At 40.1% G+C, this 144,179-nt stretch overlaps 1 protein-coding gene, 1 long non-coding RNA gene and 1 pseudogene across 4 annotated transcripts; 1 reads left to right on the forward strand and 2 right to left on the reverse strand.

The window, feature by feature from the left end:
* Positions 1-39,168: 39,168 nt before the first annotated feature.
* Positions 39,169-94,104, forward strand: Sdhaf3 (succinate dehydrogenase complex assembly factor 3). 3 transcript variants are annotated; one of them, XM_052720803.1, is made up of 3 exons: positions 39,169-39,428; positions 46,005-46,124; positions 93,538-94,104. In XM_052720803.1, exons 1-3 carry the CDS (start codon positions 39,255-39,257, stop codon positions 93,739-93,741), a joined length of 498 nt encoding a protein of 165 aa, XP_052576763.1. In that variant the 5' UTR covers positions 39,169-39,254; the 3' UTR covers positions 93,742-94,104. The 3 variants fall into 3 exon arrangements, with proteins under 3 accessions (XP_052576763.1, XP_052576765.1, XP_052576764.1); XM_052720804.1 differs by lacking the exon at positions 46,005-46,124 and adding an exon at positions 66,679-66,920 and having other exon boundaries at positions 39,314-39,428; XM_052720805.1 differs by lacking the exon at positions 46,005-46,124 and having other exon boundaries at positions 39,185-39,428.
* LOC128099114 (uncharacterized) lies at positions 87,311-109,940 on the reverse strand. The gene is made up of 4 exons (XR_008214433.1): positions 108,974-109,940; positions 98,463-98,579; positions 92,158-92,340; positions 87,311-87,659 (listed from the first exon to the last, which is right to left on the reverse strand). It is a non-coding gene; the product is annotated as an uncharacterized LOC128099114 (long non-coding RNA).
* A 28,185-nt stretch (positions 109,941-138,125) lies between these two features.
* Positions 138,126-138,641, reverse strand: LOC128098232 (ubiquitin-fold modifier-conjugating enzyme 1-like; annotated as a pseudogene).
* Positions 138,642-144,179: the final 5,538 nt, after the last annotated feature.

Here is a 144,179-nt window from a genome sequence, read left to right on the forward strand (position 1 = left end):
ACCGCCTCAGTGTGTGAGGTGGCGATTGGTTGAGTTTGACTCACTGCTCTGCATCAGGATATATGTGTGTTTCTACTCTTGGTGACATTTAGTTTTCTCTGAGTGTTTACGGAGTTTGAAAGGCTGATCCCTAGGGCTTGCTGACCTGCCAGTTTAGTGTACTCAGTGAGCTCCAGGCACATTAGAGACCCTGTCTTCAAAACTAAGGCCAACCATTGCGATGACTCAGCTGGTAAAGGCACTTGCTGACAAGCTTGGCAACCTGAGTTTCATCCCCACAACCCACATGGTGAAAGGAAAGAACCAGCTCCCACAAGTTATCCTGATTTCCACATGCCCACTGAGGCACGCACGTACATGAAATTAAGAAGACTCTTTTTTAAAGGTATATGTCTCTTGAGAAATGACATCAGAGGATGACCTTTGGACTTCACACATATGTGCACACACATGCATACAAATCTTCACACACATGTGTACCAACACGTACATGCTCAGACAACATTATATAACTTTCATACTTATTAAAAAACATTATCCAAATAAAACCAAATGTCCTCCAGGTCGATATGATGTGAATATTACTTATATGTGGGCTCTGTCTCACTAGATAGTTTGTTAAGCCACAAATATGTCCCGTTATTATATGTCAATTAACAACACCCAACAACAACAACAACAAAACAATACTAAGAGAAAAAAGGAAGAAGAAAAATTAGTCATCAAGGGCAGAGCTCTTGACATTTCTTTTTTATTCCCTCGCCCCTCTTGGTGCCTAACGAGTGACTTGGGTCTTCTGCTTATGGTGACAAGAACATAGCAGAGGGTTTGAATGTCCCCTTCCCAAACTCATGTTGAAATTGCATTGCTTTTGTGACAGAATTGGGGAATGTGACCGTTAGGAGGTGATCTGGTCACGAGGGCTCTATACTCATGAGTAAATTAACGGCATGACTGGGGGAGAGACTTAGTTGATGCAGGGGGTATCTTGTAGAAGCTTGCCGCCTCTGTCTCCTGTCACTTGCTTGGCCTTTTGCCATGTTAGGAAGCAGCACAAAGACCCTGCTGGGAAGATTCTGGGGATGTGCTCCTGGGCTTCCCAGCCTCTAATAATGTGGAAAGCCTTCTCTTCCTCTCCTGCTCCTCCTACTGTTCCTTCGCCGCCTCCTCCTTTTACCCATCTGTGGTATTCTGTTCTAACCATGGAAAAAGGACTAAGATACATGGCGTGTTAAATTTGCTTAAATGACACTGGGCTGAGCTCCTGGTGTCCAGTCAAAGAGAGGGAGGAGGCATTATGTGAGCAAGGTGGGTCAAGATCATGATGGGGAAAATCACAGAGACAGCTGACCTGAGCTAGTGGGAGCTCTAGACTCTGGACTGACAGCTGGAGAACCTGCATGGGACCAAGCTAGGCCCTCCGAATGTGAGTGACAGTTGTGTATCTTGATCTGTCGGTAGGGCCCTTGGCAACAGGACTAGGATTTATCCCTGGTTTATGAACTGACTTTTTGGAGCCCATTCCCTATGGAGGGATACCTTGCTTGGCCTTGATGCATCGGGGAGAGGCTTGGTCCTGCCTCAACTTGATATGTCAGGCTTTGTTGACTCCCCATGGGAGGCCTTACCCTCTCTGAAGAGTGGATAGGGTGTAGGGTGAGAGGGAGATGTGGGGGGAGTGGGAGGAGGGGAGGGAGGGAGAACTGTGGTTGGTATGTAAAATGAAAAAAATTTAAAAGAAAAAAGGACTGACCAAAAAAAGTTTGCTTCATTGAGACAGTCACTTTCTTTAGAGTAACAGACACCTGGATATGTATTTAATAAATATTTTTTACTTTATTGAGAAAGAACAATAAATCTGAGAGTGGTGTGCACACCTATAATCCCAGCATTTGGAGAACTGAGGTAGGGGGTATTGGAGAAATTATTAAGGCCACTCCATGAGGTTAAAAGGGAGGTTTATTTTGTGGGGTAACTTACAAGTGAAGGGATAGGTTACAGGGTCCTCCCTGCCTTGTGACAGTTACTGAAGCCTCATTGGGGGTTGGAACTTCCAGATCAAAGCTGGAATGGCTACCCACTACAAGGGTGTGTGATTCACAGTCCAGACTAGGCTACATAGCTAACCTCTGTCTCACTTACCCAGAGGGCCTGATCCAGCTGGGGACTCCTCAGCTATTGGTTCATAGTTCATGTGTTTCCATTTGTTTGGCTATTTGTCCCTGTGCTTTTTCCAACCTTGGTCTCAACACTTCTCGCTCATACAAACCCCCCTCTTTCTCGCCAATTGGACTCCTGGAGCTCCACCTGGGACCTGGCCATGGATCTCTGCATCCAGATCCCTCAGTCATTGGATGAGGTTTCTAGCACGACAATTAGGGTGTTTGGCCATCCTATCACCAGAGTAGGTCAGTTTGGACTGTCTCTCGACCATTGCCAGTAGTCTGTTGTGGGGGTATCTTTGTGGATTTCTGTGGACCTCTCTAGCACTTTGCTTCTTCCTATTCTCATATGGTCTTCATTTATCATGGTTTCTTCTTCCTTGTTCTCCCTCTCTGTTCTTGATCCAGCTGGGATCTTCCGCTCCCCTAAGCTCTCTTCCCTTGACCCTTGCCCTTCATTACCCCCACTCATGTCCATGTTGTTCATGTAGATCTCATCCATTTCTCTGTCATTGAGCGGTCCCTGTGTCTTTCTTGGGGTCCTGTTTTCAAGGTAGCCTCCCTGGAGTTGTAAGTAGATTTAATTATCAGCCTAGTCAAAACCTTACGGTCTCAGGTCTAGGTGTACCACATATATGGGGACACAGCTAAGATAGAAGAACAAGTTGTAAGAGTCGTACATGTTAGAACGTATTTCATTAAGAACCTGAGAAGGACAATGGGAAGAAACACTGGCTTATCCCATGGTGTGACAACATCACCGCTGCTGCCTTCCTGTTAAGTCCCTTTCGCCTCCATGTGGTTTGTTCTCGGTGGTAGAAAATTAGAGAACCAAACCCTCCTCTTATTCTCCGCCTAGCTGCCTGTCTACCTTCTCTATCCGCGATGGGATTGTTAGCATTTACCTGCTATTTCTCAAAAGATAGATCAGTTAATTTTCCCAACAGTTCAGTGTAATTTTCTCAAAAACATTTCTGCTGAGAAGTCTCATTGTTAGATGTTGCTGAGCATATAAAAATAACGAAAGAGATCAAGCAAAACAGACCCCTATTTTTTTTTATTTTTTTGAAGAGCTGAAGAACCAAGTAAAAAGACAGGAGGTCTATGTACCATTTTGTTTAATCCAGATCACTGGTACCTCTTATTATAACTAATGAAAACCTGAGCTATAGTAAAAACAAATCTAAACACTCTGATGGAGAAGCAGGAGACATGGAATCTAGTTCTTGCTTAGCTTTTAATTAGTTGTATGAACTTGGGCAGGCCATTTAATCACGCTAGTTCCTCAAATTTTTCATCTTTGAAATAAGAGGTTTGGATGGGAAGTAATTTGAAAGCACCCTTCAAAGTCTCAAATCCTAATTTGTGATTACAATAAATTTATGCAAACTAAGCAATTGTCTAATTTATTCCAGATTATGGCAAAATGAACTTATAATTAACCAGTGTTCCTTTCACTTTAATTCAGAACAATGAACAAAATTGAAAGTACAAATTGGAACAAAGTTTTCAATGTTGGTGCAGTTGGCAGGAAAGTCAGGAGTCAAGGTTCAGATGTCTATCATATAATCTTGTTTGCTGTGTGTTAATCCATGGTGGCTGGATGAGATCGGGGTGTCCTCACGCCCTTCCAAAGTATAAGGCACTAAGCTATGCATATACAGATCTTATTTGAGGATGGAAAGGCAGTACAGGAAAGTATTTTGACCCAGAGCTCATAACTCATGTACTCTTTCCACCAAATGAAAATTTCCTTTTTTGGGCTGTGGTTAGTCCTGATTTGGGGACTGGGTGAGCCCATGACAGGCTGGTACACATGCACACACAGCTCTGCCAAAGATCATGCCCAGAACCCAGACCAAACAGCTTAAAACTGCACAGAGGAGGTCTGGATCCTTCGGGATCAGGCTGGACAGGGGGGGATTCATGTAAGTAGCCTCAGGGTTTTAAAAATACATATATTTCTGCATAGCTTTGCTCTCCTTTCATTCTTTTGAGGTTTAAGGGTGGTCACTGGCAGAATTACACAAAAACAGCGTTCACTGCTCAGCAGTCCTTGGATCCGCATTTGGAGGTCTTCGTGGGTGGCACAGGAATGCATGCCAATAAGAAGCCTGGACAGATCTGCTAACAGACATTAAATGGCTCAGGATAGATCCCTGAGTGCTCCCATGAAGAGGCCTGAAAGACTTACAAATTATAATAGTAGAAAAATGTTGTTTTAAAATTTACTAGCAGTCTAAATGGCTAATCTATCAAAACATACATCTCTTGGGTCCTCATTTTTGTATTTTTAATACTTTTACTTTGGGAAATCAAGGTAGCTGTTAGAATTAAGTCTATAGAATTAATTGGTCTATACTGGATTTTAAAAGTTTTATCTTTTTATTTAGTATGTGTTTAGGCATGGTAGGGGGCAAGGTAAGTGGGGGGCATGTGGAAGTCCTGTGGCAGTCAGAGAACAACTTAGTTGATTCTCTCTTTTCACCTTGTTATGGGGGCAGGATCTCTCTTGTGGTTTCTGCCACCACTCCATTGCCTGTGCGAGCTTCTGGCTGATTCTCCTGTCCCTGCCTCCCATCCAGCTTTAGGACTGCTGCTCCTGGGATTATAGATGTGCTAACACATTTGGTTTTTTACATTTGTCTTGGGGGTCAAAAGCAGGTCAAAAGAGTTGTGTGGTAGGCACTCTTACCTGCTTAAGCATTCTGCTACCTCCATAATAGATTTTTAAAGACTGAGGGAGCTTATGCAAGCCAGAAGCAAAATGTGTTTGTGTTTTTATTCTATCAAAAATGGGAGGAGACGATCACCTAAAGCATAGCTTATGAAACACAGCTCACTTATTGGTTAGCATCTTTCTATGTTATTAGTTATCTTGATGCAATAAAAATTTAGTGCACTGAATTCAATAAAGCTATCTAATTACATTTCCAGAATCCTACTTAGTTCAGGGTCAATGATCTGTGTCCATCTTTTTGTTTTGAAAACATTGAGCTATGTTGGCCTTTTTAAGCAATAAAGAGCCCACTCAAGGCTTTGACTCAAATTTCACAGATTAACAATTCATGCTGCATATGACTAAGAGTCTATACACATTTTAGAAAGCATTTTCAACTTTAGTCTTCCCGGGAGAGGATATTTCTGATCCTGTTTTTGGCTAGTGACAGGACACAAATCTGAAGAGACAGCAAGACAATTCCTTTTCAATATTTTCTTCCTAGGCTTGCAGACTGGGAGTGACTCAGGTTCAGAACTGTCCCTACAGTTGTTTCCCACCTGGTTATGAGGCCACCCACGCTGGGCCATGGCAAAACCTGCTTTCTATAGCAAACGTGAAATTCCCCTCAGGAGTCACTACCGCACACTAGAATTGGCTTTGGATGAGAACCTCAGGCAGGCCTTTCCTGGGACAGAGTTTTGTATTCTTCTCTGCGTTATTTCCAGGGTGGTTATTCACAGGGAAAATATATTTCCAAAGGGATTATAAGAGATTTATTAACTGCCAAAGGAAGGATTTCGAAAAGGGCTATGGTGCTGGAAGAACCGACCCTGACCACATACGTTCCTCTGAGGTCTCACAGAGATCTACCACCACAAAGAGGCTTTATGGAGAGATTTGTCTATAGTTTCTCCAACTGAAAAGCAAGGGGCCTGGCCCTGTGAAGAAAAAGGCTAGAGATTTAGGATGGCCACATGCTTCTCTTTGCTGTAGGGAGGCCAGTTCCCTTCGCATGTAACTTAACAAGCCAAGGTGACTGAGAATCGTCAGAGGCTTTATTGGGTGTGTCAGGGTGAGCTAGAGATAGGTCAGTTTGTGGATTATCACCCACTTTATGCTCCATCAGCATCTTCCCAGGCTTTCATGAGGATGGGCAGACATGAGGACACTGAGCCTCAGGTGGCATTTGCTAACCGCCTTCCATGGGACAATCGTTCCCAGTGTCCTGCTGACTTGACAGAGCCTTCCTAAAAGCCACGTGGGAAACAGGGATGGATTATTTTTAGTGTGCAGGTGTGGGATTTGAAAAAGAAAAGAATTACTCCCTTTTGTTATTTTTAAAAGAGTATATTTATTTTATGTGTGAGTGTTTTGCCTGCATGTATGCATGTATGCTCACTGTGTGCACACGGTACCCTTGGAGGCCATAAGAGGGCATAAGATCCCTTTGAACTGCAGTTAAGGACTGGCTAAAAGCTGCCAGGTGAGTGCAGGTAACCAAACCTGGGTCCTCTAAAGAACAGAAAGTGCTCTTAACCAATGAGCTGTCTCACTGTCCCTCAAGTGAATTTCTTAAAGTTGTCCCTTATAATCAAGATAGATGAAAGGATAAAGATTAGGATTCTTGATTCCAAACTCTGGTGTGTAGGTCCAATTTGTCAGGCAACAGGCTCCTGGTAACAGGCAAAACTAGGTAGTGGGCTCTGGACTTCGGGTGTCTGCCCTGGTAATCTGTGCTATTTAGAGAAATTGCCCCAAACTATATGAGTTAAAACAATAATAAATATGTTTTTAGCCTTCTCAGTTTTTGTGAACAACAGTTAAACAAGGACTCAGCCACACAGCTCTGGCTCATCCATTTTCCCCCCTGACTGTTCTTAAATGACACCCCATACCTAGATGGTTCAGGAACACAACATAGCAACATTAGAATTCAAATGTTAAATAAAAGTTGTTAGTCACAGTGATTTTTTTCTGGAACCCAGGCCTTCCACGGAAGTTCTTTTTTGAAGATCAATATTTAACTAGCTAAGCATCTTCGTTAGACTTTGGTTTCTGAGGGTTTGATCAGTTTTTGCTTATTCTGTTTGGTGTGTCTGGCCTCTTAGAGCATTCTTTGGAACTTTCTAGACACAAGGGTCTTCAACGGGGAGGGAGCAACAGCTCACATCCAGCTGCTCAGTCCTACCCATGCCCCAGGACAGTATGGCAGCTTCTTTTCTGTAAATAGTCCCAGCCACAAAGCCCTGAAAAGGTAAGTACAACCAGTATGTACCTGTTTTTCTTGCTAAGGCAGTTACCCCTGTGTCATTCAGTGAGGATTCTTTTTCATTGAAGATCAAAACAAGAAAAACAATCACTTTGCCAGAGTAATTCTTTGTGAGGAGAACAAGGAAGGTCTACTGGAGGAGGCAGGGGTCTCTTGGAGCCTGTGTTTCTAGGTCCTTCCATAAGCCCAGTGGAAAACGTTTAGTGAGATACTTGCTAGATAAAACATAAGTATAAGGACTGGGGGTGTGGTCCCATGGTAGAGCACTTGGCTAGAGTGCCAGGAGCACTGGGCTCCGACCTCAGATCCAAAGGAGCAAGCAAGGAGGTATGCAAAACCCATGTAATGTTTGTATAACACTGAATTCACAATGCCAAGCACGGTACCTGGTACATAGAAGATGGCAATAAATAGCAATGAACGACTGAATTAAATAACCAGTGCAAAGTAATTATGAGGTTTGAATCAATAAGAAAAGCGTATGCATTTGATTATAATTTGTCTTTATGTTCAATTTATTTTATATTTTTATGTGTTAAAATTTTATTTTTAGATTTAATTTTCATGCATGTGGATATTTTGCCTGCATCCATATCTGTGCACCACATGTGTGCCTAGTATCCTCAGAGGTCAGAAGAGGGAGTCAGATTCCCTGGAACTGTGGTTACAGGTGATTGTGAGCCACCATGTTGGTGCTGGGAATAGAACCCAAGATCTCTGGAAGAGTAGCCAGTGCTCTTAATCTCTGATCCATCTCTACAGCCTATCATCTATCTATCTATCTATCTATCTATCTATCTATCTATCTATCTATCTATCTATCAACTGTCTTATCTATCATCATCTATCTTATCTATCATCTATCTATCTATATTTATTTAAGTGTGTATGCGTGTGTGTGTGTGTGTGTGTGTGTGTGTGTGTGTGTGTGTGTGTGTGTGTTTTACAGGTTACCTTTTGGGGTCAGTTCGTACCTTCCACCGGGTTGAGGTCTCTTGTTGTATCTGCTACTGGGCTGTATATATTCCAGGCATGCTGGCCTAGGAGCTTCTAGCCAATTCCCCAGTCTCAGCCTCCTGTCTTATAGTGGGAGTGTTGGGATCACAGATGTGTGCCACCACATCCTGCTCTTTTCAGATTTATTTATTTATTTATTTATTTATTTATTTATTTATTTATTTATTTATGGACTTTTTTTTCCTGATGTCTGTAACATTTGGTCTGTTTCTTTAATCTTTTATTTTTATTTATCTAATTATTTATTTTACATCCCCACCACAGCTTCCCCTCCCTCCTCTCCTCCCATTCCCTCAGCCCACCTCCCCTCCACCTTCACCCCCTCAATCCACTCCTTTGTTTCTATTCAGAAAGGGGCAGGCCTCCCATGGATATCAACAAAGCATGGCATATCAAGTTGAGCTTAGATTAAACACTTCCCCATGTATCAAGACTGGGCAAGGCAAACTAGTATGAGGAATAAGTTCCCAAGAGCCATCCAAAGTGTTACACATCCTTCTTTTTAACTCTAGAGATAGGACTAAACCACAGGTCCTCCAGCTCATGTGACAAGTACCCTGCTCCTCCACACCACCCTGAGTCTTCTCTCAGGCCCTATTTTTGTTTTAAAATGCTCAGAGGTATTTGGAAGAAGGAAGCAGAAAAATCCTAAAGAATTAAAAGTCAACTCTAATTTTATTCTTAAGAAATAGTCGGCCGGGCGGTGGTGGCGCACGCCTTTAATCCCAGCACTCGGGAGGCAGAGCCAGGCGGATCTCTGTGAGTTCGAGGCCAGCCTGGTCTACCAAGTGAGTTCCAGGAGAGGCGCAAAGCTACACAGAGAAACCCTGTCTCGAAAAACCAAAAAAAAAAAAAAAAAAGAAATAGTCAAGGCGGGTAGCGGTGGCACATGCCTTTAATCTCAGCACATGGGAGGCAGAGGCAGGCGGATCTCAGTGAGTTCAAGGCCACCCTGGTCTACAAAGCGAGTTCCAGGACAGCCAGGACTGTTTCACAGAGAAACCCTGTCTTGAAAAACGGAAAAAAAAGGAAAGAATCACTGTAAGCATGTAGGTACATTTCTTCCTGTCTTTTTTTCTATGTATATCTTAGTTCACAGGTGAATTTTTATGCATATAACTCAAGTATATAACCTGGAGAACAGAATCATGAATTAAAGGATGCTGTATGAGTTTGCTAAGTTTTCTTCCTTGTTATAGTCTTAAAACAAAACAAAAATAAATATAGATACAAATACATATCTACAGCTTGTGTGAGTCATTAGCTTAAGTGTACATATCAGGAGCTGGCTATACCAGCAAACATACTTCATATTGTACATATGCTCCTGTTGGCTCTCAATTTTAAATCACACGATTAATTAATTAATATTCAACTAGAGCAAAACAAAAGTGAGATTAAAGACAACCTTGAAATCATTCAGCTTTCTAATTTACACAGCCATTGGCAGCGTATGCCATTTTTAACTTTGGATTTCTTCTCTGAGGACTTTCTAAAGAGGAAGAGAGAAGCCAGTGCTGCCCCTTCTGGGTTATTCTGCTAGCTAAGCACTGCAGCCATTGGAATTGGCCTCTGAAACAGCCTCCAGTCCAGAGATCAATGGTGGAGATAGCTCCTGGGCCAGCTCAATACTTGAATATGTTGGCATCGTAGAATTGGATGCTATCCCTGTTTTCCATAAGCCTTGGAAAGCTCTCTGCACAGTTGGCGAAGTTTTGAATACCCCTCACCCGTTACCATCAATAATGAGTTTTTCTTAAGCATGATATGAGGGGACTTGGATGAAGGCACCTAGTGTGCAGATGGATGGTCCCTCCTGTTTATTCTGCATCCCCATCTAACTGCACAGGAGGTATAGCTAGGAGAGGAGAGGGGAGGCTGGCATGTGTTGTCTCAATCCTTCACCACAAACCCCCGCTGCCAACGCTGAGGCAGCCACACAGCGAGCTAAGGAAACTTTAAAAACTTAATTAAGGGAGAAAAAGCAAACAAAATAATACACCAGTGGATTGACTTAGTGCTGTAGCCTTCCTGGGAAACCACAGAGTCTGCATTTATATGTTTCTTATGTAAGACATATCTAATTAAAACAGGAGACAGGACAACGAGCTTTCTTCTAAGTCCATTTAGATACATGTTTATATTTTGTTTAAATTCCCTGTGGGGTAATATAATGATGATCCAAAGGCATTAAAAGCAGTTCGACTAGGCAATTGTGGACCTTAAGAAATACTTTTAGTTTTAAGTACTTAGTAATCATCTTGTGTTACCCAGTATAAAAGCTCTCTCCCCAGGCCTGGCAAGCCCCCATACTGAAGACCAACCTCCCCAAACAGAACGGATTGTGCCCTGTACTATTGTAGACTCTTTCCTTCCCTACCATTGTTTCAAGGAATAATCTGGAGGTTTACTCCTGTTTTTTTCCTTAATGGTTTTAAATCTCACTTTAACTGGAAGAAACTTTGTTTACAAAGAACATAAGTTACCCATGTCACACATAGAATATTATGAGGACCATTGGATTTGAAAGTCACAAAGTACTACTTTCTGTTAGCCCATGACTGAGTGACGCTTTAGGACTATGGTTCTCTCAGTGTACTGTCCACAGCAGCAGCACCAGAGAGGTAAAAAGGCAGCCAGAGGCCCCTTCCTGGCCTAACTGAATCTCTCTTTGTGTTTATCAAGGAATTCAGATAATTCATGAGCTCATTAAAGTTGAGAGCCATTGGTTTACAGTGAAGTCTTTCTAGAGAGACCATTCTTCCCTCTAGTTTACCTTCTTAAATTCTTCATACATTCTTTAATGAGAGCACCGTGGGAATTGTGTTACGTATTCAGGAGAGATGGTTTTCACTTAGGTATCTTTTTTTTTTTTGGTTTTTCGAGACAGGGTTTCTCTGTGTAGCTTTGCGCCTTTCCTGGAACTCACTTGGTAGTCCAGGCTGGCCTCGAACTCACAGAGATCCGCCTGGCTCTGCCTCCCGAGTGCTGGGATTAAAGGCATGCGCCACCACCGCCCGGCTTCACTTAGGTATCTTAAGCAGCCCTTTGTAATCTGGTGGACTTACTAGGAATTTGCTAAGGGAATAAAAGGAGTCACAGTACAAATTTTTTTTTTTTTGGTTTTTCGAGACAGGGTTTCTCTGTGTAGCTTTGCGCCTTTTCCTGGAACTCACTTGGTAGTCCAGGCTGGCCTCGAACTCACAGAGATCCGCCTGGCTCTGCCTCCCGAGTGCTGGGATTAAAGGCGTGCGCCACCACCGCCCGGCCACAGTACAAATTTTAATCCCTTTCTTTAATTATATCTGTATTTAGTTTACATTGGTTATCACCTATATATAGCTAGACAGAGTGTGTGTGATGTGTGTTTGTATGTGTGTGTATATCTGTGCACATGTGCATGCAAATGTGTGTGTGTGTGTGTGTGTGTGTGTGTGTGTGTGTGTGTGTGTGTGTGTTTAGTCTACAGGTCTATCATATATATATATATCTTTTTCAGGACAGAGTTTCTGTCCTGAAACTCACTCTGTAGGTCAGTCTAGTCTCAAACTCAGATATTCATTTGTCTCTGCCTCTTGAATGGCTGGGACAAAAGGCATGCATCACCGTGCCTAGTTCTACAATATTTTTTGAGGCAGGGTCTTTCATTGAACCTGGAGCTCACTGATTGGCTAAAGCAACTTCCTGAGCACTTCAGTCATCCACCTATCTCTTCCACTTTTTCTTGGAATTAGAGACAGGTGCTGTAGTGGTTGGCTTTTATGTAGGGATTTAAACTCAGGTTCTTGCACTTGTATGGTGTCTGAGTTAGAATTTTTATTGCTGTGAAGAGACGCCATGACCATGACAACTCTTATAAAGGAAAACATTTCTTTGGAGTGGCTTACCATTCAGAGGTTTAGTCCATTATCATCACAGTGGGGAGCATGGTAACATACAGGCAGATGTGGTGCTGGAGAAGTAGCTGAGAGTCCTACATCTTACAGGCAACAGGAAAAAATCTGAGACATGGGACAATATCCTGAGGATAGGAAACCTCAAAGCCCACTCCAACAGTGACATACTTCCTCCAACAAAGCCATACCACTCCAACAAAGCCACACCTCCTAATAGTGCCACTCCCCATGAGATTATGGTGGCCAGTTACATTCAAACTACCATATTCCATTCCCTGGCCCTCATAAGCTTGTAACAGTATCATAATGCAAAATGCATTTAGTCCAACTTCAAAAGTCCCCATAGTCTATCACAGTCTCAACAATGTTTTAAAGTCCAAAGTTCTAAGTCTCTTCTGAGATTCATGGACTCGCTTAACTGTAATCACCTATAAAAATCAAAGTGAAAGAGCAGATCATATACTTCCAGCATATAATGGCACAGACAGATTCCCATTCCAAAATGCAGGGAAGGGAGCATAGTGAGGAAATACTGGATCAAAGCAAGAGCTAAAACCAGCTGGGCAAGCTCCAAACTCTGCATCTCTGTGTCTGATGTCAAAATGCTCTTCAGATCTCCAACTCTGTTCAGCTTTGTTGACTGCAACACACTTCTTTCATTTGGGCTGGTCCCACTCCCTGTTAGGAGCTCTCGTTGATAGGTATCCCACAACTCTGGCATCTCTAATATCTTGTGTTCTACAAGGCAATCCAGGCTTCAACTTCACAGCTTCATGCAATGGCCTCTCTAGGCCTCCAAGGACAGCCCTGACACATGTCTGGCCTCAGTAGTTTTCTTTAGGCTTGGAGGCAAATTCTAGAAATCTGTTTATTTTATCCTTAACTCTAAAGTCAGAACCATGTGGCTGAAGCTGCCAAGTTCTGCTGGGGCTGGAGCATGGCCCCCTAGTTCAACTACATCTTCACAGATTTCTGTCCTTCACCGCCTAAGGTTGGCTGTCCTGAAACTTGCTCTGTAGACAAGGCTGGCCTCAAACTCAGAGATCTGCCTGCATTTGCCTTCCCAGTGCTGGGATTAAAGGAGGCTCTAAGATTTCTTTAGTTCCTTTTCACAAGTTGGAAACTTAACTGGGTGAGATCTTGCCTTGAGGTCACCACTCCCTGTGTATTTCTTAACTTGTTTATCTCCAAAACCTAGGGAAGGGAGCATAGTTTCAAAAGGTGTGGAAAAGTTCAGGGTTCTCTAGAGTCACAGAACTTATAGAATGAATCTCTCTCCCTCTCTCTCTCATATATATATATATATGTATATATATATATACATATATATATATATATATGTATATGTATATTTATCAGGGGGGAATTTATTGGAATGACATACAGGCTGAGTTCAACAATGGCCAGCTGTGAATGGAAAGTCCAAGAATCTAGTAGTTGCTCAGTCTCAGGTGGCTGAGTATCTCAGCTGGTTTTCTGTGTATGCTGGAATCCTGAAGAAGTAGGCTCCAAAGCTAGTGAAGGAATGGATGTGCTGACAAGGTGAGGGAAAGCAGGCAAAAGACAAATACACCCCACTCCTGGTACCAACTTCTGTATTAGTTAGGGGTTTGTTGCTGTGAATGTGAGACACCATGACCATGGCAACTCTTATAAAGGAAAACATTTAATTGAAGTGGTGGGTTTTGGCTGACATTTGACTCAGGTTTTGGGCCCATAGTCACAGCTTCTGTGAGTTCACGTGTGGGATAGCCCTGTCGTGCCCAGCAAATAGTTTCCCTACAAACATCTGCTCCCCTACCTCTTTTTTTTTTTTTTGAGACAGGGTTTCTCTGTGTAGTTTTGGTGCCTATCCTGGATCTCGCTCTGTAGACCAGGCTGGCCTCGAACTCACAGAGATCCGCCTGGCTCTGCCTCCCAAGTGCTGGGATTAAAGGCGTGCGCGACCACTCCCCCTTCCTGTCTCCTCTCCTACAACGCTCCTTAAGCCTTAGGGAAGAGCATGGGATGCCCATGTCCGGTTTACAGCTGAGCACTCCACTGTGTCCTAGTTTATGCACATCGAACGGTAGTGGCTCTCTGTATTAATTATCACCTATTGCAACAGGAAGCTTTGCAGGGTCAGTGAAAATGGCTGAGTGGGCAAAGGCACTTGTTGCTGAGCCTCACGACCTGAGTTCAACACGAGGGATCCACACGGTGAGAGACCTTTTCAGAGTTGTCCTCTGACTTCTACGCATGCCATGGTGTTCATGTGCGTGCATGTGCAGGTGCACACTGGCACGTGTGTACACACATACACACTCCCACTCACATGAATAAATAAACAAAAACTAGCAAATAAATAAGGACTGGAGAGATGGCGGAGCAGTAAAGAACACTGGCTGCCTTCCAGAGGTCCCAGGTACAATTCCCAGCACCCTTAATTTTAGCTGTCTCCCCGTGTTCCTTCTCGTAGCCTGCTCTTCCCTCCCCCTCCCACTTGATCCTCCTGTTCCAGCCCTCCCAGCCATTCTAACCTATTATATTTCCTTTTCCTCATGAGAGCCAGATGTCCACTTGTCCCTTACTCTAGCCCTACCATCTGTAGCTTTATGGATTGTAACTTGGCTCATTGACTTCATAGCTAATATCCACATATAAGTAAATACATACCATATTTGCCTTTCTGGGTCTGGGCTACCTCACTCAGAATGTTTTTTTTCCATTTCCATTCATTTACCTGAAAATTTCATTTTTTATTTTGTTTTATTTTTTATTTTATTTTATTTTCAAAGCAGGGCTTCTCTGTGTACCCCTGGCTGTTCTGAAACTCGATTTGTAGACCAGGCTGGCCTCAAACTCAGAGATCTCCCTGCCTCTGCCTCTCAAGTGCTAGGATTACAGGTGTTCACCACCATGCTCAGATGGTTTTATTTTTTTAATGACTGAGTAATACTCCATTGTGTAAATGTTCCACATTTTCTTTATCCATTCTTCTGTTGAGGGACAACTAATCGTTTCCAGCTTATGGCTATTATGAATAGAGCAGCAATGACGTGACTGAGCAACTTTCCCTGTGGTAGGATGAAGCATCCTTTGGGAACATGAACAAGAGTGGTAAAGCTGGATCTTGAAGTAGATTTATTCCCAACTTGCTGAGGAACTGCCTCACTGATTTCCATAGTGGTGGAGCAAATTTGCACATCCACAAGCAATGGATAAGTGTTCCACTCACTCCACATCCTTGCCAGCATAAGCTGTCACTTGCCCATTCTGACAGGTGTAAGATGAAATTTCAAAGTGGTTTTGATTTGTATTTCAGTGATGGCTAAGGATATTGAACTTTTTTGTTTGTTTGTTTGTTTGTTTGTTTTTGTTTTTTTGAGACAGGGTTTCTCTGTGTCACCCTGGCCACCCTGAAACCCATCCTGTCGACCAGGCTGGCCTAGAACTCATAGAAATCCACCTACCTCTGCCTCCCAAGTGCTAAGATTAAAGGCGTATGCCACCACTGCCCAACTCTATATCCCATTTTTAAATTGGGTTATTTATTTTCTTGATGTCTTGGTTTCTATTGCTGTGATGAAACATCATGACCCAAAAGCAAGTTGGAGAGAAAAGAGTTTCTTTGGCTTACACTTCCATATCACTATTCATCATGGAAGGAAGTCGGGACAGGAACTCAAGCAGGCAGGAACCTGGAGGCAGGAGCTGTTGCAGAGGTCACGGAGGGAGGCTGCTTACTGGCTTGCTCCTTCCTCATAGCTTGGTCAGCCTGCTTTCTTAATAGAACCCAGGACCATGAGCCACCCACCATGGGCTGGGGCCTCCCTACCAATCACTAATTAAGAAAATGTATTACAGCTGGATCTTACGGAGGCATTTTCTAAATTGAGGTTCCCTCCTTTCAGATAACTGTAGCTTTTGTCAAGTTGACATAAAACTAGACAGGACACTTGATATCTATTTTTTCAGTTCTTTATTTTGGGTATTAGTAGTCTACTGGTAAGGAGTTGGTAAAAAAAAAATCAGTTGGTAAAAAAAAATCTTTTCCCATTCTGTAGGCTATCATTTTGTCCAAATGATAATTTCCTTTGCTGTACAGAGGCTTTTCAGTTTCATGAGATTTGTTTATTAATTGTTGATTTTAGTGCCTGTGCTAACAGTGTTCTGTTTGAAAGTCTTTCCCTGTGTCAGTGAGTTCAAGGCTATTCCCCACTTTCTCTTCTGATGAAGAGAAGTGTATCCTTTTCATTGTTGAGGTCTTTGATCCATTTGAGGTTGAGTTTTGTGCAGGGTGATAAGTATGGCTATATCTGGATTCTTCTACATGCAGCCATCCAGTTTGATCAGCACCATTTGTTTAAGATAATGTCCTATTTTCCAGCATATTTCTGGCCTCTTTATAAAAAATCAGGTGTCCATAGGTTTGTGGATTTATGTCTGGGTCTTCAATTCAACTCCGTTGATCACTGTGCTTGTTTTTTTTTTTTTTTCTTGACAATACCATTTTTGTTTTTGTTTTTCAAGACAGGTTTTCTTTGTTTAGCCTTGACTGTCCTGGAACTCATTTTATAGACCAGGCTGGCCAATAACTTGCAGAGATCTTCTTGCCTCTGCCTCCTGAGTGCCAGCATTAAAGGTATATGCCACCACTGCCCAATAACACCATTTTTTATTACTATAGCTTTGCAGTACAGTTTGGGGTCAGGGATAACCACTTCTGTAGTTCTTTTATTATTCAGGATTATTTTAGCTATCCTGTTTTTTTTGTGCTCCCGTATGAAGGTGAAAATTGTTCTTTCAAGATCTATAAGTAATTGTGTTGGAATTTTTATGGGGAGTGCTTTGAATCTATAGATTGCATTGGTAGGGTGGCCATTTTTTACTATATTAATCCTACTGATCCATGATCATGAGAAATCTTTCCATCTTCTGATATCTTCTTCAATTTTTGTCTTCAAAGACTTGAAGTTTTTATCATACAAGTCTTTCACTTTCTTGGTTACAGTTACCCCAAGATTTTATATTATTTGAGGCTATTGTGAGAAGTGTTATTTCCATAATTTCTTTATCAGCTTATTTGTGATTTGTATATAAAAGGGTTACTGATTTTTGTGAGTTAATTTTGTAACCATCTACTTTGCTGAAAGTGTTTATCAGCTGTAGGAGTTTTAGACCCAGTGGAAATTTTAGGGTCACGATCATATTATCTGGAAATAAAGATACTTTGACTTCTTCCTCTCCAATTTGTATCCCTTTAATCTCCTTCAGTTGTCTTATTGCTCTAGCTAAGACTTGAAGTCTCCACTGAAAAGTCAGGTGTTATTCTACTAAATCTGCCTTTGTATGTCACAGGGTCTTTTTCTGTTGCAGCTTTTCATATACTTTCTTCTGCATGTTTAGTGTTTTGGTTTTTATGTGCCAAGGGGAACTTCTTTTCTGGTCTAGTCTGTTTGGTGTTCTGTAAGCTTCTTGTACCTTGATAGGCATCTCTTTCTTAAGAAGAGGGGAATTTTCCCCCTTTGACCTTGGCTTTTTCTTCCCCTATTCCCATTACTCTTAGATTTGGTCTTTTCACAGTGTTCCAGATTTCCTGGATCTATTGTGAAAGAAATGTTTTAATTTAACATTTTCTTTGATGGAGATATTCATTTCTTCTATCATGTCTTCAATGTTTGAGATTCTTTCTTCCATTTCTTTTTTTTTTTTTTATTAATTTATTTTGCAATACAATTCAGTTCTACATATCAGCCACGGATTCCCTTGTTCTCCCCCCTCCCGTCCCCCTCACCTTCCCCCCAACCCCCCCCCCCCCATTCCCATCTCCTCCAGGGCAAAGCCTTCCCCACAGACTGAGGTCAACCTGGTAGACTCAGTCCAGGTAGGTCTAGTCCCCTCCTCCCAGGCTGAGCCAAACAATCCTGCATAGGCCCAGGTTTCAAACAGCCAACTCATGCAATGAGCACAAGATCTGGTCCCACTGCCTGGATGCCTCCCAAACAGATCAAGCCAATCAACTGTCTCATCCATTCAGAGGGCCTGATCCAGTGGGGACCCCTCAGCCATTGGTTCATAGTTCATGTGTTTCCATTCATTTGGCTATTTGTCCCTGTGCTTTATCCAACCTTGGTCTCAACAATTCTCGCTCATATAAACCCTCCTCATTCTCGCTAATTGGACTCCCAGAGATCCACCCGGGGCCTAGTCATGGATCTCTGCATCCAGATCCCTCAGTAGTTGGATGAGGTTTCTAGCACAACAATTAGGGTGTTTGGCCATCCCATCACCAGAGTAGGTCAGTTCGGGCTGTCTCTCGACCACTGCCAGCAGTCTGTTGTGTGGGTATCTTTGTGGATTTCTGTGGGCCTCTCTAGCACTTTGCTTCTTCCTATTCTCATGTGGTCTTTATTTACCATGGTCTCCTATTCCTTGTTCTCCCTCTCTGTTGTTGATCCAGCTGAATCATCCTGAGTGAGGTAACCCAGACTCAGAAAGACAAACATGGCATGTACTCACTCATAGCAGGATACTAGACATGAAACAAGGATGACTTGTCTGCTACTCACATCACCAGGGAGGCTACCTGGAAAACAGGACCCCAAGAAAGACACAGGGATCACCCAATGACAGAGAAATGGAATGAGATCTACATGAACAGCCTGGACATGAGTGGCGGTAATGAAAGGCGAGGGTTGAGGGAAAGAGAGCTTGGGGGAGCGGGAGATCCCAGCTTTCTTCCATTTCTTAAATTCTGTTGGCGAGGCTGGCCTCCGAGGTTCCTGTTTGAGTTCCTAAATTTTTCATTTCCAAATTTCCCTCAGTTTGGGCTATTTTTTTTAAAAATTCTATTTCTTCTTTCAGGTCTTGAACTGTTTTATTCTTTTCTTTCCGCTGTTTGTTTGTGTTTTCATATATTTTTTAAAGGAATTTATTAATTTTCTCTTTAATGGCCCGTATCATACATCATATACACAAAATATTCATTTTAAGGTCATTATCTTGTGCTTTGGCTATGTTACAATACTCAGGTTGGCTATGGTAGGGTTGCTGGTATAGTGGGTACATACTGTCCTGGCTGTCACTGATTTTGTTTTTATGCTGGCATCTAGGCATAAAATAATATAATCTTGGGAAGATTATAATCCTAGGTGCTGATATCTTGTTTTTGCTGGGTGGGTGTTTTGGTCTGTTTCTGTTGCCCTCTCTGGTTCTTAGGAGAGTGTGTGGCTGTGTGTTGCCTGGTAGCAAATTCTTCTAGGCTCCTTATAGGTGTGGCCACTGGGCCTTTCAGGTAAAACGTGTTTCTAGGTATTGGGAGCTGACACTTAGGAATGGGGATGGATTAGGAGGGCTGGGGCTGAGGGTCTATACAGACAAGAGGAAAGCAGAGTGCTCCACCAGGATCTGCTTAGTCCCTGGGAATGGGGGCAGAGAGTGAGGACAGCCCCCACAGCAAGTCGTCTGCTACAGAGCTGGGAATGAGACTGGGGGACTGGACTTGAAGAAATGGAGGGAGAGGTGAAGATCTGCAGTTAGCCTACCTGCTTTGCTGGCCCTAGAGATCTATAGGTCTCCAAGGAATGTTTATTGGAATTGGGGCTTAGATAAAGTAGTGAGTAGGGAGAATGAAGTTTGGAGGGGAAAATCTGCGTGATCCACTGGAGATGGAGGTGGGGGAGGAAGGAGGCTGCAGCAGATGGTCTGTACAGAGCTGGGGATAAGACTGAGAAATGGATTTGGAGGAGAAGAGGGAGAGGTGAAGATCTGCCGTTAGCCTACCTGCTTCCCTGGCTGGAGTGACCTTCACATTTCTAGTGTGTGTGTGTGTGTGTGTGTGTGTGTGTGTGTGTGTGTGTGTGTGTGTGTGTGTGTTTTTGCCTGAATGTTTGTCTGTGCACCAAGTGCATACAGTGCCAGCGGAGGCCAAAGAAGGATGCTGAATCCTCTGGAGTGGCAGATGGTTTGTGGGTACTGGTAATTGAACCCTGGTCCTCTCTTAACCACTGAGCTATCTCTGTAGTCCTGTTTAAATGTTCTTAATATAGCATTAGAAATTCACTGTTTCTAAATTACAGGGAGCCAAGGAAGACTTGAGTGAATGCGCAAAGAGAGGATGAAGTTCTAAGTGAATATGTATTGTTTAAAATGAGCCAGATATGTTAAGGACCAAAGCCTGAGACCCATGGGAAATTGGCAAACGCTTTCTCCCAGGGCAGGATCTGAAAGGCAAAGCCTTCCTCTGGTCCAAGTTCTAATGTTTGTAAATGATTGCCCAGTGTGTGCAAAAACTATCAATGGCAGCTTCCTCCTGGAGGATGTTTATAGATAGAGACAACTCTCCCAGAGAGACCTCCTACAGTGACTAGCTAACCCTGCCCCGTGAGTGCTGTACCTAATAAATACAGTGAGGCTCTTGGTTGACATGGTACTTGGTGCCACGCCATCAGATAACCTACCTGACTCCAGATTTTCTCTGTGTGTCTGTCAGTTCCTCAGGGTCTGTCTTTGTTTCATCCCTTCATTGTCCCTAACCATGGTTCCAAGGGTCAAGCTTTGGAGGAAACTGCACAAAATAATGTGGCTTTCAGGACTATTAGGGTCTTCTTCTCATTTCATAAATAATCTTTACTTGTTATCACATACAAACTAAAAACAATTTCATTTAATTTTTTAGTAATTTTTTCTCAGCCAATATGAGTAATAACAATGAAAATGTTTTCATAAAACCAGTCTGACTCAAAAATTCCATTCCCTTGTTGATGCTGAGAGTCAATCAGATACTGTAGGATTTATCTTGATCCAGTAGGTTCAGCGGTTTGCATGGGGTTGTCATTTCAAAACCAAATCTTCTGGATTCAGGAAGGAAAACCATTGTGCTTGGGGCTTGGGTCTAACTCTTGCTTAAGAATCCAGGTGCAAAGTCCACTAGCAAGATGGTGGAAGAGGAGTTTCCTATAGTCGTTTCTCTGGAGAATCATCAAATTTTAACAAGTCCCACAAATGGGAGTCTAGGAGTCTACCAGAGACATTACATCTTATTAGTGAATGGAAAAAGAAATAGACATAAAGGCAAGCTAAGTAAATCAGTTTTATTTTACCCATGCCATACCTCCACCAAGGTGGCACATCTCAATGTCAAGAGAGACCATTTTTCAAATAGATGAATTTAACTATTATAGACCTCATTATTTAGAGACAGGCAAAAAAATCAAAGAAAGATCCAATCTGAAGAATACTAGTATCTTTTAAAGGATGGATAGAATTCAGACAGGTGGAGTAAAGAAGTTTGAAAGTTTACTGCTTTACAAAGAAAATTTTATTCCTTGGCAACAAATAATAAGAAAAAGATGTCATAGAAGCCGTCCAAGTTTTGGATTGAAGGAAGCTGAGGGACAGGGAAGAGAAAAAGGTCACAGGAGGAACATGAGTGTGTCATGGGCTAGAAGCTCTGAAGGGATGACAGGCCAGTCTGTTTGGACTAACCTTCTGGCTGGAGAGGAAAGCTGAGAGGTGAGGTCAGAAGCCCGGGAGAGCTTTTGAAAACAGCAGGGCTGTTTTCCAGGTAAGGGTCCAGTGAGGCCCTGCAGTGATTTAGTGCAAACTTGGCCAGGTGGGGGCAGCAGAGAATCATCAACTGCTGGAGATACAGAAAGAGCTCTGATAGGGGGTTGGGTTGAATCATTGGGTGTTCACATGGGAGAGGTGGAAGGATTGTAGCCAACTAAGGAGTTATAAGCAGTGAGGCCTTGGAAGTCAGGTCACCTCGACTGTCCAAATGTATGGAAGTCAACGATGCAAAGGTTTCTAGACAGCCAGGGACAAGCAGATGAGTGAATAGAACCGAGGGACTGGGGATTTTGGAGAAAATGATGCAGAGGAGCAGTGTGTGGGGTTAAATGTGGGAACGGGCACAGAGGTCAAAGAAGTGGGGATATATAATTTCAGGCATGACAATGGAAAGAAGCCAACGATAGGAAGGTGGAATAGATTGAGACCTCCCTTCACCCCCGACCCCCTGTCCATGACAGAGTTTCTCTGTGTAGCCCTGGCTGTCCCAGAACTCTCACTCTAGGCCTCGAGCTCAGAGATTCACCTGCCTCTGCCTCCCGAGCTCCCCAGGGCTGGGATTAATGGCGTAGATTGAGATATTATTTTTTAACCTTAAGCGTTCTCATAAATGTGAGTTCAATGGAATAATACCCTGAGGAGAATACAGGAAGGTTACAGAGGTGGAAGGGTGTTTCTCTGAGGGGTCAGGATATGATCAAGGCTACTGCTAGGAGGTATGTAGGACAAGAGGAAAGATACAGATGATAGAGACTTTGTGAGTCTTTTTTAGCAGTACCAAACTTAGGGTGGCAGTGAGATGTCCAGGAAGAGTCCTAGTGGGGGCCCAGCATCGATCGTGTAGTGGACAACGGGGGTCTCAAACCAGGTCCTTTGCCATGAACACTTGCAAATAGAGATGTACGGACAAAGGGGTACACAGCGTGACTTGTTGGGTCGCATTGCAGCTTCCGTGACAAGATTTTTTATTTTTTTCCCCATTTTCATTTTATTTTTTTCCTTTTTTCTCTTGAATTTTGTTTTGTTTGGGGGAGGGATGCAGAGACAGAGGGCAGATGTGAAGGGACAGGGAATGAATGGGATTAAGATACATGGTGTGAAAGACACATATAATAAGCAAACAAACAAACAAACAAATAAATATGAGTACCACGTTTAGCTCATAGGCCCGAACTACCAATTTGTGTTCAGTCTTCTACTCCTTGCACTATACTCAATAGATTTATTCCGGTCTAAAAAAAGAGTGCCAATCCTGGATAGATTAAACTTCATTAAATTCATAGATTAATGTTCATTGTTACTTGGAAAGCTTAAATCATTTTCCAAGGCACATGTGGTATTGCGTATGTGGTATGTACAAAGATAATGAGGTGAGCTCTCAGGAGAACCCCTAAAGTTCTGATCACTTTCATCTTATAAGTGACTAAGCATCGCAGAGTTACAGTCTCAGCTGTTTTCACTTTGGATTCTCTTCCTCACACATGTGTTACTTTTGTATTTTGCTTGTGTATTAAATTTTAAGTGGTGAGGATTGAACCTGAGCCTCGTGTGTGCTATGCAAATGCCCTACCATTGAGTTATCTCCCCAGACAGTTTTTGTTGTTGTTTTTGTTGTTGCTGTTTTTTCGAGACAGGGTTTCTCTGTGTAGCTTTGGAGCCTGTCCTGGAACTCGTTCTGTAGACCAGGCTGGCCTCAAACTCCCAGGAATCTGCCTGCCTCTGCCTCCCAAGTTCCTGGCTCCCCAGGCAGTTTTTAAAAACTTTTGATTCTGAAAAAGGGTCGTGAAAGTTTCCTGGGCTAGCTTTGAAATGTGGTCCTTCTGCCTCAGTCTTCCAAGTAGCTAGAATTACAGGTTTGTGTCATAAAACATGATCCTTTTACCACTTAAAATATTATTAATTATATAAAACACTTATTTCCTTTGTTGTAAGAATTCTTTAGACTCAAAAATGCTGGGCACCTAATAATTAGTTTTAAGCAGCATGTTAGTTTTTTGGATATTGTTTTAGATACTTTTTTCACTGCTGAATGAGGACTCCCCTCCCCAATGCAGGCTCATGTGTTTGAGTACTTGGTCCCCAGTTGGTGGAACTGTTTGGGAAGGATTAGGAGGGGTGGCCTTGCTGGAGGAGGTGTGAGTGTGTGGGGGGAGGGTCTGAGGTTTCTAAAGACTTCTATTCCCAGTGTTCTCTGATTCCTGTTTGTGGATCAAAATGTCAGTTCTCAGCTGCTGCTCAGGGGTCATGCCTGCCCACCTGAGTGTTGTCATACTCCCAGACATGATGGAAATGGACTGCTATCCTGCTAGAACTGTGAACCTCAAATAAGCCTTTCCTTCTATATGTTGCCTTGGTCATGATATTTTGTCACAGCAACAGAAAAGTAATTAAGACAATTATAATGAAAAAAATACTTAAAAAAGGAAAGATTTATTTTGTCTCACAGTTTGAGAGAAAGAGACATAGACAGACAGAGACAGAGACAGAGAGAGATTGGTCCATTGTGGCAGGAACACATGGGAGTGTTTAGTGGAGGAGTCTCCGCACAGGGTAGGAGACCTGGGAACAGGGTGCAGGCCAGTACTCATGAGGTAGGTATAACTTTGAAGACAATCTGCTTCTGTCAGGCAGATCCCATCTCATACAGGTTCCATAGCCTCCCCTAATACTCTACCAGATGAAAAAAAAGCACTCAGACCAGGAAGCTGTGAGGGATGTACCAGATTCAGACCATAGCAGGCATCTTTCCTAGGACCCAAGTATTTCCAAGATGGAGATTTAACAACCGGTTCTTAACTTTGGCTGCACATTAGAATCAGCTTGGGGGAGCTTTTAAGGAATATCAGTGCCCTAGCCTCACCATTGGAGGTTCAGAGAGAAGCCTAATTCAAGTGGCTTAGAGGGAGGCCCATTTTTAAAAATCAATTTTCCAAGTAATTATAATTCTCAGTGAACATTGAGAACCACTTATTAGACTGTTAGGGAATAGCATTGACAGCATCAGTCAACCTTTCACCAGATCACGTGGTGTAGGGTGCCCCCCTCCAACTCTTCATCACCAAAGTGGAACACATTTCCATAAGCGAGTTTTCTTCCTAACTTTTCTGTATGTTGATAATATTTCCACTAATGGAAATGATTTTGATTTGCTTCCCTCCTCCATTCTTCCATATCTGATTCATTCTTAAAAATAGTGTCCTTAGCCTCCTCTCTATTCTCTGAGAGTGCTGCCTACCTCCAAGTGGTCATCAACCCCTGGAAATCTTTCTCCCTTTTATTTCAACCACAGACAGTTGAGTGAACCATGATCTTCAGGGCACAGTGTGCAGTCATCATGGGTTCACGCAAAGCCTTTATGAAAGTATGTATTTGTTCAGCCCTTTAATAGCCTCTTCTGCACACAAATATCAGATTATCTTTTCAGAGGTTGCCATCATGATGTCCCCCAGGCGCAATCTTGCTCCCTATAGTCTAAACTCACTCAATTAGGAGGTCAATTTGCATCTCTTGCTCCAGTTTCACCATCTGTTAAAATTACACTCGATCTGTCTGTGTTTATCACTTATTTAATGTATGCATGCATATGTTCTGTTCTCATGGATTTATAGATTCTTTTTGTGATCTATGTCTAGTTATGCAAGACTATTTTTAGATACAAACAAAAACATGTCTCCGGGTTATTTAGCAAGGTACTATCTCAAAAATCAAGGAAGCTGGGGCTGTGGAGATGGCTAAGCAGTTGAGAGTGCTCCTTGCTCTTTCAGAGGACCTGAGTTTGGTTCCCAGCAGCCACACTGGAACAACCACCTGTAAGTCCAGTTCCAGGGTACTGGAATCCTAACTCCAGATGGGTCCGATAACCTGGGATGGATGTGTGAAGTCGGTGCAGCAGGGAAACTGTGACCACCTGTTTTAAACAAGTGGTCCTGGATAGCCTGGGCCATTTTTATTTATACAGTTTTAATGGATTGTATGAACAGCTTTTACAATCAAATTTGTTTCCTTATGTTTTTAATAATGGTCACAATAATTGCCAGTTTGTTTCTTTACCTCATTTCCCTTTAGTGCCCCAGCTTTCCCACTGGTAACCGTTACCTATTTGATTCATAGCTCTAATGTTAGAAGCATAACAAAGGAAGTTTCCTAACTAGGCACATTTACAGGTAGAACAGTGTGCCCAGTTGGTAGAATTTGTGGTTACAGCATCATGTAACATGAAAGATAGTTTTGTCTCTAGTGGTTAATGTTTACCTCTGGTAAAATCTAAATTCTCTCAGTCAACTCATCAGGCAAGGCTGAATCAATTCATTTTTCATTCTGTACTATTTTACCTCTTATGGGGGATATACCAGGTTTTCCCCTATCATTCTATAAGCAACATAACTTGAAAACTTACTCTCAATAGTTGACATTGTTTATCCCTTTTTCTCACATGTTTTCAACATTTTACTAGAAATGAGGGCATTGTGGGTTTCTGTGATTCTGCTTCATTCCCTGTTCCTAGACTATCCATCCCCCTTACCTCCTGTTATCATCTATTATTCACATTTCTTTCTTTTTTTAATTTTTTAAATTTTACATACCAACCACAGTTCCCTCCTTCCCCTTCTTCCTCTCCCCACCACTTCCTCCCCAGTGCCCCATCCTCAGAGGGGGTAAGGCCTCCTTTGGGGAGTCAACACAGGCTGGCACACCAAGTTGAGACAGGGCCAAGCCCCTCCCCTCTATATGAAGGCTGAGCAAGGTATCCCACCATAGGGAATGGGCTCCAAAAAGCCAGTTCATGCACCTGGAATAAGTCTTGGTCCCACTGCCAGGGGCCCCACAAACAGATCAAGCCACACAGCTGTCACCCACATTCAGAGGGTCTAGTTCTGTCCCATGCAGGCTCGCAGCTGTCAGTCCAGAGTCCGTGAGCTCCCACTAGCTCGGGTCAGCTGTCTCTATGGTTTTCCCCATCTTGATCTTGACCTCCCCTTGCTCCTATAATCCCTCCTCCGGCTCTTCAACTGAGTTACAAGAGCTCAGCCCAGTGCTTGTCTGCATCTGCTTCCATCAGTTACTGGATGAAGGTTCTATGATGACAGTTAGGGTGGTCACCGATCTGATTACCGGGGTAAGCCAGCTCAGGCACCCTCTCCACTATTACTAAGAGCCTTAACTGGGGTCATCCTTGTGGGTTCCTGGGAATTTCCCTAGTATCAGGTTTCTCCCTAACCCCGCAATGGCTCCCTCTATCAAGGTATCTCTTTCATTGCTCTCCTTCTCCATCCTTCCCCCAACTCAGCCATCTTGATCTCTCTCATGTTCCCATCCCTCATCTCCTCCCCACCCCTGACCCCCAGTTTACCCAGGAGATTTCAACTATTTCCCCTTCCTGGGGCCCTCCATGCGTGTTCCTCTTAGGGTCCTCCTTTTTACCTAGCTTCTCTGGGGTTGTGAATTGTAGCCTAGTTATCCTTTGCTTTACATCTACTACTCACTTATACCATGTTTGACTTTCTGGGCCTGGGTTATCATCCTCACTCAGGGTGATTTTTTTCTAGTTTCATCCATTTGCCTGAAAGTTTCAGGATGCCATTGTTTTTTACCCCTGAGTAATACTTCACTGCATAAATGTATCACATTTTCTTTATTCAGTCTTTGATTCATGGGCATCTAGATTGTTTCCAGGTTCTGGCTATTATGAATAATGCCACTGTGAACACAGAGTATGGTTGAGCGTCTTTTGGGTATATGCCCAAGATTGGTATAGTTGGGTCTTGAGGTAGATTCATTCCCAATTTTCTGAGAAACCACCATACTGATTTCCAGAGTGGCTGTACAAATTTGCACTCCCATCAGCAGTAGAGAAGTGTTCTCCTTGCTCCGCATCTCCAACATAAGCTGTCAACAGTGTTTCTGATCTTAGCCATTCTGATAGGTGTAAATTGCTATCTCAGAGATGTTTTAATTTGCATTTTCCTAATGGCTAAGGATGTTGAGCAATTCCTTGAATGTCTTTCAGCCATTTGATATTCTTCTGTTGAGAATTCTCTGTTTAGCTCTGTATCCCATTTTTTAATTGGATTGTTTGGTGTTTTAATGTCTAGTTTCTTGAGTTGTTTATATATTCTGGAGATCAGCCCTTTGTCAGATGTGGAGATGGTAAAGATCTTTTCCCATTCTGTAGGTTGCCATTTTGTCTTATTGGCTATGTCCTTTGCCTTACAGAAGCTTCTCAGTTTCAGGAGGTCCCATTTATTAATTGTTGCTCTCAGTGTCTGTGCTATTGGTGTTATATTTAGGAAGTGGCCTCATATGCCAATGTGTTCAAGGCTACTTTCCACTTTCTCTTCTATCAGGTCCAGTATAACTAGATTTATGTTGAGGTCTTTGATCCATTTGGATTTGAGTTTTGTGCATGGCAATAGATATGGATCTATTTGCATTCTACATGTTGACATCCAGTTATGCCAGCACCATTTGTTGAAGATGCTTTCTTTTTTCCATTATACAGTTTTGGCTACTTTGTCAAAAATCAGGTGTTCATAGGTGTGTGGATTAATGTTAGGACCTTCGATTCAATTCCATTGATCCACCTGATGTTTCTATGCTAATACCAAGCTGTTTTTTTTTTATTACTATAGCTCTAGAATGAAGCTTGAAGTCAGGGATGGTGATGCCTCCGGAGGTTCCTTTATTATACAGGAGTATTGCTCTTTTGAGGTCTGTGAAGAATTGTGTTGGGATTTTGATGGGGATTGCATTGAATCTGTAGATTGCTTCTTGATAAAATTGTCCTTTTTACTATGTTGATCCTACCTATCCATGAGCATGGGAGATCTTTCCATTTTTTGAAATCTTCTTCAGTTTCTTCCTTAAAAGACTTAAAGTTCTTTTCATACAGGTCTTTCACTTGTTTGGTTAGAGTTACCCCAAGATATTTTATGTTATTTTTGGCTATTTGTGATGATGTTTCTCTGATTTCTTTCTCAGTCTGTTTGTCATTTGTATACAGGAGGGCTACTGATTTTTTTTTGAGTTAATCTTGTATCCTGCCACATTATTGAAGGTGTTTATTAGCTGTTGGAGTTCCATGGTAGAATTTCTGGGGTCAGTTATGTATACTATCATATCATCTGCAAATAGTGAAAATTTGACTTCTTCCTTTCCAATTTGTATCCCCTTGATCTCCTTTTGTTGTCTTATTGGTCTGGCTAGAACTTTGAGTACTATAATGAGTAGGTATGAAGAGAGTAGACAGTCTTGTCTTGTTCCTGATTTTAGTGCAATCACTTTGAGTTTCTCTCCATTTAGTTTGATGTTAGTTGTTGACTTGGTGTATATTGCCTTTATTATGTTTAGGTATGTTCCTTGTATCCCTGATCTCTCCAAGACCTTTATCATGAAGGGGTGTTGGATTTTGTCAAAAGCTTTTCCAGAATCTAATGAGATGATCATGTTTTTTTCTTTCAATTTGTTTATATGGTGGATTACATTGACAGATTATCATATGTTGAACCATTCCTGCATCTTGAATGCCTACTTGATCATAGTGGATGATTTTTTTCGACATGTTCTTTGATTTGGTTTGCCAGTATTTTATTGAGTGCTTTGCATCAATGTTCATGAGGGAGACTGGTCTGTGATTCTCTTTCTTAGTTGCCTCTTTGTGTGGTTTGGGTATCAGAATAACTGTAGCTTTGTAAAAAGAGTTAGGCGATGCTCTTTCTGTTTCTACTGTGTGGAACAATTTGAGGAGTATTGGTATTAGCTCTTCTTTGAAATTCTGATAGAATTCTGCGCTGAAATCATCAGCCCCGGGCTTTTTTTGGTTGGGAGACTTTTAATGACTGCTTCTATTTCCTTTGGGGTTATAGGTCTATTTAAATTGTTTATCTGGTCTTGATTTAATTTTGGTATGTGGTACCTATCCAGAAAATTGTCCATTTCTTTTGCATCTTCCAATTTTGTGGAGTGCATGTTTTTGAAGTATGACCCGATGATTCTCTTGATTTCCTCAATGTCTGTTGTTATTTCCCCTTTTTCATTTCTGATTTTGTTGATTTGGATATTCTCTCTCTGTCTTTTGGTTAGTTTGGATAAGGGTTTGTCTATCTTGTTGATTTTCTTGAAGAACCAACTCTTTGTTTTCTTGATTTTTTTGTATTGGTCTCTTTGTTTCTATTTTACTGATTTTAGCACACAGTTTGATTATTTTATTTTGACTTTGAGTGGGCTTGCTTCTTTTTGTTCTAGAGCTTTCAAGTGTGCTGCTAAGTTGCTAGTATAAGATTTATAATCTCTATTTTTTTTATGTGGGCACTTAGTGCTATGAACTTTCCTCTTGGCACTGCTTTCACAGTGTCCCATAACTTTGGGTATGTAGTACATTCATTTTTATTGAATTCTAAGAAGTCTTTAATTTCTTTCTTTATTTCTTCCTTGACCCAGTGATGATTCAGTTGAGCACTGTTCAGTTTCTATGAAATTGTAGGCTTTCTGCAATTTGTGTTGTTGTTGAATTCTAACTTTATGCCATGGCGTTCTGATAACATACAGAGGGTTATTCCAATTTTTTTTTGTATCTGTTGAGATTTGCTTTGTGACTGAGTATGTGGCCAGTTTTAGAGAAGGTTCCATGAGGTGCTGAGAAGAAGGTATATTCTTCTGTGTTTGGGTGAAATGTTCTATAGACATCCATTAAGGCCATTTGTGTCATAATGTCTGTCAGTTCCCTCATTTCTCTGTTAAGTTTCTGTCTGGCAGACCTGTTCAGTGTTGAGAGTGGGGTGTTGAAGTCACCCAATATTATTAGAGTGTGGGGTTTGATGTGGACTTTAAGCTTTAATAATGTTTCTTTTAAAAATGTGGGTGCCCCTGTATTTGGCACGTAGATGTTCAGAATTGAGACTTCATCTTGATGGGTTTTTCCTATGATAAATAGGAAATGTCCCTCTCCATCTCTTTTGATTAATTTTAGTTTGAAATCTATTTTGTTAGATATTAGGATAACTGCACCAGCTTGTTTCTTAGGTCCATTTGATTGGAAAATATTTTCCCAACCCTTTATTCTTAGGTAATATCTGTCTTTGAGGATGAGGTGTGTTTCTTATATGCAGCAGAAGGGTAGACCCTGTATTCATAGCCATTCTATTAACCTGTGTCTTTTATAGGCAAATTGAATCCATTGATATTAAGAGATATGAATGACCGGTGATTGCTAATTCTTTTTATTTTTGGTTTTGTTGCTGTTGTTGGTAGTGTGTGTGTGTGTGTGTGTGTGTGTGTGTGTGTGTGTGTGTGTGTGTTTTCCTCCTTTGGTATTTGCTGGTGTGAGGTTATCTATTGCCTGTGTTTTTGTGGGTGCAGCTAACTTTGTTGGGTTGGAGTTTTCCTTCTAGTGCTGTCTGTAGGGCTGGATTTGTGGATAGGTATTGTTTAAATATGGTTTTGTAATGTAATATCTTGTTTTCTCCATCTATGGTGATTGAAAGTTTTTTGGGGTGTAGTAGTCTGGGCTAGCATCTGTGGTCTCTTAGGGCCTCCAGAATGTCTATCCAAGACCTTCTGGCTTTCAGAATTTCTATTGAGAAGTTGGGTGTAATTCTGATAGGTCTACCTTTATATGATACTTTGCCTTTTTTCTTTGCAGCTCTTAATATTCTTTCTTTATTCTGTATGTTTAGTTTTGATTATTATGTGGTGAAGGAACATGTTTTGGTGCAGTCTATTTGGTGTTCTTTAAGCTTCTTTTACCTTTATAGGCATGTCCTTCTTTAGGTTGGGAAAGTTTTCTTCTATGATTTTGTTGAATGTATTTTCTGTGCCTTTGAGTGGAATTATTCTTCTATCCCTATTATTCCTAGGTTTGGACTTCTCATGGTGTTCCAGATTTCCTAGATGTTTTGTGTTAAAAATATGCTGGATTTAACATTTTCTTTGACTGATGAATCTATTTTTTCTATCATATCCTCAACTCCTGAGATTCTCTCTTTCATCTCCTTATATTCTCTTAATTAGGCTTGCATTTGTAGTTCCAGTTCATTTACCTAGATTTTCTGTTTCCAGAATTCCCTCAGTTTGTGTTTTCTTTGTTGCCTCTATTTCAATTTTTAAGTCTTGAACTATTTTCTTTACCTGTTTTGTTGTTTTTTCTTGGCTTTTTTAAAGTGATTTTTTGATTTCTTCCAATTTTTTGTTTGTCTTTTCCTCTATTTCTTTAAGGGAATATTTTATTTCCTTTTAAGGGCTTCTATCATCTTCATAAAGTTATTTTTCAGGTCATTTTCTTCTGTTTCATCTGGGTTGGGATGTTCAGGTATTGCTGTTTTAAAACCACTAGTTTCTGGTGGTGCCATACTACTTACTCTCTATGCTGTTGGATGTATTCTTACACTGCTGTCCACCCATCTCTTCCTCCAATCTGTGCAGGGGGAGCTTATGCGTAGGGAGTCCCTCTACCTCCAATCAATGAAGGTAGGACCTGTGGCTCCAGGGGTCGTTGATGCCTAGGGGGACTTTTGGCAGGGAGAGGATGCTGCTACCTGGTCACTGGGGCTGTGGCAGATGGGGGAGGGGCAGGGGATGTGACCCTAGGGGCTAGGGGCTAGACATCAGGGCTGTCCATCTGGGAGCTCAGACACTCACCTCTTTCTCTAGTCAGTGGCAGAGAGGCCTGTGGCCTTATTGCATTTCTCTTAGACTCTTGTGGTTAAAATCATTCTCTCCAGAACAGTTAGGCAAATTTGTAATATGATCATGAACTACTGTGACTCTTTCAAGCTAGTCAAAGGGTGCGTTGGAAAGGTAACATCCTGTTCTTGAGAATCCTGAATTCATGGCCACACTTGAAACATCAAAGGCTTTAGGTGCTGAATCAGGTCCACTGTATATTTTTAACAAGCTCCCCTCTGGCTCACCCAAAGGAGAGTCATCAGGGGGAAGTTTTCCTAGTGTAATAGCTATTTTATCCGTAGCTCTGAGAAAGTGAAACTGGAGGCAGCCAGCACTATGGTTTATATAAAGAGCAAGGAGAGCAGGTAGCACACATGCTCCTGCAGTGAACTAATCCGTCAGCCTTGCCAAAATGGTCAGATTCTCCAGGGTCTTGCCACAAGGAGAATTTGTTTGTGCTATTCTCAGGCTTTGTCCACCAAAGAAGTCTGGCTGCCAGCATCAGGGGACACAACTTCCTATAACTCCAGTTGCAAGGGATTCAGTAGTCTCTCCTGGCCCCTTTAGCACCCACACACATGGGGCATACAATCACACAGATGCATAAAGATAAAAATGAATTTTAAAACAACAGCAACAACAAAGCAAGAAAGCAAACAAAACAAGGAGAGGAAGACAAAAAATAAAGAGTAGCATTTCCTAGACTTAGAAGTCTGGTGTCTTCTGTTTGAAATAGATTTGAACCAAATAAAACAAATGAAACCCACCCAAACCCTGACATGAATCCAGGATAAAGAAATGGAATAAAAGAGCATGGGCAGTAAGAAATAATATTAAGTATTCAGAAGTGTTGATTGCTAAGAAAGTGTACTTTAGTGCAGTAATTTCTGCAATTCTAAGTGATATCAACAAAAGCTTATTGTAGAGGTTAGCAAGGGGGAGAGTTTTGCTAATGCTTTCTTATTTTGAAGAGGGCCAAATAACTGATTATCTTTAGATGTTTTGGAGCAATATCATATTAGTACATATAAAAACATAAGGGCGATGCCAGAAAAACAGGAGTAGAATGTGAAACTTTCCAACTGTTATAAAGTCAATAATTTATAAAATATTACAGAAAAGTTAATAAGTAGAAAACAGAATGTGCGATGTCAATGGAAGCTTCAAGAGGCCATTAAACGATAAATATGAATAGGTTAAATTCTTCTTCTGAAAGGCGGATAAAATTCAGATGTAGATAACGAAGAGGAGAAAAAAATAAGATAACCTATGATTATTGGACATAGAAAGGCTCCTGACCAAACAAAAGCAATTGTGAACTGTGATAAAATATGTGATAAAATACAACTAAAGACACTGATATGGGTTAGAATTGTTCCCAATTGCTGAAAGGTACAAGAATGAACTCAAATCATAGTTTCAAAACACACAAAACAAAAACAGATGTGATGGACAAATCCACAACTACACAGAACTCTGCTTTGTAAAATGAAGAAAAGTAGGTCAAAAAGGCAGAGAGACAATTGAAGTAATATGTTAAGCTTGCTCTATAGCATATTTTACTGATATACTTTGCATACCCAAAATAGAGACATCATATTTAAAACTTCTTCAGAAGCCCATGTATTTGTGAAACAGACTTCAACAAGAATCAGAAGGAATTCCTTTTACCTTACAAGTTCAAACATTACATGACACAGTTTCTATTGCTACAAAAAGATACCATGAGCATGGCAACTTTTATAAAGGAAAACATTTAATTGGGGTGGCTTATAATGCCAGAGGTTTAGTCTATTATCATCATGGCAGAACATGGTGGCATACAGGCAGACATGGTGCTGGAGAAGGAGCTGAGAGTTCTACATCTTGATCTGCAAGCAACAGGAAGGAAATTGTGTACTTCGTGTAGCTTGAACACTCATGAGACCTCAAAACCTGCACTCATAGTGACCCACTTCCTCCAATAAGACCACACTTATGTCAATAAGGCCACACCCTAATAGTGCCACTCCTTATGGGCCAAGCGTTCAAACACATGAGTTCATGGCGGCCATACCTATTCAAGCCAACACATTTATAATTCCATAAAATTAGAAAATATGAAAGCAAAAAAAAATCTATTTTCATCTACCTAAATAAATTTTGGGTAAAGAGAAAACAGGTATAAATGGGAAAATTCAGTACAAAGTTTGCATTATATGGCCAAAGTAACAGGCAGAAATAGTTCTAGAGCTCTGCTTCCAATATTAATATAAGCTTTAAAAATAAATTTAAGCCAGCTGTGGTGGTGCAAGCCTTTGATTCCAGCATTTGGGAGGCAGAGGCAGGCAGATCTCTGAGTTCAAGGCCAGCCTGGTCTACAGAGTGAGTTCCAGGACATCCAGGGCTACACAGAGAAATCCTGTCTTGAAAAACCAAAATTAATTAATTAATTAAACAAATAAGTTTATTTTAATAATAAACATTTTTTTACTCTTAAGTAAAAATTAAAGTGCAAACTCAGAAACATCTCATTTCATTACTTTCTTTCCATCTTACCCCTTTTATCTTCATTGAAAACTTAAAAAATCATCTATTCGTTTATCCCTTTTGCACAACTAAGAAATCAAAAACATTATTTTTCACTCTTTTTTGAACAAAATCTTGCACATCAGGTGCTTTCCCATTAACTAAGACATTCTTGCTATAGAATCCACTGGTTTCCATTAAAAATTATTATTGTTATCAGGAATGTGTTTTGAACTTGTCAATTTTTTATCAGCATCTATGCAATGATGATTTCTTCCTTAGAGCTTATCATATGTTATTAAATTATTAAAAATAAAAGTTTATCTAGATTTTTGGCTGATTTCCTCATTCCAATTCATAAACAATTGCAAAATTTTCAAAACATCACTTACAGACTTAGAGTCTTTCCATCCAGATATAATTGCATGTAATTCTCTTTGCTATTATTTATGTAATATGTTTTAGAGATTCAGGAATACACTAAACAGACCATTGTCTAAATTTATTTTTATAGAATAGACTTTTTTTTCTGAGACAGGGTTTCTCTGTGTAGTCTTGGCCATCCTGGAACCCATTATGGCCTCAAACTTGGAGATCCTCCTGCCTCTGCTTCCCTTGTGCTGGATTAAAGGTGTACGCCACTGCCACCTGGCTCATAGAAGAGATTTTTCATGAATTAATTTGTTTCTTTCATTCTTTGAACTTCATGCTTAATTTGAAATTTTATTTACTTCCTCACCATTGTCCTTAAATAACTATAAATATTCAGATGCCAAGTAAAAGTATCTAAGAATTCATTCCTTTACCATGTCTGCCACCTCAGTGTGATGATAAACAACATTCAAAGTAGGGATGAACTATTTCTGGTGTTGACTGAGGTGACTCTAAGTAGTTTCTATAATTAGTCCAGCCTCAATCATCTCTCTGATCTTTAAGTTCATGAAAACTACTTAGAGAAAGATTTAGCTGCCACTAACCACACATCTGTAATCCCAGCTATTTATGAGCAGAGGTAGATGTTCAAGGCCAGACTGGAACATATAGAGGACTAAAGGCATGACAAGGGCAATTTAGCGAAACCTTGTTTCAGAATATAACATTTTTTAAAATGGAGAAGCAATGTAGCTAGTGGAAGAACGCTTGCTTAGTAGGAGGCCCTGAATTTGATCCTTAGTACAGAAAAAAAAATACTGCTACAGACTTTTATTTTACGTGCTTGAGTGTTTGGCTGCATGCAAACCTGTGCACTATGTGTATGACGGGTGCTCACGGAGGACAGGAGAGAGAGTTGGATCTCCTGGAATTGCAGTTACAGATGGTTACAAGTTGCTATGTGGATGCTGGGAACTGAATCCAGGTTCTGTGCAAGAGCAGCAAGCGCTCTTGACTGCCGAGCCATCTCTCCAGCCCTGGAACATGTTTTTAGTATTATTTGATAGTAAGACTTACTTTCTATGATCAATATTATGAAAATAGCCTCCAGCAGTGGGTAACTTCAAGGATACAATAAGCCAAATCAAACCAAATTAACAGTCCAGATTTAAGGAGCCAAGCATCCCCAGGTGATCTCAGGGGAAGAGAAGAAATCACATGGCAAGACTATGGGCTGCAACTTAAATACCATGTAGGGACAGTCTACAGGAGCTCCCGGGGAGAAGCTGTCGATTGGCGGGCTTTCTTTGGGCAGGGTTTGGAATGGGAGGAGCTCGAGATTGCCAACATTATACACTTTAATATAAAGACCAGAGTATGCCATGAAGTATCAATGCAGCGGGCCCCAGGCAGATGTTCCCTTTCTGTTTTTTTCCTTGTTCACCATTTCTATCTTTTCAGTCAACACTCCTCTCTGCTTGTCAAACACCATTTCTACCTGCTTCTTCCATCTCTATTTTGTGGGAGGTGATCTATATAAACTCTTACTGTCTCCATGACCTTCCTATTACAATTTTCCTCTTGTGGTCAAAATGAAGTGTACTAATCTGGATTAATACCCAGGAATTCAACTCAAATTTTATTGTCCATTTATGGATTCTTTGACCACAAGAGGAAAACTCAGTTGAATGGTCAGAGAAACAGAAAGTTTCATCATTAAAATAGTGCACTGCCTCACTCATTGTGGAAAAAAGTTCATCTGTTAGTGCACTCATTCTTTCTTCTTGATTCCTTTTCTCAAGGTCTAGCTATACTACCACGTCTTAGAAAGTCAGATATCCTGCACATTATATAGTTACATTACAATTCACAACAGTAGCAAAATTACAGTTATGAAGTAGCAACAAAAGAATTTTACATTTGGGGGTCACCACAACATGAGGAACTGTGTTAAAGGATCACAGAATTAGGAAAGTTGAGAACTACTACTGTCTTAGAATCTTTCTGGCCATCATGTCCATTTCTGATCATTGGTTTACAAAAGCTTTGTGGATCTTTTCTGTTCCCTTTAGGCTGAATCAATTCTTTTATTAGTTCATTGGCAGAATATTTTTCCACATTTTTATAAAGAGCTTTGGCTCTGAAAGAAATATTTATTATACCTGTAATTTAACCTAAAGGGAAACTAGAAAAAAGTAAACTAGAATGAGAAACTAATTTTAAATTTATAGGGATATTAACAGATGAAATAGGGCTAGAAAAATTTCCTGAAATAAAATGACACTGCTCTTCAATCCTCACCATTAATGTGGTTTGTCACAATGCCAAATTAAATTCATTAAAAATATCCTGTATTCTTTTAGGCAAATATTTTTCTTAAAGTTAAGTAAAAAGAAAAACTTTAATCAAGACAATAAATATAGAGTACTTCCTCTTTGTGATGCACCATAGAGAGCTCTGGAAATGAGCAAATCTCTGAGGATATTGTCTTTTTGTATTTCCTAGTAGTTACATAGACAGAAATCCAGTGCCTGTGAAAGAACCACCCAAGATCTTACATTCTTGTGTTTTACCTACATGCAAACCCTGAGACGCTCAGCACCATTAATAAACTTCATGCATCAATGCAACAAATATTTATTGTGTGCTTATTACAGGTTTAGAGCACAGATGTATCAGTGGGAAGCACCCCTCCTGAAAAATTCCTTCTTTGAGTATTCTAGTGAGAAACAGGAGCAAGTAACTAAGTAAATTCTGTGTACTAAATATTATGGACAAGAAAAAAAAAAGGCAGGAATAGCATGAGAATTTTGGCTTGATTATGTTAGTTTCAAACAAGGCTGTCAGAGGGGTCTGATTTGCAGGGTTCCCAAACCATGAGTTGGGCAAAGTAAATAAGCTAAGAGAATGCATATGAGAGAAGGTTACAAGCAAATGTTTGTCAAATGCCTGGCCTTCTTAGGATAAAGAACCCAAAGGCCAGTGTGGCTCGAACTCACTAACTAGAGAGTGAGTATACAGAAAAGTTAAATTCTAGAGGTCGAGAGACTTTGGGTTTTACATTAATGGAATGCCATTGAGGATTTGTCAAGCAGAGGAATGATATTTTCTAATTTCCACCTAGGTAGATCATAACTGAAGTTCAACATGGCCAGAGGCAGGAACACAAATAAGGAAGCTATCCAATGGAAAGAGATGATTATGGTACAGGAAGCTCTCCAGTGGAAAGAGATATTTATGGTACAGGGTGTGGTGGAAATGATGCTTGATTTCTGCATGAGTTTGGTGTGGAGCCAATAGGATTTGCTGGAGGATTAAAAATGTAATGGGAATGAAAAAAATAAGGATAAAGAGCTACTGGCTCTGGAAAGTTACCCATCTCTACACAAGTTAAGACTTGGGAACATAGATTTTCCCGGTTTTCATCTCACATTATTTATAAGAATCCCCATGATTGTGCCCTTGGAAAAATACACTTGGGAAAAAACACCTCCCGTGATTCTTCCATAGCCTACTTGACCTGGACTAACAAAGTCTACCAGCTGGCGCTCACTTGTGTTAGTTAACCTGGGAGAAGCTATGCTTGGAGGACATAAACTCCAAGTACAGCACTGTGAGATGAGGGTGCGCTATTGGAGGGAGCGATGAATCCACACTGATCCATACCTTCCTCCCAAGAAAACTCCCAGAAGCCTCAAACAGTTTGAATTAACCAAAGGCTTTTTGAAGGAGACTGATTTTGATGAAGTGTTTCTCAAACCTTTAATAAGAAGGACCTGACGAAGATGAATGGAAACGACGATTAATTAGCTCTGAAAGGTAACAACTCGCTCACTCAAGACTTTCGAGTTATATAGCATCTCTCTAGGAAACCCGAGAAATTGCAGTGACTCCTCAAATGCCACACTTCTAGCAGAGAGAGACGGGGCACTTTTCTGTCGGCACCAAAATTCGAGCTTCCGGAAGGACAAGGTTCGATGACGGACCAAACCGGATGAAGGTCGCGCGCCCTTTTCCGCCGCCGGCGACTTCCCAGTGGGGCAGAGGCACGCTGACCTTCTGCGCAGGCGCCGCAGGTCCAGCGCGCGCGCGGCGCCATGCCGGCGAGGCATGTTTCGCGAGTCCGATGTTTATATAAGCGTATCTTGCAGCTCCACCGGGCTCTGCCCCCGGACCTCAAAGCTCTGGGTGACCAGTACGTGAAGGACGAATTTAGGAGGCATAAGACTGTTGGTTCTGGCGAGGCCCAGCGTTTCTTGCAGGAATGGGAGGCAAGTGATGCCCCCTCCCCGCCCCCTTATCCCAGGCTTTTGGGGTTTCTCAGTGGTATTCGTTTCAGAGACCGCCTTCCCAGCTGCTCCCCATTGTCCATGCACGGCCAAACAGGGCATTTGAATTAAATAGCTTAAAGCTGGTCAAGCAACGCTTTACCAAGTGTCGTAAGCCCCCTCAGCTTCTCCCACAGGCTCTCCGCTAAGGCACATAAAGTTTTCCCCGGTGATCAGATCAACTTTGGGAGAGTCTGAAGTTGTCAGGTGTTGGAGAGATGAGGGTGGGGTGTCTCAGAACTTACTACATCACGCACAAGTTCGCCGGCTTTTGTCTTTTTGGTTGCCCTTGTACGTGACAGTCCGTGTAATTAACACAGTATGCCGTTACTTAGCTTCCAAAGATTAGCTTTTTTTTTTCTTTCTCTATCTCAAGATAGGGTCTCTGTGTTAACAACCCTAGTTGTCCTGGAACTCTCTTTGTAGATCAAGCTAGACTCGAACTCATAGAGATCGCCTTTCCTCTGCCTCTGGAGTGCTGGGATTAATGGCATGCATGCACTACCACGCCTCGCTGAAAGTTATTTTCTTTAGTCTCTCAAATCCTGGTAACTAAACATTGCGCTGTTGGATAATTCTTAAGGAGATGCACACATTTGGATTTAGTTGTTTGACTTTTCGCTTCTCTTTCTTATTTTCTTTTTAATTACATATTTATTTGTGTGTATGGGGAGGGACATGAGACCAGATTATAACCCAAGGGAGTCTTTTCTCTCCTTTCACCACGTGGGTCCTGGGGATCAAAACTCAGGTTGTGTGGCTTGGCGGCAGGCGCCTTCCACTGAGCCATCTCTGCGGCCCTAATAATCTTTTATTGGAGACAGGGTTTCTCTGTGTAGCTTTGGAGCCTGTCCTGGAACTTGCTCTGTAGACCAGGCTGGGCTCGAACTCACAGAGATCCATCTGCTTCTGCCTCCTGAGTGAGTGCTAGGATTATGGGCATGCTGCACCACCACCTCCTAGCTCGGAATCTTTTTTAAGAATGAAGGGAGAAAAAGATGAGAGTAGGATTCCTTACCGCCTTGTAATATCAGGAGGTGAAAGGAATTGGGAGCAGAGTGCTTTTAGGTGTTTTAAAGACACTGCTATGATAAAGTAGGAGAAAGAGTTTTCATACTTATAGTGTGGCTGAAGAGATGAGTAATGTTTACCATGAAAACAACATAAAGATTATGCTAGGGTAAACATTTTCATTGAATCCTATAATTCTTGATTGCAGAATCAAGAGAGAAATTTAGAACTTTCTCAAAAGTCTTGGTTTATTAGATGTGATTTGGTTGCCTGGAGCTGGGGAGGTTTAATCTTTTTAAATGTAAAGCTCTTTCTTTAAATATGTAATTGGTCTTGGAGTCAGAAAACCTAGATTTAAATTCAGACCTCAACATTTACTAAATGTCACATCAGTTAATTTTTCTAGTCTTACAGTCTTATCTGTAAAATAGCAGTATTTACAATAAGCATCTCAAAGCTAGTTTATTATTATTTTGGTTTGTTTCATTTGTTTGAGACAGGGTTTCTCTGTGTAGCCCTGGCTTGCTTGGAACTTTCTCTGTTGACCAGGCTGGCCCTGAACTCAGAGATCCCCCTGCCTCTGCCTCCTGAGTGATGGGATTAAAAGCGTTCGCCACCATGCCATGCTAAAGCTATTGTGTTTAAAAAGTACTTTGTATATTGTTAAATATGTTGAAGATATAATATGTTAAGGTGTTTGTAAAGTTCCCTCTGTTGAGTTACTTTGAAGCCTGACAGGAAGACTGTGTTGAGAAAAAAATGAGTCTACTTTGAGAAATCCTAAAGTTTAAGAACTTGGAATGTTTATGGAAAATGTAGGAAAGGGTAGAACTTAAAAAAAGTTGGCAGAAAGCTGAAGGAAAGGGTGCAAGATAACTGGGTAAATGTGTTGGTCCTCACAGGAGGCTTGATGACAGTAATTTCACTGTTTTTAAAAAATATTTTAAAGTAATTTAGAGTTACAGAAGAAATGGAAAGACAGTGCAGAGTTCACAAAAATCTACCACCCTGCTTCCCTTTGTGACAACATATAACCAGGACATTGATCAAAATGTCGAAACTAATATTGCTGGGGAACTCTTAACTACAGGGCCTATTCACACTGTACCACTCCTTTCAAGAATATCCCTATTCTGTCTCAGGACCAGGACTGGATTCCACTCTGCATTTAGGCGTTTTTTCCCTCTTTTATCTCCTGGAGCTTGTTGACAGCTGTTCATTCCTTATTTTGACACGTTTTTTTGAAAAGCGCTTTTCTGTTACTTAGAGGATTCCATTTGGGTTTATTTGATCTTTACTCATGGTTAGATTAATGTTGTGCATTCTTGAAAGATTATTATGAGGTAAACTGTCACACATTATGATAGTTTATTATTATGTATTATTCAACACATTATGTAAAGGGTATGTGTCATGGTAAATGTGATGGGAGTTTGATTAAGGTGATACGTGCCAGGTGTTTTTACTGTTAAGTCAATGCTGTAGTTTAGGGAAAGTTTATCGATGAGAGATGTTCATAATGTGCTGACAGTATGATCCCCAATGTGGCATATTGAGAGTGAGTGGAAACTTTAAGAGGTGAGACTCCAGTGTGAGGCCACAAGCTCACACTGGAGGCCATAAGCTCACACTGGAGCATTGGGCATCACCGATGGGAGAGATTGATGTAGTTTCAGGAATCTTGGAAATTCCTGTTGGAGCTGGTCGTTATATATAAAAATAATAAAAACAAAGAAAAACAGCAGCCTGAGCTCAGTGTGGTAATGAGTGCTTGTAATCCTGTCTACCCCAGGGCCAAGGGCAAGAGAGTTGAAAGCTTAATGCTAGCCCATGTAATTTAGCAAGACCTCATCTCAAAATAAGAACACAAGAGGCTGGGGTGTAGTTCAGTGATAGAGTACTTACCTAGTATGTGCCAAGCCCTGAGTTCAGTTTCCAGTTACACACACACACACACACACACACACACACACACACACACACCCCTATACTTCATCTCTGAATCTTTCTTACTTCCTGCCTAGCCATGTGATGTATGATCCTTCCCTCTTACATACACTCCCACCACGATGCAGTCAAAAGACTTCCACCAGTGCCAAATAGTTGCTAGTGCCATGGTCTTGGAATTCCAATCTGTGAGTTAAGTAAATGTCTTTATATACTACAAAAGGTCAATATTTTTCCTTTTGAAATTAAAATATTTTGGGCCAAGAATCTGAGGCTACACAAGTGTCCTGTTTCTCCTTAAACTTTGCCTAATTCAGCACTCATGACTATATGCTATGGTTGTGTTCCAGTGCTAATTTTCTGTTCCAAATATTCTTCTGAATGCATTAGTTGAAGAGCTTTTGTAGGGAAGAAATGGCTCATCTTCTCCATTGGTCTAATAGTTTTATATATTTTTTGGATTAAAGAAAAAGTGTTCTGTGGTATGTGTGGGGGTGGGGGGAGGAGGGGGAAATCCTGTAGTTGATGAATCAGCAGAAGTTTAAACCTAGTATTTTCACTATCAAGAGTTCATGTAACCTTTTTAGCTCATCTGAGGTATAATTTTTTATTTGTGACTTTTAAATGGATCATAAAGTAAAAATAAATGTCTAAGTTGCATGTTATATATATTTAAATTTAATTTAGTATAGAGTTGATGGACTTTTGCTATTTTTAATAATTTCATGCCTCACCTAATTTGAAGACCTGTTGGCGGAAGTTTCTGTCCTGTAAGCCGCTCCCAAATAACTACGTAGAGGCTTATTATTAATTATAAATGCTCAGCCAATAGTGCAGGCTTGTTACTAGCTAACTCTTACAACTTAAATTAACCCATTTATATTTATCTATCCTTTGGCACGTGGCTTGGTACCCTTTCTCAGTATAGCATGTCCATCTTGCTTCTCTCTGCATCTGCTTGCAACTCCTCCAATTCTGCCCTTCTTCCCAGAATTCTCTGTTTGGCTTTCCCCCAACCTTATCTTGTCCAGCTATTGGCCAGTCAGCTTCTTTATTAAACCAATCACAGCAACATATATTCATATAGTGTTGCTTTTTTTTTTTTTTTACTTTTTGGCTCTTTGAGGGGCCTGCCACCCAGCTTTTAAATAAATCAAACACAGAGGCTTATTCTTAATTATAAATGCCTAACCTTAGCTTGGTTTGTTTCTTGCCAGCTTTTCTTAATTTTATATTAACCCATCTGTCTTTTGCCTCTGGGCTTTTGTCTATTTTTGTATACCTTTCTTTGTGTCTTACTCTGTTGCTGGTTGTGTAGCTGGGTGGCTGGACCCTGATGTCCTTCTCCTTCCTTTCTCACTCCTTGATCTTTTCTCCTCCCAGATTTCTCCTTCAATATATTCTGCCTGCCAGCCCCGCCTATCCTTTTTCCTGCCTTGCTGTTGGCCGTTCAGTTCTTTATTAGACTATCAGGTGTTTTAGACAGGCATAATTAACACACCTTCACAGAGTTAAACAAATGCAACATAAACAAAAGTAACACCTTAAAATAATATTCCCCAACACAGTATAAAGGAATATTCCACAATTCCTCCTTTTTGTCTAATTAAAAGGAAGGTTTTAACTTGAACATAGTAAAATTATATACAACAAAACAGTTACTAAGTAAGAATAACAGTTACAATATCCAGTCCATTTGTACTTGGTAGATTTAGAGAAAATATTCTATTTTTTATCTTATCTTTGTGACTCTAAAGTTTTATATCCAATTTACCTTTTATCATAACTAAGGAAAACTTTAGCTATGACTATCTAGTTTTCAACTCCATCAAAGACCCTAGAAGGGTAAAATGTTACCTAATGACAGGGACAAATTGCTGCAAACTCAAAGTTCCTCTGTAATGTTGGGGCATCCAATTCTGGCCTACAGGCCTACATATCTGACAGATTTCCTTGTGAAGCAGGGAATTTTGAAAGACTGCCCTACCTTGTTTTGACAAAGTTCGGCAGTCTCCTTTCTTTCATCTTGTTGGTCCAGTTTGGACAGTAACTGTCAGCAATTGAGGCAAGAGCAGTTTCTTTGCCCACATGGCTACCTTTTGCCATAAAGAAAACAAATCCCATATGGAGTTTCTTTGATGCCCAACGTCTTCTCTGAAATAGATTGGTGCTGCCAGGAGCCATGTGTCTCACTGTCATGAAACGCCTTAGGTTATTAAACATATTAACATAAAATTTCATAACTTTTGAATTTAAAAATGTTTAAAAGGCAAATGGAAAGTAGTTGAAGTTAATATATGTAGCTGATGGGAATTACAAAAAAATAGGTGATTGATGGCATTAATATTTAAAAAAGCTTATTTAACTTGGTAGAAAAACACTAAGAGTTCAAATTTAAAAGATGGGTGGGATGGTGCGGCATGACTTTAATCCCTGCTCTCAGAATTTCTGTGAGTTTGAGGCCAGCCTGGTCTACTGACAGTTTCAGGACAGCCAGGCCTACACAGAAAAACCTTGTCTCAAACAAACAAAACAAAGATGGGCAAACAGAGTTTAACAGACCTTTTTTGATTTACATATGAGTAATGTAAATTGTTTTATTGCTGAGATATAGTACAAGTAAGACGTTGAAAGCAGTGTAGCTGCCCAGCAGTAGAAAAGAATTCTAACAGAGATATATGATAAGTGGGTGGGTTGGAAGGCATTTATTGGGAATGGTTTTAGAAGAATGAGTAGCAACTGCTCATGATGTAATTAGATGAAAACAATGTTTATTTGGTTGATAAGATGAAGAATGTTTTAATTTTTTTCTTTGAACTTCAGATTTATCAGAGTATCTCCATATATTATATTTCTTTAGTAATTATAAGAAAATGCTACTTTAAAATGCAATCAAATATACTCAATAATTTTGTAACCAATTTTGTTTCTCTAAACCTTCAGTCATGAACATTCAAAGAACTAAATACCAACACTTTATAAAAATTTCTTGCCTTTATCTTCTGATTTTGTATGCTAAATCTTGGAGTTTTCATATTTTGTAGAAACAGTGATGCCAGCTACATAGTTTTTAAAATATTTTTATTTTTTCTTTATTAAGAAATTTTTTATTCATTTTACATACCAACCACAGATTCCCCTCTCATCCCTCCTCCCACTCACCCCCCAAGCCTTCCCCCTCAATGCACGCCCCCCATCCACTCCTCCAAAAAGGTAAGGCCTCCCATGGGGAGTCAGCAAAACCTGGTACTTTCAGCTGAGGAAGGACGAAACCCCTCCCCCTGCATGAAGGCTGTGAAAGGTATCCCACCATAGTCATTGGGCTCCAAAACAACCAGCTCATGCACTAGGGAGAGATCCTGATTCCACTTCCAGGGGTCCCTCAAACAGACCAAGCTACACAACTGTCTTGCTTATGTAGAGGGCCTAGTCCTATGCAAGCTCCACAGCTGTTGGTCTAAAGTTAGTGAGTTCCTACTAGCTTGGTTCGGTTGTCTCTGTAGGTTTCCCCATCATGATCTTGATGCCCCTTGCTCATAGAATCCCTCTTCCCTCTCTCAGCTGAAATCCTGGAGCTCAGCCTGGTGCTTGGCTGTGGGTCTCTGCATCTGCTTCCATCAGTTACTGGATGAAGAAGGCGCTATGATGACAATTATGGTATTCACCAATCTGATTACTAGGGTAGGGCCTGCTCAAGTACCCTCTCCACTATTGCTAGTAGTCTAAACTAGGGTCATCCTTGTGGATTCCTGGGAACTTCCCTAGCACCAGATAGGTTTCTCCCTGTCCCCATGATGTCTCCCTCTATCATGGTTTCTCTTTCATTGCTCTCCCACTCCATCCCTCTTTCAGCTCAACCATCCCGTTCCCTTATGTTCTTATCCCCCATCCCCTACCATCTATTGCCCCCTCTCACTCCCAGTTTACTCAGGATATCTCATCTATTTCCCCTTCCCAGGGCAATCCATGTGTCCCTCTTAGGGTCCTCCTTGTTGCCAGCTACGTAGTTTTATGTTTTCTTGCTGAGTTTTAGAAGTGAAATGGAATTCTAAATATGTGTAACTTCACATTAAAGTATTTTACTCTTTACCTAATCAGAATAAGTATTTGAATGTATAGATATTATTCAGATATTCCACAATGTTCCAATAACTTAATTTGGTAAAAATTAAGATGCTATTTAATAATTTTATGGATTTAGTTTTTTTACTATTTAAAAATTTTATAGGATAACAGTGAGGTTAAATGGGGGTATTCATTAATATTTGTTTTGTCTTGTGAAGATGTGTTAACATGTTCCCTTTGTGGCTTGGAAATTGGTAGTAGGCTTAAGGAAGAGACTTAAGGTGAGCATATACCATGCCTGAGAACTGGTTACAAGGCTCAGTAATGATCTTGCATGATGGACTGGACTTTACCAAGATACTCAAAGATATCAGATTGTTGGTCTCAGACTGCTTATACAATAGTGAAATATAAACCAAATTATCAATTGGCTCTTTCTGCTGGGAACTAATGAAGAGCATGTCCTTTTCTAGAAATCAGAATATTTGCCTTCATTTCCAGGGGACCCTTTCTCAGTTGTATCTCAGAACAAAGAATTATTTTAGATTTTCTAAAAACTAATAAGGAATTTACAGTGAATATTACAAAAATATCCCATTGGGATCTGGGATGGTACCTGTTACCTGTAATGAAATACATTAATTTTTTTGCTGAAAAAAAATTGACCATTCACAATAAGTGTAGTAAATAAAGACTTAATGTTCAGTTATGTCAGAATTGACTGCCAGATCTAAAAGTATTTTTTGTTTTTTCAGGATTTCTTTTAAACTTTAAACTTGAAAACGAGGGGTTGTGGACCTTTCTTAACCTTCCTGGGAGACTGGATTCATGTTTACATGGTTGCCTAGCGAACATTACATTAAAATGAGGAGAAGTGGGGTGGGCAGAAGGGTGTTTTCATCAGGTTCACTGCATCTGCAGTAGCAAATGGTCCTGCAGCTGCATTGCTCGTGTGTTTTTCTAGATAGTTATGGACGCATACTAATAATTTCTCTCAATCCTGTATTTTAATGTTACCCACTTTTGCTTGACATTATTGTTATATCTGTTAATAGATTAAGCTGATTAACTCAACCTTCTGGGCCTGAGAGACATCAGCTTATTCTCCTTTTGTGCAGATTTAATTAGCTCATTTCCCAAGGGGGGAATCATATTTTCCTTGTTTACAAGTTTTTGCTCTTCTTTACTCCTAAATCACTGTAATTGAGACATGCCTAAAGGAAAAGGTATGCTTTGCTTTTTTTAAGTTCTAAAATACTGAAGTGTTTATGCTTTATTTGACTTGGTTTTAAAAATGCTAGTCATTTCAGGACTTTGGTGCAGTGACACTTCATTTTGCTGTCCATGAACAGGTCTATAGTTTACTTAAAAACTATCCCACGTAATAATAAAAAAATGTGTATACTTTGTATACTGCCTTTGTATACCACACTCAGAATGGTGGTAGATGGCATGGCTAACACATATTTCCAGACACAGCTACTTTTGTGGCTTTAGACAGCATTTGAGCTGAGAACTCTCTAAAAAACCTTGTTTAGTGACCTGTGCAAAGAACAGCCTAGAGAATTTGTTGTTGCACTTACTCGTTAGATAAGCTGCAGATACACACTCGCAATTGATAACTTCAGAACTCCAGCAGCAGCAATTAACACTGCTTTAGCTGAAGACACATGCACTGCATTGGGAACTTCAGAACTTGTAGACAGTAACAGTGGTTACTGCTATTTTAAAGTGGTTTTGTGCTGGTCTTCCAGTGCCTTTGGAAGGGTAAGAGAAAGCCACACAAAGCCAGAAGAACTACTTACTATGAAATGTTTGGAAAGATGTGCATCTTTGAGCGTAGTTCTGGGTGCTCATAACATCTGGTACATTTTATGCAAATTGCTGGTTTCTAGAGTACTTCTAGAAACTGCAGTGTGATCATATTTTAATGATGTAGTTAAGGTCAGCAGAAACACTATCAAAAGGTTTACCCTGTAGACAATGTGGAAACAGGAAATTCAGTTTTATTTTTTAGTAATTACTTCCTCAGCTCTTTCTTCTTGTCATTCTCTTTGTTATTGTCATCATGGTTTTCAGGCTACGGTAGCCATGGTTTTTGCTGAATCCTTGTCCTCATCATCTATGCTTGCAGCAGCTATGTCCTTGTCATAATTTTTTGTCAACTTCACCTCTTTGTTATCGTAAGGCTGCTTTTCCCTATCATTCATATTGCTAGCTTTTTGGTGTACATTGGAGATGCAGGGATTATGTAATTGTTCTTAGGATGACACTCTGAAAAGAACAGGAAGAAGCTAGGAGTGGTGATTTGGGGTCTTCAGGATCTTTCTTCTTGTCTCTCTTTAGCTAATTGGTCCAAAATACTTCATTTTTGCATCATCAAATTTGGGTTGTTTTTTTAGGCATAGACTTTGTGGTGGTTTGAGTATATAGGACCCCATAAACTCAATGTGTTTGAACTCTTGGCTCATAGGAAGTGGCCTGTTAGGAGGTATGGCCTTGTTGTACTAGGTGTGGTCATGGTATCTCTAGACAGCAATAGAAACTCAGAGATCTGCATGTCTTTGTCTCCTAAGTGCAGGAGTTAAAGACATGTACCACCACACATGGACCTCAGCTATTAAAATTCCTGGGGTATTGCTGTGATAGGCCTGACCATGTTTTGGGGACTTTGGGTTAGGAAAGCAGTGTAATGCTTTAAGCACTGCTTAATGAGCCATACTAGTAGGAGCATGGAAGACAGTGGTGCCGAGGGTGATTTGAACTCTGGGGGCCTGGCTGAAAAGGTTTCAGAGGAGAATTAAAGTATGTTGCCTAGAGATCATTCTTGTGATGTTTTGGTGAAGAATGTGACTGCTTTTTGCTCTTGCTCTAACTGTCTGCCTGAGGTTAAAGTGAAGAGTTTTAGATTAATTGTATTGGCAGAGGAAATCTCAAAACAGCCTAGTATAGACTATCGTGTGGTTATTAGTGGTCACTCTTAAGAAGATCTATAATGAAAAGGAGCAAGCTGAGAAAGGAAAAATATATAATGTAAAATTTGAGGAAGAAATGGGCACCAGGATGTGCAATGGAGCTAAGTCCTGTGTTCAAGGAGATTAAGAACTCAGGACAAGACCCCCCACCCAGCTAAGTTTCCTTCTTTGAAAAGGAATTTTAACAGCTGAGGTCCATGTGTGATGGTACATGCTTTTAACTCTTGCACTTAGGAGACAAAGACATGCAGATCTCCGAGTTCAAGGCCAGTCTGGTCTACAGAGCAAGTTCCAGGACAGCCAAGCTCAGGCAGTAAAGGAAACCATGGAAAACACAAAGCTGGTGAGGATGTAATTGAACAAGGGAGCCATGTTTCAGCCCCAGCAAGCAGCAGAACTTAGCAGCTTTGACCATGTGGTCCTGGCTTTAGAGTCAAGGATAGAAGAAAGGGGTTATGAAATCTCCCTCTGCGACTAAGAAAAGCCACTGAGGCCAGGTATGTGTCAGGAGTGTCCCTGCATGGAGGTGTAGAGAGACCATTGTGTGAAGCTGTGAAGTTGAAGCCTGACTTGCCTTGGAAACCCCAAGATGTTGGAGATGCCAGAGTCATGGGATACCTGCCAAGGAGAGTTGCTAACAGAGTGGAGAAAGAAGTGTTTTGCATTCAACAAAGCTTAAAGGAGTTGGAGATCTGAAGAACGTTTTGATATCAGACGTGGAGATGCAGAACTTGGAGTTTTCTCATCTGGTTTTAGATCTTGCTTTGGTCCAGTATTTCCTTATTCTCTTCCCTTTCCTCCATTTGGAATGGTAATGTATATCCCGTGCCATTGTATTTTGGAAGTATGTGATCTGTTTTTTGATTTTGATTTTATAGGGGGATTACAGTTAAGACATTGCATGAATCTCAGAAGAGGTTTTGAACTTTGGACTTTTAAACATTGTTGAGTCTGTGAAAGATTGTGGGGACTTTTGGAATTGAACTAAATGCATTTTGCATTATGTTATGGCTAGAAGCCTATGGAGGTCAGAGAGTGGAATGTGGTAGTTTGAGTAGTTATTGCCCCCATAGACTCGTATGCTTGGCCCATAGGAGTGGTACTATTAGGAGGTGTGGCCTTGTTAGAGTAGGTGTGGCCTTGTTGGAGTAGGTGTAACCTTATTGGAGGAAGTGTGTGTCACTGGAGGCAGACTTTGAGGATTCATATATGCTCAAGCCACACCCAGTGTTACAATTCACTCCCTGCTGCCTGAGGATCAAGATGTAGAATCCTCACCTCCTTCTCCAGCACCATGCCTGCCTGCTGTCGCCATTTTCCCTGCCATAATGATAATGTACTAAACCTCTGAAACTGTAAGCCAGCACCAATTAAGTGTTTTCCTGTATAAGAGTTGCTATGTTCATGAAGTCTCTTCATACCTCTTAAAAGAGTTTTTCTTAGAAACAAAGATAAATGAAGATCTCTGGGTTTCTTTTTTCTGTATTTCCTTCTTGAATGGGGTCACCTTTCAACATTGACTCCACTCTTTGGTACTCCTACTATATTTTTAAGGAAGAATTTTGTAGGTTGATGGTTATTAGTATAGTCATGTGAGTGTGGCTCAGACCATTCTAAACACACATTTCTATGTCAGTTTCAGCCATTGTATTTAATCCATTCATTTCCCCTGCTACCCTTGTCACCATATCAGGACAAAAACTGAGTAGGACCTTTCGAAACTTGATATTCATGTAAATAACTTAAACTGGAGTATATTTCTGAAAAATTGATTATAAATTGACTTTTCTGGAAAATAGAACTGTTTTAGGTATTTTGGCACACTTACTATTTAAACAAGTTCTTCTGTGAATCATTTTTCAAATGAATTATCAGCCCATACTTTGTTTCTTTGTGTAAAGTCATTTGCATAAATCATCTATGTTTTAAAGAAGGTATGTCTACAAATGCTGATGCATGTGTCTAGAAAGAAGAACATTTAATTTCTGTTTGATGTAAGGAATAAGTTAAGATTCGACATTTGATAATTTAGATGTACCACATTATTTCAACTCCATTCCTTTTAACCTGAATGCTATGGAAATATTTTCACGAGCCTGAGTTAAAGGAACGTCAAGACTATTTATTCCAGTATATTTTAAAACTGTATCTATTTTAATAGTAGCAGGGGTGAGGGTGAAATTGTACAGAGTGTGAAGTGTTGATTAGGGGTTTTATGTTTTGTCTTTAGAAAACAACAGGATTCCTGTATCTCGATAATTTCTTTTTCTTTAAAATTTTGTGTATAGTCTGCAGTTACAGAATTGGATATATATGGTACTTTTGAATATGTATCTAAGTTTACTAAAAGTAGTTTGGTTATATCCAAGAGTTTATTGGGTTTTTTTAATTTTTAGAAGATGTAAATGATAATTTTACCCTTCTCTTAGTTTGAATATAGAAATATAATTAGTCATAAACAACTATTTTCCTCCTTTCTTAAAATTTTTTAAAATAACATTTAAATGACATTTTTTTTTTTTTGAGACAGGGCTTCTCTGTATAGCTCTGGCTGTCCTGGAACTCGCTCTGTAGACCAGATCTCCCGAGATCTGCTTCTGGCTCCTAAAGGTGTGAGCTACATCACCTGGCTTTATTTTTAAAGATAGGGCCTCACTATGTAATAAACCAGCTGGCCTCAAACTCATGGAGCTCTGCTTGCCTAAGTATCCTGAGTGCTGGAGTTAAAGGTGTGCACCACTACACCACCACACTCAGCACAGCTTTCTTCTCTCTCTCTGTTCTTTCTTTCTTTCTTTTAAGACAGGGTTTCTTTATGTAGCTCTGGTTAACCTGGAACTTGATGTATAAGACTGGCTGACCTTGAACTTGGAGAGATCAGCCTGTCCTTGCCTCCTAAGTGCTGGGATTAAGGTATATACCACCATGATAACTATTTGTTAATATAGCGTAAGTATGATAGATTATAATGAAAAAAGATAAAATATGATTGTCATGGTAAATTTAATTGTGCTATGGGTTAAGTGGAAGTTTTTTTTTATTGTTGTTGTTGTTGTCTTATTTTTTGTAGGCTTGTCTAGGAACCTACTATTTCTTATCTTTTGGATTTTGGACTCTATTATCTCTTACTTCCTTTTAGAAGTATAAATAATTCTTGAACAAGGTAGACTTCTAGGGGCATTATCCTCCTCTGGTCAAAAATCCACATAGAACTTTGGGATTTCCCCAAATTAAATTACTAATGACTTGCTATTGACTAGAAGTCTTAAAATAGCATGAGCAGTCCATTGACATATACTTTGTATTTTTATGTATATTTTGGTAGCCTATTCTTCTAGCCACTTGTGATACTGAGTTGGAGAATCTCAAGGTCAGTGGTTATTTGATATTGGTTAACAGATAGTCACTGAATGTGTTGTTGGATAATGAGACCATTTCAAGGCTCAGTATTACTATCAATACGACATTCAAGGGTAAGGATCAAATAAGATAGTATTTGCATGCTAGTTGGTCAGTGCTCTGCGGACAGTGTCTAGTGAGCATTAGTGATTTTTGTCTCTTATGTGGAGTAGGAAGAGGGTTAATAAGAAGGTGGAATTGACAAAAAAGAGATTTGAGGGTCCTGAAAGGGAAGCAAATTATCAGTTTTATTACTCATGTTTCCTTCTCTTCCATATCCAACTAGTGAAATCTTGTTGATTCCTTTTCCTTTATGGTCTCAGAATTCTGACCTTTCATTCGCATCCCAATTGCTGTTACCTCCAAACGTCTGTGGTCAGTTTATAAGTATCTTAAATATAAGTTTATAAATATCTTACAATACTTTCTTTTACCTGTCATTAACTGTGACTTTGATCATGTTACTCCCTCTTTGAAAATTGGTTTCTGTAGTGGTATTTGCTTCGCCCATAACTTTGGGCTATCCAGCCTGAAAGAGGCGGTACTTCTTGTCTGGTATGTGACCTCTTAAAAGGAAAAAGGGAGGGGTCACATTCTTCTTCTTGATGTGATGGGCACCAGTTGGCTAGGTGCATTTGCTCCCAGCAGAACAGAGGATGACTTCAGCTGTTTACTCAGTTCTGTATCCATGACTGTATTTTCCTAATTTGTGTTAATAAATCCCAATTACCCATTAAACAGACTCATGTGGATTGATCTCAACAGGTTTCTGTTTTCCTATTGACCTCTCTTGACCCTGGAGTTTGAAAGTATGAAGTCTCACCTGAATGCATTTCCCTCCTGTCAATGAGTGCTTGCTGCTATAAATTCTGTTTTAGTTATTCATTTGAGAATCTCTTGGTAATTGATCCAGTAGTTTTGTTTCTCACAAATCAGTTGGCCTAAATGGTTTGATTTTTGTGCATAGTCAGAGTCTAAAATGGTTTCAGAACAGCACCAGTCCTATAGTCCTGTGCTGTCTTCTTACGTCTACCAGTGACAAGCAGATGTCCTTGTCTTCTCATTTCCTGAAGCACTGCTTTCCCTTGGTCTTCACGGCTTCGGACATTGTGTTGCAGTTGTGTGTACACTTTGTCATCAGTACATGGTCGTTCCATGAGGACAAGAACAGTGCCTGGCTTGTGTTTGTGCTTTAAAACGACTAGGAACAGATTTATCTACACAATAGGTTCAGCAAAAAATCTTTCTTCCCTTAGGAGAAAAGCCTGTGACCATGCTAACATCCACAGTTGCACAAAAGCTAACTAATCAATTGTGTTTACTGTAGCATTTATAAAGATTGAGAACGTATATCAAGGCTTAATTCCTTAAACTGTTCTTCATAAGTATGAGAACACAGAGTTATGTTTTGCATAATACTGGGCTTTCCCCAAACACTTCAATTCCTGGCTTGGTCAGTGTTTAGTCTCTTGCTATGTGGCAATTAATACATATGTAGTCTTTATCAAAACTGGTACCAAGGGGACTACAGAGATGGCTTAGTGGTTAAGAGCACTGGTTGCTCCTCCAAAGGACCCAGTTTCAATTCCCAGCACCAAAATGGTGGCTCTCAACCATCTTTAACTCCAGTTCTAGAGATATGATGTTTCTTCTGATATTTAAGGGCACCAGAAACACATGATGAGCATGCATACACACACACACACACACACACACACACACACACACACACACACACACACATATATATACATACATACATACATACACACACACACGTAAATACAGGCAAAACACTCATACACATGAAATAAATAAACTAAATTTAAAAATGGTACTAGAGCACTGAGATTCCTAATTATTCAAGATAGGTTTGAGTAGTATAGAATTATTATTATTATTTTTTTGTCTAATTTAGTAATTTAAGTGCCCAATGTAGGGAGAAATAAGAGTATTTAAAGAGGAATATGGGAGCTGGGCAGTGATGGTGCATGCTTTTAATCCTGGGCAGAGGTAAGCATATCTCTGTGAGTTCAAGGCCAGCCTGGTATACAAATCGAGTTTCAGGACAACCAGAGCGTTACACAGAGACGCCTCCCCTCCCTGTTTACCCCCCCCCCCAAAAAAAAAAAAAGCAGCACAGGGAAAACCTAAAATTGAGTGTTGGGCACATAGTATCCTTATGTTACAATCAACACTGTTTTCTTCGGAAAGAAGAGTAATGAAGCCTGTACACAGGTTTACATAGAATTTAACATTTGCTTTGAAGTAGTTTACAACTGGATTTAGCTATTCAAATATTTGAACGTGGGGATAAACTAATAGCTCTAGGCAGATAAAGTATAGTTTTTAAATTACATGTAATGTCACAGCCTTCCACACGGTGGCAGAAAATCCTTATGTATAGAAAGACTTACAGCCTGGAGGTCAGTAAGCTGTTTCAGTTTTTGTCTGTAATATTTATCTCTCCTATTCCAAGTACCAGTATTCCTGAATTATTTAAGTTACATATATTGTTGCTATTTTACATATCTTACGTGCATTTACTGACTTTAAAATGAAGTTGCTCTTTCTTTGTCTTTTTATTTTTAATCCATTTTGAAGGGTTCATGAGTATCCTTGAATAGCATTTTATGTAACTGTTTTGGTAAATCATTTTTTCTTAGAGAAATTGAGAAGAGTTACTTGTTATCTCTAGATAATTGTGAAAAAAACTAGTGTGTGAAATGATTTTATTTTAAAAATTAATAATTGGTTCAACATGATCTTTAGTGTTAAGTTACATAGAATTTTGCATAGCCATTTTATGATTTCATTACTAGTTTGATTTTTGCCTTCTTTCTCTTTTACTGTTGTCAAAGTCTTATTTATATTTTCCTGGTCTTAATTGAAAAAACTAATTCATTCAGTATATTTTTATATAAATGCCTACTATGTTTGAGGTACCACCCTAGACACTGATGACTGTAGGTAGTAAAAATCAAACATACAACAACAACAAAAATACTAAGAAAAGGATGGCAGAGTTGCTCAGCAGACCAAGGCACTTGTGGTCAGGACTGACAGACTGTGTTTGGTCTTGGACCCACAAGGGGATGCGCGCACACACACACATACAGATATGTATGTACACATTAATTAATAATTAATTAATAATACAACCTTAACAAGACAGGGTTTTTTGTTTGTTTGTTTTTGATTTGTTTTTGTTTGTATGAGTGTATGGAGGCCATTCTCATTCAAACCACCCCCTCCAACTGCTGTCATAACTGTCTGCTCTACTGCCCTCCCATCCCTTCCCTCCTTGACATGTCTTCTGTCTCCCTCTTCCATCATTTTTTTTTGCATAATTTGTTATCAGATTGGGATGCACATAGGGAATGAAACAAGCACAAAAACATCATTTACCTATGTTTGAAATACATATCAATTGGCTTAGAAAACGGCTTTGTTGCTAGAACTATAATGTAATTAATTAGGATGATTATTACTGAAAGTAAAATTTCAAGTTATGAAAACATAACTGGGTACTTTGTGGTAAAAATTTATGATTACATGATCATGGAAAAAAATCATAAAATAATTATTCATAGACCACACCTCTGTACTTTTAGCTACTCCTATAATACTGTTCTTTTTTTCCACTTGAAGAATATACATTTTTCAATATGGCTTTATTTTAAAAATTTCTTAAAATTGTCTGTAGCTATTTTTGAAGGTACATTTTATGAGTGATGGAAAATTGTCTTCCACGAGGCTACTGGGAAAGGCAGAGAAGCTCAGGCAAATTCTGCATCAATAGAAGATGTTTTCATATCAGCTTCTTTGGTGTGTTTAAGTATTAAGCATTTAAACCTAAATATTGTTTAAAGATGTGTTTATTTATGTATTTCATTGTAGGTGGAAGTTTCTGTCCTGCCAGCAACTCTCAAATACCCAGCAGCCACTTCCCAAATTACCACACAGAGGCTTATATTAATTCTAAATGCTCAGCCTGTAGCTCAGGCTTATTACTAACTAGCTCTTACACTTAACTGATAATTCTTATCTATGTTTAACCACGTGACTTGGTAACTTTTTTTCTGTGTGGCATTCTCATCTTGCTTCCTCTTTGTCTGGCTGGCAACTCCTGACTCCTCCTTCCTCTCCTCAGCAGTCTTAGTTTGGTCGCCCTGCCTATACTTCCCGTCTGACTGCTGGCCAATCAGCGTTTTATTAAAGCAGTTTGAGTGACAAATTTTTACAGTGTACAAGAGTATTATTCCACAGCATTTTATATGTATGGGTACTTTGCATGGACATCTGTACACCAGAAGAGGGCATCATACAGTTATGAGTTGTTGTGTGAGTGCTGGGAATTGAACTCAGGATCTTCAGAAGAGCAGTGAGAGCTCTTAACTCCTGAGCCATCTCTCCAGCCCAAACTTAAATATTTTTACAGGCATTATCTTTTTGTCTCCGATTTGATGAGCTTTCTTTGGAAGTTTTGCAAAACAATTTGTCTGATCAGTTGTCTCTATTTAGGATTATTATGACTGCTTTGCCAGAGTCATGTGCTCCAAATCACATGCCTTTTCAGTTTTCTTCTATTTTGGCATCTGTGTGAGCATGTCCCATTTTAAACAGGAGCCTGACTCCTATCCCCTATACTGTTCCCAGAGGCTGGATGTGCAGTTATAGAATTTTTCAAGATTAAGCCTCATAAACTGTGCTTTCATAACTGGTTGGTTCATGGTGGTGACTCAGTCTGCAGCTTACAAGCTTTCTCTTAAACACCGGCTGTTGGAATCATCATCTTTTTGTTTCTGTATTTGTCCAATACTTTGGTTAAGTAGTGGCCACTGATTTGAACAAAATGCAACTAAAATTTAGGGTGCTAGATTACAAAATACCCAGTGAAGTGGCCACCTCCTCTTATAACAGGATTGACCCTAACAGGGCCAGTTTTTTTGTTTGTTTGTTTGTTTCCCCAGGGGTCAGTTTGCTAAGACCTCTGCTCCATATTACCCCACCATCCTATGTTGACTCATATCTGGCTTCAGTCAGACCTTCAGGAAGTACGTCCAGTCTGGTAGCTAATCAGGGTCCTACCTGGCCACAGGAACTGTTCTTGCTATTTTCAGTCAAACAAACCCCTGATACTGCAACCACAGTTGGTGACTAGATGTCATGAGTCAATCATAAAATGATTCCTATACCAGTAAGGGTTGTTAGGGTCTTGGAGAAATCTCACAAAAGACCACCATCCACATATGCAATCAACAAGAGCATTTATTATCGCAAGAATAAAGGTACCAGCGTGTTGGGGCTGCCCATCTGACACAAAGGCAAAATGGCAACCCTGAGAGACGCTCGCAGGCTCCTTTTCAGCACAGCTAAGGGGAATCTCAGATATGATTGGCTTAGGTGAGTGGCAATCATATTACTACATTCTAATTGTGTAGGGCTAGCAGGGACTGGTTAAGGATACAGTTTTACCATTTTTAGGCAAGTCTGGACAAGTCCCAGGTTCTGTCCTTATTTAGTTATTAGCTTGAGCTATTCACTGTGGGGCTGGCTCAGGGCTCTTATGCACTATCTCCCTCATCCTTGCTGTTAGGGACATTGAAGATCGATTGTCCTTTGTTCATGACCCTGTCAGAAACTGCCTGTTCAGTTTCAAGAGGCAGGAACTGAGGCCTATTTTTTAACTGAGTTATTAGGAGCCTATCAGGGTGTTTGCCTGGTCTTCTCAGGGTCTATAGTCAATCACTTCAAAGTAGACTTAACCACAAGTGGAATTCCCCTAGCTGTGCTTGAAAGGAGCCTGCAAGCATCTCTTGGGTCTCCATTTTGCCACTGTCAGATGGTTTGACTCCCGCATGCTGGAATTTTTGCTCTCAGAAATTAAATGTTCTTGTTGATTGCATACAGGTCTGGTGGTCTTCCATGGAACTTCTCATGGACCCTAACACCCCAGTCTTACTGTAGGTCATTTAGGTTGGTCTGCACATGAGTTCTGCAGATATTGTGTATTCTCAATTTGCCTTACATATTTCACATGTACCTAACCTGTACTTTCCCATGCTTCCATGCAGTGTGCTGACTAGCTGCTTTGTATGTTCTATAGGCCAACACATATTGCATATTACAGCCCAAAGGTCTGAAGCCTGAGTAGCTGATAAAGCAGTCAAGACCAATACTTGAGTTATTTTAGACCATGTGCCCGGAGCTGCATGTGGCTGAGTGGACCTCTGTATCAACACTGCCTTGTATACCGTCTTAGAAAGCAGTACCAGTTACATGGAGCCACGAGGGGCTTGGGAAAAAGAGGGCTTGTCAGTGGTCATCTTCTGAATCTAACTACTTACTAAATCAAGATCTTGGATGCTGGGTCTCATGTCCTACTGACTAGACTGTGACAAAGGCACTAATTCAGCTGCCTTAGGAAATTACTATCACTTTGGCAAAATGAAGAAACACAGGATGGGGGCTTGACTCAGTGGTGGATCACTCATCCAGCTTACTTGAGGCCTGTTGGAACCCCAGCACTGGAAAAAACCAACTAGAATGGGTAAACTGTTCAGAGCACTGGCTGCTCTTGCAGAGGACTAGGTTTCAGTTCCTAGCACCCACATGGTGGCTCACAACCATCTGTAATTCCAGTTCCAGATGATCCGACTCCTTTTTCTGGCCTCTTTGGGCAGTGGACATGGAACCAAAACATCCCATACACTTAAAATAAAAATAAATAAAGGTGAATGCCCAGTTTAAAAAAAAAAGGAAAAAACCCTCAAAATCCTCAAACAAAAATTCATCACACATTTTAAACTGGATGTGATGTGAATAATTCTCTATAAACCAGAATATGAATGATAGTTATATAATGCAACACTTGATAACAGTAATTTTTTAAGAGAGAAATGTGCTGTGGTTTTATGAATGAAATACTGGTATGTGGTGCTAGGTGTTGGACCCAGGGCATCTCACATGCTTACCCTTGTCTTGTTTCTGGTTTCCATGGAAATGCTTCAAGTTTTCTTTGTTTGTTATTGTTTGTTTTTTTTTAAATTATAATGTTGGCCGTACCTTTGTTATATATAGGTCTGTCTTTAAATAATTCTGAGACCCATCAAGTTGAAAATCAAGATTAATCACCTTAGGAGTATTGCTCACTGTGTCAAACTTTAAAAACGATGAGCATGTTTTTATATGCATTGGCCATCTGCATGTTTTCTTTGGTAAAGTGTCTACTCCTATCTTTCATCCCGTTTTCTAGATTGTTTCCACTCTTCAGTTTTTACATTTGGATTCCAGTCCTGCTGTGTATGTGGTATGCATTGTTTTCTCTTCTTCTACAGTTTGCTTTTCATCCTCTTAGCGTCTTTTTGGAGCAAAAGTTTTTAGTTTTGATGGTCTAGTTTATCAGGTTTTTCCTTTTATGAATCAGGTTTTAGTGCCTAGTGTATCAACTTTTCATCTGCCCTGAAGATTTGCTGCTGCTGTTTTTTTTTGATGGTGTGTTAGCTTACATTTGACGAAGTTCATTTTGAATTAATTTGTGTGTGCAGTGCAGGGTTTAGTTCAAGGCTTTTTTTTTTTTTTTTTTTGCTTTACTCTTCTGGATGTCCAGTTCCTCAGTCTCACTTGTTGGAAGGCTGTTTCTCTTGCATTGAATTGCTTTTGTATCTTAGTAGAAAGCTCAGTCAATTTGTGATGTGTTTCTAAGTTTACTATGTCGAAATGTTCCAGTTTTAAAGTTAAAGTAAAATTAAGACAAAGCAAAAGGAATCCTATTCCTCTAATTGTCTCAGTAATTGTGTGTTAAGTGCTCAGTACTCGCATTGGTTGTGGACACTCCCTTGGACAAGGTAGCTTGCAACACCTCTATGTACTGATCTCTGTTTTTAGGTCCACTCCTTATCTTTGAATTTTAAGTTAATTTTTAGGTTAGCATGCATGCATATGAAGTGATGTATTTCATTATGACACTTCACATGTGTCATTATGCCTCATTACCATCTCTTCCCTCCCAGTCTACACTCCTCCAGCCCATGCCCACTGTCCCCTCTTGCTGATTCCTTCTATTGCCCTCTCCTTACCCCTTTAGACTTCGGTTAGATGGTACTTTGTTTCGGAGACCTTTCCTGCACCAAGTCCCATTTCTCAGCTGAACTGTTCCCATTGAACTCCATGTTCATTTCTATTTATAGCAATCATTATACACTCATTCCTTTTCATTATTCCTCAGTGGTAATTACTTTCCCTTTTGTCTGCTGCACCAATAAATTATAAGCTACTTTGAGCCAGAAATTGTGAGGTCATTTTGTATGCCTCACATCTGACATTGAGAGTACACACAGTAAATAATTGCTGATGTATGAACAGTAAGCATCATATCTCTTCATTTTTATGGTGACTAATATTATTTTCTAGAGTTATAATCTCCATACTTTTGAAGCATATATCATTTATGTGAACATTTATTGTTTTATAAATTCTGAAATGTCAAAAATTAATATCCACTTAAGGGAAGAGTTCTTATCAATAGTGAATGTAAATTTGCACACCAAATGTTTCAGAATGGGCTGATTTTCTGCTGAGTAAACACAGCTGGATAGTAGCTTGTGTGCACTTGCATAAACAAGTGCACATGCACATCTGTCTGGAGGGCAGAGTGGGTATCACAGTGCCTTTCCCAGTTCTCCACCTTGGTTTTTTAATTTGATTTTTATTATTTACACGTATGGGTGTTTTTCCTCCATATCTGTCTATGTACTACTTTCATGTGTGGTGCTTCTGGAGGCCAGAAGAGTACATCAGATCCTCTGAAACAGATGGTTGTGGGTCGCCATCTCCCAGGTCCTCTGGAAGAGCAGCCAGTGCTCTTCACCACCGATCCATCTCTGCAGCCCTCCACCACTTTTATTGTGACAGGACTTGACTGAACCTGGGGCTCACCATTCAGCTGGACTGGCTGGCCATTGAGCTTCAGGTATCCTCCTGCCTCTCCCTCTGCAGGACTGGTGTCCTGGCTATGTGCTGCTCTGCTTGACTTTTTCCCTCCATGGATTTTGAGGAAGATAGAACTTAGTTCCTCATGCATGAGCAAAACCCACGTTACTACCTGAGCCATCTCCCCAGGAGACACGTGGAGTCTTTTTTTATTTTATTATTTTTTTTTATTTTGCAATACAATTCAGTTCTACATATCAGCCACAGATTCCCTTGTTTGCCCCCCCTCCTGCCCCCCTCACCTTCCCCCTAGCCCACCTCCCATTCCCACCTCCTCCAGGGCAAAGCCTCCCCCGAGGACTGAGATCAACCTGGTAGACTCAGTCCAGGCAGGTCCAGTCCCCTCCTCCCAGGCCGAGCCAAGTGACCCTGCATAGGCCCCAAGTTTCAAACAGCCAACTCATGCAATGAGCGCAGGACCTGGTCCCACTGCCTGGATGCCTCCCAAACAGATCAAGCCAGTCAACTGTCTCACGCATCAGAGGGCCTGATCCAGTTGGGGCTATGAACCAATGACACGTGGAGTCTTAAAGATCTGATTATGTAGCCATTTTTGAAATAGGCCAGTACACATGTGAAGAGTATTAACGCAGCATTGATACATTGCTCCTAACTAAAGTTCGTTATTCACACTGGCCTGGTTTTTATGTGATGACCTCTTTCTGCTTAATAATCCCATCTAGAAGACCATAGGATAGTTAGCTGCTGTGTCTCCTTAGCCTCCACTGAACTGTGATAGTTTTTCAGATTTTTCATATTTAATGACTTTGATAATATCAAAGAGTACTATTCAGTTATATTTTATAGACTGCCCCCTTGTTGGCATTTTCTGACATCTTTTGTCATGATCATAAGGAAGTGTGGTGTTTGAGGAGACCACAGATACAAAGTGTCATTCTCTTCATATTATATTAAGGAATAATTATTGCCATTGTTTTACCTTGTTAATGGTTGATAAGCTTATATTGGTATCTAGTGCTTATATTAATTGTATCATTTTTGACCAAAAAGATTGTGTGTGTGTGTGTGTGTGTGTGTGTGTGTGTGTGTGTGTGTGTGTGTGTTGGCTTCTCTAGTGCTGCAGATTGTTCTGATAGGCATCTTTTAAGATTTTTATTCATTTTGTTGTTAGTTTAATTAACCTAGATGGTATGAGTTGTAAGTCATTTAACTGACTGCCAGTTTATAACACATTCACATTGCCATGTCTATGGCTATAATTAATATAAGCAGTAATAAAAAGTAACAGAAGACAGACACTTGTCCAGCTACACATATGAAGAGATTTCTGTTAGGAAACAGTGTACAGATTGTGACTTAAAGCTGGTCCATTTGGACTCCTTTAAGACCAATTGTTTTATTTCCACAAAGGTTTTCCCTTGGCCCCTTTCCACAGAGCTTTTTAACTTTGACAAAGTTTTTAGGAATAAATTATTTTATTCTGCAGTGTTATTTAAACTTGTAGAGATTTGATTCATAGGATTTTCTGAAAGTTGTTATAAAAGGGGCATGTATCTAGGCTTTTGACAGATTCCTATGTTACTGTATTAGTGAGTGGATTTTTTATAAAGCAGTGCTTGGATAGTGTAGGCTTTCACGTGTTACTACACTTAAGTGTGTGGTAACTGGTGATAGGGATTCAGCTCCGGTTTGTTGTGGTTTTAGGGGTGGGGATCTATAATCTTTAAATGAAGACATGCACTGTATGTGTTTAAGCTCTATTTTAGCATTGCCTTACTTCTTTTGGTGTCTGTAGACTTACTTGTTTATTTTAACATTCTGAAAATTGAAAACACCTTAAATCCTATTAAATGCTAGTGTAGTAACTGACATTTTAATGAAGCCTGTATGTGAAGAAATATGTTGTATTTTATGGTATGGAGTGGCAACATGGTTCAAGAAAGTTGGTATTTTATGTTTGACAGATTTTGGTATGTTTGCTTCCTGGATTCTTTGTGGTGTGTGTGTATGTGGTCTTTTAGCCGTTTTGTGAGGCTGTTTGGTTGTGGAAGCCTAGGTATTATGCAAGTGTAGGGCTTCCCCCATTGTTCTTCACGCTTTCAAATTTGTATGTTTTTCTTTCGATTACCTTTCTAGTTTCTTAAGTGACTCTCTTTATTGTCCAAGGCTGTTCTCTTATCTCATAGTCCCCACCAGAGGCGTTAGCCTTCAGAAGAATAATTGCATAGACTTGGATACAATTTGCATAGATTTCTATTGGCTGGTTTGTGTGTTTATTTGTAGTTTAAAAATCTGTCCATAGTTATTTTTTTTCAGTAAATTTTCATATATACTACTAAAACTCTTGACTTAGTGAAATAAACATACTCTAGGAAACTTAAACTTGAATGTATACTTTCATTACCTGTTGGTTTATATTAAAAATTTAAGATTTGATGGGGTATGGCCAACATGTATTACAAGAAAATAATTCATTGGAAAAATGAAGTCCATATATATGGTTTCCTTTAATGTTTTTGTTAATTCAGCAGTATAAAGAAATCTGCTTGCTGAAGTACTAACAGAACATAATATATAGCAGTCACCCATTTTCCGTTAAATAAGTTTCTTTCTTAGCAAAAGAGCATGCCTGTCTTCCAGGTTCTTCAGTTTCTTGTACACTATGTAGTTTGTTCCAGCTTCTTTAATCATCCCAATGTCTGGGTGGATTACAATGATAAATAATTTTTTTTTTGAGACAGAGTTTCTCTGTGTAGTTCTGGCTCTCCTGGATCTCGCTCTGTAGATCAGGCTGGCCTCGAACTCACAGAGATCCGCCTGGCTCTGCCTCCCGAGTGCTGGGATTAAAGGTGTGTTCCACCGCTGCCTGACTTAATCTACTCTTAAAAAGCACATTGTAAATATTCCTTTTAGGTAGCCTTTCTGTGAGGAATCCTTTCTAAGCAGTGGTACTGGACTCAGCTCCTTCAAGCCCTTTTACAAATGTCGGCATGACATCAGATTGCAGAAACATGTAGGTGCATTCTACGCCCATACTCTCTACACCTCCTGGTCTGAGGCTTTTTGTCCTTATTCTTGGTTAGCCTGGGGCTGGCTCTCAGCAGTTATCCCTTGCTGCAGGTAGCAGTGGCCTTTATATGCTTGACATGTTTCTCACAAAACTTCCCTGTGGCTCCCCTCAGCATTGGGAAAGTTCCACGAAAGGAAGAGAAAAGCAGTCCTTTTATGCTGCCCCCGTGCAGCGACTGTACTGGTCAGAACAGACAACTCCAGTTCTTTGAGAGTAAGGTCTGTTGTATTTTCCCTGGTGCTTGGTCCCTGTGTCTGGACTTTGGGCCGAGGTCTTTGAAGTTCTTTGCTTCTCTGGGGAGCCTGGGATGGAGTGAGACTTAGAGTAGCAAAATACGCAGGTCAAGAACCTGCTGTTTCTCTTGACTGAATACTTGATTTGGTTAGCTTCTATTAGTTTCTAGAACTATGGGAAAGTGAATTTTGACAGTTTATGGCCATCAGTTTCTAGAATTATGGGAAAGCGAATTTACTTGTTGCTCTATGGAGAAAGCCCAGTGAAATCCTCCACCCTGCCATTTTTGCTGATATCTAGTATTGAGATTTTGTGTGGGCATGGTTCTGTCTTGATGATGTGCTAAAAGTTGGCTAATGGAAAAGCATCCAATGGAGAGTCATTGTAGGCAATTGTAAATATATTAGAGAGGAAAGGGAGGGAGACTTCTGGCTCTGAAATTAGGTGTTTGAATAGACATTTGAATTTGTAGGTGGTCTCCTGGAGCAAATAATCAAGGGGTGGGGTCAACTGAGTGTTGGAAAACAAGAATAGTCAAGGTATATTAAGAAATTTGTGAAATAGTGGTGTCTGCTGATGTCAGGGCACTTCCAGATGACTGTCTAAGTGCCTGTGTCTCGGAACAAGGAACTGAGCAGGGACAGGACGTACGTTTCTAAAGGAGGAGCAGGCCCCAGAAGAAAGAATTAGCAGCCAGGCAGCCCCACTGTACACAGGATTGGGTTTATGCCACATAGCTTGGGCTTTGTGCCTCATTTGTATAGTATGGGCTTTATCTTGCATGTATATATCTGTTACATGTAGTTCTGCATGCAGCTTCATGTTTCATATGACTGATTACCATCTTAAATCCTCACTCAGGCCTGTGTATTTTGTGTTATTATATAACAAGCAATGAGCCACAGGCATCTTTAGACTCTGGAGGGCCTCTGTGCAGTGCCTCCAGCCTGGTCTAGCCTCCTGTAAGGGATGGAGAGATGGTTCCAGCTTTTTGCCAACTGCATTTTTTTTCATATACTAATTTTGAAAGAGTTTATAGCAGGCCCTCTGTATCTCACTTTCTGCCCTATTCTACCTCTTTTTTTTTTAAGCAAAAAAGGATTTGTAATTTACTGTAGAGTAACACATTAATTTCTGCTTGCTTTGTCTTCCTTTGTAATCTTCATCCTCTCCCCTTCTCTTCTCTTCTGATGATGTGAAAACACAAAAAGCCAGTTTTGGTGGCACATGTCTTTAATCCCAGCACTCAGGAGGCAGAGACAGGCAGATCTGAGTTTAAGGCCAGCCTGGTCTAATAGACAGTTCCAGAAAAGCCGGGGGTACATAGAGAGACCCTGTCTCAAACAAACACAAAAGAAATGAAACAAAACCCCACAGCTCTTGCCTCAAAGAGACCAAGAGAGCTTTTTATGGAGCCAAATATGAGGTGACCATGGCCCCAAAACACAGCTGTAGGTCACCCCCAATTTCATGTTCCAACATGATATTAATTTCATGAAGTTTTTATAGTAAAAGAATGTCCTGGCTTTTTTGTCAGCTTTATACAAGTTAGAGTCACCTGGGAAGAGAAAAGCTCATCTGAGGGACTGGCCCGTGGCCCTGCCTGTGGCTCTGCCTGTCTTGGTGATGGCATCAAGGGAGGGCCCAGCAGCTCCCTTCATACAGCACCGTGCAGGTGGGCCTGGGCTCTACGAAAGTTGGCTGATGGTGAGACGGAGTAAGCCACAAGCCACACGCCTCCATGCTTTTGCTTTAGTTCCTGCCCTGACTTCTTTGATGGTGAGTTATTTATTACTCGGAGGTGGTAAGATGAAAGAAACCCTTTCCTCCCCTAAACTGCTTTTGGCCAGACTGGTTTTTTTTTTAACTTTTTTTTTTATTCTTTGAATATTTTGTACAACATGTTTTGATCATATTCACCCTTCCTCCCCCAGATCTTCCTAGATTCACCCCCACTTCCCTTCCCACCCAACTTTGTGTCCTCCCCCCATGTCAAGACCAATTTATGCTGCCCAAATGGTCTTGGAAGTGTGACTTTCCACTGGAGTGTGGTCACTGTATTGGGTCCACTTTCAGAGGAAGCTGACCTGTCATTAGGTCCTCAGCTAGGGCAGAACTCTGTGTCCCATTCCCCTCTCCACGCTGGGATGTAGTCTGGTTTAGGTTTGCACAGGTCTTGTGCCAGCTTCACAGCTGCTGAGTTCTTATGTGCAGCTGTCCAGCTGTGCCCCGAAGACAATGTTCCCATGTAGTCAGCCACCTCATGTGGCTCTTACACTCTTTCCTCCTCCTGCAGTGGTCTCTCAGCCTTTAGAGAGGTGGTTCTCAACCTGGGGGTCGAACAACCCTTTCATAGAAGTTGCTTAATACCATTGGAAAACACAGATATTTCCATCATGATTCATTACAGTAGCAAATCACAGTTATCAAGTAGCAACAAAAATAATTTTATGGTTGGGGTCAGCCCAACATGAGGAACTGTATTAAAGGGTCACAGCATTAGAAAGGTTGGGTGTAAAATGAATTACTAAATGGTCTTATAAATAAAAAACCTAGAGCCAGATATTGGGCTTAAAACCGAGAGATCAGAGGAATAGGACAAGCCACAGCCAACCTCACCTTACCAACCCTTACCCTCCAAAGAGACCTACTTCCTGTATATCCATGCCTATATGCCTTTCTGTTCTGCATCTCATTTCCTCTCTCTGCCCAGATACATCACTTCCTGTCTATCTGTACAGACCTTAAGACCTCTATGGCTAGTGCTGGGATTAAAGGCTTGTGTCATCATGCCTGGCTCTGTTCCCAGTGTGGCCTTGAACTCACAGAGATCTGGATGAATGTCTGCCTCACAAATGCTAGGATTAAAGGCATGTGCTACCATTGCCTGACTTCAATGTTTAATATAGTGGCTGGCTTTTTCCTCTGATCCTCAGATAAGCTTTATTAGGGTGCACAATTTTTTAGGGGACACAATATATCACCACAGTTAGAGCTCCTGCTTTAGAGGAAGGAGTGTATTATCTGTGTTCCGTTTAGGTCAGGATGCTCTGAGTCTGGTTAGTGTTTTATCACAACAGAAAAGCAACCTAGAACACAGAAAAAGAAAGTAAGAAACAAGACACTTCATACACACTGACATGTCAGATAGAGGGGTTGCAGCATGGGGGTAATGTCTGCTGTAGGTCTCGGCTGCTGACATACTCTTAGCTTGTGGGTTGGCAAGGAGCCTGTTGAGTTAATCTACCCTAGTGGTAAGGATTAGGTCAGACACAGGTGGTCACTCAGTGACTGTGAAGTGGGATCTTCTCTATTCCAGCTTTTCCACTGTCACGATGTTCTCCTCAGCCCGCCCTTGGAGAAGGGTCAGACACAGTGCTGCTCCCTGGGATTCCAGTTCGTCCTCCCTCCTTCCCTCCCTCCAGTCCTCCTTTTTATCCTCCCCTCCTCTCCATCTTTCCTCTCTCCCGGGGCCTGGTACGTTCTGGGTGGTCTTCTGCAACCTCAGCTGAATTTGTGATTTCTTCAGGGAAGAGACCCAAGTGTTGTCTGTGAGACTCGACCTCACATTTGGTCTGCCTTAGAGGAAGGAATAATTAAAACAGTACTTTTTTTTTTTGCTTAGGTTTTATTAGAGAACTATTAATTGTGCTAAGTAAATGAGAGGCCAGATGTGGCGCATGCCTTTAATCCCAGCACTCAGGAGGCAGAAGCTGGCAGATCTCTGTGAGTTCAAGGCCAGCCTTGTCTATATACTGAGCTACATAGTGAGACCCTGTCTAAAAAAAAAAAAAAAAAGAATCTGAAAACATATTTTCTTATGTAATATAGAATGCAAATGGATATGTATATATGTAGTAAAGAAATGAAAAAGAACCGAGTGTAATTATGTACTTCATGATGACATGTTAGTAGAGAACTACACACGTGTCAGTGGTCCAATAAGATTATGTTACTTAGTGATGTAGCTCTCTTGAGTTTGTGTGAGTACATCTGTGGTCTTTGAACAACATTGAAATCATCTAAGTGTTCTGTCGCTAAGAGTAGGGCCTATAGTCAACATGGCCTTTAGTTTCCCTCTCCATTGCTAAGTCCTGAGCCTTAGAAGAAGCTGCTCTTACCCGCTCTCTGACACCTCCCCATCACGTTCCCCTTCCCCCTTGATCACCACATCTCTCATTTAACACTGTGTGTCCAGGTTTGCAGACACTAAGGACAGGCAGTGAGGTGTAATGTATCTAAACTTCCAAGCATGTTGCTAATTTCCATACTAGAGGCTTTCATTATTTGGAAATCTTAAAAATCCCACTATGTTTTAAAATACAATTTCAAAAGTGTATTTTGAAAATGTAGCCCTCTTGGCAATTTGAAAATATTTCATCTAGTGATGTGTAAATTATTATCTTTTTAAATATCTGTACATAATTGATTGGAAAAAGAAAGTTATGATCAAAGTAGCTTAATTGCTCCCTAAGAGTATTTTACCAAAGTAACTTTCCTTTTTTTAATTGTGAAAGGAGGACAGTGTATAGACTACTCATTGCAAGGAAAGATGTGAGAGGCATGCTTCCCAGCATGTTGGTTTAGAGAATGTTAGTGATTTGTATGACTACTAAGAAGTATAGTGATCTTAAGGAAACTCTACTTAGATCTGAATATTCAATATTTAATAGTATTTAAAATATTCTTATGCTATTATGACTATTAGTATAAAATAGTACCTGTATGCACTGTAGATTAAACTGTGTGAAATAGAGAAACGTCTATGGGGTAAGCACCATGAGCTTTATGTACTCTAGCACTCTACTTCCTGCATGCTCTTGTCTTTACAGGACCTTGAAAATGAGGGAGTAGGAAGGGTGTGGGCTCGTGAGTCCTGATGGGGCTGTTCTTGGTGTGCCGTCAGCTTGTACTGCATTTGTACCATTATTGGAGGGACCTGTGTGAGACTTGGTGCCTGTTGTGGTTCTCATTTTGTAGCATGAAGTTTCTCTGGTCGTGCCAAGCTCCTGCAGTCCTGTGGCCGCTTATAAAATAATCGCTCAGAAGCTTATATTAATTAAACTGCTCAGCCATTAGCTCAGGCTTACCACTGACCAGCTTTTACACTTAAACTCAGCCCATTCCTATTAATCTATATGTCGCCACATGTTCTGTGGCTTTACCTGTGCATTACATGCTGCTCCCTGGACGGCAGGCTGATGTCTCCTGACTCAGCCTTCCTCTTCCCATAATTCTCCTTGTCCACTTATTCTGCCTATACTTCCTGCCTGGCTACTGGCCAATCAGTATTTTATTAAACCAGTGTACAAAAGCATTCCTCAGCATCATTTTAATGGTTTAAAACTGCAGGTCTGCCTTGATAAATTAGGCAATGTATGAAACAAGGAATACTTCTCAGTGCCAAAACTCTGAGTACTTCCTCTAAGAACAGGATCATTCTCACCCTCTAAACAGAACAATCAAAGAAAAAGACAGCCAAATCAGAATGGAAGAAGGAAGGAACATCATTTTGACTTAAGGATGACATGATTTTTTAAAAAATTCACAGTGGCTTTATTGATAACTGGAAGCAAGTTAAGCATTTAGCAGCCAATATGTGACTATATTAACACACGTTGGCACACTACTTGGTAATAAAAATAACTATTGATGCATACAGCAGTATGAGTGAAACAAAATCATTTTGTTTAGTGAAATAAGCCGTACAAAAGAGAGTATGTATTGTGTGGTTCTAACTATGAAGTTCGACTGTAAAAAACTCTCAACACCCTACCAAAAAGCTATTAGAACTAATCAACAAATTCAGCAGAGTCATAGGATACAAAATGAACATACAAAAACCAGACATGCACTAACAGCTGCCTGAAATTGAGCCCATTTAGTAGCAGCAAAGAATGAAAATACTTGAAGATAAATTAAGAAGATGAAGTAATTGTGTGCTGAAAAACAAAAGTATAATGAAAGAAATGGAAAGCAAAAATAGAAAGGGATTTTACATTCATGGACTAGAAAAATTAATATAGTGAAAAATGTTCTTATTACCCAAAGCTACACTCTGATCCCTCTTAAAACCCCAGTGATGGGGCTGGACACGTGGCTAAGTGGTTAGGAGCACTTTACCAGGTTCAATTCCAAGCCCTGAAGAGTGGCTCACAACCATTTGTAACTCTAGTTCCAAGGGGTCTGATGCCTTCTTCTGACCTCTGAGGGTGCTAGGCACACATATAGTACACATACAGGCAAAATACTCTTATACATAAATAAATCTAAAAAAACATTAAAATTGTAAATGACTTTCTACAGCTATAGAAAAATAATAAAACTCATGGAATCACAATGGCCTGAGTAGCCAAAACCACTTTTGAAAAAGAACAAAGCCAGACACATAACAGTTTCAGATTTCAAAATACATTACAAAGATACAGTAATTAGAATAGTGTGTACTGCATAAAGACAGACCAGAGGAACAGAACTGAATCCTGAAATGAATCCACCATGCAGTTAATTTATCTTTTAGAGGCAGTGAAGAAGAGGTTAGTCTTCAGCAACTGGTGTTGGGAAACACTGGTTATCTACATAGGAAAGAATGAAACTTGGTATCTTACACTGTTCAAAAAATACCAACTCAAAATTGGTTAAAGACTTGCAAGCTAGACTGGGCACTGTAATAGACCAGGCCCTGTAATAGACTAGGCTCTGCAGTAGCCTGGGCACTTCAATAGACCAGGCACTGTAAAACTTTTAGAAGTAAGGTAGTGAGAGCGTTTGGCCATAACACTAAAAGTACAGACAGTAAATCTGAAATTGGGCAAGTGGAACAATATAAAACCAAAAGCTTCTTTCTGAAGAGCAAAGAAAACAGTCATAAAATGGTAAGACTACCCAAAGAGTTGAAGAAAACATAGAAACCATCCCTCTCATAAAGGATTTATCTTCAATGTATGTAAGGAACCCCTATAATTCAGAAAAAAGCCAAATCACCCAATTAAAAATATAGGACTAAGACTTGAATCGACATTGCTGTAAAGAAAATACACAAGTGGCAGATGTAAGAGAAGAAGCTCAGCATCAGGGTCATTAAGGAAATGTGAGCCTAGTCACAGTGAGAGCTCATTTTGTACCCGTTACGACAGGTATTACTAGGAAGGCATAGCAAATAGTGGTGAGAGTGTGAAGTCATCAGAACATTTGATTCCAAAGACAAAAATCAGAATACACGATTCCAAAGACAAAAAAGTATAGCCACTGTGGAAAATGGTGTAGCAGTGCCCCAAATTAAAAGCAAAATGCTACACTATCCAGAAATCTCAGTTATAGACATTTATTCAGAACTGATGGCAAGCTCTTGAAAAGATGTTAACAGTCCTGTGTCCACTGCAGACTATTCAGAAGAGCCAAGGTGTAGTAACAATCGTCAGGTGACTAGATAAGAAAATGCTTAGAATCTCACAGTATTCAGCATTCCAAAGAAGAATCTGCTATGAATAGCAACATAGATGACCCAGGAGGAAGTGTGCTAAATGAAAAAGACCAGGCACAGGTGACAGATGCACTGCCTGAGCCTTTACATAAGGTGTCTAAAATAGTCAAACTCATAAAACTGGAACACAGAATGATGGTTGTCATGGTGGAGTAAGGGGAAACAGTGTGGCTATGTACTGGAGATCTGCAGCTCATTGTACCTAGAGTTAAAACTGTATAGTACAATTAGGTGTCATGTGCCATACACACACAAGAAAAAACCTAAGTCCTGTAGTCTAGCTGTTAAGAGGACTTTTGCAGCTAGATCCAAAGGTCCAGTTCAGCTCAGTAGAGTGTGTAGCTATAACCATGTGTGCGCATTATGATGGTAACTGAGCACTTGTAGAAATTAATGTTCATATTCTAATCAGAGGATTTTAAATTGTATTTAAGAGCATTTAATATACTCCAAATTCTGTAAAGTTACTATATTTTAAAAGAATGGATAGAGCTCAGTGTGAAATGGCAGTTTTGTAACTACATATATCTTCTGTAGCTGATTATATTGAAGCATGGTATCACATTTATGAGAAAGAAACTGGTGCTTTACAGGTGGACTTGATGTATTCCACTTGGCACATGTATTATCTATGGTCAGAAATTGACCACCATGGAAATCTGCTCAGTTTTTCTTTAATGCATGTAACGCCTACACTTTTTATAATGAAGTTATTTACTAAAACCTAATGTATAATTCCACATGAATTTCCTAGAAATTTTACTATGCTGAATATATAGTTATATATAAATATAAGCAAATAGATCCATAACTACATACACAGAATGTGTTTTCTTTAGCTGATAATACATTGTAGTTTATCATTATCTTGAGATACTGCATACATTGAATTTCTATTTTAATATATTCAACTCTTGCTTTTTTTAACCTTTAAAATTATTGTTTTAAATGTATGAGTGCTTGCCTGCATGTATGTGTGCCCCATGTGTGTTCTGGGTCCCTGTGGAAGCCAGGAAAGGGTGTTGGATCTCCTGGAAGTGGGGTTACAGACAGTTGTGAGTCACCACATGGGTGCTGGGAATCAAACCCACGTCCTCTGGAAGAGCAGCCAGTGCTCATAACCAGCCCCTTGTTTTTTGTTTGAGACTAGGTCTGATGTAGTGCAGGTTAGCCTCAAACGTTCATCTCACCTCTATTTCCCAAGTGCAGGGATTTCAAGCATGTGCTACCACCACACTCAGCTAAGGTACTGAATTCTTTGCTTTTTGATTTCCTGTAGTCCTGAATGGTCTTGTTTGTACCGGAGGTTGACCTTGAATCCTTGTTCCTCCTGTCCCTCTCTTCCGAATGCTAGGAATACAGTCTGTGCCACTAGTCTAGCTTGAAGTCCTTTATTGAGGAGAGCCACCTCCCTCTGTACTTTATACCATCTAGGTATATTACCCAGAACAACGCAAACCAAAAACTAACCAGTGTGGCGTCAGTGAGAGGGTTCCGTAGGTAAAAGCACTTGCCACACAAGCCTTGCAGCCTGGCTTTGATTCCTGAAACACATGTAAAGGGAATGAGAGACCTGACTCCACAAAGTTGTTCTCTGACCTCCACACATACACAGTGACACACATACCACCACACATACACCACACACACTAATAATAACAGAATAAATAAAAGTGTTTTTACAAAGTTTTGAAGTTTAAGACACACCAAATTAAAAACAGTAAATCCTTAAATTATGGATAAAAATGAAGATAAAGAAAAATAGAATAAAATTACAAAAAACTTGCTAAGTAAGCTCTGAAATTTATAATTATTTTAATTATTGCTGATAATTTTTAAAGGTAAAATTACCCATAAGTTCTCATTGTCTCTATTGAAATTTACTTTGGCACTAAGCAACAATCCTTTAAATTATGTTACTATTTTCTCTTAGAGACATTCCGCTGATAGCCTAGGATCTATGTTAGCTTTAAAAATATATTTATTGATTCCTTGAAAAGTTCATGCAATGTATTTTGATCATATTTACCTCCTATTCCTTCCCACCAACTTCACATCTCTTTTTAAAAAATAACCCAGCAAGTCCAATTTGTATTGTTCTTATACTCTTGTATGTGGGGCCATCCATTACAGCATGATCTATCTACCAGGACCATATCCTTAAAGAAAACTCCCTGCTTCTGAAGGATATGGATTTTTTGTTAAAGGCCTTCTCTGTATCTATTGAGATGATCATGTGATTTTTGTTCATTCTATGATTTATTATATTTGTTTGCATATGTTGAAGCAATCCTAAATTTCTGAGATAAAGCCAATTTGTTAACTGTGAATGATCTTTTTGATATGTGCTTATATTTGGTTTGCAAGTATTTTGTTGAGAATTTTTGTATCTATGTTCATCATGGATCTATAGTTTTCTATTGTTTTATGTTGTATGTATGTGTGTTTATCTAGTTTTGATATTAAAGTAGTACTGGCTTCCTAGAAATGGTTTGGGAGTGTTCCTTCTATTTTAAAATAATTGAAGAAATGTTGGTTATAGATCTCCAAAAGTCTGGTAGAATTCTACTGTAAATGCATCTGGAGCTTGGCTGCTATTTTGTCTGTCTGTTTTTGTTTTTAGTTGGAAGAGTTTATGTATTTATGTATTTATTTATTGCTCTTCTATATCCTAGACCTATTTTAAGTTACTGATCTTATTATCTTAGTTATTATATGATTGTATTATATTTAATCACAGTTTAAAGCTTAAAATCAGTAGCAAAAGAAACAGATGAAAGTGTTCAAACATGGAGATTAAAAACATACTAGTGGATGATGGAGATGGAATGTGCTAGTGAAGAAATTAAGACAGAAATAAAAATTTCTTGGAATTAAATGAAAATATAACATGCCAAAACCTCTGGGGTAGGAAAGCAGTCCAAAAAGAGAAACTCTATAAAAATATCAGAAAACACAAATAAAAAACTTAGTGATGAACTTAAGAGTTTTGAAAAGCAAGGAGATAAAAGCAACCCAAAAGCTACCACTTTGTCTGAACAGTGGTTTCCTTTGCCTTACAGAAGTTTTTTCAGTTTTTTGAGTTCCCATTTATTAATTGTTGGTCTTAGTTCCTTCATTAATGGTGTTCTGTTCAGAAAGTCTTTTCCTGTGCCAATGCATTCAAGGCTCTTCCCTGCTTTCTCTTCTGCTAGGTTCAGTGTACCTGTTGAGGGCTTTGATCCATTTGGAGTTGAGTTTTGTACAGGATGATAGATATGGATCTCTTTGCATTCTTTATACATACTGACATCTAGTTTGACGAGCATCGTTCATTGAAGATGCTGTCTTCTTTTCCTTTGTGTATTTCTGGCTTCTATATCAAAAACCAGTGTCCATATGTGTGTGGGTTTATTTCTGGGTCTTCAGTTTCATTCCATTGATTAGTAGGTCTGTTTTTGTGCCGGTGACATGCTGTTTTTATTTCTGTAGCTTTGTCGTACAATTTGAAATCGGGGATAGTGATACTTCCCACAGTTTTTTTATTATTCAGGATTGTTTTAGCTATCCTGGATTTTTTGTGTTTTCATGTGAAAATATCCCTTTCAAGATCTATAAAGAATTGTGTTGGAAGTTTGTTGGGGATTGCATTGAATCTGTAGATTGCTTTTGGCAGGATGGCCATTTTTACTATATTAATCCTATTGATGCATGTATATGGGATATCTTTCCATCTCCTGATATTTTCAGTTTCTTCAGTGTCTTGAAGTTTTTATGATACAAATCTTTCACTTGCTTGATTAGAGTTATCCAAGATATTTTATATTATTTGAGGCTGTTGTGAAAGGTATTGTTTCCCTGATTTTTCTCTCAGCCCACTTGTCATTTGCATATAGGAGGGGTACTAATTTTTGTGTGTTAATTTTGTATCCAACTACTTTGTTAAAGGTGTTTATCAGCTGTAAGAGTTTCCCAGTGGATTTTTTTAGGGTCAGTTTTTATGTGTACTATCATCCGCAAATAAAGATACTTTGACTTCTTCCTTTCCAATTTGTATCCCCTTGATGTCCTTCAGTTGCCTTATTGCTCTAGCTAAGACTTCAAGTACTACATTGAATAGGTGTGGAGAAAGTGGACAATCTTGTCTTGTTCCTGATTTTAATGGAATTGCTTTGAATTTCTTTATATTTAAGTTAATGTTGGCTATGGGCCCCCGTGTCAAATTCCGTTCAGTCTTTTCCTGTCATTGTGGAAGAAAGTCCTTCTCAGAGCAATTAAAGAACCTAATGCTCAGCCATCAGTTCCTGGGATTAAAGGCATATGTGCTTCCTAGTACTGGGATTAAAGGTGTGTGCCACCACTACCTGGCTTTGTTTTCTCTCCTAGACCGAGTCAATCTCATGTAGTCCAGGGTAGCTTTGAACTCAAAGAGATCCATATGGATTTCTGCTCCCGAGTGCTAAGATTAAACATATAGGGCTGCCTGCCCTATATGTTTAATCTAGTGGCTTGTTCTGTTCTCTGATTTTCAGGCAAATTTTATTAGGTATCTCCATATACGGGCTTGCTATAAACTGCCTTTATTATGTTTAGGTATGTCTCTTGTATCCATGAGCTCTCTAGGACTTTTATCTTGAAGGGGTGTTGGATTTTGTCAAACACCTTTCTGTATCTAATGAGATGATCATTTGGCTTTTTTTTTTTCAGTTTGTTTATATAGTGGGTTACATTTATTGATTTTCATATATTGAACCAATCCCTGCATCTCTGGGATGAAGCCTATGTGATCATGGTGAATAACCTTTTTGATGGGTTCTTGCATTCGGTTTGCAAGTATTTTATTATTTTTACATCTATGTTCATAAGGGAAATTGGTCTGTAATTCTCTTTTTTGTTGAGTCTTTGTGTGGTTTGGGTATCAGGGTGACTGTGGCTTCATGAAATGAATTTGGCAGTGTTCCTTCTTTTTCTGTTTTGTGGACTAATTTGAGGAGTATTGGCATTAACTCTTCTTTGAAAGTCTGGTACAGTTCTATGCTGAAACCACCGGACCTTGGACTATTTTTGGTTGGGAGGCTTTTAATGACAGCTTCTATTTCACTAGGGCTAGAGGTCTGTTTAAATTGCTTATATGGTCTTGATTTAACTTTAATAAGTGGTATATATTAAGAAAATTAACCATTTCTTTTAAATTTTCCAATTTGGTAGAATACAGGTTTTTAATGTATAGCCTTATGATTCTCTGGATTTCCTTGGTGTCTGTTGTTATGTCCCCCTTTTCATTTCTGATTTTGTTAATTTGCATATTCTTTCTCCACCTTTTGCCTTTTTAGTTAATCTGGATAAAGATTTGTTGATCTTACTGATTTTCTCAAAGAACTTCCTCTTTGTGTCATTGATTTTTGTACTGTTCTTTTTTTCTCCAACTTTATTGATTACAACTACAGTTTGATTATGTCTTGCCATCTGTTCCTCTTGGGTGTGCTTACTTCTTTTTGTTCTAGAGCTTTCAGGTGTGCTGTTAAGTTGCTAGTATTAGATCTCTCGATTTTTTTTTTTATGAAGGCACTTAGTACTATGAATTTGCCTCTTAGAACCATTTTCATTGTGTCCCATAAGTCTGGGTATGTTGTGCATTCATTTTCCTTGGATTCTATAATGTCTTTAATTTCTGTCTTGACCCATTTTTCATTCAGTGGAGAGCTTCCATGAGTTTGTAAGCTTTCTGTTGTGGTCTAATAGGTGGTCTAATAGGATGCAAGAGTTATTTCAGTTTTCTTGTATCTGTTGAGACTTTTTTTTGTGTGTCTGCATATATGGTTAGTTTTGGAGAAATTTCCATGAGGTGCTGAGAAGAAGGTATTTTCTTTTGTGTTTGGATGAATGAAATGTTCTATAAGTATTTGTGAGGTCCATTTGTTTTTATAACATCTGTTAGTGCTAGTATTTCCCTATTTAATTTTTGTCTAGATAACCTGTCTATTGGTGAGAGTGGGGTAGTGAAGTCTCCCACTATCAGTGTGTGAGGGTCAATGTGTGATTTAAGCTGTAGTAGTGTTTCTTTTTACAAATGCAGGTGCCCTTGTCTTTGAGGCATAGATGTAAGAACTGAAATGTCATCTTGGTGAATTTTTCCTTTGATGAGTATGAAGTATCCTTCCCCCATCGCTTTTGATTAATTTTGGTTGGGAGTCTATTTTGTTAGTTATTAAAATGGGTACACCAGCTTGCTTCTTACGTCCACTTGCTTGGAATATCTTTTTCCAAACCTTTACACTGAGGTAATGTCTATCTTTGATATTGAGGTATGCTTCTTGTATGCAGCAGAAGGATGGGTCCTGTTTCACATCCATTTTCTTAGTTTGTGTCTTTTTTCTTGGGTAATTAAGTCCATTGATATTGAGAGATATCAATAACCAGTGATTTTTTATTCTTGTTATTGTATTTTCAATATTGTTGGTGATAGTGAGGGTATGTATGCACATGCATGCTTCCCTTTGATTTTGGTGGTCTAAGATTATTTATTCTATGTGATTTCATGGTTGTAATTAACCTCCTTATGTTGGAGTTTTCCTTCTAGCACCCTCTCTAGGGCTGCATTTGTAGATAAATATTGCTTAAATTTGGCTTTATCATGGAATGTCTTATTTTCTCCACCTATGGTGATTGAAAGTTTGCTGGGTATAGTAGTCTGTTCTGGCTTCTGTGCTCTCGTAGAGTGTGCAGCACATCTGTTTAGGCCCTTAGGATTTTAGAGTCTCCACAAGAAGTCAGGTGTAATTCTTATGGTATACCTTTATTTGTTACTTGGTCTTTCTCCTTGCGGTTTTTAATAGTCTTTTTTTGTTTTATACTTTTAGTGTTGTGATTATTATGTGTTGGGGGGACTTTCTCTTCTGGTCCAATACATTTGGTTTTCTGTATGCTTCTTGTACCTTTATAGTCACCTTCTTCTTTAGGTTAGGGAAATCTTTATGATTTTATTGAAAATACTTTCTGCCAGGCTGGGCAGTGGTGGCGCACGCCTTTAACCCTAGTAGTCGGGAGGCAGAGCCAGGCAGATCTCTGTGAGTTTAAGGTCAGCCTGGTCTACAGAGTGAGGTCCAGGACAGATACCAAAACTACACAGAGAAACCCTGTCTCGAACCGCCCCCCCCCCAAAAAAAAAATATTTTCTGTGTCTTTGAGCTGAGGTGATTCTTCTTCTTCTTCTTCTTCTTCTTCTTCTTCTTCTTCTTCTTCTTCTTCTTCTTCTTCTTCTTCTTCTTCTTCTTCTTCTTCTATTTCTATTATTCTTAGGTTTGGTCTTTTCATAGTGTGCCAGATTTCCTGGATGTTTTGTGTCAGGAAATTTTTAGATTTAACATTTTTTTTGACAGATGTATTGATTTCTTCTATTGTATTTTCTATGCCTGAGATTCTTTCTTCCATCTCTTGTATTCTGTTGGTGAAACTTGCCTCTGTAGTTCCTGTTCACTTACCCAGATTTTCCGTTTCCACAGTTCTTTCAGTTTGTGTTTTCTTGTTTGATTCTGTTGGGCATAAGGTCAGAGAGAAAAGGGAGACTGCAGCAGACTTTCTGCTGCAGAGCTGGGCGTGAGCCTGGGGTGATTGGATCTGGAGGAGCAGAGGAGAGGTGTGATCCACCATCAACCTACTTGTTGCCCTGGCGGGAGCTGCTCTTGGGTTAGCAGGGGTGCCTGCTGTGGCTGGGGGCTGGTCCAAAGCAACAAAAGGAGACTAGAAGGGAAGGTCTGTGGGATCCACAGAAGATGGAACAGGGGCACAGGGAAGGCTGTCACAGCTGCTCTGCTGCAGAGCTGAGGATGAGCCTGGGGGATTGGGTCTAAGGGGACTGGAGAGAGCCAATTGTCATTCTGGATCTCTTTACCTCACTCAATGTGATCTTTCCTAGTTCCATCCATTTACCTGCACAGCTCATGATTTAATTTTTATAGCTAAATAGTATTCTTTGGTATATATGTACCACATTTTCATTATCCTTAAGTTTCATAGCTGTTTTGAATAGGGTGACAATAAACATTGCTGAGTAAGCAGTAGGATGTGGAGTAGGGTGTCAAGTCCTCGGGGCATTTGCCAAGGAGTGGTAGAGCTGGGCCACATGGCAGATTGACTTTCTTCTCTATACTGATTTCCAGAGTAACTGTGCTAGTTTGCACTCCCACCAGCAGTGAATGAGGGTTCCCCTTTCCCCACAACCTCACCAGTGTTGGTTCTCAGTTGTTTTGTGGATCTTAGCCATTCTGAATAGGGTGAGAGGAAATCTCAGAGTTGTTTTAGTTGGCATTTGCCTAAATTGGTAAAGATGTTGAGCACTTTTTGAGGTATTTTTTAGCCATTTTTATGTCTTCTATTGGGAACTCTGTTCAGATCTTAGCTCATTTTTAAATTTATTTCCTATTAACATAATTTTTTCTACAGTATATTCTGATCACTGTTTTTCCTCTCTCATCTCCTCCCAGATCCTCCCAACCTTCCCTCCTATTCCACTCCATGGTTTCTTTTTTTCTCTCTTTAGGAAACAGGCAATAACAAAACAAAACAGATTAAAACAAAACAAGCTAAAAGCATGAGAAACACACACACACCAAACCCATAAAAAACACAAACCACAGTATATAAATAAAAGACTAGCAAGGTTAAAACAACAATGCCCAAACAAGGACTATGAGACTAAAATAGCACTGAGTTCCTTTTGTCTTGCCCATCTACTGCTGGGCACATGGCCTTCCCTTAAGAGTGGTTTGTATACCCAGTGAGACTCTATTGGAGAAAACGAGTTTTTCCTTTGTGAGTGGTTGTCAGTTGGAGATAGCTTCTGGGTTACTGATGGAAGCTCATGTCTACGTCCCCTGTTAGCACTGGAATCCCTCTGGCCTAGAACCTTGCAGGGACTGTGCATGCTGCCAGTTTCTGTGAGCTCATATGTGCATTGTTGTGTCTGGAAGGCACTGTTTTCTTGGTGGCTTCCATCCCTTGCTCTTACAGTCTTTTCTGCATCCTCTTCTGCATTGCTCCCTGATCCCTGAGAGGGGGGGTTTGATGAAGACATCTCATTTAGGACTGAATGTCCCAAGGTCTACTCTCTGTACATTGTCCACTTCTCTATATTAGTTCCCATCTCTTGCAGGAGGAAGCGTCTCTGATGCTAGCTGAGTGAGACACTGATCTAGGGTATAGCAGAATATTGTTAGAAGTCATTTTATTGCCACATTACTTTATCAGAACAATAGTACTTGGTTTTCCCTTAGGCCCATGACCTATTTAGTCTGAGGTTCTTGGCTACCTGAGCAGTGTCAGGCATGGGTTACATCTCATAGAGTGGGTTTTAAATCCATAGTGGTTGGTTACTCCCACAACTTTGGTGCCACTGGTGCACCAGTGTATCTGCAGGCAGATCACCATTGTACATCAAAGGATCTGTAGCTGGGGTGGTATTTACCTTTCTTCTTTGGTAGCCTGCTGAATACCTTTCAGTATCATAAACATTGTCCACAGGAGTGAAGGCTGTATGTAGGCACCAGTTTGACTGGTCCATGTTCAATGAGTTGTGTAGATGTCTTCAGCAGTAGGGCCTTAACCTTCAGTTTGTGGAGAACAACCAATTGCCTGAGTGGTTTCCATGGAGCCCCTTTGGCTAACAACTCAATTAGATGTAATCCATTTCTGGTGCTGGAGGTTTCACTTGGTACTGAGAGATGGTCTAGTTGGAGCTTTGTCTCTCCTGTTATTTGGTTATTTCATTTAGATTTTCAAAAATATTTATATATTTTAAGAAACTTCCACTTTATTACATTTCCACATGACTCCCCAAATTGACCTTTAGCTGTTCCTCCCCGTATTTCCTCCCTTAACCCCCTCTTCTCTCCCCCAAATCCATTTAATCCTCCTGTTAGAGTCACCTCATTGTGTCTCCATAACTATTCTGTTTCCCCTTCCTTGAGAGATCCTTCACTCCTCCCCGGTCCTTTGTCTCTAACCTCTGTGGGTATATGGATTGTAGAATGCCTATCAAAGTCTTGAAGCTAAACTTTCACATATAAGAGAATACACACCATGTTTGTCTTTTTGAGTCTGGGTTACCTCATTCAGGATAATCTTTTCTACTCCGTCCATTTAGCTGTGAATGTCATGTTTGTTTGTTAACATCTTTGTAATATTCCATTATGTAGATGTACCACCTTTTCATATCCATTCATCTGTGTATGGACATTTGGCTGTTTCCAGTTTCTCCCAGTCCATTTTTAGTTGGATCATTTATTTCCTTGACTCTGCCTTTAAGGTCTTTGTATTCTGGCTATTAATTCTGTGTCAGCTGTGTAACTGGAAAGGTTCTCTCTCATTCTGTGGTTTCTTCTTTACTAGACTGATGAGTTCCTTAGCTATACAGAGCTTTTCAATTTTGTGACTTCCTATTTGTCAATTGTTGGCCTTAATTCCTCGGCAAATGGAGTCCAATTCAGAAAACCCTTTCATACACCTAAATCTTGTAGTGTTGCCAGTGTTTTGCCTTGTAGCCTGAGTTCTCTACTAATAGTTTTTTAGTGTTTCAGGTTTCAAATTGAGATCTTTGATCCACTTGGAGCTAATTTTTGTGCAGGGTGATAAATATGGGTCTAGTTTCATTCTGCATGAGTTTTTACCAACACCAATTTTGAAGAATTTTTTTCTCTAGTGTATGCTTTTTTGCCTCTTTTTCAAATATCAGATGATTGTAGTCATGAGTACTTGTGTTTGAGCCTTCTATTTTATTCCATTTGTTTACTCATCTGTTTTTATGCCAGTACCATATTGCTTTTATTACTATAGCTCTGGAATAGATCTTGGTGTCTGGAATGATAATCCATTCAGTATTACTTTTTTTTCACTTAGGTTTGGTTTTGCTATCTAGGGTTCCATATAAATTTTGTTTTTTTTCTTGCTGTTTTCTATTTCTGTGAAGAATATTGTAGGTATTTTGATTGGGATTACATTGAATCTGTAAATTGCTTTTGGTACGGTAGTCATTTTCACAATATTCTATATGGGGAGGGGTCTTTCTATTTTCTAATGTTTTTCTCAATCTCTTCAGAGATGGCCCTACTACTGTCTATCATGTGGTGGAGTGGGTGAGGGAGAGATGCCCCACTTTTTGCCCCTGGCTGCCTGTGGTAGACAAGGAAGATGCTCCCCCTTACCAGCTGCAGCACTTGGGAAAGCAGTCCCTGCACCTTTCTTGGGCAGCACAGTAGAGCTGACCTGTTGTTGAGTGAGCTGGCACTGAGGGTGTGAGAGTGGGATAGCTGGCCCTGCCTCCCTTGTCTGCCACATGGTGGTAGGGGCAAGGGACAGATGCCTTTCTCTGTTTTTTTGTTGCCACCTGCCGGCAGGCTAGGGAGCTGACCCTCCCCCCTTACCAGCTGCAGCACTCAGGAAAGTGGGCCCTGCCCCTCACCTAGGCAACACAGTAGAGCTGGCCCTGGTGGTGTAGGTGTGGATGAGCTGGCCCTAATGGCATGAAAGCAGAACTGGTCCCTCCCTTTGCTCCATAATTTGAACTAGCTGGAGCAATGCTGGAGAGCTCGCCCTGGTGGCAGGGCCAGGGGAGAGCTGGTGGGCTGACCAACCCTGCAACTACCCAGGCCTAGAACCAGGATTATGAGTTGATCCACCCCATCAATGATCTGCTTGAGCATGTGAGGGGGCAGGTCCTACAGATCCAAAGCTGCAGGGCAATAATGGGATGTCCCAAGAGGAGTCCCAGTGAGGGCCTGGTATCGATGGTTTAGCAGAAACCAGAGACCTCTAGCCAGACCAGTGACTCTTTGCAGTGAATGTTTGCAAGTAAAGATATATGGACAAAAGGGTTTACTGCGTGACTCACTGTGTCATACTGCAGCTTCCACAGTGAGAGTTTTCTTTTTCTTTTCTTCTGAATTTTATTTTATTGGCGGGGGGAGTGGTTTGCCAGGGCAGAGGGTGGAGATGAAGGGATGGGGAGATGAATGGAATTGAGATGCATGATGTGAAAGACACAAAGAATAAATTAAAAGAAAGTTTAAAAAGTATTGGTTGGAGTTTTTGAAAGTCTGATAAAATTCTGCTATAAATCCATCTGGACTTAGGATTTTTTTTTTTTTTTTTTTTTTTTTTTAGTCAGTTGGAAGGTGGTTTTGTTTTGTTTCAGTCTCCTACTTTGTTATGGGCTTGTTTGTTGTTGATTTTTTTCTTGATTTAACATAGGTAGTTTGGATGAATCAAAAATTCATCCATTCTTTTAGATTTTTCAATTTAGTGAAGTACAGGTTTTTAAATTATTCCCTTATATCTTTCTGCGTGTCTTTGGTGTCTATTATAATGTTTCCTTGTTCATTTCTAATTCTGTTAATTTGAGTTGGTCATCTTTTTCTTTTTATTTATTGGGCCAAAGGTCAGTCTATCTTATCTTTTGCAAAGAACCAGCCCATGGATTTATTTGTTCTTTCTATTGTTTTCTTTGTTTCTATTTCATTAATTTCTGTTTTGGTTTTTATTACTTCTTGCCATTCACTGGGTTTGGATTTGGTTTGTTTTTGTTTTTTTTCCAAATTCTTGAGTTATATCAGTATGTCATTTATTTGTTTTCTTTTTGATTTTTCACTCACTTAGGGCTATAAACATCCCACTTAGGCCTGCTTTTAATGTGTCCCAGGGGGTTTTGTTGTATTGTGTTTTATTTTCATTTACTTCCATGAATATTTTGATTTCTTTCTTGATTTCTTCTAACCCATTCATCATTTAGTAATGAGCTGTTTAGTCTCCATGAGTTTATACACTCCGAGTTTTATTTGCTGTCAATTTAATGTTTTTTATATTTGTTAAGGTTTGTTTTGTGCCCCAGCATGTGGTCCATTTTATAGAAACTTCATGGGCTGCTGAGTAGAGTGTGTATTTGCTGTTTGGGGGAGTATTCTGCAGATAATTGTTAAGTCTGTTTGATGTAAAATGTCCTTTAATTCTTATTTCATCTGGACAAAAAAAAACAGAGAATTTTGGAAAATTTATATCTAGCTCTATATGCTTTACAAATAAAATATCATGTTAAATTTGTTGATCCTTGTAAAAATCCAGAAGAGTTAATCACTTACTATTTATTTCCTTATTATTGAAAAGTCACTCCTGAGCCATGTCTTTGTTCCAACTCTTGTTTTCCATGTTTTACCATGGAGACACAGAATATTTTGTATCTGGGTAAGTGCTGAGCAGGGCAGACAGTAACAGGACTTACATAAGTTAGGAAGGCCTCCTCAAGAAAGACATTTATGGGGGCTGGAGAGATGGCTGCTATTCCAGAGGCCCTGAGTTCAGTTCCCAGCACTTACACAGCGATTCACAACCCTCTAATATGGAATTCTATGCCCTCTTCTGGTGTGCAGACATACATGTAGACAAAACACACATATATATAAACCACATAAATCAATAAACAAATCTTTGAAAAAGGGAAAGGTGTTTATGCTATACCCAGAGAGAACAGCCACCAGCTTAAGAGGAACCGTGTAGGCGGGAGAGTACTTACAAAGACACAACCCCAGAGAATTGGAGTCCACACTATGTTACAGTCTGGATACAAATGCCTTTTAAAATATTGACCATTTACCATTTTAATTCTCATCACAGTCACAGGAGGTAAGTGTGCAGGTATCATCACCATGCTATAAACATTTGACAATTCTAATTAAAGATGTCCTAATCATTTGATAATTAGTGCTGAATAACAGGTTGATGTTTTGTTTGTTTTACGACTTTTCAGTAACATTGTGGTCCATTCACTCACAGGTATGAATAACATAAGGAGACATTACAAAATTTATTGATGAAGTTGTGCCATTAGAGAAAGAGTTCTGGGGCTAGGGAGATGGCTCCACTGTTCTTCTAAAGGGTAGCCATCGAGTATCTTTAACCACAGTTTCGGGGAACGTGATGCCTTCCTCTGGGCTCCTCACACACCAGGCACACAGTGGTACACATGCTGGCCAACCAACCATACACATAAAATAATAAGAATAAATATAAGGCCTGTGTCATGATGTCTGGTAGCAATAGTTTTTTAAAAAAAGAAAAAGTAGCTATATAAAACAAAGCATACAGATAATCCATTTAGCACCATGGCTTTTTCAAATAACCAGGAAGATGAATTTTAAAAATTAGTCTTATGATTATATTTATAGGTGAATTACATAGCATATTTTTCTTACATGTGTTATTTACCTTAAGAACAGTGTTGTTATTAAGCTTCTGGGAACCTCTGTGGATTTCATAAACAAGAACATGCTGACTCATTGACTCTGATGCACTGTATCTGATGCTATGGCATTTTCATTTGTACATGTCTAATGCCACAGACATAGAATTCACGATAGACGAATGAACCATCTCTTCTCGAACATTCCCTTCGTATGCTGTTGACAAAGAACTTCCCATGCTCTTGCTCTTGTTCTCGTCTTTTTCTCAGCTGTGAGTCTGGAATTGGGTAACTACACTGGACAGAGGGACCTGGGGCCCAGCTTCATGGCTGCCTGAAAAACACACTCAGTGGTGATACTGGTGTTACATACATCCTGGCCTGTGTTCTGTGAATCAGTGCAGTTTAGGAGGGAAGAAATGGTGTATGTTATCATCTTATCCCAGTACATGCTGTAAAAAGAAAGGATATTCCGTCAGGGACTTGAAAAAGAACCAGAACTCACATTTATTATCACAGATACAAATGAGCCTCTGTGTGGAACTGAAATAGTCCTTTTTAGTGACTTAACAGAGGAGTTTCAGATCCCAAAGGTGTCTTTGAGTAGTTAGGCAGTTCTAGTCTGTAACTTTCGGGTCCTCCCAGGGGGGCGTGTTTCTGTTGACATTGCTCCTCAAGGAGGCGTGGCACTTTAAATCACTTTTCTGTGGAAAACTGGGAAATGAAGGCTGCACGTTTACATTCATTGTTCAGTTGACTGCTGACTAGAACCCTGGAATGACTGAATGCATTTGGGGCGAGGCATTTTCCACTAGGTCCAGTACTTTTCTTCCTGTTGAGAGTTTACAGAAAAGGAGTGCAAATTGGTTATCAAAAGTATCAGGAAATTGCTGTCATTTTAACTTTCCAGCAAACCCTGAGATGGCAGTACAATCTTTTCTCTTCTTTTCTGTTAAGGAAATTAGTAATTCAAATACAGAAAAATTGGAGCTAATCCTAGGCTGTATAGAGAAACACACTGCCTCAAAAAACAAAAACAAGAACAAAAATAAAAAATCCAGTAGCTTTTTTCCCCCTGGTGTATTATTCACCCTGTGTCATGGATTTGTTTTCTTGGACCAGTCTGTTGCTCTTTGACCCTTGTGCTTGGTGTCTGTCACCAGCAAATGTCTTCTTGTCTTAAACTCTGATCTTATTGGTGTCTTAGAAAACTGTGGCCCAGCTTTGTTCTTCAGAACCAGTCTTGGTGTTTGTGAAAGTCTATGAGGAATTTTATGTCTCTGCTTCTAGCTTATGGGCAAGGCAGCATCCACCTAGTACTTCACACTATGGATATAAGTTCTAATTTAGTGAGTGAAAAAGTATCAGAGTTCACCAGCTAAAGTGACAAATCTGGAATCTTGGGCTCCTACTGAGGAAATTTCTCTTCAGTCTGCTTTAAAAATGTCTTACTTAGGTTTTAAAATGTTTGAGGTAGAAGAAATTATGCTAAGGTGTTTAAGAAGAAAACCACTGGTACATGCTGGCCAGAAAGCTAGGAAGAAACGGTGAAATGCTTAACTAGCGGGCAAAAAAAAAGGACCAAACAAGATTAATTAATAGCAAGAGTTAGTAAAGGACAAAGTTTTGTCACCCAGGCTGTCATTCTGCTCTCATTAGAATATAAATGGTTCATGGCTGAGAAAAGAGAGTCTCAACAAAACTAGTTTTCTTCTTTGAACCCTAATAAACCCACAAGAAAACTATCTGAGGGTTATTTTAGAAGATGAGACAAGAACAGACAAGATTTGAATCTGAGCAAAATACTACCTTGTTTCTTTACTGATTCACAAAATTAATTTAGATTTAACCTTGCACACATGTGTACTCATGAGAGCTATGATTTTTTTGTTGGTAAAGCAATGTATGGTATGTGTATCACATTTTCTTTATTCATTTATCAGTTGATGGCCATTTATACTGATTCCCTTTCTTTACTATTGTGAAAAGCATAGTGATGATGAATATGGATGTGCAAGTGTCTCTTTAGTCAGATGTAGAGCACTTTGGGTATATGTAGTTGGATGTTTCCTGTCCCAACTGCCTGTTTCCAAATACCTGGTAGTTGCTTCCCAAATTAACACACAGAGGCTTATATTAATTTTAAATGCTCGGCTGACAGCTCAGGCTTATTACTAACTAGCTCTTACACTTGAATTAACCCATAATTCTTTCCTATGTTTAGCTGTATGGCTTGGTATCTTATCTTTCTCAGTATGGCATTCTCATCTTGTTTCTCTGCGTTGGCCAGCAACTCTCTGACTCCCATTGCATATGGCTGGCAACTCCAGACCCCGCCCTTCTCCTTCCTATCATCCTTAGTTTGGTCATCCAGCCTATACTTCCTGCCTGGCTACTGGCCAATACAGGAGGATTATTCCACAGCAGGTATATGCTCAGGAGTAATGTACTTCTTCTACTTGGAGTTCTTTGAGAAGCCTCCACACTGACTTCTATAGTAGCTGCACTAGTTTACACTCTTGTCAACAGTGTGTGATCGCTCTGCTACCTGAGGAAGAACTATGATTCTCTTTGGTTCAAGATATCAGTCATTGGTGTCATCTAAATGCTCAGTTAGCTTTTTTCTTAGACTCTAGAATGACTGGAGCTGAGGACCAAAGGATATTGTAGCTCATGTGCAGGGTTTTTCTTGCCCTTCAGGTAGATTTCCCTGGTGTGGTAACCTGCTTACAAAGTTTATACTTGAAAACTGTATCTGGATACTTCTAAATTGCTGTCCTGATTTTTTGTTGGTGGAAACAGCCTTTCTACTTAAAATTTCCACTGAGGGGCTGGAGGTGGCTTAGTGGTTTATAACACTTTACTACTGCTTGCTCTTGGGCTGGGTTCTGTCTCCAGCAGCTGTCGGGCAGCTCACAATTGTTTGTGGCTCCATTTCTAGGGGTCCCTCTGATGCCCTCTTCTGGCCTCTGAATGCATGTGGTGCACACACATAAACTTTGACACACGTGTTCACATAAATCTAAAAAATTCATATTTATTATATGTGAAATGTATTTCTAGTGTCCCCAAGAATAATGCTTTAAAAATGTAAACATTAGAGTGTTATTTTAAAGTATAAACCAAGTAAAATATTCTGAAATTACAGGTACTTAAGTTCATAAGCTTATGAAAATTTTAAACCTATCAAAGAGCAAGTAAGATGTTGACTTTTACAGTACATTTTAGATCACTCTTCAAAGTGCACCTGAACTTCCACTCTGGTCTTTTTCCCCTGTGTCCCTCCAAAGGCAGTTGTATCTTGGTGTTGCTATCTTTCCCCCCCATGTTTATTGTTCTATTTTATACATTTGGAGGGGGCAAATTCAAGATAGGGTTTTGTTGTGTAGTTCTGACTGTCCTGGAACTCCACGGACCAGGCTGACCTCGAACTCACAGAGATCCACCTGCCTCCCAGGTGCTGGGATTAAAGGTATGTACCACCACCACCACCCAGCTTATTGTATAAGTGTTCATAATTGTAAATAACTACTGTTTTCTACAAGATTTTTACTTTTCCAACATTTAGAATACAGTTTTCATAAGCATAGTTTTCTTTTACTTTTCCTCTGTTTTGGAAGTTGGGTTTTTTTGTTTTTTTTTTGTTTTTTTTTTTTGGTTTTTCGAGACAGGGTTTCTCTGTAGCTTTGTGCCTTTCCTGGAACTCGCTTTGGAGACCAGGCTGGCCTCGAACTCACAGAGATCCGCCTGGCTCTGCCTCCCGAGTGCTGGGATTAAAGGCGTGCGCCACCACCGCCCGGCGGAAGTTGGGTTTTTAATATCTATTCTATTTTTAATTATGTGAGAGGCTATGTAGAATTTGAGAAGAGGGTGTTATGCCTCCTGGCACTGGAGTTAAAGGCAGTTGTGAGATGCCCAACATAGGTACTGAGATCCAAACTCGGGTCCTCTGGAAAAGCAGGAAGCACTCTGAATGGCTAAATCATCTCTTTGGTCCCTGCATTTATTTATTTTTGATATATCATTCAAAAGTTCGTTTTTCTGCCTCATTCTCTTTTGGATTTCCAATTAAGTGTATCTTTTGGCATTTCCCCACATATCATTTATTCATTTGCATTAGTTCTTCCTCTTTTTATAACAGAGTAATAACTAATATATTTTCAAGATCATGAGTCTTTATTTCCCTGTTTGCTGTAAATATATTTCAAAAACTGGATGCTGTATTGGAGATCTAGAGTTCTTTTAGTTTCTCGTCTGCTGAGATCTTGCACACTTATTTACTATAACCATATTCTCCTTTATATACTTGTAATAGCTCCTTTAAAATCTGTTTCTCAGCTGGTATGCCGTACATATCTCTGTCCCAGTACTCAGGAGACAGAGTCAGGGGTATGAGGAGCTGAAGGCCATGCAAGGCAGCCAGGGAGTTTGAGGCCAGCCTGGGCTACAGAATGAGACCCTCTCTCAGAAAGCAGAAGTAAGAAGATCTTTTTTTCTGTTGTTTGAATCACATTTTTCTGTCCATTAGTGTCCTTTTGTGCTCCCAACACTATAAGCAATGCATTGTTAAAACATTCCTCTGTCTTACTAACACCTAGTGATTTCACTTTACCAGGCTGTTAATCTGTCAGAACTCGAATTCCATACTCCTTCTGCCCTTTGACAAGCAACAGCTGAAGCATCTGTTATGTCCCTTTGCTCTAGCCAGGCAGCTCATCTCCATCCCGAGCATGCATGGCTAACACGTAGCCAGTGACTTCTGAAGTTTACTTGCAGATTGAGCATGCCCTTCAGTAGCCCTTTTTGCTCCCCACAGTTTCCCCTTCTCTCTCTCACTTGCTGTGGGCATCCCAAATTGTCTTCTGATGCCTTGGTGATACTGCAGGTCACTATCCAGATTCTAGTCCCACAGCACCAAACGTGGTCTTCCTTTAGACAGAAAATTGGAAAATGTCGAATCTAAGTGGCTGCCTCCTCCTAAGTACTTGACTGCATAGACTTGAATCCTTTGTCAGAAACCAGTGAGCCATGTCTGAAAGGTTTATTTATGGACTGTCATCTCATCTCAATTGTCATTAGTGTGACATGTCTATTCTCAAGCCAATACCATGCTGTTTTATTTACTGTAATTTTGTAATGAGTTTGAAAATTGATGTCTTCCAATTTTTGCTCAGGTTTCTTTTGCCTATTCAAAGCCCCTTTCATGTGAGTTTAACCTTTTCTGTTTCCTTAAGTGTGCTCTTTAGAGTCCCCCCCCCCTTTTTTTAAAAAGAGATTAATCCATGTTGGTACAGAGAACTTACCTGTAATAGCTGTACTTCTTTGCTTACCTTATTGTGTTACTTCTTTACAGTCCATTGTTTGAATACACTTTCTCCTCGTGAAATAGAGCTAGGCTGTTTCTAGTGTTTTTCTTTAACCAGTGATATCTCTCTGAACATTCTTGTGTGTGCTGTTTGTTCACAGGACTGAAAGCTTCATCAGAATCCCTTTCAACCGTGGGTAGGTTTCACCTGCCAGGGACACAAGCAGTATTAGAGACATTATTGATTAGAGGGATGGATGCTACTAGCATTTAGTGGTAGAGGCCAGAGATGTTCCAAACATTCAACAATATAAGACAAAAGCTGTCATGCACAGCAAAAGAATTAACCAAATTATCCAAAAGTCCTAGTTGAGCCCAAATTGAGAAACCCTGTTTAGTAGAGTTGATGACATTTATGTTATGTGGCATTTTATTAGGTGAATTTTGGTAAAGTATGGAGAAAATACTGCTAATGTAAGGAAATGTGTGGAATGAAAACCGAAGTTCCTTCAGTGATGCTGGCAATGTAATAGTTGTGAACAACTCAAATGTCTCATCCAGGTTGAGCAGCATCAGCAGCAGCAGCAGCAGATTTTACCAGTTCCTTTACCTACCCATTGTGAGCACAAAATCCTTAACTTTGTGAACTGGAAAATGTTGGTGCATCCGCCTCCCTTTGGAGGAAGAGTCTTTTTTAAAAAAGACTGCAGATAGTGACACTAAAAGCAAAATTATACCATGAGATGTAAAGATATTACTCTCCATGAAGATGAATGTTAAGTACTTAAAGTTTGTTTAAAAGGTTTCTATTTGTGTAGTGCTTAAAATGTTTAGGTGAAAAGAGAGGACTAGCCTTCTCCCTGGATTTTAAGGCCCACTTCTGAGCTTTTACGGCCCCTTTGAAATCTGAAGAAATGGTATGGCTCCAGAAACATGTGTACTTAGGTGGGCATGATGTTGTACATGGTCTTGGCTGATGGCAATGCATACTTTTTTTTTTTTTTGGAGGGGGGTGCTCTGTATTGTCCTGGCTGTCCTGGAACTCGCTCTTAGATCAGGCTGGCCTCGAACTCCCAGAGATCTACCTGCCTCTGCCTCCCAAGTGCTGGGATTAAAAGCATGTGCCAGAAGGCAGCAATGCATGCTTCTACAGCAGACCTCTGTCATTGATTTGCAGATCAAGGATGCTCCTAAATGTCTGTAAAACCTTTGGAAGGCTAAAAATAAGATCTATTTGAAATCATGTCTGAAGAATAAAACCATGACTTTGTATCTTTTTAATCAACTGCAGAAAATTTAGTGATGGAGCCCAACTGGTGATTTGGGATGTAGAAACTTCAGTAATCCATGACTCAGTGAGCCTTCATGTTTTCAGTCTCTAACTGCTCCTGTCTCTCTTTACTAGGCATATGCAGCGGTGTTACAGCAACAAGTTAAGGACAGCAGACAAAGTTCAACAGGAGAAGCTTGCTTTGGCACCTCTCTCCCGGAAGAAAAACTCAATGACTTCCGTGATGAGCAAATTGGACAATTGCAAGAACTGATGCAAGAAGCTACTAAACCCAATCGGCAGTTTAGTATCACTGAGTCTACAACACCAAAATTGTGATTCATAAATCTTAACAATGCATGTGAAATTGATAACTTCTTACCTCTTCTATCATTGGCTCTTTAAATATATCCCTTCAGCTTTAATGGAATAGCCTCATTTTTGGACAGTAGGAATGATATATGGATCAAGATCACAAATGACACACTGTGCCATCACTGGAATAACATATTTGCTGTATGGAATGTAATTTTGTGGAATTTAATTTTTGGACTAAAAGATGTAAAAAGGAACACACTTTGGAATTGCACTGAAAATTTCTTTTTTGTATATGAATTTGTTTTAAATTCTATTCCCATCAAGCATTAGCTCATGGTTTGTTTCTAGCTTCATCAGTTAAATAAATATAGATGTGGAATTCCAGTAAGTTTCATATTAGATGTGTTGTCATTCTGAAAGTCCCACCATGTCTCCTGGCTATCACTCAGAACATTCTTTTTGAGTCACTCACAGTGAAATTTTTAAGAAAAGCTTTAAGATTCAATTTTTGAGAATTTCAGTTATTGCCTAAAGGTTGGGGAGATGAACAATACTATGTTGACTTATAAACTTACAAACCTATCAAAACCTGCATGTAGACTAGGCAACCTATTGGATACCGGAGTGACAGAAGTTGGACCAGGGAGCTAGCTCAATTGGTAAAGTTTGTTGTGTGCAGATCTCTGGTACCCACATGAAGAGTAGGCATGGTACTGCCCCTTTGTTATCCTAGCAATGAAAAAGGCAGGCAGGCCCATCCCTGTGGCTCGCCAGTCAGTACAGCTGAATCAGTGAGCTCCAGCTCAGTGAGAGACTTGCTCTCAAAAAGTGGAGATCAAGAGGAGGATGGTTCTATAGACTGACTACATGTGACACCTTTGTAAGATAGGTTCTGTAGAGGATAAGTGTCTGGGGGAGGATGTGGTGTGGTCTAGGTCACCAGGCTATTAACCACATCCGATCCCAGCCTTCTAGGCTGATAACAGGTTGTGTGTCTCTTCCTTTGAAGGAACAACCCAGTGTGTTTAACATTCCAGGTTCACCTAGTGCTTATGTGAGCACAAGGACCTCCATGCCTCTCACACAGAACTAAACCTTATTTCTAGAATTCAAGTCTGGTTTTCAAATTATATGTGATATTTCCAATCATATTAAAAATTAAACTTATTTTTCTTCTCTTTTCAATAACTGAATGATATTAACATATACCCAGTTCATCAGTTAATCTAATTGAACTTAGATTTTACTTTTCCCTCGAGGCTTGCTTATTAGGAATTCTGAGGCACCATGTGGTAGGTTGCCAAGTAGCCCTAGTTCTCTGCCACTCTTGATAGCCATCTCTGTCTGTAAGTAACTTTGTAGCTCCTTCCTCCCACATTTACCTGAGCTGGCCCTGAAACTTGGTTTGCTCAAAAGAACAGATGTGTGGTCTAGACCCCAAAGCCTGGCACACTTCCAGGCTTTGAATAGACATGGAGAATAGCACAGAAGGGAACAATGCAGCCAGTGAAACAATGCAGCCAGTGTAAATTTGGATATTTGAAAGGAGAGCACTAGTATTTGTAGACAAATTTCTAAACAGTCTTAGTAAATAAGAAACACAGAGCCAAATACAGGGGTAATAGCTGAAGAGATCAGAGAAATAGCAAAGAGCCACTGACTAACCCTAACTTACCACCAAACTGTAGCTTCCCAAGAGAGAGCTTCTTCCTGTCCAACCTGTGCCTTTATTGCCTGCTGTGGGATGGTCTGTATGTCAAATGTGTTGCTGATTGGTCAATGAATAAATCACTGATTGGCCGTGGCCAGGCAGGAAGTATAGGCGGGACTAACAGAGAGGAAAATTGAGAGAACAGGAAGCTGGAGGGGGAGACACTGCCAGCCGCCATGATGACAAGCCGCATGTGAAGTACCGGTAAGCCACAAGCCACGTGGCAAGGTATAGATGAATAGAAATGGATTAATTTAAGCTGTAAGAACAGTTAGCAAGAAGCCTGCCACGGCCATACAGTTTGTAACCAATATAAGTCTCTGTGTTTACTTGATCGGGTTTGAGCGGCTTGGGACTGGTGGGTGAGAGAGAGATTTGTCCTGACTGTGGGCCAGGTAGGAAAACTCCAGCAACAAATGGCGTCCAACGTGGTGGCAAGAGTTTCCACCTAAAACCTGAGAAAAAAGATTCTAAAACGGAGCGAAAAACAGCTTCCTAATTGTCTCTCTCAAATGAGCGGCAGCTGCCGGTTTGAGCTACTGGCGGGTTGCTGGCGTGCGCTCGACCTGCAGTATGGCGGGAATGAGGCCTCTGCAAGTGGCACATTAAGCTGCATTGTGGATTTAGCCTTTGCTAGTACAAAACAAAAAAAGAGGTTTCTGGGCTACACACTGCTTGGATAAAAGCATAGACCCACGATGGTTCCCAGAGCTGGCGGTAAGCATACTGCCGCCATGTTGGGAAGCTGAGGTGGGCGGAGCCAGCAGCCACAGCTGCTGCAGCTTAAAGCAATAGATTCACAATAAGACAGATTCAGATGTAATAGTTTAAAATGTGTGTAAAATATACGTAGGCTTGAAAGAGACAAAAAAGGTGATATATACAGTATAGAAACAAATACATAGTTTTAAAAAATAAAGTCTTTAAAGAGACAGTAAAATTAATATAAAAAATAAGCCACGTGAAGATGAATATTACACAGAGAATCTGGATTGTGTTGTCTTTGGGATTCTTAACTACAGAGAGATATTTGATTGTAAAGGAAGCTGAGTTAAACCAATATACATATTTTAAAGGTACCTTGACTTCAAAATTTGGATATAAGGATATGTTGCTTTGGAAAGGAGATTCTGCTTTTGTTCCCACAGAAAGCCAGAGGCTATGGATTTGTTCCAGAGTAAGATACATCAGGTTTGACCAACCAAGACCCCCTGAAAGGTCTCCGATGACACCATGGCCCAGATGATCCAACATCCAGAACCGTTTCAAGGCAACTGGCTCAGACGAATACACCCTCATGGACTACTCCATAATCCTAAAATGTTCTTTGTGTCCCCATAAGATACAGCGCCCCCCTCCAGCAGGAAGTAGTAAGAGAAGCTACGCCCAAATTCCCAAATATACCAAGCTGACTTTGGAGATGTGTAAAGGTTAAAACCTTCCTTTTTAAGAAAAGAAAACGGGAAGTGCTGTGGGATGGTCTGTATGTCAAATGTGTTGCTGATTGGTCAATGAATAAATCACTGATTGGCCGTGGCCAGGCAGGAAGTATAGGCGGGACTAACAGAGAGGAAAATTGAGAGAACAGGAAGCTGGAGGGGGAGACACTGCCAGCCGCCATGATGACAAGCCACATGTGAAGTACCGGTAAGCCACAAGCCACGTGGCAAGGTATAGATGAATAGAAATGGATTAATTTAAGCTGTAAGAACAGTTAGCAAGAAGCCTGCCACGGCCATACAGTTTGTAACCAATATAAGTCTCTGTGTTTACTTGATCGGGTTTGAGCGGCTTGAGACTGGCGGGTGAGAGAGAGATTTGTCCTGACTGTGGGCCAGGTAGGAAAACTCCAGCAACAATTGCCTTCCTGTTCTGCCTTCTCATTGGCTCTAATCTAAGCCCAGCCACATGACTTCCTTGTCACTGCCTGTCTATACAGACCTCCTGGTCTCTATGGTTGGGTACTGGGATTAAAAGCATGTGTCACCACACTTGGCTGTGTCCTTGACCACACAGAGACTCTGCCTGCCATGTGATTGGATTAAGGGCGTGTGCTACCACACCTGACTTCTATTTATGGCTCGCTATGTGACCTCTGATCTCCAGGCAAATTTTATTAACATACAAATAAAATCACATTTCAGCACAAATAAAATATCACCACAAGTATTGGTTAATTTTAAGTATGAGTGTGACTTGTAGCATAACCATTTAAAATGGCCATTCAGAAATTAGTATATAAATTTGTAGCTAATAGCAGAGAAAATGAAATAGTAAAAATACAAAATAAGAGTAAATAGATGCTCTGATTTGATAGTGGTTGTCTCCTCTGAAACTCATGTTAGAGGCTGATCCTCATGAGATACTGGAAGGTAGAAAGAACCAGAAGTGTGCCTTTGGGAGGGCCTCAAGGATTAGACAGAATCAGCAGGATGGAGCTCCCATGACTGAATATTGGTGACTATAAGAAGAGACAAGGACAGGCCACGAGGCGTCCTCCTCCCTGTGATAACCTCAGCTTCCTTGGGTTCTGTTAGTAAGAGGCCATCCACCATCAGATGCAGCCCCTCCACCTCTGACCAGGACTGTGAGCCAAAGTAATCTCTAAAAATAGGCACATTGATACTGTGATGTTAGCCACAGAAAAGGAATACAGTGATCGATATAACTCAAGATGTCATTAATTGTGTTTGTTATAGGTAAAGGACAAGTTATCCAGTTAAAGGAAGTTTTTAAGTGGTTCAAGAATGAAATCAATTTATCCTATTATGAAAATTGCATCAGAAGCATAATATAAAGATTGAACATCATACAAACCAAAAGAAAACTGAAATATGTACAAATATACACATGTACACACACATATGTGGGTACATATATATGTGTGTGTGCACATATGTATGGTAAAAGTTATAGCAAAAACACTGTTACAAGTTTACTAGAAAGATAATGCAAAGTTTTGTTTACTTGGTAAGAGAATGGTTAAGCAGCACCATACTTTAGAAAGTTAACCCAATTCCCGATAACTCACGTGTCAAAGAAGAAACCAGGAGTGTAACTGGAACTCTTCACCAGTGAAAATGCCCAATAAGATGTAAGGGCTGCAGCTAAAACAGCACTTGGGGTAAGCTGATCCACTTCAGCGTGTCTAGCAGATACAGAGAAAGGTTGTATATGAGAAGTATGTATCTCAGCCAGGCAGGGTGGCAGACACCTGTAGTTCCAGCACTTGGGAAGAGGTGGAGGCAGGAAGATCAAGAGTTCAAAGTCATCCTCAGCTAAAAGGTAAGTTTGAGGCCAGCCTTGGCTACGTGAGGGACCCTGTCTCAAAAAACTAAAAGGAAATAACTATCTTAGTAATTTAGAAAAACACAAATTCAGAAGGAAATAAGGATTAAACCAAAAGGTTTACATTTAAAAAATTGATTTTTAAAACAGTCTACAACTAATCATATCCCCTGGTAGACCCCTAGAAATGTTAACAGAAAGAAAAAGTAACCCATACAGGAACAAAGGAGGATACAGCTATTTCTGTTGGTATGATATTATAAAGAACTTAAAAGCAATGTATTTGTAACATCCAGAAGAAATTGACAAACTTTTCAAAGCAACCTACCAAAATAGATACACACACAGAGAGAAAAGAAAAAAAATTGTTGCTACAGCAATGAAAGCCATTTAGTCAAGGGTTTACAGTGATCCCACAAGAAAAATCCACATTGAAGTAATTTTGGGATGAGCACTGCCAAGTATGAAGAAATAATCCTCAACTGAAGCTTTTTCACTGAGCAGAAGGAGAGGCGGACTCCCCGGTTCCCTTTATCACACACCCAGGGAGAACGAGGAGGGAAAACTAGCAGCCAGCTTTACCTAGGAAGATGAACGCAAAAATCCTATTATCGAGACAAATCCAGCAAATGACAACTCATCACCTGGTCGGTTTGTGCCAAGAATCCAAAGCTGTACCTACATTGGAAAATCATTACTATCATATCCCCACATAATGAAAGGCTAGTTAATCATGATCAGTTGAGAGGTACAGAAAAAGCGTTTGTTAAACATGATTAAAAAAAAAAATCTCTTAAATTGGGTATGAAGGGCACTTGAGTCCAATTAGAGGATTTCTCCAGATAGCTGTATCAAACATGAGTCTTTGGCAGCCACCACTTTTGAGATTGAGGGAAAGGCAAGGATGTTTATTATTACTTACTTTCAAGTCAAAATCTAGCACTGTCTGATAACATGAGATTTAATACAGAAAATTAAACAGTTAAAGTTATTAGAATGAATAAGGCACTAATGTTTGCTAGATGCAAATACTGCTTTGCAAAAATCAACTGCATTGCTCTAGAATGCAGCAAATATGGAAAAGTATTTCTGTCAACAAATAGACTAAAAGATATCCAAAACTCTGGAGGAAATTGTGTAAGTTTCTTTAAAGATCTGCAGACTTGGAGGTGCTCAGTGCTCAAGATTAGAAGTTTGAACATTGCAAGCATCTCAATTTGTCTGCAAATGTTGTATACTTTCAAAACATTAATTATAACAAGTGCAAACGTTTTCATTCTTAAATGATTTTTACCTTAAATTTTACATAAAAGTATAAAGCACCAGGAATATCAAAGTCATTTTTTAAAAATAAGATTTTTTTATTTGAAAATAGATTTTTCATAAAATACATTCTATTTATCGTTTCTTCTCCTCCAAATCCTCCCAGTTCCTCCTCAATTCCCCTCCCATCTGAATCCACATCCTTTCTGTCTCTCCTTAGAAAACAAACAGGCACCTTAAGGAATAATAATAAAATAAAATCAGATAAAATAAAACCAAAAAAACGAGAATAGGACTAAACAAACAACAGAAGAAAAGGAGCCAAAGAAAAATCATGAGAAACACATAGAGATGCAGAGACACATACATTCACACACACAAGAATCCCATACAAAAAAGCTGGAAACTGTAATTCATATGCAAAGGACCTGTAAGATTAAAAAAATGCCCTGACACAACATTATGAGACAAAGAGCCTCCAAATATGCCTTTGAGTTAGTTTTGTGTTGGCCATCTACTACTGGACACAGAGCATACCTTTAAGATTGGTTTGTTCTCAATGAGACTCCCTTGGAGAAAACTAATTTTTCACTTTGAAATGACTATCAATTGGAGATGACTTCCAGGTTAGGGATGGGGCATGTGTCCAATTCTCTTTTTAACTCTAGGTTCTTATCTGGGACAGACACATGCAGGTCCTGTGCATGCTGCCTCAGTTGCTGTGAGTTCATATGTGCATCCATTGCACTGTATGTAGAAGGTTTTGTTTCCTTGCTGTCCTGCATCCCATCTGACTCTTAACACTTTCTGCATCTCTTCAGCAGGGTTCCCTGAAACATGAGGGAAGGGATTAGATGGAGACATCCCATTTAGGGCTGAGTGTTCTAAGGCCTCTCACTCTCTACATATTGTCTGGCTGTGGGGCTTTGTATTTCTTCTGTACTTCCTCTGCTGCTGGAGGAAGGCACTCTGAAGATGGCTGAGCAAGGCACTGATCTATGAGTACAGCAGAATGTCCTTGGAAGTCATTTTATAACTACATTCCTTTAGCAGAACAATAGTATTTGGTAGGTTCCTGGCCTATCTAGTCTCAGGTTCCTGGATGAGACACTGGAGCAGGGTCAAGCATGGGTTCCATTTCCTACAGTGGGCCTTAAGTCAAATCTGATATTGGTTGATTACTCCCATAAGCTTTGTGCCACTATTGCCCAAGCATATCTTATAGGCAGGTCATCATTGTAGATCAAAGAGTTTGTAGATGGGTTGGTATTTACCTTTCTCCTTTGGTAAACTGCAAAATACCTTCTAGTACCATGATGAACACTATCTGTAGTAGTCAAGGCTCTCTAGGTAGGCACCAGCTCTACTGCTCTGTTTAATGAGTTGTGTGAGTGTTGTCTTCAGCAATAAGGCTTCACTGTCAGCTGGTGGGGATCAACCAACAGCTTTGGCAATATCTTGGGTTGTTTAGGCATTCCTTTAGGACTTCTTTGGCCAACAGCTCAATTAGATGTAACCCATCCTGGTACTGGAAACTCCATTTGGTGATGACAGACATTTAGTTAGGACTCTGTCTTCTGCATTATTTGGTGGTTTCATTTAGATTGACTTCATATATGTATACACTTTAGGAAGCTTCTACTGTATTAGATATCCACATGACCCTTCCAATGGCCCTTAATTTTAGCTATCTCTCCCTGCATTTCTTTGCTCACCTCCCTTTTCCCTCACCACCCAGTTTGATCCTCCTGTCCCTGTTACTCCACTTTATCCATCCATAACTATCTATTTCCCCTTTCTAGGGAGATCCATTCCTCCCTCCAGTGCCTTACTCTACAGTGAACCTCTATGGTTATATGAGTTGTAACTTGCTTGTCAATGACTTAACAGCTAACATGTACATATAAGTGAATGTATACCCTATTTGTCTTTTGAGGTCTGGTTTACCTTTTTTTTCTAGCTTCATCCATTTTCCTGCATATTTCATGATTTCATCTTTTTAACAGCTGAGTAATATTCCCTTGTGTAAATATTCCACATTTTCTTTATCCATTCACCCATTGACAGACATCTAGGTGTTTCCAGTTTCTGGCTATTCTGAGTAGAGCATCAATGAACATGATTGAACAAGTGTCTCTGTGGTAAGATGAAACATCCTTTAGGTATATGCCCAAGAGTAGTAAAACTGGATCTTGAAGTAGATTGAGTCCCATCTTGAGGAACTCCCACATTGATTTCCATAGTGGCTATATAAGTTTGCACATCCACCAGCAATGGATGGGTGTCCTTGCCAGCATGAGCTGTCATTTGTTGTGTTGATCTTTGCCATTATGAATGGTGTAAGATAAAGTCTTAAAGTAGTTTTGATTTGCATTTCCCTGATGACTAAGGATGTTGGACATTTCTTTGTAAGTGTTTCTCAGCCATTTGAGTTTCTCTCTCTCTCTCTTTTTTTTTTTTTTTGGAGAATTCTCTGTTTAGATCTGTACCCCATTTTTAAATTTGGTTATTTGCTTTCTTGATATTTAGTTTTTAAATTTTGTATATATTTTGGATATTAATCACTATTGGATGCTTAGATAGTAAAAATCTTTTTCCATTCTGTGGGCTACAACTTGGTTTGAATGACGGCTTCCTTTGCCTTATAGAAGCTTCTCGGTTTCATATGGTCTCACTTATTGTTGATGTTAGTGCCCATGCTATTAATGTTCTGTTCAGAAAGTCTTTTCCTGTGCCAATGAATTCAAGGCTATTCTTCGTTTCTCTTCTATCAGGCTCAGTATAGCTAGTTTATGTTGAAATCTTTGATCCAAATGCAATGAATTTTGTTCATGGTAATAAATATGCATCTAATTGTGTTCTTCTACATGCAGACATCCAGTTTGACCAACACCATTTGTTGAAGATGGTGTCTTTTTCCATTGTGTATTTCTGGCTTCTTTATAAAAAATGAGGTGTCCATAAATGTGTGGACTCATTTCTGGGTCTTCATTTCTTTTCCCTTGATCAACATGTCTGTTTTTCCCCCTAATATTATGCTTTTGTTTTTTACATGCTCTGTATTACAACTTGAAATTAAGGATGATGACACCTCCAACAGTTCTTTTATTATTCAGGATTGCTTTAGATATCCTTTTTGTGTGTGAATGTGTGTGTTTCCATATGATAATTCCAAGATAATTTAAAAACTTTGAAAGAAAAGCCTCTGAGGCTATTTTGAAAGGTGTTGTTACCCTGATTTCTTTTGTCATTTGTATACAAGAAGGCTACTTAAATTTTATATATTAATTTTGCATCCAGCTATTTTGCTGAAAGTGTTTTTATCAACTGTAGGGGGTTCCTGGTTGAATTTTTAGAGTCACTCATGTGTAATATCATATCATCTGCAAATAAAGATACTTGATTTCTTCTCTTATTTGTATTCTCTTGATCTTTTTCAATTGTCTTGGTGCTCTAAGACCTCAAGTACTATATTGACTAGGTATGGAGAAAGTGGACAACCTTGTCTTGTTCCTGAATTTAGTGGATTGCTTTGAGTTTCTCCCCATTTAATTTGGTGTTGGCAATTGACTTGCTGTATATTGCTTTTATTATGTTTAGGTATGTCCCTTGCACCCCTAATCTCTCCAGGACTTTTATCATTGAGGGGTGTTATATTTTGTCAAAGGCTTTTTCTACATCTAGTGAGATGATCATGTGGTTTTTGTCTTTCAGTTTATAAGTTGGATTACATTTATTGATTTGCATATGTTGAACTTTACATGCGTCTCTGGGATGAAGCCAAATTGATCATTGTAAATGATACTTTGATGTGTTCTTGGATTTGGTTTGCAAGTATTTTATTGTGAATTTTTGCATCAATGTTTTATGAGGGAAATTGGTCTATAATTCTCTTTCTTTGTTGGATCTGTATGTGGTTTGAGTATCAGGGTAACCATGGCCTCAGAAAATGAATTGAGCTATGTTCTTTTGTTTCTATTTTGTGGAATAATATGAGGAGTATTGGCATTAATTCTTCTTTGAAAGTCTGGTAAAATTCTGTACTAAACCCATCTGGTCCTCAGATATTTTTTGGTTGTGAGACTTTTAATGACTGCTTTTATTTCATTAGGGGTTATAGGTCTGTTTAAATTGTTTATCTTATCTTGATTTAATGTGGTAGGTGATAATATATTGAGAAAATTTTCCATTTCTTTTAGACTTTCCAATTTGGTGGAGTACAGGTTTTTTAAAGTATGTCCTTCTGATTCTGTGAATCTCCTTGGTATCTGGTGTTAGTTCCCATGTTAGTTTTTTATTTTTGTAATTTGTGAAAAGTTTGTCAATCTTTTGATTTTCCTAAGGAACCAACTCACCAACTGTTGGTTTCATTGATTCTTTGTATTTTTGTTGTTGTTGTTTGTTTCTATTGTATTGACTTTTGCTCTGAGTTTGATTATTTCTTGCCATCATTTCTTTTGGGTCTGTTTTCCTTTTTTTAATTGTTGTTGTTCTAGAGCTTTCAGGTGTGCTGTTAAGTTATTGGAATGACATCTCTCCAGTTTTTTTATGTAGGCACTTAGTGCTAGAATATTGCCTCTTAGAACTACCTTCATCGTATCCCATAAGTTTGATTATGTTGTGTTTTCACTTTCATTTAGTTTTGAAAAGTTTTTAATTTATTTTTAATTTCTCTCTTGACCCATTTTTTCATTCCATAGTGAGTTGTTCAGTTTCTGTGACTTTGTAAGTTTTTTGTTGCTGTTGATATCCAGCTTTAATCTGCTCTGTTCGCATAGGATGCAGGGTGTTATTTCAATTTTTTTTGAGTTGTTGTCCAAAGGAGTCCCATGGGAACCCCCAAACCCACCCAGCCAGTTGACTAGAGTATACGCTGCTCTCCACAAACTAAAGACAAGGCCCCACTGCTGAAGACAACACCTACACCACCCATTAAACATGGAAAAGTCAACATAGAGTCTGTGTGCCTACACAGACTTCACCCCCACATGCTAGCCTCGTTGGTACAGAAAGGTGCTCTGCATGCTACAAAAAGAGAAACACAAACACCAACACAGCCACAAAGTCTTTGATCTAGAGTGAGGTCTTGCCTGTGAGATATGCAAGGGCAATGGTGGCACAAACTTGTGTGAGTAACCAACGCACATTTAATTTGACTTAAGCCCCACTCTAGGAGAAAGAAACCATACCTGACAGTGCTTGGTGACCAAGAACCTGAGACTAAATAGCCAGGGACTTTGAGTAAAGCCAAATAACACTGTTCTAAAAACAAAAACAAACAATAAACATAGCAATCAAATTTCTCCTAAGGACGTTCTGCTATACTCAGTGCCTTCCTCAGCCATCACCAGAGAAGTTTCCTTTTGAAGCAGGTGGGAACAAATACAGAGATCCCCAGCCAGACATTATACAGAAAGTGAGAGACCTTGAGACACTCATCCCTAAATGGGATGTCGTCTCCATCAAGTCCGTCTCCTCAGGCCTCAGGGAGTCTTCCGGAAGAGGATGCAGGAAGAGTAAGAGTGAGAGGGGACACAGGACACTAAGAAAATAAACATTATTGACACATCTGAACTCACAGAGACTGTGACAGTGTGCACAGCGCCTGCCTGGGTCTGTACTAGTCTGTTTGTGTACATCATAGTTTCATTTTAGTGTTTCTATGGATTCCTGAGTGTGCAAACCTGTGTATCTCTCTTGGGCCTTCCTTAGGCTCCTTTCTTTCTGTTTGTTTGTTTTACCCAGTTCTAATGTGTTAGTGTTTGTTTTATCTTTATATTATTATATTATATTGCATTACATTATATTATATGCATTGTCCCTTAGATGCCTGTTTGTGTTCTATTGAGAGACAGAAAATAGGTGGATCTGGATGGGAGGGTAGGTGGACAGGATCTGGGAGTAGCAGAGGGAGGGAAAACTATAATCAAGATATATTATGATAGGAAAAAACTTTTCTTTTTTTGAAAGTATTTTTTTATTAAGAAAATTTTTCCATTCATGTTACACACCAATCAAAGATGTCCCTCTTCCCTCCTCCCATCTCCCCATCATCCCCCTCCTAACCCACCCCCACTCCTCCCTACAAGAAGACAAGGCTTCCCATGGGGAGGCACATCCAGTAGAAGCAAGTCCAAGCCCCTCCCCCTGCCTCAAGGCCACACGAGGTGTCCCATCATAGGTAGTGGGCTCCAAATAGCCTGCTCATGCACCAGGGATGGATTCTGATTCTACTGCCAGGGAGAGATGGTTCAGCTGTTAAAGCTTAGGCTCACAACCAAAAAAACTACTTTCAACAAAAGGAAAAAAATGTAAGTTGGTTTTTCAGTAAACGTTTGATGGCTTTTCGAATTTTCCTTCTAATCACTATTTTTATTCTCTTAGGAGACTTGGTAGAAGAAAGAGTAGACAGCCTTTATAGGAGAATTAGCTTCATATACAGTTCCTGAGTTGTCTATATGAAGAAGACAAACAGGTGTCTCTCACCACATTTCCAATTCCTTCATTTTCAGATTGCCATCTATTCAAATAACACATCCTGACTCTCAACACTAGTGAATTTTAAACAAAATTCATTCCTTTTTGCCTAATTTATTATTTGGAAATCTTTGAGCTATGTTAGAAATAATTATGAGCCTGTAAGAAATATTTTGTTGTTGAACAAATTAGAAGATTAACTTGTATTGGTTTAGTAAGAATAAAATAGGGTTGAATGTCAGATACTGCAAATTGCACACCCTTTAAGGGTTTCAAATTATCTTAGCCTAAAAGCTGAACAGAGATGAAAGTTGAATAATTGTTGCCAAGCAACTTGAAGAAAATAATGAAGTTCACAGTGATGTATAGCCAGTTCAGGCTGATACTCACATTGGAAAATCAAAAATGGAGCTCCACGAACAGTACCATTTTACATGTAAAATGTATGTCATAATGAACATGTAAGACAAGCTCGCTCAAATGCCATTTGATTTAAACATCAAACTAAAAGCACATCTAAATGAATTAGATTTAGACTAGTTGATATTTTATACCAATTTCTTATCCATTTATTTTATTTTTATTTAATTTTTCATGCAATTCATTCTGATCATGTTTTCTCCCTCCTTCCACTCCTCTCAGATACTTCCCACCTCCCTGTCCACCCAACTTCATATGCTCTTGCTCTCTCCATACAAACACACACACGCACACACACACAACAACAACAACAAAAATAACCAAAGAAAAGCAAACAAAACCAAATTTCTTTAGAGCAGAAAAGATGGGAGTTTGACCTTCAAGCTTAGCCTTGTGTCTTTTGGAGCCAAAGATATACCCCACATCATTTCATTGCTGCCCAGTCTCAGTTTTCCTACAGAGAAGGTGAGAATTTTGTTTTGTTCACTGACCCCATTGTAAGTTCTCAATAAATATATGTTTAATAAAATGTCTAAAATAGTGAATTGGAAAGGAATCATAGAAAATTGATTAATTTGGAAAGTCTCAAGTAGAAAAGTGGCTAAAGATGTCAAGAGAACTGTACAGGATGTCATTCTCAGGGTGATGGTCTTGGTCCTTGTTAATTTTGTCAACTTGGCATAAAGGGAGACACATCTGGGAAGAGAGACTCTGAGCTGAGGTGTTTATGGGGGCCCACAGAGACTCCTTAGTGTGGCCTTATTCCATGTTAACTCAAGGTCAGAAAGTCTGAGCTTGTTTTGCCCTGCAAGGCTGCATAATAGGATGTTTTGGCCAAAGGTGTGGTTACCAGGTGTCTTATACTTCAAGGCCTAATTACAGGATGCTTTGCCATAAGGCATGGCTACTAGACCTTTTGAGAATTAAGGAAGTATTTATGCTTTGCCGTAAGGCATGGCTATTAGGTGTTTTGAGAATTAAGGAGGTGTTTACCCTTGTCTGTACTTTGTACCTTGAACCATGGTGTCCTTGAGAGGGGGAGGTCTTTTGCCTCTCCCCTTGCTGGTGTATAAAAAGCCCATGAGGAATAAACTTGGAGCCACTGTAGTATTGACCCAGAGCCCTCCCGATGCTATTTTGTGTCTCTGTCTTTTTCTTTTATGCTGTCTACATCTCTATTCTTCATACCTATTATTACTTAATCCTCACTCCTCCCTTCAAGACTGTTCGACAGTCAGGCAGAACTCACCAGGTATTGCCTCTATCAGACTGTCTGAAGGCAAGTCTGTGGGGCATTTTTCTTGCTTTGTAATTGATGTGGGAGGTCTTAACTCACCATGAGCTGTGTCATGTGACCCCTGGCAGGTGGTTCTGGGTTGTATAAGAAAGCAAGGCACTAAGCAGCTTTCCTCTGTGGCTCCTGCCTCTGCTCTTGCTTGGCTTCCCTCAGTGACCAACTGTGATTGGAACACGTATGGAACATGCCTTTCATCCCCAAGTTGCTTTGGGTTGTGGTGTCTAAGACAGCAATGGAGAGCAAACTAGAACAGCAGCCAAGGAAGAACAAGTTTGTGAAGGTCTTAGTGGAGACAGGGTGGCACCCAGCAGAGACATTTGCTGTGCCGCTCCAGGTTACGCCTTCTCTGGCAAATGCATTGGCAGGTAGGCTTACAGAGGAAGTTGGGCCTGGGGATCCTGCTTGCTGGTGAGGCAGTCTTCAGACTGGAGTAGTAGTATGAAGTCTGCAGGGCTATGGCTGGTGGGGCCTCAGGAAATGAGTGGTTTGGAGTATAAGTTGTCTATATTCAGAGGACACAAGAAGCATGGGGGTTGGCAAGATGGCTCAGCCGGTGAGGGTACCTGCTGCCAAGCCTGGCAGCCTGAGTTCAAAAGCTGGGATCCACGTAGGGGAAGGAGAGAACTGGCTCCCTCAAGGTGTCCTCTGATCACGCCACAAATGCTGTGACATTTCTGCACCACCCCCAACTAAATATATATGGTTACAGAGTCAGTTATGGGGTGCAGATGGATAAAGGCTGGTAGCAGTTTCATACAAAAAGTGGGTTAGGATGTCACAAAGCCTGAGATACTCACTGTCCGTGTCAGCAGGGTTGTGGTCATTCATCCATGTCAGGCAACAGCTGTACGTTCCGCGTGTGCAGCCAGGGAAGAGAACATCCTAACATGTGCTCTTGGACACAATGCACCAGGAGAAAAAAGAAGTGAAATTGTAGCCCGAAGTTTCTCTGGTCCTGCCTGGCCCCACAGTCAGGATGAATCTCTCCCACCTGTATCCCACAGCCACTTGGTCCCAAGTAAACACACAGAGGCTTCTATTATTTACAACTGTATGGCTTATGGCTAAGAATTCTTGCTAGCTAACTCTTTCATCTTAGATTAACGCATTTTTATTCATCTATGTATTGCCACGTGGCTGCGGTAGTACTGGTCTGTTGGCATGTTCCTCCTTGGGCAGCAGGCTGGCGTCTCCTCCACCTCTGCCTTCTTCCTGTCTTTCTCTTGGATTTCCTGCCTGGCTATAACCTGACTTGCCATAGGCCAAAGCAGCTTCTTTATTAACCAATCATAGCAACACATATTCACAGTGTATAGAAAGACATCCTACAGCATGAAATAGTAGCACATAGGAATCAGAGAGGTAACCCTGCTTTGCAATGACCTTCCACCACTCTCCACAGAATGTCTAATAGTGTGCTTATTCCAAAACAGAAATGTTGAAGTCTCCATTACCATAGAAATGCTGATATTGGAGAGCAGTGGCCATATGCCAATATCCAGTGCACACAACTAACATCGATTGCTTATATCCCAGGCACTGGAATTCATCTAATTATTATACAGTTTCTACATCATTGTTATGTAGATTATTTTACGTAGATTACTTTAAAAAAAAAGATGTATTTATTATGTATACAGTATCTGTCTGCACACCAGAAAAGGGCACCAGATCTCATTACGGATCGTTGTAAGCCACCATGTGATTGCTGGGAATTGAACTCAGGACCGCTGGAAGAGCAGCCAGTGCTCTTAACCTCTGAGCCATCTCTCCAGCCCCTACATGGATTACTTAATATCATCTTCCTAAGATTTGTTCACTATAGATTTTTCTACCTTATAAATGAGCAGTGAAATACTTGTTATAAGTTAAATAGCTGGGATTCCACTTCTTTCGGTTTGTTATTCTATTATACTTTTTCCCAAATGAACAATGCAACTGGATTAGTAAAGATCATCAGTTGGTCAGTGCCTACTGCCTGTATCCTACCACGCAGCTTTGTAGACGCTTGCAGAACCCGTCCCTACTCAGAGGCTTCCATGTAGTTCATACACATCTCAGTATTCTCTTATGTACCTCTGCCTCAGTTCTACATGAAGTACTCCTTTCTGGTCATCTAAATAGTCATGCCTACAGATAGGAAAATCTGTACCAGAGTCTACTGTGTAGTGAGGCATGGAAGGCTAGTTAGCAAATGATAGATGATAACAATTCTTTCAAAAGAAGGAGATTATTAGATAATCTAAGGCCCTAAGGACCTGAGATCATAGAAATGGACCCTAAATCTGGACCAAAAAAAAGAGAGAGAGAAATACACTCATGTTACAAAGAATTATGTCCACTCTCTCCTGTTTTGTTCTTAGGATTCTGCCCACAGATCTCTTCTCACTCCACTCCCTTTGTATACTCCTCAAGCTCCTTTGGCTGATGTGACATGTATCTTCACTGTCCCCAGATCTCTGTCTCTAGGTCCAAAGTCTTTCCCATAAGCTCTACATCTGTGAATCTATCTGTCCATTGAACATCTACTGGAAGCTATCCCAAGCTCCAAAGACCACAGTTTAATACTCAGTCCATTCAAGAACTCTAACCTTGACCATCCTTGGGTGTTTGGACTTTTCTTCATGTGTTGGATGACCCAGATATCATTCCCAGATGATAAGTGTCATCTTTGAAAAGTACCCCTTTCTCTTTTCCATGTGAAACAAGTCCTTTCCCCTTCTTACCTTTATGCAGCCCTCCCCCATGTCCTGTGAATTCTCGTAGCTATTATTAATATGGTTTTCTATTATAGTTTCACCTGTTTTGTTCATGTTATTATCACATTTGTATTTCCTTTTTTATAAGATTCATTTATTTTTATTTATGTGTATGGGAGTTTTGCCTGCATGTATGCATATGCACCATGTGCATGTGGTGCCTGGGAGTCACCATAAGAGGGACTTGGACACCCCAGAACTGAAAATGATTACAGTTGTGAGCTGCCACTGTGCTGGAAACAGAACCCAGGTCCTCTGCAAGAAGAGCAGCCACCAGTCTATGCACGAATCATTCATATTTGGGCAGTCCTTTCCTGATTGCCACTGCTGTTGACCTCTCCAGTCTATTCTCTAAAGGGCAGTGGAGGTAATAAGTCTCAAATTTAAATTGGAATATGATTACTTCTCTGTTTTAAAAATCCTTCAATGTTATCTTATTTGGGGGGTAAATACAAACCCTTAATTGATACTGTAAATGCTCCATGATCCAGTCCATGCTTTTTATCACATAGAGTCCAGTCACAGGACAAAAACCAACAGAATTTAGCATGAAAAATAGTTGACAATTGGAAATTTGATAGAGAAAAAAAAAGGACCATGAGAGAGCACAGGGCCAGCAACTATAGGAAGCATCAGCTCAAGGGTGGAGGAACTAAATAGAAGGTGTTGAAATGACTAAATTTGTGAAGCTTATCAAGCCTGGCACAGATGAAATGCATCCCTCTGAGAAGGGCAAGGCATGGCTCACACAGCTATCACTTTGATAGACCATGATCGAACTGCTTTTGTAAGTGATAATAGAAAGTTTCCTTCAAACTTGCTACAAGAATGGGCTGCTACTTGTAGAACAAAGAAGTGAGACTGGGTGATGCTGATTGAGAGTAAGGGACAAACGATAACGGGAAGAGCCAGCCTCTTCCTCCTCCAACCAATAGCTTTCCTTCAGCACTCCTTGTTGCCAGAGCCTAGCAAAACCATTTGACAGGGCTGGGGGATATATCCAGGACTGCAATGCTGGCCTAGCGTGTGTGGGGTCTAGGTTCATTCCCCCAATACAGCAACCAAACCAAACAAAGTGAAACCTTCAAAATCGTTTGGCGATGCATAAATGTGATGTGAAGAAACCCAGCCTGAGAATGGAAAAGCAGTGTGGGGAAGGGAAGCTGAAGTCGAGCCAGAGTGATTGGCAGGGTCTCCCCTGTGCTTCCTCTTCATGTTCACATGTGCTTCTACATGCATGGCTGCTAAACACAACACATGTGACTTCATGTGCTCACCAAGACATGCAGCTCTGCCTTACACACACAAGCATGTGTTCATTCTTCTCTCAACATGAAAACCCCAAAGTCCCAACCACAAACGCACCAACATTTATAAGCAACCAAAGTATCTCTGTGCAATAATACTTACTATCAAAATCAGTCATAGTTCCAGCTCAATATTTAGTCATCTGAAGACCAAATTACAAATATCACTGACAAAATTTTCATGAAGTGAGAAAGATGGGAGGAAAATAAACATACAGAGAGATGCACACTCACTTAAAGAATGGGCAAAGAAGAATATATATATGTGTGTGTGTGTGTGTGTGTGTGTGTGTGTGTGTGTGTGTGTGTGTGTTCTTTCTTCTGTAACTACTTCTATAACAGGCTGCAAAGCAACAGTTTATAATCTCCTTCCTCTATTGATATCATGTTTTCTTTGTTGTCAGCTGTGACTTCACAGACTTCTTTAGACATCTGTAGCCACATAATTTGAGTGTTTAAATTCAGGAGACATTCTGTAGGCATCTGCACAATGAAGAGACTTTCTAGTCATTGCTTTACAGATTTTCTTTGGTTCAGAAGAAATTTGGCAGAATAATAGTAGAATGAAAGATTAGGAGTCTCTGTTTAAGACCTTTTATATTTCAGTGTACATATCTGTGCTTTATCCTTATAATCACCACTATTTATGCAAGTAAGTGCTGTCAGTTTCCTAATGGTTTAAGCTTGTCCATTCACCCTGTTTCTCCCATGATTATATGACGCCCCCTACATCCCTGTCTTCTCCCAGATGAGGCCACCTCCTTTCTCTTTACTTTTCACAAGGTTTTAGTGCACAAACACACATACTGGTCCATAAACACACTTCTGTTAATTTTTCCATTGGGTGTTGGAGCCTATACCCCTCTGAGGTGACATGCAGTGGCCAATAAGTCAGAGTAAAACCTTTTCACTTTGGCAGGGCGTAGGAAGCACTCCCCAACACTGGTTTTCCTGTCTCATCACTAGCATGTACATGTCAGCATCATAAACAAGTTTTAGGCAGCCCTTTAGGGCTTTTGGTTTTCAGGCAACAGCCTGCAAAAACAAATCTTATACCTTGTAGTCCCTAGGTGGTTAGCTTCAGCAGAGCGTTACATAGACAGGAAAGCCAAACTAAGATTGTAGAAACCCTTGCAACAATTGCTTCAATGTGAAAGAGCAAAAGTTCCAACTCTATTGATCAAGATTCTTTTATGGGGGGAGGGGGTTGTTTTTTTGATACAGGGTTTCTCTGTATTGCCCTCACTGTCCTGGGACTTGCTTTGAAACCAGGCTGGTCTTGAACTCAAAGATATCTTTCTGCCTCTGCCTCCCAAGTGCTGGGATTAAAGACATGCGCCACCACCACTGCCTGGCTTTGGTTAAGACTGTTAGCAGCAGGAAAAGAATCCCCTCTACAAAGTCAGGCAGTGTGTAACTTTTTGATTGGTTGGCCTCCAGAATCTACAACACCAAAAGCAAACATTTAAACCGTTCCATGTATCGCATCTTGCTGTAACAGAGCTGGCTATAAAGGGCAGGGCATGGGGGTGGGGAGTGGGAATCCTTTCCTGTGCTGGCTTGCTGATCACACCTATGAGGCTAGAGGCCAGATAGCAGAAAGACACTGAGATTATTCCAGAAAATCCAAAAACTTCTGCCATCCTGTCTACTAGAGGATTTGCTGGCTTTATCCACAAGCATGCCTCCTGGTGCTCACTTCAGCCTCCAGGTCTCCTGCTGGTGGATGTGGCTGGCAGAACCTAAGTGCAAGGGTCTTTGAACAAGCTTCCAGTTTGGCCTGTCATTCAAACTTACAAGACACAATAGGCTGACCCAAAACAATATGATAGTGGTTTTAAGATACAGAGCAGAAAATATCTAGAGCACCAGGGTCACAGAGACCTCAGATGCCTCTTCTGACATCCCCTGTCACATGCATTGGAGCATGCTCTGGTGTAACAAATAATGAGATGCTGAAGTGAGCATGGATCACACCAGCGGAAGAAAGCCTTAGGGTTTAAGATCTTTAAGCAAAAGCTTTGTTGACCAGTAAAGAGCATCTGGAAGGTGGGTCAAGTTCTTATTTTTTGGTGTAGCCACAGTTTATGAATTATGGGATATATAATAAATGATCTTGACAACCAGACACTTAGGCATACTTTTGGACTTTTAAATTTAACTACAGTTGCTCATTCAGGAAGTTTGGCTAATGATGTATTATGTTCCAGCATATATGAAACTGGAATGAGATGACAGTTCCTCTTACATATTAGCTCATATCCAGAAACTGAAGGAAGTTGAGAAACTGAGGGTGAGTTTGCTGGACATCAGTAGTTCAGGAAACCAAAGGAGGACGAGGTTAGAGTTATGCTGTGTGGATCTTAGTAGAACATGTACCAGATTGTCTAATATGTGAAAAGATGAAGTGAGGTGACCTAAATAATACCGGACATGGGAGCCTAGGGGTGGGTCTCAAGCATCTTCTGCCCTGGGATGCACTGCAGACAAATTACATGTTCACTGTGGTTTTCAGCATCTGCAAAAATCTGGTCTCAGCAGTTAGTCTAGGCATAGCATATACTTCCATCATTTGGGGTAACTCTACTCCGGGTGACTGCGCTTTGGTACGAGAAAGGTCACACCATGAGAGAGGCTGTACCTGCTGTCTTTGGATAGAAAACTCATGTCACAAACCTAGACATCTTTGACTTATTTTCAGATTTTAAGAAATATTTTGCCTTTCTCATGCTAATGTGATTTCTATAAAAGCCAGTGACTTTAAATGTGCACACATAATACTCAATTCTAAAAGCTTAAAATATCTAAGTATTTTAAAACTATTTTGGATACTCTAACTCATATAAAAGTAGTTTCATCAAGCACATATTACTACGTTAGGAAAATTTCATTGGTCAGCATATCATCCTCTTTTGAGGCCAAGTGGCAATGTGTGAGTCCACTGTGAGAGCACTAGCGGACCAAGGACAGGCTTGTTCTCCACAACACCAGGAATTTAGTATCTCAGTGCTGCAGCTGAGAAGTCCAAGATCAAATTGCCAGCAGCTTTAATCTCATGAAACTTTAATTATTTCTGTAAAGAAAAAAATACTCCCCCTAATGCAGTAACACTGAACTTTAATATAGAAATGGGAGGAGGGAGGGCATGATTCACGCCACAGCATTAAACCAGTGCGCTCTTAAGCCACACTGTAGAGAACGGCTACATTGTTACTTGTAGTTGAAAGCCCCTGCAGGAATTCTGGCACACACAAAATGCAGCACGTGAACTACCATGAAGGTGAGCACATGCAGTCTTTTATCTCCCATTGTTTGCTCTGGCTTTTTTTCCTCACAGCTTCTTTAGGTTTTACCATGGGAAAGGCCAGATGCTCATTTAATTATGTCTTCAGAATGACAAACTTCAGAAGGGCATAAAAGGGACATAATTATTATATAACAACAGAGAAAGATGTGTTAGTTAAATGGGGAAGTCTTTTGCCTCTCTCTGGCAAATGAGACTCACTTCACCGCAATTGTTACTGAAAACCCATCCACCAAAGCATAGCTTAACAACTTCCGTGGACTGGAAGCTAATTGTGTCAACGAATGTAGTTCAGAGAACACCGAAAATTCAGAAGAGATTAGGAATGAACACACTCAGCCAATTCTTCTGAATATGTATCAGACGTGGTTTAGTCTTCACCTCTGAGCCTTCTACTTGAGGCAAAGGGTAGGTTTAACCCAGGGAAATAATCAAATGTGACAGAGCACATAGCATATTATAGGAAATGCTAACGGTATGTGCTGTGGGATGTTCTGTATGGCAAATGTGTTGCTAATTAGTCAATAAATAAAACACTGATTGGCCATTGGCTAGGCAGGAAGTGTAGGCGGGACAAGGAGGAGAATAAAGCTGGGAAGTGGAAGGCTGAGTCAGAGAGACACTGCCAGCTGCCACGATGAGAAACAGCATGTGAAGATGCCGGTAAGCCACGAGCCATGTGGCAAGGTATAGATTTATAAAAATGGATTAATTTAAGCTGTAAGAGCAGTTAGCAAGAAGCCTGCCACGGCCATACAGTTTGTAACCAATATAAGTCTCTGTGTTTACTTGGTTGGGTCTGAGGGGCTGTGGGACTGGCAGGTGATAGAGATTTGTCCTGACTGTGGGCCAGGCAGGAAAACTTAAGCTACATATGGCGTCCAACGTGGGGCAAGAGTTTCCACCTAAAACCTGAAAAAAGATTCTAAAACAGAGCTAAAAACAGCTTCCTAATTGTCTCTCTCAAATGAGCAGCAGCTGCTGGTTTGAGCTACTGGTGGGTTCCTAGCTTGTATGCTGGACCTGCAGTATGGCGGAATACGGCCTCTGCAAGTGGCACATTAAGCTGCGTGGTGGATTTAGACTTTGCTAGTACAAAACAAAAAAAGAGGTTTCTGGGCTACACGCTGCTTGGATAAAAGCATAGAGACCCATGATAGCTCCCAGAGCTGGTGGAAAATGCCATGTTGGGAAGCTAAGGTGGGTGGAGCCAGCAGCTACAGCTGCTGCAGTTTAAGGCAATAGATTCACAATAAGACAGATTCAGATGTAATAGTTTACAATGTGTGTAAAAGATACGTAGGCTTGAAAGAGACAAAAAAGATGATATATAGAGTTATAGAAACAAATACATAGTTTTAAAAAATAAAGTCTTTAAAGAGACAGTAAAGGTAGTATAAAAAATAAGCCACGTAAAAATGGATATTACACAGAGAATCTGGATTGTGTTGTCTTTGGGACTTTTAACTGCAGAAAAACATTTGATTGTAAAAGCTGTTGAGTTATGTCAAAATGTATACTTTAAAGGTACCTTGACTTCAAAATTTGGATATAAGGATATGTTGCTTTGGAAAAGAGTCTCTTTTGTTTCCACAGAGAGCCAGAGGCTATGGATTTGTTCAAGATTAAGATACATCAGGTTTGACCAGCCAAGACCCCCTGAAAGTCTCCGATGACACCATGGCCCAGATGATCCAACATCCAGAATGGTTTGAAGGCAACTGGCTCAGACGATACAGCCTCACAGACTATTCCATAATCCTAAAATTTTCTTTGTTTCCCCATAAGATACAGCGCCCCCCTCCAGCAGGAAGTAGTAAGAGAAGCTACGCCCAAATTCCCAAATTATATGTAATTTTACTTTGTTAAGGTTAAAACCTTCCTTTTGAAAAAAAAAAAAAAAAGGGAAGTGCTGTGGGATGTGCTGTATGGCAAATGTGTTGCTAATTAGTCAATAAATAAAACACTGATTGGCCATTGGCTAGGCAGGAAGTGTAGGCGGGACAAGGAGGAGAATAAAGCTGGGAAGTGGAAGGCTGAGTCAGAGAAACACTGCCAGCTGCCACGATGAGAAACAGCATGTGAAGATGCCGGTAAGCCACGAGCCATGTGGCAAGGTATAGATTTATAAAAATGGATTAATTTAAGCTGTAAGAGCAGTTAGCAAGAAGCCTGCCACGGCCATACAGTTTGTAACCAATATAAGTCTCTGTGTTTACTTGGTTGGGTCTGAGGGGCTGTGGGACTGGCAGGTGATAGAGATTTGTCCTGACTGTGGGCCAGGCAGGAAAACTTAAGCTACAGGTATGTGAGCTGACTTCCTGTGTAGTTGAAAACCAGTTCTTCTGAGGATATGCAGTTGCAAAGTTTTGTGTTTAAGTTCCCATCTTCTCCATCCTGTGTGCCCTCTGAGCCCCAGGCTGAACTCAATAACCTAGTATAGATCTCAAGCTGCTTAGCTCTCAGAGCGGCCTGCAGGGTTTTGTCCTTTGGCTTCCTTTAGTAACAAGGCTACCGTACAAGGAATCAATACATATTTTTTATCTGAGAACCTTTGCTGTCTTGGGATGGGGAAGATGTGGCAAGGCCAGAGAAGCCATTTGAAACCTTACCAACTTCTGGGAAAATCATTACAAAATAAGTCCCTTCATTTGTTGACCATAGTGACAGGAAAACACAACCCTACACCTTCCTGAGGTCCACAGGTCTATTCATTGTATTCTGTGAAAAACAAAACAAAACAAAACTCAAAGACTCAACTGTGATGACTTCATGAAGTCAGGAGCTGAGCAAATACTTTGTATTATATGATTTTGGCTCAAAAAATGTTTCATCATAAAAATGATCCTGCTATTAATGAAGCAAAGGAAAGCTGGAAGGAGGTTTCAGGATGGAATAGAATGCAGAGTGGACTGAATTCTCAGTAACCATAGTAGCAAAACACACATCAATGAGAAAAACTTGACTATTCAGACTAAAATCCCGAACATGCACCGGGGAGGGTGGGAGAGTCAAGGAAAGATTCTTTGGGTTTCCTAATTGTGCCACTGTCAGTCACCTGATGCCATCAGGTCTCACTTTCCCCATTTGCTATACAATAGAAGGGAACATCTGTCTCACAGAGTATGATTTGTGAGTTCTTAGCACGGCACCTGGCGAACAAAAAGCAGTCAGTAAACGTTAGGAATTGTCAATCCTAACCATGTCGGCGGTGGCAAAAGCCTCGGAAGAATGTGGCTTTCCTATGAGAGCTGTAACTTCTTAATTTCTAAAACACTTTTTTCCGAAGAGGGAGGGCAGGAAAGAAGAGAGGGAAGGAGGAAGGGAGGGAGGATAGAGGTAGAAAGGCTTTATTCTAGAAAGAATAGCTATACTACAGGCACTCCTAACAGGATTGCTCCTTGCTATTTGTGGAAGTAATTGGCATTGTTCTCTCCGAGCTCTGCATAAAAAGCAAACGAATCAATCTTGTACCGACTGACACCACATGAATGAATTCATTTAACTCTCATTTAGTCCAAATAGCTGTTGCTAGTCAGCCGCCTCACCTGACAGAAGGAATAGAAGGGTCCTCTTCTAGTCCTGTTAGCAGCAGTAGTGCCGCTGTGCATCTGCACCAGAGCCAGCTCCTGACACGGGCTGTCTCTTTTGGGTCCTGTCATTTATAGAAGACATTTAAGGCTAAAATAGTTCTTTAGGGTGAGAAGTTGAGGGAGTATAATTGAACCTTCTTTGACCCAGACTTGATGATGGAGTCTTTGGAGGACTCTGTCATCTCCACTTAGCATATCTCTTCTAAGGAAGCAAGCAAGAGGATACTTCAAGTGTCTGTCATATCAGAAGGCAAAGGCTACATGATTTGTTTCACAGTCATGCCCATGGATTTTGAATGCAGCCAGTGATCCCCTTGACTATGCCAGCAAAATGTTAGGGTGATTTTTTTTTTTCTGAATGCTTGTCTTTCTATTTCAAAACTTCCCATTCCTTCCATTTCTACTGAATTCTACTTGTCCCTACACCCAGGTTAAGGGGCACCTCTATGATGCTTTAGGCACCATGCATGTGTTTGTTTACAGCTTGTAGCTCTCTGGTTAGTTCTGGCTGCTGGTGTGTGTGTGCCCAGTGCCCTGCCCTTTCCTGGGATTGGAGTTTCATGAAAACAATGCGACCATGCCACTCATCTCTGTGTTCCTAGGACATAAACTTCAAGAGTCAGCAGTGGACACCTAGTAGGTAGGTAGCTGTTGGCTAAAGTGATTAGTGAATCGCTGGCAAAATTATCCCTGGGTTGATGGGTAACCAAGTACCACAAAGAGAGTGGCTCAAGGAACATCTTTCCCTTTTATAGTTCTGAGGCAAGATGTCTGAAATTAGGGTGTCAACAAGCCACAATCCCTCCAAAACCTCTAGGGCAGTAGTTCTCCACCTGTGGGTCATGGCCCCTGTGGAAAACCTATATTTCCAAAAATATTTACATTACAATTCATAACAGTAACAAAAATATAGTTATGAAGTAGCAATGAAATAATTTTATGACTGGGGGTCACCACAGCATGAGGAACTGTATTAAAGGGTCGCAGCGTTAGGGAAGTTGAGGACCATTGCTCTAGGGGAAGACCCATCCATGTTTCTTTCAGCTTCAACTAGAACCAAGTGTTCTTTGTCTTGTGGAAATAAAATTCCACATCTATTTCAGTCTTCACATGGCCTTCTTCACCCAGCATCCCTGTGGAAACCTTCGCCTTCATATAAAAATCCTGCTCATATTTGATTAAGTCCCACCCTACTCCAGAATGACCTCATTGTCATCCATCCCTGCTGCAGTGACCCTCTTCGCAATGAGCTTACATTGTAACATACCGAGGGTCAGGACTTCAACATATTGACTGGAGGTGAAACCCCACAGTGGGCACTGTCTCTGTCATACAGGTGAATTCTGATTTAGAAGTAGAAACTCTCAGCCAGAAGTGAACTATTAGGGAAAAGCGATGTGGGTTATGGAGGAAATATAGCAATCAATCAGTATAAAGACACCTTTCATCTAGAGGGCTCTTTCTAATACTTAAATGAATGAAAACTCATTGAACAGAAGGCTTTAAACCTGTCAGTGGGATGAACTACCATGTAGCCTTTAGCCATGTCTGATTCAGATGTTAGATTTAGAAATATTCATTATTGTTTTTTTAGTATATTACCAAACTGCTGTCAGCTCACCTTTCAATAGTTTTAGTCAATAGCAAGGGTGAAAGCAGGTTAAGTAATTAATCCTTGAGGACAGCCAGGCGATATGCTGAAAGGGACAATGGGATATTGAAGGCCTAAGATGTGAGGAGGGTGTGTGTTGGCTTCAGTGCAGAAGACATGCCCTGGGCCTCTTTGACATCTGCCATTGGCAGCCTGGCTCTGGGTAGAAGTCATGAGGGTCCTATAGGCCTTGTGAACACACCTGACGGCCCAGCAATGGTAGCAGCAGATGAGAGAATGGAGGTACCAATGTTGATTAAAGAGGAGTTGTCATCACAGGCCCGAGGTCCTCTGCAGGTCTTAGAGCAGGAGGGAGGAATTAGATGCCACAAGCATTATAGACTTTTTCAGAACACCGTGTGGCTAAGGCAGACTGTTAAGAAGTGGTGAGCTGTCTTTCTTAAAAACAAAATATTGGCCAGGTAGTGGTGGTGCATGCCTTTAATCTCAGCACTCAGGAGGTAGAGGCAGGTGGCTCTCTTGAGTTTGAGGCTAGCCTGGTCTATAGAACAAGTCCCAGGACAGCCAGGGTTACACAGAGAAAACCCATCTCAAAAATCCAGACAAACAAACAAACAAACAAAAACCTAAAAACCCAAAATATTGGTGAAATGAATATTAATTTTTCATTTGGAGAAGGAAAGGGAAAGATTTTTTGATGCAATTCTGCTTAAAGAGAACACATACAGAGATGAATGAAATCTCAGAATTTCACATCTTAACTAGCATGGCATCTCTATTTTTCTAGACCTGTGAAAACAAAACAACTTTCTAGGGTGGAGCCTAACTGTTGGCTGTGAAGAAATGTCCTCTCAGAACAGGACTCAAAAGGAGTCTTTATATTTCTTTCATCAAAAGAATTTTTTTCCCCAAGGTCCCACTTTCATGTGGGAACATCTTTGGGATTCTCTTTGAAAAGTGAACTAAATCCTGGATATGTGGGTCCTTATTCTCCTAAAGATTTATTTGTTTTTATTTTCTGTGTCTCAGTCTCAGTGTTTAGGGTTTTGCCTGCAGGTATATACATCTTGCACAGTGCCCTGGGCAGCCAGAAGGGGGTGTTAGATCATCTGGAACTGAAGTTGCAGACAGTTGTGGGCTGCCATGTGAGTGCTGGGAACCAAACGCAGGTCCTCTGCAATAGCAGCAGATTAACCACTGAACCATCTCTTCTAATCCCACCCGCCAGGCCAAGCACATTGAACTCCAGAGGAGTGTTGTCGTGTCTTTGGGCAAACACTGAGGCTCCACTAGCAACTGGAACATAGGTGACTTCAAGGGGAGAACTTTTTGTTTTCCCTTAAATAGGATACTTCATAATGAATTTGCTTAATATTAAACAATGTAGCCAGATTTAAAGAAATGTTTTAAATTCTCCTAATATTTTCTTGTAAATATATTTCTAACTCAGTACTGATTTCTTGGATTCAGAAGCAAGGGTCACGGAACAACATCATGTTATAACAACTGATAATCCATAACAGGTAAAGCTTGTAAGCATGGAGTACACCATTCCACATAATGTTCTTTTATTTTTAAAAAGAAAAGTTTTTTTTTTCCTTTGAAAATGTTAGAACATGATAGGGGAAATTAAATTAAATGGTGATCTTATTTTTTAAAAAACAAAACAGCTGGGCGGTGGTGGCGCACGCCTTTAATTTCAGCACTCAGGAGGCAGAGGCTGGCGGATATCTGTGAGTTCGAGGACAGCCTGGTCTACAGAGCGAGATCCAGGACAGGCTCCAAAACTACACAGAGAAACCCTGTCTCGAAAAACCAAAATAAATAAATAAACAAATAAATAAAGAAAGAACAAAACAATTCCATTCAATACATTAATTTTATGTAAAATGAAATACTATTTTTCCCTATTTTACTTGATTGTCTTTAAGTTCATGCCTCTAGAAAGAAAGTAGGTTACAAAGATAAACCAGAAGCTGGCAAGAGCCAAAAAAGTAAACAAACAATCAGGGTCAAGGTAGAAATAGAGAGTTAAGGTGATAGAGTGAGGTCAGTGATGAAAGTCTCTCAGGAAGATCAGGATTGCCTGGTACCCAGCAGGGATGCTTTGAACAGCACCGTAGGTGGGATTTATCCTGAGAAGGGCGTGGTTCTGGAAATGTGCTTTGGTCTTCTGTCAAAGAAGCATGTCAGAGAGAACAAGTGGGAAAGAGGCAGATGAACCCTGTGTAGATGAGGGGTGGGGAATGACAAGCACAGCTCCAAGCTGGCTGTGGGTGGGGGAGGTACTGGGGGTCTGGGCAGCTAGACACATGACAGGATGCTAGGGAAGGCCAAAAGGCTGGGATAGATGGATTGTGGACACAGTGACACTAATGTTGATAGGCCAGAGGCAGACAGTTGTGGGAGGGACAGCAGTCAGGGTGCTGGCTGTGCCACTGGACCATGGGTCAAGAATGCAAAATCTGTGTGCATCACACTCAGCTGTGGCCCTAGCTCAAGGTGGGGGTTCTTTACAGTTCACGAAGTGCAATGTGGTAGTGCCTGGCCAATAGCAATTCTTCTGATCACTGACTCAGGGCTACTCATGTCTCCTTTTCCTCCAATATTTGGAAGCAACTTTCTCTACTTCACCTATTCTACAAAGCTTGGAGGCTGTGTTGATTTTATCAAACAGTCGTTTGAAAAATTGTAATTGCATTCATATGTGCATGCATGCACGCATGTATGTCTGTGTGTGCACACGTGGAGGTAAAGACAGTTTGGGGGAATTGGTTCCTTCCTACCATATGGGTCCTCGGGATCAAACTCAGGCAATATAACTTGGTGGCAAGTGGCTCTACTCTTTGAGACATCCTACCGGTTCTTCAAACCATTCTGATGGAGGGTCGATAAATCAGAGAAAGTCACTATGCTGTGATTAGTTACTTTCCTCATTGCTGTGATCAAATACATGACAAAAATCAACTGGAGGAGGGAAGGCTGTTTTGTTTTGTTCTGTTCTGTTCTGTTTTGGTTTGGTTTTGGCACCACTATACCTGGCTTTCCCCTTGACTTGTTTGGACAACCTTTTTCTTGTTAATAAACTGAGCTTCTTTCTCTTGCCCTGACTAAGCACATTGCAGTGGATTGTTTTTGCTTATTCTTTTATTTTCAAGGGAACTTTTTACTGGGCTAACTTAGGTTATGGAAAAGTTGCATGCAGACTGGAAGGCTGGTGAACCGTTCACAAAACCTCTTATTTCTGTCATCCATTGCAGGGTTCCAGGTCTCTCAAGGTCACCTGTATTTCTAACATCAGTAACAAGTTCAGAGTTTACCAAGACCACCCTAAGATGTGTAGTTCATGGGTAAGGGTTGTAGAATGTTTGGTTGTAGAATGCACCGTGGTCTGTTCCACTCAAAGCTGCCATCGTAGCAAAACAGCACAAATGGAAATCATCTCAGGTAGGGAAGGGTGTGGGAAGAGCACCAGGAATTCCAGGCACAGGACTTCCACCTGTGCCTCCCAGTGGAGTCAAGGACCGTGACAATTTCTGACATGTTTCAGACCTGATTGGACACTTACCCAAGCCTGGTGTCTAAAATTTGCAATGGAACTTAGCCACATAGACATGGTTGGCCATCAGTCTCCAGCAACTCAGGAGGACAAGCTGATATAGTGTGATTCAAAGCCTGTATTTAATTATATTGTTTGATTATGTGTTATGGTAACATGCCCCATGTTAAAGAAATAAAACAATATACATAGGCCAGACATTTCAAAGTTGAAGACTACCACCTACTATCTGAGAAACATGGGTTGGTTCTTTATAGACATCTCAATAAGAGTCCAAATAAACCTCTTCTCAGGACTGATGGCCAATTCTTCAGTTGTTATAACTACTACTGAAGTCATTTGTGAGCATTAACTCCAGTTGCTGCAACAATATTTTAAGGTGGCTGCCCTGACATTTTACATGTTAACATGACATTTCTTTAAAAACAATGGTCAGGGATAGAAATGTGGCTCAGTGGTAGATGTGATGTCAGAAATTGTCACGGTCCTTGACTCCACTGGGAGGCACAGGTGGAAGTCCTGTGCCTGGAATTCCTGGTGCTCTTCCCACACCCTTCCCTACCTGAGATGATTTCCATTTGTGCTGTTTTGCTACGATGACAAAGGAAAAATAAAAATAGTCCCAAGTCACCAAGTCAGATTTCAGAGCTGCTCTGACACTATGGCCCATCCTCTGCCTTTTACAAGCCCTTGAGCCCCGTGAGGACGTTAGTGCGCCTTCTTTGTGATGAAAGAGCTTATTTGGATTCTGCACAGTAAATGAACTCATTATATATGATTCCTTATTGCATCTGAGATTCTGGATTAGCCACACCCAAATGCCAGTTTTTCCCTTTTCCCTGAGCCATTGTTTGGAATCAAATCTGGGGCATCCAAGGCCTCTTGCACTAAGGCAAATTGGCAAACCATCTACCACTGAGCCACATTTCTATCCCTGACCATTGTTTTTAAAGAAATGTCATGTTAACACAAATTGCATTGACATACTAAACATGTCTACCTTTATAATCGATGAACTTATTTAGACTTACATAAATGTAATTGCCTTCTTGACAAACTTTAGTGCTTTTTCTTACCATTAAAATGTTTCTCATTCATATCTTGTTAATAATTCAATACAGTTTTCACTCTTCTCAAGTAAAAACATCAACTTTCTGATATGCTGATTTGGAATTTATATGAATTCAGAATCCAGTTTTATTTTTATTTTTAAAAGACATTTTTATTTTGTTTCTTTTAACCCTGGCTGTCTTGTAACTCACAAATTGACCAGGCTGGACTTGACCTCACAGAGATCAGCCACTTTGCCTCCTGAGTGTTGATTATTTAAAGGTGTGCACTCCTCTCCACCCAAGCCTGAGCTCAGTTTTAATTCTCATTAAGGACTTGGCCTCCTACTCCACAAATACTAACTCAGCAATGATCATAGCCTCCACATTCACAACTGATAGGAAGTAGAAACAACCTAAGTGTCCTTCAGCAGATAACAGATAATGAAAATGTGGAACACATACACAATGTAGTACTGCTTAGCTGTAAAGACAAATGAAATCATGAAATTTGCAGGTAAATGGATGAATTTATAAAAGATTATATTGAGTGCGGCAACCCAGACCTAGAAAAACAAACACTGCATGTTCTCTATCATCAACAGCTCCTAGCTCCTAATAATCTTCATATGTGAATCTATGACATGGAGTAATCACAGAAGCCAGGAAAATATAAAGGGACCATGAGCAGTGATGGGGAGCTTGTGAGGGAACCAGAAAGATATATGTAATATGAAGTGGGAAATGGAAACATGGACCTCCAACTGGAGGAGGAATGGAGGTTAACACAGAAGGAGAAGGGGGATGAAGAATGAATAACAGCAAGTTTGTTTGATAAAACCTCAAGGAATCATGTTATTTTATATTTACTTAAAATTATAAGCACACACTCTATCTCTCTATGTATCTCTATCTATCTCTCTATGTATCTACATCTATCTATCTATCTATCTATCTATCTATCTATCTATCTATCTATCTATCTATCTATCTATCTATCTATCTGCATATATCTTAAAGGTGGTTAAGCCACTTGGGCTGACAATTTTAAACTACAAAAACCATGGATTAACAAAACCCCCAGTACCAGGCACAAGAAACCCCCTTTTTAAAGGGTTGATCAGGGTAGTCCAAACAATATAGACTATGATAGGCCTTGGTGGCCTCTCGGTGGTTGAGGGTGTGTGTCTATTGCTGAAGACATCACAATACAGGACTCAGATGATCTGAGCTAGATCTGACCTAAAAGCCTCATTTTGTTTTAAACAAGAACCGTGTAGGCCCTTCCCTGAAAGGTGGAGCAGATAACTGCCACAGAGCAGAGCTAAGGAGAGTGTTCTGCTAGGTGGGTTATAGCGATTAATTAGCAAATCAAAGCCTCGGGCACTGCAGGTGGTGGATAATGGGGTGAAACTAACACCAAGTCAGGAAACAAGAACTGTGTGTTCTCAACACTTGAAATAGCTTTAAATAAGCCTGAGCTGGGAAGGCTGGCTGAGAGCATCTAACATGTACACATTTCCAAGGAGACAGCAATTAAGTCACTCCCACCCACTACATGTTAAGATGAGAAAACTGGAGCCTGATGTTAGGGACAAAATTAATAATAGCAGTAGCAACAGCTACTACTTATTAAGAGGTTTCTAGGTGGCAGGTAGTGTTAAACACAAATACATTAGATCATTTACTCCTCAGATTAACAAGACAGGGGTAATTATATATATCTTCTGTAAATTGAGGATTACAGTTTATCAAGATTAAATAACTTAACCAAGGGTACACTATTGCTAACAGATGCAACCAGGAACTGTGTCAAAGGAATCTATATCTAAACTTTCTACCTTAACCATCACGTGCTATGTCATAGCAAGAATCAACAGCCAAAGACGGAACCATAAGAGAGATCTATATTTCTACTATTATAAATTGAAAAAACCTCAAAAAACCAAAAACCATACTCTTACACCTCATGGTTAATTATACTAATATTTTCTGGAAACAACGATATTGCCAGGCAACAATAAGAAGTACAACAGCTTACAGCCTCATAAAAGGCTTCTGTCTTAGGGTTTCTATTGCTGTGAAGCGACATCATGACCATGGCCACTCTTAAAAAGGAAAATATTTAATCAGGGATGGCTTTCAGTTTCAGAGGTTTAGTCCATTATCATCATGGTGGTAAACATGGTGGTATTCATGTAGACTCAGTGCTGGAGAAGGAACTGAGAGTTCTACATCTGGATCCACAGTCAGCAGGAAGAGACTGCTATACTGGGTGTGGCTGGAGCATCTGACACCTCAAAGCCCACCCCTAGTGACACACTTCCTCCATAAGGCCACACCTACTCCAACAAGGTCACACTTCCTAATAGTACCACTTCCTATGAGCCTATGGGGGTCATTTTTATTCAAACCACAACAGCTTCCTATGGACCATTGGGCTTGCTTAATGACAGCTCCTCTTAGAGAAATAAATCCAGTCCTCTGAAAGAAAAAACTTGGCTCCTGCAACACAGGCATCTATTCATTCCTAAGAGCTTTATTCCCATGACCCAAACACCCTCCTCCAGACTTCATTTCCTACTACTGAGCCTTAGCATGCAATTTCATGGAGACACACCATAGTCAATCCAAAGCATTTGGTATACATGATTTATGATATGTGGTCAAGGGAACTGAGGATTGACTTAGAAAACCAGTCAATATATGTTATATGCAAAAAACTTGTAGAACACATGTAGTCTATTTTTAACTAAAACAGAAATATAAAAACTTACATGTATATGCATTAGAGTTCTCTAGAGGAACAGAACTTATAGACTGTCTATTAGAATGGCTTACAGGCTGTGGTCCAGCTAGTCTAATAATGGCTGTCTACCATGGAAGGTCCAAGAATCCAGTAGTTGTTTAATCCACAAGGCTGGATATCTTAGCTGGTCTTCAGTATACACCAGAATCCCAAATAGTGGGCTCTAATGCCAGTGAAGGAATGGACTTGTAGTGAGAACAAGTAGGCAAAGAGAACAAGCTTCTTTCTTCCATGTCCTTTATATAGGCTGCCAGCAGAAGCTGTGGTCCAGATTAAAGGTGGATCTACCCACTTCAAAAGATCTGGATTAGAAGATGGTCTTCTTGTTTCAGATGATTTAATTAAGAAAAATTCCTCACATGTATGCCCAGACTCTTGGGTTTGAGTCAATTTCAGATATAGTCAAGCTGACAGCCAAGAACACTGCATATGACTTAAATGAGCATAGATGAAACAAAGTTAAAAGAAGACTTAATTTTATGACACAAACTTCATGTAGCTGGATTACTACAAGGACCAGATGCCATCGTGTCCATTAGAAACTAGAATGTCACCCAGCATTCTTTGGGAAGTGAACATATACGTAAGTGGCTGTGCTTGCATGTGTGTTTTAGGGGAGGAACTGTGGATTAGTGGCTACTAGATGAGGTTCAAAAATATGCTAAGACATTTAATGTGCTTTATATTTGATGAAATGTTTGGGTACCAATTAAATACTAATAGAATGAATATATAAAATGGAATTATTATTCATTTTCAGATGCAGTTTATATACAGTGCTAGGTCCATTGATGATGCTTGCTAATTCACTCCTTTATTAATTATTGGTGACTTTATTAATTTATTAATTTCCTATAGAATGGTGAGCACTCATGTTGCCAACAGAAGTCACTTCATCAGAAATGTTATTGTGGGAACCTGGTCAGACCATTCTTGCCTGAACTCATGGAAACTTCTTCAAGGCTTCAAAGGACTTTTAACTGTATTTCTACAGCATCCCCAGGGATCTTGAATTAGCTTTCAGGCAGTGTAAGGTGTTCAAGTAAACACAAAAGAAGAGAAGTAGAAATCTATCAAAAGAAACAACTAACAAGGTATATGGGTAAAATCATCTTCCTTGGGAAAGATAAAGTATCTGTGTCATCAAATGGGCTTTAATGAGATAGAATGCAGAAATGTTACAGTCCTTAAATTGTCTCCCCCAGAAAATTCAATTTTACTTTAGAAGGCAGATAATGAAGGGAAATTATGCTCTCCCTGAGTAGTCAGAAAGCAACACCATCTTAGGGAGGACTCAGCACATCTCTAGCATTTCCCATAGGCATCTCTGCAGATGTTAGGGCTAGAATTGCAAACCTATCTTACCCACTTTTCTATTTTCAGACTGAGTCATGCTTTCTAGAAAACTTCAACTTTGTCCTTTGGAATGAAAATCTTTGAAGCCAAAGACCATTTTCCTGCATCTGTGATTATTCTAAATAATCAGGACACCGGGTTGAAGGAGATCCAAGTTCAAGGTTCAAGTTCAATAATACTAACTTAAGACAAAGACTAAAACCAAATCCTAGGCTAGAAATCTTTCCCAGAGTATGACATGACATCGTTAGTTTTCACAAAATCCTATAAACTAGGTAATAATCTTCTTTTATGCACATGGGACTTAAGATGCTGAGTTATTAAATGTTTTATGTAAGAAAACATAGGTTGGAAGTGGCAGGACCACCAGGTGATTTTGGGATCCAAAGCTGATGCTTTTTCTCTAATATCCCCAAACCCTGAACTATGGGTAGGAAAGGCACAAGAGAAATGAAGGCAGATGAACTGGCGGGTCTTGTCACTGCTTAGATTTGGGGTATAATGAAAGAGGAGAAATTAAACTTAATTCTGAGGTTAGGCTTCCCTTGCTCCTGGTAGGCTATCAACATTAGGAATGAGTACTTAGAAAAATCCTGGGAAAGCCAGAGGAGTAGAGTGCAGCCCAAGTATCCAAAGATGATTCTCATGGTCTGACCTCCCAGGACAGGTTTTTCAGAAGCATTGCTGGAATCCCTGCACTTGAAAATATTCACCATAAGAGCTGTCAACACTACCACCTCGGCTGTCATTGGTCCTGAGGTCTGGAGCCTGCTTGTGGCAACCATCACAATTCCTTCCTGGTGCCTGAGAAGCTGGAGGATGAACAGAAAGCCTGCTGAACCCCATGTTTCCATACCCTGATTCAAAAGGCATAATGGCCAAAAGGCAGCCTTCCCACAGTGGCGAGTCCTTCCAGTCAGCAGGAGCTAATGAGTATTCTGAGCCATGACTGTAAAGAAATCTGAGAGATGTAGTTTAGTTTCCCAATCTTTGCTGCTAAATTGAAAAGGGGGAAAACACAATAGAGTATGTTGATAGAAAGATGATGAGCAATCTAAGCCATTTTATTCTTACAGGATAATAGTCTACAGGACTAGGGCTTGTAGTGGTGAAGGTGCTCTTTAGTGAACTTGGAGACATGGGAAGAATTTTTAAAAGACCAATAATGAATTTGGTATGTGAGGCTTCCGTGAGATGTGCCATGGATGCCAACTGGTGATTAGGAATTCAGGGATAGAGAATTAGGCTGGGAGATGGGCAGAGGTAATCTTAATGTTCATGTGCCTGAGACTGACTATGCATGGGACTCTGTATGGAAGAAAATAACAGCATGACTGCTTTAGTCTTTGCAGGAAAAGTTAGCTCCATGGTAGAAACATTAGCTCCCGTGCCTTGTTTTCTCCTCCAAAGGCATTTCTTTAAAAAGGTAAAATGGAATTTTCCAGAAACAAGGTACAGCAAGAATTCAACCGATGTTAGGAAAATAGATTGAAAATTTCAGCATGAAGTTTTATGAAGATGAGATATCATGGTATATATTTAAAAAACCAATACTGTTGCATCTTATTTTCACTTAGCAATTTAAAAGTTGAAAGAAGACATACACCTGGCATCATATTAAATGACAAAAGAGCTAAAGAAGTAAGGCCATAGTCACTCCTCCCATTCCTTTCACCCCAGGGTCACTTTACATGATACAGGAATCCAAATAGCAATGATGTGGACATTTAATTACAAGCAGTTTGGAGGAACTTCACATGTGCTTGAGGATGTGGGTCACTCACCCGAGTACTTCATGCTTCATGAAGTATTCTGCAGATTCATTACCACATGGGCTTGCTTCTTGTACATTTCATCAGCTGTATATGGTCCGTCCCTTTCAAACCTGGGGAACCTCTGATGCTCCTTTCTACTCTTGCCAAAGATTCATGTCCTCTGCCCAGTTGTTTTTGGTTGGAATCATTAGACTTTGGGAAAACTATGCTTTCTTCCTCCCCTATATTCCTAAATGGCTTCAGGAAAGGTTAACCATTCTGAGTTCCTATTGCTTCTATAAATGTCCTCATTCAAATCTATCTTTAATTGGTACAAGGTCATTTTGTTCTCTTATAATACATTGCACTGTGGTGTCACAATAATTTAGCCAGAAAATAGGTAAATACCATTATCTGTAAAGCTCAGAAGGCTAGACATTAGTTTCTTTCAAGTTTGACCTTGAAGCTTCTTTCTTGAAAGACAGCCCTGGTGTAGGAAAGTGAGGCTGTGGTTTTTGAGTCAAGCAAGACACAATAAGGATATAGAACCAAAATTCACCAAACAGAAGAGCTTTGTACTTACAGGTCTCTGAGAGGTTGAGGGTGCTGGTGAGAAGTCCTGATATGGCAGGGAGCTCAACTAGCTGGTGCAGAGTGACTGAGACATGGAGAAGAGCACTGGACAGGGGTCATGGTATTAGTGCTCTGACAATGGAGTGGCTACTTTAAAGATCCCATGTGGTGTGCAAAACCTCTTAACAAGGGTCTAGTGTTGACTGTTAGGTTGTTTTCATGGTCTGCAGCTGTAGGCTACCTTGCTTTAAAGTTTACTGAGATGAAGACCATATGGGCTATATTGCAAATAACCACACAGGAAGGAACAGTTTTAACTAGATCAAAGGTGATGGCCCACTATAGGGTTTCAAATAACTTAAGTCACTGAAAAATTGATGCTGAGGCTGCAATTAAATTAAATGAATTCATGACCTTCCTGGTGCCTTAGCATCATTTTATTTTAAATTGTAAGCCAGTCTTAATTTGAGTGGCAGACATATTAGCTATAAGCAGAATAGTTTCATTTGAACTGCTAAGTGTTTAGTAGGGTAGTGATGTTTGTGGAGCTTGTAAACTAATAAGTATAATGAAGATTAGCAGTATTGTATGTCACCCATGGGAAGTAGTGGTTGTAATCAGAGAAGTAGGGCAGGAAGTTATGGTAAAAAGATGGGAGTGGGTAGCATGTGAAGGTTTCAAGGGGCAGGTGGTCTTTTCCCAGATGTCAAAGGAGTTGACTGATACAGAACAGTTGTGGAATTCCAAACTTGTGGCACAACCACACTAACGGAGAAGTCATGCCAGTTGGTGCTGCAGCAGTCGCTGCCTGGATCTCTGAGAGAGCCCTCACATCAGTAGACAGCTGCTCACAAGGATTCCAGAAAGTGGGCTCAGAAACTTCCCTCCCACTGGTACCTGCCGCCACTTTAAGCATTGGGTCATGCAGTCAGAGAACACGACAGACATACATAAAGTCAGGTCCAGACCAAGAAAACCTCTGAACAGTTATAGTATGCTTTAAAAGGTGCTTAGGTGCTGAAGAAAGAAAAGAAAATAGGTGTAGACAGTCACAGAAAAAAATAAATAGCTTAAAAATAATAAAGTGAAGTCTATAATAGTAAAGTAATATAAAAGGAATAAGCCACATAAGGATGGGAAATACCATAACACAGGGCACCTGGCTCCTGTATGCTGCTTTGTTGACTTTACATTTTTTGAATGCTGATGAGCAAAGGACAAATGCTGCTGAAAGACACTGGATTATAGAAAAAACCTGATAAATTAAATCAACCTATATATTTTAAGAATGTCTTAACTTTAGAATGGAAGTCAGAAAATGTGTTGTGTTGGGGAAGAGGTTATGCTTTTATTTCCACAGGAAACAAAACGCCATGGATTTCTTCAAAACTAATTAAGATCAGACTTGATTGGGAGAGACCTCCTGAAAATCTTGGCTACAGGCATAAAAGAAAAACAAAACAAAAACTACAAGACAGGTGATGTATATGCTGATCCCTCTGCATGGGAACAGTTCTGAGACTGGATGAGAAATGATAAATCTTATTGGCTACAGAGTCCTCATAACTTATTATTACATGCCATCCTTTCACATTTCATGGATAGCGTTTTGGTTATATAGTCCAAACAGACTTATAAAGTTAACAGATGTCTTTACCTACTCAAACATAAAACAGAAAATCATCTTTAGCTGACTTGTGCACGCTGCACATCCCATATTTGTATTAATGCAGATATATATGTTACCTTTAAAAGTTTGTGTGTTTTCAGAAAAAAAGGACCAGACATTAATGAAGACAAGTAGCCCAGGTGATCCAGCCTCTCAAAATGCCTCTGTTGTACTTTCTGCAAAATTCTGCATCCAGAACAGCTTCAAAGCTGCTAACTGAGATGATCCAACCTCATTGACTACTCCAGCCAGGACTTCAGATAAGCCCTTCACTTTCCCATCACACAGAGACTGGACTACAACTACTTCTCCTAGGACTTGAGAATTATCTCAATTTTCTCAGGGTCCCCTAAAGATGCCATCACCCTCAGACAATAGGAAGCAGTCTAGAGAACATAATACCTACATTTCCAAAAGGTGGGTTGGGTGATTTTTTTGTCATTCAGTGGATTATGGATGTTTGCCATTGTTTAGGGGGATTATGCCATTGTTATTGCAGGCCCTGACACAACTACAGTTTATAGCAATTGATAATTCAGATGTCAACCCACCAGCAGAATGTTCTCTAATGGGGTGACCTGTTGACCAAGGCATGCAGGCCACTGACTCTGAATAATGTTGCTTCCATCTATAACTTCTTATGTAATAACAGCTATGATATCTCCCAATTAGCATGCATTTTCATAAAATGTATATATGTAATCTCATGATTACATCTCAAAATTATGGATATGCATATCTGTGGGTGATCAGGAAGATGACTTTTTATTTAGCTGTATAGTTTTGATATATAGAAAATATACTAGGATATGCTTCATAGCCAGATCTATTGTCCCATAGACTGTAGACACTTAAAGCCTGCTTTGTGCCTTTTACTCCAACTAACAAAAATAACAATCTCTCTTCAATCTAACATAAACTGCATGCATTTAGCTCATTTTTACTTCAGAGCAAGAGAGCAAGTTCAAACTAGACTAAAGACCTTTGTAAATAGATCACAAGTTTAAAATTTCACAGCTATGCACAAGGTCAGAGTCACAGGTGTTTTACCAAGGTTACTAACACAAAACACTCTAAGAAAAGCCTGCCAATTCTTCGGTTGCCAAATCTGCTGATAAAAAGCTATGTCTCAGAGTTTGTCACACTGGGCACTGTTCCCCTGACTCTGGTCCTGAGACCTTGGAACCTTGCATTACTGTGGTAATGGCTCTGTTCTGTATCATCTATTCTAAGAATGTGCTATGACCTTGAGCATTTTGAAACTTTTCTCAGGATTGCAAGGAGTCTCCTGTTAGAAATGTATGGATAGTTGGGCAAGAGAGGAGCTACGAATGAGAGCTGAAAAGAATCTGTAGATTTATAGAAGCAGGAGAATAGAGACATGCAATGAAGTATGATGTGAACAGATTCATTCCTTCACCCTCAGATATTAGATATCCCTCACTTGCTGAAGTGTCTTTATTGGATCCTGAAAGAGGTTTGAGGAACTGGACCCCCCCCAAAAAAAATCGATAAAAATGTACTGTGAAGTTCTAGTCCTTGAAAGCTATTATTACAAACTGTTTATGATAGCTAAGAAATGCAGATTAGTAGTTAGCCATCTGTAACAATAAAACTTACAGTCATGTTAGGTATGTTTTCAAGGTTAAATATGTATTTTAGATAGACAGGTGATCTTCAAGCACTTCAGAGAGCTACAGAATATAGCATTTAAGATGTTTTAATAACATAAGGCTTTCCATGACAGTGAGATAGGTTTACTCCTGCATCACCAGTCTACTTCAAAAAAGGGTGTTGGGCATCAAAGAGCCTCCATATGGAGTGCACTTTCTTGTGGCAGAGCTAGCCACTGGGCAAGAAACTGCCCTTGCCTAGACTACTAACAGTATTCTGTCCAAATTGCACAAACAGGACACAAAAGAAGATGGCTGTCCAACTTTGCCAAGACAAGACAGGACAGTCCTTCAAAATTCCTGCTTCACAGAAAAGTCTGTCAGATATTCTAGGTCTGTAGGCTGAAGATGAATGCCCCAACATTGCATAGAACCTTGGGTGACTGTCCAGGCAGCCAGATGTTTCTGTCATTTCTATAGTTTCTGAAGTTGCTTGCTCTGTATTTCCTATTTACTCAGGTAATATTACATCCTTCTTGGGTCTTTGATAGGGGTTGAAGACTAGTTATAGTTTTCTTTGTTACCAAATTTAGAAAAAAAACTCACAAAAGAGATGTAAAGTGTATAAAGTTGAGAGACATAAAAGCTTAGGTTTATCTAAGAAATAGTTTTGATATCTAAAAAGATAGTTTTGGGTTGATAGTACAAGTTATGATAGAAAATAGTTTAGGTATAAAACTTAAAATTCATCAAGATAAGATAGATAATAGAGTATTTTTTCCAAAATTGCTAAATACAAATGGACTGTACATTTTAAATTTAATTCTTGCCTGATAATTGTTCTTATTATATATAGGTTTACTGTGTCAGAGTTAAACCCTTTCCTTTTTATTTAGACAAAAACGGAGAAAGTGTTGCAGAATATTTGTTTACATTGTGTGTCACTGTGATTGACTGAATAAAGAGCCAAATGGCCAATAGCTAGGCAGGAGAGAATAGGCAGGATTTTCAGGGAGAGAGAACTCTGGGAAGAAGAACAGAGGAGAGATGCCAGGGAGATGTGGACCAAGTTGGACATATGGTACAGAGGAGAGGCAACTGAGCCACATGGCAGGACATAGATTAAAAAATGTTGGTTAATTAAGTTATCAGAGTTATTTGGGGATAACCTTAGCTAAAGGCCAAGCTTCCATAATTAATAATAAGTCTCCATGCCATTATTTGCAGGCCAGCAGCCCAAGGAAAGTCTGACTACACAGTTGACTGTGGGGAGCGACTATGGTAGCTTCTATGAGACTTGCCTTCAGGTACCAAAGTATAGAGGTGTGGATTTTAGAGTGAGCAAAGACTATACGAGACTCACAGAGTATCCAAAGGGTCCATTCAAGAAGGACAGTTTAAGATGTGCCTTAGGAGATCCAGTTGACTTGTGTTTCAGGATGACTTTAGTCTAAAGATGAAATCATCTCCTAACTACGAGGCTCTTTGTTATGGGCATGGGATAGTGTTCCATAGGATACCCACTTGAGCTGAGGAGGCCTCTGGATTATAACTAATAAAAGCACCCAAACCTGAAATAAAAACCATGAATTAACTCAGTTAACATCAGTATGATAAGCTACACCTGGTTGGATTTCTACTCTTGCCTTTGGTTGTTAATTTAAATTGGTCATTCATTAAATGAACCACTGCCTACTGTAGCAAAATCTTCTATTACTGATGAGTTACGGGAGAATGTGTGCCCTCACTCTGACCTCTAACACTTGTGTCTGAAGATGGAAGATTTGTAGTGATAGCTGAGGCTGGGGCCAAAGAGAAACTTGGTTGGGGTGTACTTGTTGGACTGGACTTGGAAAAGAAGACTGTTTGCCCCAAATTTATCTATCTATCTATCTATCTATCTATCTATCTATCTATCTATCTATCTATCTATCTAATCTATCTATCTTGTGTGTGTGTGTGTGTCCACACGCTATAAGACACATGTGTACGCAGAGGGAAACTTGCAGGAGTCAGTTCTTTTATTCTACTACATGGGCCACAGAAACTGAACTCAGGTCATCAGGCTTGGCAATGCCTTTAGCTGTTGTCGACATAAAATCACAGCTTTCATCTTAAAGGGGAGAAGAGACAGTTTATTCTGGAGCCATTTGGAGTGACTATGGTTTAGGAACACATATTTAGGTTACCCCAAGTTCCATGTTCTAACATGGAAGAATTTTCATGAAGTTTTGTCGTTTTACATAATAAAGAAAATCATAAATCAAGCAAAGTTTTAAACACATTGGTGGGGACACCAAAGAGGTGGTTATAGCAAGATGGGGGAAGCTTTTCAATCCCTCTAAGATGCCACCTGATAACATTCTGAGCCTTTGGGTTAGTGGAAGCCAGTGGTCTGCTAAGTCAATAGATTCCAAAGTTTGTTTGTTTTTTTTTTTAGATATATTAGCCACAGGATGTTAGTTCTGATGCAGAGGTGAGAAAAGAAAAGAATGGCTGTTCTATGGACTGAAGCGAATCCAAGATAGGTAGTCAGTCTCTGAACCCATAATACTCCAATCCCTCCGCAGTACAGCAGTGCTCCTCTCTCTCCTCTCTCTCTCTCTCTCTCTCTCTCTCTCTCTCTCTCTCTCTCTCTCTCTCTCTCTCTCTCTCTCTCTCTCTCTCTCTCTCTCTCTCTCTCTCATCATGGGAAGCAGCTTTTATTGACAGGTTGTCTCCAGAAACCGAAAAAAGAGCAATGTGCTGTCAGTCATGCCCTATGCCTGCAGAGATGCCTCAGGGCTCTAAGGAATATAAATTGCCTATTTCAAGACCCAAAGTCTTTCACCTCCCTATTCAGCTTAATTTAGAAACTTTGTGACCTTACTTTATTGGGTTTTTCCTCCTCCAGCTACTTTGTACCAGCCAGAGGTAACCTGTGAAAGAATTACCAGTCACAAGAAAGCAGCCTATCAAAAGTCCTTCTGTCCTGCCTTAGTGGCTTGATCCTTCATTGGTTGCATTTTTCTTCGTGCTTGCGCACACTCTTCTGAATCAGATCAGGGACTTGCACTGTCAGCCAAGGACCCAGGCCCAGGGCCGGGGGATGAGCTAGTACAAAGTTGGGTGCATTCCTGGCCCACAGAGTTTTGAAATGATTGGTCAGACCTATTTTGCCACCCCTGTACATCTTTGCTATCTTCCCATCCAGCTCAGGAACTACAATTTCTGAAGCAGTAGTGGGATATGCGATAGCAATTTCAAACTTGATGTCCAACTAATTTGAGGAAGTCATGGATGTACCAGCGTTTTCCAAATCAGCAGGTCCTTCCTTGTTGAACTCCAGTTGGAATCAATCATTGTCCTAATTCTTATTCTCCAAATGGGGATAAAGGACTATATTCCTCCTTTAGTCACTGCACCCACAGTTCCTGATCCCAGAGTCCGGCATTAGTCTTCTGCACCGGGATCTCAGATCCGACCCAACCCGACCCGACCCGACCCTCCAGGTGGCCTCATCTGCCATCTCGGACAAGGGTGCAAGAGACAGTTTGGCAGTTCCAACCAGTCAATCAGACTCTGAAGACAACGTCTTCTCAGGAGCTCTCATCCGTAGCCCACTATTTAAGAATAAATATGAGAAGGAACCAAAGCATCCAGTGGTGTAAGTGCCTAAAGTTTGGTCAAGTGTGTTCCTTATTTGATTCCAATCTCTTTGAGGGGCCTTCTGGCTGGGGGTCAAAAACAGCAAAGTTCTACTAAGCTCCACTGCACTTGATGGTCAAGAGTGTAATTCACATAATCTGTAGACTCCCCTTCCTGCTCACTCAGGAAATCTTAAGGCAGTATATAGGTAGTTTATATGTCTGGAGATGGTCTCTGGCATCCTGGCATCTAGCAAGGGCCTGAGGACAGAGTAAGCCCAGCTTCCTTCAGCCGATGCTCCAGTAATGGTTCCATCCTGTCTTACAGAAACTCCAGCAGCCTTACCAGCTGCTGTTTCCAGGATCCAAACCACAATTAAAATCGGAATATTACAGTACGATCTGTAGAAACGTGTCTCCAGGGATGCCCAGGAGGCTTGTTTAAATGGTGTATAGCTCTCCACCTCTAGCCAGGATTTCCCTAAGGAAGGTTGGGATCAAATAAGCAACACACTTGGCCCAGAGGAGCAGAGAGGGGGTGGTTTTTACATCAGAAATCCTGGAATAATTTAGATTCATCACAAGTAGTTTAGAGATTTCAGGAAACCTGAGAAGAGGTTGTCAAAGCTTCCACAGTGAAGGCATTTTGAGGGCATTAGTCAGTACCTGCTAATTTTAATTTTTTTAGAAAGATTTATTTGTTTTATGTATATGGTGCTCTATCTGCATATACACCTGCATGCCAGAAGAGGACATCAGATCCCACTATAGATGGCTGTGAGCCACCATGTGGTTGCTGAGAATTGGACTCAGGACCTCTGGAAGAGCTAGCTGCCAACGCTCTTAACTGCTGAGCCATCTCTCCAGACCTGTTAATTTTAATTTTTTTTTTGTTTGTTTTTCCAGACAGGGTTTCTCTGTGTAGTTTTGGTGCCTATCCTGGATCTCGCTCTGTAGACCAGGCTGGCCTCAAACTCAGAGATCCACCTGACTCTGCCTCCCGAGTGTTGGGATTAAAGGTGTGCACCACCACCGCCTGGCTCTAATTTTAATTTTTAAGTCAAATTTATGAGTGAAGAATGTATTGTCTTCAGAATGCCATTGTTACTGTAAGATATCAGACTTATGTGTCTTTAGCAAGTGTGCCAAATTTCCCTGAAGAATGGAATTATTGTGATGTGCCCATGCTCCTGGGAATTTGTGGCCATTGTTCAGATCTCATAAGATTGTCTACAACAACAAAGCTGTGAATTCTCCAGGAGTAGCTCAAGCAAAGTATATCATTTCATTTTAAAGATACAGGTAAAATATAACACGGACACTGTTGAAACAGGCATGGAGTCTGTGTACAAGACCAGAGAGGTTTCACATAAATGATTTAATAATGTAAATTAAGTCGCCAAAAAACTAAGAACAAGCCAAACTCAAAAGTAATACATAGAAAGAAATAATTAAAACCAAGAGAGAAATTAATGAAATAGAAACAAAGACAAAACAAAAACAATAAAAAATCAATAAAACCAAAGAGGTGGTTATTTTAAAAGATAAACAAGACTGACACATTCTTAGTGAAATTCATCAAAAAAAGAGAGAGGATATAAATTCATAACATTAGAGATGAAAGGGTGACATTACAACAGACACCACTGAAATTCAGAATCATAACAACATACATTAAAGGAAATGAATGAAATTTTAGGGGTGTATGACCTACCAAAGCTAAATCAAGATAAGGTAGGTAATTTAAACAGACCTATAACAATGAGAGTAAATCAGTAATAATAAATTTTTTTAAATACCTTGGGGCTGGAGAAATGGCTCAGTGGTTAAGAGCTCTTGCTGTTCCTACAGAGGACCCAGATTCAACACCCTACTGCATCAAACCATCTATAATTCTAATTCCAGAAGATCTGACACCTGGTCTCTTTGGATACTGCATGCACACAGTGTGCTTAAGTACATGCAAGCAAGACACTCATACATATTTTAAAAAAATTTCTTGATTGACTAAACTCAGGTCCAGATGAATTCACTGAAGAGGTCTACTAGAAGTTACATGACCATAGTCATTTACCTATTTCTGGAAGGGAGAGATAGTTTCTTCAGTGATAAAGCCATTGGTAATGAGCATGACACCTCTTGATAATTCCTCGCTATGGACACTAGAAACAATGCTAATGAAACTTATTGAGTTATCAGTCCATCAGTCAAGATATGAAGAAGGAAGAGGGACCAGGTTGGTAGAGGATAGGGACCAGCAGGATGGGAGAGAAATTGGCAATGTTAACAGAGGGTGAATATGATAACAATACATCACATGTGTGAATCAAAATTTCAGGATAAAATCCTTTATTATGTATAATCAACACATGCTAATAAAACACTGGTACTGAACAGAGCATATTAACCAAATACAAAAGTTACTGGTTAACTAGATCAGCCGTTTTGATAATGGAGACAGGCTATACTGACCTTAGTGGATGGAAATATGGTGTCAAGACTGTAGAACCCACTGTTGTTAAACTATTTGCTAAGACAGATGACAACATGCTTTGTTGTTGATTTTCTTCTCTTTAAAAATGTCTACATTATTTATTGTATTTAACATGCTGTGATCAGTGGTTGTCTTCTATTACTGCTTGTGGGCTTCCATTTATTTATTTGTGTATTTGTGTGATCATGCATGTGGCAGGCACGAGTGTGAAAGTCAGACTACACTATGCAGGAGTCCGTTCTCTCTTTTATCCATGTCAGTTCCAGAGCTCAAGTTCAGATCCTCAGGGTTAGTAGCAAATACCTTGCCTCCATGGTGCCTTCTCTTTCCTGCTATTTTCGTTTTTTCACTGTCTTCTTTCCACTCACTTTTCTTGGAGTCATTATTAATTTCATCTTTTATTTACCTTTGTGAAGCTTCATATTTTCTACACCGGAGTCTTTTTACTTTGTGGTTGGAAATTATTCTCACTTCTTCCCCATTCCCTCTCATTCTTACTTCACCTTTCTGTTCGAACAACTCCTTAAACTTTTTATATTTCTTCCATACTCTTAACTAGTTCCTTTTCTTCACATCTCGCTCTTATTTTATAGGTGAAAAGTCATGGGAAATTTCTCTGGTTTCTTAAGGGGCTCACCACTTCTCATTCACTTGTTTTTGTCCTCACCTGATGTACAGGGTAAGTACCTTGGACTTCTTTCACACAGCTGCCTTTTTCTGTTTGTCTACTGAGTTCTGGTTGTTTATTTTAGTACAAAAGAATGAATAACTGGGTAGGTAGGCTTGACTTAAGTTCTCTCTCTTTTCCTTCTCCCTTCCTTCTCCCTCCCTCCCCACCTCCCCTGGGTAGGGAGCTGACACACAGCTGACTTTACTTGAAGATAATCTTCCTAGGAGAGAGCCAGAGAAACCTGAGGTTTGGAGTTGGAGAGTGAATGAACTGGTTTTTGCTTCGTCTTCAGGTGGATCCGATTTGAACCACGGTTCTGTTTCACGCATTAGCTTCGCAATTTTTTGTCCAAAGTCCTGATATTTCCCATAGGACAACACTACTTTACAGAGCAAGGGTGCCATCTGACATTGGGTAGACTGGAATTTTGGAATCATAGTGAACCTGAAATCATTTAGATTCCTTTTTCTTTTTAACACTGAAAGTTTACTAAGAAGAACTTGTAAGAGAAGACTGAAATTAAGCAGACCCAAAGCCTGTGTATCTCAGTGAACTTCTACACAGTCAGAGCGGAGGAAACCATAGAGCTTCAGTTCAGATCTTACCCTTTCACTGTGGAATATATTTTTATGCTCTTTCTTAAACCCCTAACTACTGTCAACATATCATATTGCATTTATATGGAAGGAAAAGTCCATAACAATTAATGGTTACACAGGAGTAATGAGTTAAACATTTATTACCTAATACTGATTCTCCTGAAGTAGTCTCCAAAACTTCCCAGGTGGTTAGAGCAGTGACTTTGTACAGTACAGAAGTGAGATTTATTTTATTACATTAATTTCCTGGGGGGTCCATGGTGTTTGATTTATGATTAATTTTTTCCTCTTTGGCTTCTGTGATTTTACTTTTCTTTCATTCTAACTGCTGGCCATGCAGCACCAACAATTAAAACAGGCAAAAACTAATCATTGGCATAGTATTTATGAGATGAGACTGAACGTGGGTAGAATTAATCATAAATTTATTTCCTCAGGCTTGAGGCATGGTTTTCCATAACACTGACTGTTTCTTGGTAGTATTTTTTCCCACCCCAGCACACTGTACCTCAATAACTTAGTTTCCTGGAAGTCCTTTGCCAACAGTGCTAGCTCACTACAGGTAATATCCTTGTTAAATCCTTTCTCCCAGGTTTCAATCCCATTCTAAAAAGACATTTCCCCTCTAGTTCATTTATGACCTATCAAAAGTCATTTTCAAATAATAAAAGGAAAATTGGTGTAAGCATGAGTTTATCATCTATACATAGGATGCATAGCTGAGGTGAAGTTCATGTCAGCAGAGTAATTTGCACCTGTCAGCTTATCTGCTTTATATTTTCATCCCCAGCTCTGGACCAGATTGTTATTCCCTTGTGATGATTGTAACAGCCTTGATCTCTTGGTCACCTGCCTTGGTTTTACATTGCCTTAGTTTTCTCCCTGTACTGGGATTTTAATGGATGACAGGTCCATTCTTCTTCTGAAATTGTTTGCTAGGAACTGTCTAATTTCCTCCCATCTTTCTTATAACAACAGAAGCAGAACACGGAGGACATGTGGTAAATAACTAAGAGTTTCATCTTGGGAAGAAAGTCCAAGAAAAACTACTAAGAAACTTAAGCTGATCCTCAAGTTTTTTTTTTTTTTTTTTTTGGTTTTTCGAGACAGGGTTTCTCTGTGTAGCTTTGCGCCTTTCCTGGGACTCACTTGGTAGCCCAGGCTGGCCTCGAACTCACAGAGATCCGCCTGGCTCTGCCTCCCGAGTGCTGGGATTAAAGGCGTGCGCCACCACCGCCCGGCGATCCTCAAGTTTTAAAGAGAAGAAAAATTTCCCCACTCAACAGACAGCAGAGAAAAGGAAAGAAAATGTAACAAAACATAAAAATGGTAAGTAGAAGTAAGGAAATAGAAATTAAAGTTCATAAGACAATAATATAATAGATATATATGAATATGTTTAAACCATCAGTGAGAAGACAGATACTCTGAAATTGAAATAAAATTATTAGTCTGTAAAACAATATCTAAACCAGAAAAATGTATAGTAACTAAAAATAAAAATATGTTCCCCACAAAAATGAGCCAAATATTGCTGTGCTGACTATTCACTATCAAGGCAAAACTAACTCAAGACAAAAGAAACTCTTAGTCCAGAACACTGATGCTGATAAGGCAAGAGCACAGGACAGACAGCACTCTCCTATGTTCCCAGAGA

This window comes from Peromyscus californicus, unplaced genomic scaffold (genome assembly GCF_007827085.1).
Source record: "Peromyscus californicus insignis strain IS unplaced genomic scaffold, ASM782708v3 Scaffold_6__1_contigs__length_162567912, whole genome shotgun sequence".
In the NCBI taxonomy this organism is placed as follows: domain Eukaryota; kingdom Metazoa; phylum Chordata; class Mammalia; order Rodentia; family Cricetidae; genus Peromyscus; species Peromyscus californicus.

Coding starts and splice junctions, on each gene's coding strand:
- Sdhaf3 (XM_052720803.1), top strand. CDS start 39,255: ATGCCGGCGAGGCATGTTTCGCGAGTCCGATGTTTATATAAGCGTATC. Junction 39,429..46,004: donor GTTTCTTGCAGGAATGGGAG/GCAAGTGATGCC, acceptor TCCCTCTCTCAG/CTGAAATCCTGGAGCTCAGC. Junction 46,125..93,537: donor TCACCAATCTGATTACTAGG/GTAGGGCCTGCT, acceptor TCTCTTTACTAG/GCATATGCAGCGGTGTTACA.